The sequence below is a fragment of the Fusarium oxysporum genome, chromosome VII (assembly GCF_013085055.1).
Source record: "Fusarium oxysporum Fo47 chromosome VII, complete sequence".
Lineage (NCBI taxonomy): Eukaryota > Fungi > Ascomycota > Sordariomycetes > Hypocreales > Nectriaceae > Fusarium > Fusarium oxysporum.
In genome coordinates this window covers 1203359-1338673 of record NC_072846.1, presented here as the reverse complement: position 1 = coordinate 1338673, position 135315 = coordinate 1203359, and the positions used below count along the sequence as shown (strand labels likewise).

General features: G+C 47.8%; 21 protein-coding genes across 21 annotated transcripts; 13 read left to right on the top strand and 8 right to left on the bottom strand.

The window, feature by feature from the left end:
• Positions 1-5093: 5093 nt before the first annotated feature.
• FOBCDRAFT_295844 (fungal-specific transcription factor domain-containing protein) lies at positions 5094-8451 on the top strand. The gene is made up of 4 exons (XM_054705609.2): positions 5094-5220; positions 5259-6209; positions 6259-7417; positions 7490-8451. Exons 1-4 carry the CDS (start codon positions 5147-5149, stop codon positions 8408-8410), a joined length of 3105 nt encoding a protein of 1034 aa, XP_054561584.2. The 5' UTR covers positions 5094-5146; the 3' UTR covers positions 8411-8451.
• A 709-nt stretch (positions 8452-9160) lies between these two features.
• Positions 9161-10596, bottom strand: FOBCDRAFT_295839 (uncharacterized protein; the record flags this gene model as incomplete). The annotated part of the gene is made up of 3 exons (XM_059611870.1): positions 9161-9753; positions 9882-10176; positions 10579-10596. The coding sequence occupies 3 exons, from the start codon at positions 10594-10596 to the stop codon at positions 9161-9163; spliced, it is 906 nt and encodes a 301-aa protein (XP_059467507.1).
• Positions 10597-13528: 2932 nt separating this feature from the next.
• FOBCDRAFT_276678 (uncharacterized protein) lies at positions 13529-15022 on the top strand (the record flags this gene model as incomplete). The annotated part of the gene is made up of 5 exons (XM_059611521.1): positions 13529-13794; positions 13851-13873; positions 13925-13944; positions 13996-14381; positions 14434-15022. 5 exons carry the CDS (start codon positions 13529-13531, stop codon positions 15020-15022), a joined length of 1284 nt encoding a protein of 427 aa, XP_059465346.1.
• A 752-nt stretch (positions 15023-15774) lies between these two features.
• On the top strand, positions 15775-16490 carry FOBCDRAFT_139843 (uncharacterized protein; the record flags this gene model as incomplete). Its single annotated transcript, XM_054705603.1, has 2 exons — positions 15775-15892; positions 16012-16490. The coding sequence occupies 2 exons, from the start codon at positions 15775-15777 to the stop codon at positions 16488-16490; spliced, it is 597 nt and encodes a 198-aa protein (XP_054561578.1).
• Positions 16491-20473: 3983 nt separating this feature from the next.
• FOBCDRAFT_139946 (uncharacterized protein) lies at positions 20474-21887 on the bottom strand (the record flags this gene model as incomplete). Its single annotated transcript, XM_054705601.1, has 3 exons — positions 20474-21233; positions 21289-21555; positions 21625-21887. The coding sequence occupies 3 exons, from the start codon at positions 21885-21887 to the stop codon at positions 20474-20476; spliced, it is 1290 nt and encodes a 429-aa protein (XP_054561576.1).
• A 12877-nt stretch (positions 21888-34764) lies between these two features.
• Positions 34765-35526, bottom strand: FOBCDRAFT_276673 (Homeodomain-like protein; the record flags this gene model as incomplete). Its single annotated transcript, XM_054705598.1, has 1 exon — positions 34765-35526. The coding sequence occupies one exon, from the start codon at positions 35524-35526 to the stop codon at positions 34765-34767; it is 762 nt and encodes a 253-aa protein (XP_054561573.1).
• A 5966-nt stretch (positions 35527-41492) lies between these two features.
• On the top strand, positions 41493-42418 carry FOBCDRAFT_204078 (uncharacterized protein; the record flags this gene model as incomplete). Its single annotated transcript, XM_059609105.1, has 4 exons — positions 41493-41815; positions 41908-41976; positions 42008-42095; positions 42149-42418. The coding sequence occupies 4 exons, from the start codon at positions 41493-41495 to the stop codon at positions 42416-42418; spliced, it is 750 nt and encodes a 249-aa protein (XP_059465345.1).
• Positions 42419-44980: 2562 nt separating this feature from the next.
• Positions 44981-47041, top strand: FOBCDRAFT_241711 (Up-regulated during septation-domain-containing protein; the record flags this gene model as incomplete). Its single annotated transcript, XM_059610386.1, has 5 exons — positions 44981-45061; positions 45176-45434; positions 45490-46247; positions 46350-46921; positions 46954-47041. 5 exons carry the CDS (start codon positions 44981-44983, stop codon positions 47039-47041), a joined length of 1758 nt encoding a protein of 585 aa, XP_059465344.1.
• A 3659-nt stretch (positions 47042-50700) lies between these two features.
• On the top strand, positions 50701-53606 carry FOBCDRAFT_241710 (uncharacterized protein; the record flags this gene model as incomplete). Its single annotated transcript, XM_054705594.1, has 5 exons — positions 50701-50861; positions 50929-50983; positions 51048-51554; positions 51616-51801; positions 51852-53606. The coding sequence occupies 5 exons, from the start codon at positions 50701-50703 to the stop codon at positions 53604-53606; spliced, it is 2664 nt and encodes an 887-aa protein (XP_054561569.1).
• A 12528-nt stretch (positions 53607-66134) lies between these two features.
• Positions 66135-67283, bottom strand: FOBCDRAFT_164735 (Isochorismatase-like protein). Its single transcript, XM_054705591.2, has 3 exons — positions 67154-67283; positions 67044-67078; positions 66135-66982 (listed from the first exon to the last, which is right to left on the bottom strand). Exons 1-3 carry the CDS (start codon positions 67215-67217, stop codon positions 66359-66361), a joined length of 723 nt encoding a protein of 240 aa, XP_054561566.1. The 5' UTR covers positions 67218-67283; the 3' UTR covers positions 66135-66358.
• Positions 67284-71072: 3789 nt separating this feature from the next.
• On the top strand, positions 71073-72008 carry FOBCDRAFT_139106 (uncharacterized protein; the record flags this gene model as incomplete). The annotated part of the gene is made up of 1 exon (XM_059608028.1): positions 71073-72008. The coding sequence occupies one exon, from the start codon at positions 71073-71075 to the stop codon at positions 72006-72008; it is 936 nt and encodes a 311-aa protein (XP_059465343.1).
• A 2127-nt stretch (positions 72009-74135) lies between these two features.
• Positions 74136-76178, bottom strand: FOBCDRAFT_204073 (heterokaryon incompatibility protein-domain-containing protein; the record flags this gene model as incomplete). Its single annotated transcript, XM_059609104.1, has 2 exons — positions 74136-75515; positions 75546-76178. The coding sequence occupies 2 exons, from the start codon at positions 76176-76178 to the stop codon at positions 74136-74138; spliced, it is 2013 nt and encodes a 670-aa protein (XP_059465342.1).
• Positions 76179-79703: 3525 nt separating this feature from the next.
• On the top strand, positions 79704-80802 carry FOBCDRAFT_101552 (acyl transferase/acyl hydrolase/lysophospholipase; the record flags this gene model as incomplete). Its single annotated transcript, XM_059607696.1, has 4 exons — positions 79704-79870; positions 79902-80138; positions 80212-80506; positions 80539-80802. Coding segments are annotated over 4 exons (963 nt in total), but the record flags the coding sequence as incomplete, so codon positions are not given.
• A 655-nt stretch (positions 80803-81457) lies between these two features.
• Positions 81458-81664, top strand: FOBCDRAFT_101738 (ankyrin repeat-containing domain protein; the record flags this gene model as incomplete). Its single annotated transcript, XM_059607698.1, has 1 exon — positions 81458-81664. A coding segment is annotated over one exon (207 nt), but the record flags the coding sequence as incomplete, so codon positions are not given.
• Positions 81665-87531: 5867 nt separating this feature from the next.
• FOBCDRAFT_204071 (lipoxygenase) lies at positions 87532-89427 on the bottom strand (the record flags this gene model as incomplete). The annotated part of the gene is made up of 2 exons (XM_059609103.1): positions 87532-88992; positions 89056-89427. The coding sequence occupies 2 exons, from the start codon at positions 89425-89427 to the stop codon at positions 87532-87534; spliced, it is 1833 nt and encodes a 610-aa protein (XP_059465341.1).
• Positions 89428-90831: 1404 nt separating this feature from the next.
• On the top strand, positions 90832-91898 carry FOBCDRAFT_140756 (Chloroperoxidase; the record flags this gene model as incomplete). The annotated part of the gene is made up of 2 exons (XM_054705584.1): positions 90832-91200; positions 91254-91898. 2 exons carry the CDS (start codon positions 90832-90834, stop codon positions 91896-91898), a joined length of 1014 nt encoding a protein of 337 aa, XP_054561559.1.
• A 15752-nt stretch (positions 91899-107650) lies between these two features.
• FOBCDRAFT_251770 (fatty acid desaturase-domain-containing protein) lies at positions 107651-109206 on the bottom strand. Its single transcript, XM_054705581.2, has 2 exons — positions 108176-109206; positions 107651-108125 (listed from the first exon to the last, which is right to left on the bottom strand). Exons 1-2 carry the CDS (start codon positions 109143-109145, stop codon positions 107713-107715), a joined length of 1383 nt encoding a protein of 460 aa, XP_054561556.1. The 5' UTR covers positions 109146-109206; the 3' UTR covers positions 107651-107712.
• A 7436-nt stretch (positions 109207-116642) lies between these two features.
• On the top strand, positions 116643-118575 carry FOBCDRAFT_241703 (uncharacterized protein; the record flags this gene model as incomplete). Its single annotated transcript, XM_054705577.2, has 5 exons — positions 116643-116766; positions 116829-117318; positions 117374-117954; positions 118007-118304; positions 118521-118575. 5 exons carry the CDS (start codon positions 116643-116645, stop codon positions 118573-118575), a joined length of 1548 nt encoding a protein of 515 aa, XP_054561552.2.
• Positions 118576-124400: 5825 nt separating this feature from the next.
• FOBCDRAFT_204067 (uncharacterized protein) lies at positions 124401-125453 on the bottom strand (the record flags this gene model as incomplete). Its single annotated transcript, XM_059609102.1, has 3 exons — positions 124401-124748; positions 124802-125210; positions 125266-125453. 3 exons carry the CDS (start codon positions 125451-125453, stop codon positions 124401-124403), a joined length of 945 nt encoding a protein of 314 aa, XP_059465340.1.
• Positions 125454-129707: 4254 nt separating this feature from the next.
• Positions 129708-130665, top strand: FOBCDRAFT_241702 (uncharacterized protein; the record flags this gene model as incomplete). Its single annotated transcript, XM_054705574.2, has 3 exons — positions 129708-129744; positions 129938-130073; positions 130119-130665. 3 exons carry the CDS (start codon positions 129708-129710, stop codon positions 130663-130665), a joined length of 720 nt encoding a protein of 239 aa, XP_054561549.2.
• Positions 130666-132660: 1995 nt separating this feature from the next.
• On the top strand, positions 132661-134483 carry FOBCDRAFT_276644 (uncharacterized protein; the record flags this gene model as incomplete). Its single annotated transcript, XM_054705573.1, has 5 exons — positions 132661-132766; positions 132813-132993; positions 133044-133428; positions 133489-134364; positions 134415-134483. The coding sequence occupies 5 exons, from the start codon at positions 132661-132663 to the stop codon at positions 134481-134483; spliced, it is 1617 nt and encodes a 538-aa protein (XP_054561548.1).
• Between the last annotated feature and the right edge of the window lie 832 nt (positions 134484-135315).

The window sequence follows — 135315 nt, the reverse complement described above, 5'->3', positions numbered from 1 at the left end:
CCGTGTCATCGGATGAGGCCAACACCAGCACCGGATGCAGCAGTTAACCTCGCAATAGGAAAAAACTTCACTATATCCATCAAGCTATCCAAAACAGGCGCCTTCTTTGATAAGATTTGCCCTCGTTACTAGACGAGACCGACTCGAGACGCACTCGCGTCTCTTCTCTCATTTACCTTCTTTTCTTTTCTTTTCCTTTGTGACCTCTTCTTACTATCAAGGCTCGGCCAGATGGAGAACGCTGCAGCACCCTCCCTCTGACCGTAACCACTCGAGGCAGCCTTGAGCTGCCACGCCCAGGGCCTCACTACGGTTGTCCTAGTAACAGGTTTATCTCGCGGTTACTGTTTATCAACCGCGCCTGGTCATCCCGCTGACCGGTAACAGGCTCGATACGATGCGCCGTTTGTGCCGATGATATGCTGGATGGTCTGGTCTGTTATCGTGTCTTGCAGAAAATGCGCTTGACGGGGAAGTCTAATTTCGCATTGCGAACGACTAAGCCTCTCCCCATCCAATAGCATTGTGTAACTAGATCATAGATAGAGACCCCTAGCTCAGCACGTCCTGTTCCCTAGTAGAGGCCTTTTCGGGGCCGATGGCCTCCCGGACGAAAAATACACATACGTACATACATACATAACAGCTAGATTACATGTCACTGTTTTACCAGGCACACAAAACACATTTCTCCCCAAGATGCAGTGCAGCGCAAACACACAGATACAACAATAGCACATGTTACTTGGCAGCGGATCGCTTTGCTGTTACGCCCGTCGAGACGAGTAAAAGAGAGAAAATGATTCAGGGAACAACTAACTAGCCCCTAGTTACTCAGGTAAAGCTAACTAACTAAAATTAACTACTAGTTAGGCCTAGTTAGTTAGCTTTTAAAATTAACTAACTACTTGTAACGGTCGCACCTAACCACTCCGCCACAGGGCAAAAATTGGGCTATCTCTTTGAGCGGCACAAGCCATCAACAAGGTCACGACAAGGGTCGGGAGCCAATTAAAATGAGCACTACTGAAGGTACTTTCCTGTGTACCTATTTTTGGTGATGATAGAAGTACCAGCAGTCAGCCGAGTTACAAATAGGTACATCACATACTTTACAGCCGTATCGGGTCATGACCTTCCGCTGATTTCCTGATATCGGCTGCAAAAGACCTTCTTTTTCCTTCCTTTTTTTAAAGGGTCGAGGTTGACCCTGCCGGCAGCCTTTGCAAGCAAGGCAGTCGGAATATTTGCCTGTATAGACATGATTGATATCTCTTTGTAGGTGATTTTTCCGTGCTTCTGTATCTTCAGTGTCTCCTTCCTTCCCGGTTCGACCTCTCTTCCTTGCGTTACTCTCAGTTGCATATCTGTTAAAAATAGCATTATAAACGCATTCCTTCCAAGCTCGAAGTGTGGTATAAGGCTCCCAATGGGGCTGTGTCGTCTTTTTCTGCAAAATGAAGCTATTCGCAAGGCGACTTCGAGAAGGAAGGACCACAGCAGAGCCTGCCAAGGGCCACGGCGAAAACGATGCTCATATGTTGTATATGACCTTATCTGATCACCGCGGTCAACGTGATTCATTTCATCGTTATACTGAGCAGCAACAGTAGGAATAGGGATCATCTTGAAGGTCTCACCGTTGAAGACCTGCTGTAGGCGTTGTGACTCTGCCTTTGTGCCTCTTTTGGCGGGCAATTTCCTCTTTTTTAGTGTGCGCTCGTGAGGCCTGCTGCCTAGCACAGTTGAAAGGAAGAGCACGATACTGATATCTTTCCAAGCGATCTGGATGACCTAGAAAAGACAAAGAGAGACAGATTAGTAAGGGAAATAGATAGAAAAATGTCTATACCTGTTGATCAGGCGTCGGGATGAGGATCATCTCATTGTATTTAAGCAAGCTGCCGTTTGGAGCCTTTCCTGTATCTTTAATGTGCTTCATCTCAATGGAGATGCCGCAGTTAGGGCGTGCGGTGCCTGTGGCACCAAAGCCATGCTGCCGAAGTAGGCGAAATAGCTGTGGTTGAGGAGAAAAGGTTATCTGTAAAGACGTGATATGTCTGTGGTCGCAACCTTTCTAATAGGTAAAATACGACACTTTGTGTATTGCTAAGAGGAATCTCGGCCTGTAGCTTTCCCTTCTTGCCGGAGGATTTTGGCGTAGGTAGCTCGACTGTGATAGCTTGATACGGCGATGCCTTCACATGCCAAAGCCACTGCAGAAAGTAGCCCTGTTGTGCAATAACCCAGACTTTGAACCTACAGGCGTAGGTTTATTCTTGACGACTGTTGTCTCTTTTGATCTGCCTGTAAAAGGGACCATACACTCATCTACAGTGAGGTTAGTCCCGGGAATATAGAGCTCGATAGACACCTTTTGCATATGGTTAGACCACTCTTCAGCCGCTTGGAAGGTCTTTGGAAGATCGCTCTCATCCCCCACATCGAGCCCGGTGTAGTCAAAAGTGCGGAAATAGCGTGTGATCAGCTCAAACTTGCGTAAGGGCATGAACTTCGTAAGTGAGTGAAAAGGGCGCTGATCTCCGAGGCTAGGGACTTTCTAATAGTCCTTGACTGAGATTTCCCTATGAATTACTAGGCAAATCATGACTTCAAGCCATATATATGCTGTTGCGGTGGAGATTCCCTCCCACTGGAGGATGCGTAAGTGGTCGGAAAGAGGGTTATTCCTGTTATTAATAACGGCATTTTCGATGAGATAAGCGACCCAGTCGTTGGTATATTCGATCCAGGACTGTACGAGAGAAATAGGTACGAAAAGTTGGAAGAGTTTAAGTGGTTTCTGGGGCAGAGATTTGATCTGAAAATCACGATATTCTATGCTGAAAGGAGTAAAATACAGGCCCTCGGCTTCTTCGGCCGAAAAATCAGGCACCCCGGTGGGGTCGTTAGATCCCCGCTGTGAGTGTGTGAGGAAGCTGTTGTCGTCAAAGTCATAGCTATCTTGTGTTTGAGATGGAATTGATTAGGAAGTCATTGTTTTAATTGAGACTAATTTGGGCTGATTTATATGGTGTTGGGAAAATGCGTCTCTAAGCTAACTTTTCGTACCCCGTACCAGCGTGATTACTTAAGGCATGTGGGGCGAGTGACCTGCTGCAGTCTTGTGCCGCATAATGAGATAAAAGCCTTACAGCGCCGTTGCGAGCACGAATCGTAACTAACTAAAAAAATAAAATTAACTAATTAACTACTGACTAATAATCCCTAGTTAATTAATAACTAAAACTAGGCTAGTTAGTAGTTAGTAAGTAGTTAGTTAGAAAACTAGTAGTTTTTTTGCAACCCTGCCTGCCATGCTGTGTTGCCTTGGCTTGGGCTTTGAGCTTGAGGGTCCTTGGCAGAATGTCAATTCCAGGGTCCCCCCTGGCCCGCGTTAGCTTTCCTCTACCCTGCCCTTCCGCGCCTTGACTCAGTAAACCTTGGCAAGAGTGACACCAGGCCAAAGGCGGGAGTACCTTTACAATATGAGGAAGATCACGATGCTCGGCAGAGCTCATACAAGAGACCAGACCACGAGCTAAGCCGAACGAGCCGCAACAGTTACGTGTTAATAACAGACTAAATTAATAACAATGCCTCTTTTCTAACAAGGAGATGCTGAGTTTTCTCCCCCCCAAGTAGGGAAGTGTTCAAGGCAGCAGGATATTCATTCGTCCATCATAAATATTGCAACCAGACTTGTAAATCATATGGTAGAGTCTCTAGCCCTGTAGGGTTGGTACGTAGAGTACAGTCCCGTTGTGGGTGATGTGCGATGTCGGGGGCAGAGTGACCCTGGCCCGAGGTTCCTGCTTTGGCGATATGTGCTTCACCTTCCTAGCAGCAGCCCGCCGTTGGTGATGTGATGCGATGAAAGCCAAGAAGGAAGGAAGGGGATGGACATTCGTTTATCTTACCTTAATTCAACGTCTTTCAGATAAGCGGCCAAACCTCCTCTATACAACAACTTCAACATAGCATCCAACTTCAATGACGGTCACAACAATGCAAGTCCGGATACCTAGGCACGGTACAGTATCTTTGGGCAGCAGCTCTATACTAGCACGGACGTTTTGCACATGACATGGACTCAAACACAATACAGACCATCACATCATGTCACCCCCTACTACTACTACTACTACTACTACTACTACTACTACTACTACTACTACTACTACTACTACTACTACTACTACTACTACTACTACTACTACTACTACTACTACTACTACTACTACTACTACTACTACTACTACTACTACTACTATTACTACAACTGTACTAACGTTTAGGGGACTTTCACACCCACCACCCGCCTCCACCACGTTGTCGACGGCTCCACCACCACCTGGTCAGCCATGGCTTTGGCATGGAAGGGAAGACAAGAGGAGATGAGACCAAACCTGAACTGAACTGAACTGAAGCCTTCGAATCTAAAAAGATGCTGCTGTTTCTCTACCCCACAGTAGCACGCCAGGACCGTGCACTACAACCTATCTAACCTATCGTGATCGCTGCTTTTTGATTTCCTACCACAAAAGGTCCCCACCCTCCTGGGCCTTAAACCCCCAGCTTCCACGACTCAATCTCTTCCACCCAAAGAGCCTAGTTAACCCTCCTTCGATTCTCCTTCTTGCATCTTTCTCAGACAACAACGACGGTTCAATTCGCAACTATCCAACAGACGGTCAGTTGTCCTTGCGAAACCTCGACTCGCGGCCTGAACCAATATCCATTGCATCACTCCAGCCTCCGCAACGGTTCCAAACTCTTTTCCGCCAACTCCTTCGCCCCAGCCGGGGCGCAGACTGTCCCCAGCCCCAGTGTGGGAAGCCACTGGCTACATACGTACCCGTTACTTGCTTCTCCATAAAACCCTCCGGACGACTTCGGGTCACCTCGACCTCAACCTCAACGCTCTTGCACTGTAACTTTTTAAACTGCACAACAGCTGTACCAGCCAACCTCTTATAAAGGCTTTGTTTTGCCCAGTCGGATTGCATTCGGAGACACTAAACACCTGCCTAACTCAGTTGCTTCACTCCACCATCGTCACCACGCCGGTCCATTACATTTGTCTTCCATCGCCGGATTCTCGGCCTAGGGTGGCCCGCGTCGCAACTCTGTCTCTGGCAGAACCATGTCCGGCCGTGCCGTTTCGAACCCTCAACATTCCCAACAGTCCTTCGATTCCGGTCCCCAACTCTATCGCGAGTTCCTGAATTGCACGCTGTGCCTTCTCCCTCTCACAGCGCCGTAATGGATTCCATACACTTCGGCGATTTTGCGTTTGCTTACCATGGTCTTCCTGACCAGTCTTCTCTCGTTTCCCTAGCAGATCACACCCACACGTCACAATCTCCCACTGTGTTTCCCCAGCACCAGGCCATTTCTGGCCTTGCACATAGCGGTCTGCCGTTCGGCACCTTGCCTACGGGCAACCGCAGCCAGAGCATGGAAGGCTCCGAAGCCCCCCCAGATCGGACATCTCCCGCATCCAACGCCCTCGAAGACCCAACTACCGATGAGTTTGGTTTGGCTTCCCGTAACCGTGCGGATGGCACAGATCTAGGCGGCAAACCTAAGGAGGATAAAGTCGATGCCACACCTGCGTGGAGTGAACTTAAGACAAAGGCTGGCAAGGAAAGAAAACGCCTCCCGCTCGCTTGCATGGCATGCCGCCGAAAGAAGATCCGTTGTTCAGGCGAGAAACCCGCCTGCAAGCACTGTCTACACTCACGTATCCCATGTGTCTACAAGGTTACAACTCGGAAGGCTGCGCCTCAGACAGGTTACATGGCTATGCTCGATAAGCCACTGAAGCGCATGGAAGAACGCATCATCAAGGTCATACCCAAGTCGAATCAGGAAGTCGCATCATCTGTAACTCGCACCGTGGTCAAACCGGCGATACCAGGAACTGTACCTTCCAGTAAGCCAACCAAGAAGCGCGGCGCCGAGGAAGTATTCGGGCCTGATCTGGAAGCTTGGGCGAAGGCGCCTTCGAAGCCAAAGATTGAGGGCGATGATAGGCCCAGCTGCTTGCAAGTCCAGGAAGCGGAGGAGAATATGCTGCAACATGAAGGCGCCGAAGCACTCCCCTCCAAGGAGATACAGGAGCATCTTGCAGAGGTGTTTTTCGATAACATCTATGGTCAATCTTACCATCTTCTACACAAACCAAGCTATATGCGAAAGCTAAAGTGAGTTCTTTTTTGGTTGAATCTCACGTATCCTGCTAACTGTCAACAGAAATGGCACACTACCTCCGGTGCTTGTTCTCACAGTGTGCGCTGTAGCTGCTCGTTTTACCTCAAACCCCTTAGTGAGTTCTTCAGGGCCTGAACTTTTACGCGGTGAAGAATGGGCATCACACGCTCAAGATATTTGCACCAGACGATACGAATGGCCAAACCTCACCATCTTGACATGTCTTCTCATTTTGGGCCTTCATGAATTTGGAACGTGCCAGAGCGGCCGTAGCTGGGCCCTGGGTGGACAAGCTATCCGAATGGCTTTCGCTCTCCAGTTACATAAAGACTTGGAATACGATCCCTCGGGCCGTCATGGCACCAAAACGCAGCTCAGCTTCATTGATCGAGAGATTCGGCGACGCCTAATGTGGGCCTGCTTTCTCATGGATCGCTTCAACTTTTCTGGGACAGATCGACCCATGTTCATCAGGGAGGATACAATTCAGATTCCTCTGCCGGTAAAGGAAAAGTACTTCCAATTCGGCATGCCTGCGCCCACCGAGATGTTGGACGGTCAAGTACCTCATCCGGCGTCGCCCAACGGCGGACAAATCGCTGATGCACGAGAGAACATGGGGGTTGCGGCCTTCCTGATTCGAGCCTTGGCCTTATGGGGACGGATCATCACCTACCTGAGCCAAGGGGGTAAGGATCTAGACCCCAATCCAATGTGGGAAGACGAGTCTCACTATGTGAAGCATCTCAATGATGTTGTAAACCTTGAAGCTAGTCTGCCCTTGTCACTCAAGTACTCTGCAGAGAACCTCGAGGTCCACAAAACAGACAACACGGCAAGTCAGTTTCTTTTCATGCATATCTGCCTGCAGCATAACATTCTCTTTGTGAGTCGAGCTGCTATGTCAGCACGAAAGCAACATGGTGTACATGACGATTTCTTCTCTGAAGCAAGCAAGAGGACCTTCAACGCTGCGAACCGAATATCCGAGCTTCTTCGTGAGGTTGAACAGTCGCGATGCTTTGTTTCGGCCCCGTTTGCTGGATACTGCGCCTTTTCCTCGACAACAGTTCACATCTTGGCTATTATCTCTCGCAATCCCTCCATGAAGCCAACAGCCGAGGCCAATTTTGCCACCAATGTCAAGTATCTTCACAAAATGAAGAAGTATTGGGGTATGTTTCACTGGATGGTGGAGAACGTTCGTACTCAGCATCGAAATGCCTTGGACTCTATGAGGGCTGGCGCGAATGTCTAAGAACACGCCACACAGTCATCTTTTCTTCAATATGGAGACTGGTTTAACCGTTACCCTCACGGTCTTTCTGACGTTGAGTTCATGGACCCTGCCACTCACAAACGAAAGGATTCAGGAGCAGACGGCGTCCTCGAAGCGAAGCCCGAACTGCAATCAGTGGGGGAATACTTCTCCACGCTCCTAACACCACAAAGTGTCGAGAATAAGGATACTATCCGCACAGCAGCGCCGAAACGAAAGCAAAGCGCCAAGGAACAGACCGGCATGCCAGCACAACCTGGCCGTCATCTCGATTCGTTGCAGAGTACAGACGCAGACGCAGTCTCCCAGGAACGCAAGTTCTCGGGTGGTTTGGGATTGCAAACTACCGGTGCAGCAGGCTTCAACCCTCTCGCAGCATCAAACCCGCAGAACCCGGCTTTCAGCACCAACATGTCACCTATGAGTCCAGCCAACATATCTGCATTTGCTCACCACGCACACACGGCCACCTTTTTCCCACCCGAGCTGCTCGCAATGAACTTTGGGCAGGGTTCGAATGGAAACATCGAACCGCTTGACCGTCAGCTTGTCTATGGCGGATACTCAATGGATGCTAGTACAGGCTTGGGTGGTGACCAGGATATGATGAGCGGCCTTGATTGGGATACCGTCGCTTCAGGCGCTCAGCCAGATGGAGGCTTGCAAGGTCGGCCGTCAAATGTCAAGGCAGGCATGCATGGGCAAAGTGCAGGTATGGCTGATGGGGCAGGATTAAGCGGACCGGAAGCATCATCCGCATGGTTCATGCCATTCAACATGGAGCCGCCAGATATGGATCAAGATCCCGGCTTCAACATGGGCGGAATTGATCCGTTCACGGGAGTGTTTGGCGGAGGAGGCAGTGGTTTGGCAACGCCGAATGCGCTAGGTGGGCTACAGCAACAGGGTCCTTAGGAGGGACTGTCGGAGTGGTTAGCTTGGGTAACACCATGTTCTCGGGGGTCTTCACGGCTTCACAAGTTCGCCGGCCAGAGACACTGATATTTGTGTGGTTCAGTGCAGTGGTCTTCAGGCTATAGCCAGAAGACATGGCTGAGCCAGGAATTATATCTCACGAGGGCCACGGGCCGTAGAGCGAGGTCCCTTTATTCTTTTTTTGTTGTTTCTACTTTTGACTTGGGAGAACCGTACCAGCGTTCAGGTTGGGTATTGGCGAAGAAGCATATGGAAGTTTGTCAGGCGAACATTGTTGGGAATGCCATCTTACCACTGGGAAGGAAAATTGTGTTGTCAGCACTTGAGATACCATCATACCCGTCACGCTCGTGTAGAGATGAGCTGACATTCGTTTGCCTAGAGATGATATAATTCACATCAAGAAGTCAAGCTTCTCTTGAACCAAGATTAAAATAAATGCACCTTTGCTTTTGTGACGTACCTGATCCTTCTATAAAGAAACCCTACCTATTGTTGGAAAATCCGGGGATCCCCCTTCCCTTCAGGATTCAGAATAACAGTCTGAAAGTCCTAGATTTAAAGTTTAAAGTCCTAGATGAAATCATTTAGAGATATAAACCTGAGAAGAACTCTCATCTCACTAATGAACAATCAAGTTTCATAAAATATATATTTTCACCTAGCACTACTGCGCAATATAAACAACACCTATATATGCAACATGGAAGGCCTGGTTTTTTCACTATGCTAGCGCAGCGGTATCTCGCTCAAATGTCCCCAAAGATATCCTTCTATTCCTCCGCTGCTGCGGCGGCAGAAGCATCCTTCTTGCCCTTGGACCTCTTTCGCTTCTCCTCCTGATCGCCGAAAGTGGCGAGCTTCTTGAGACCGGCATAGTCGTTGAGGGCGGCGTCGGAGGGGGGCGAGGAGGATATCGCGGGCCGTCATGCCAAAGGATTGTGGTGAGGTCTCGCGGTAGCGGAAGGGAGTGTGGGAGGGCTGCTTGAGAAGGGCGTGGTCTGAGAGCTCGAGTGTGGAGTCGACGAGGGCCTCGAGCTTGGCGCGCTCCTGGCGAGCTTGCTTCTGAGACTCCTTGCGGGCCTTCTTATGATCTGTCTTGCGCTTCTTGGAGGGTCGGCCGTCTTCATCTTCTTCGTCATCCTCCTCCTCAGCGGCACCATCTTCGACGTCGCTTAGGCTGTTCTCTGGCTTCTCTTCATGGTCCTCAAAATCTGGGATGAGATCCTTGATGTCGATATCGTCATCCCACTTTGGCTTCTTGGGGCGCTTTGACTTCTTTTCTCCGCCTTCTCCCTCTTCATCCGATGTGAAAGCATCATCTTGTTGAGCACAGTAATCGTCACCAAATCGCTTCTTCATCCCCCCCCGCCCCCCCCCAACTTATCATCTTCCCATGCGTCATCGAGGAACTTGATCCAGTCCTCGTCAGTGAGACCCTTGCCCGCACCGCCGGCTGTGCACTTAATCTTGAGCAGCTCCTCCTGGGCTTCATCAAGCTTGAGCTTCTTTAGGCGAGTCTTCTCCTCACGTCGCTCCTTTTTCTCGGCTTCCTTGCGCTCACGTTCGAGCTCATGCTGACGCTTACGACCGCTCTTCTCCTCGCGCTTGACAGACTTGGCCGCGGCAACTTCACGAGCATAAGATCGAAGGAATTCGTTGCTTCGCTCTGGGTCCTCAAATCGCAATTTGTATGCCTGCTCGAATTCATCCGCGTGATCATCGTTATCCTCTCCGTCGTCTGACTGTTATTTATATTGCGCAGTAGTGCTGGGTGAAAATGTATTTTTTATGAAACTTGATTGTTAGTTATGGAGATGAGAGTTCTTCTTGGGTTTATATCTCTAGATGATTTCATCTAGGACTTTGAACTCTAAATCTAGGACTTTCAGACTAACAGTCTGAATCCTGAAGGGAAGGGGGGTCCCCGGATTTTCTAACAGTGTTAAGAAAGTAGTCTTATCTACACCTAATTCCTTAACAAGTGCACACCAAACACTCCAACCTGCGCTCTGTGCAATCGCAAGCGGCGACGATGGCTTCGTCTACGACGAGCCCGTCCGCTACTCCGGACCCCTTCGATCTGGGGATCCACACTCCCGCTAATCTGAACAGAGGAGCCCGTGCAGCCAAAACCCATCATCTACGGTGGACGCCGTCGCCATGATGGCTACCAGCGACTCTGAGGACTCAGAACACTCTCATATTACCGTGGTAGTTACTCCTGAGGACCTCTACGCTGCATGCACGTCTGAATGTACCCCGGGGAGATGTGACAATGCCACGGTGCGTCCTCTCGAGCCTCCCTTGGTTGAACGCGGCCAGCCTGGTCAGTTCATCCCATTCGAAGTGACCAAGCGTGATCCCATAATCCTAGACTTGCCCGCAACACCTATCGACCCCTTATTTCGTTACATACCGCAAGAGATGGCCGAGTCCTGGGCACAATGGACCAACGAAGCGCCGCGCAGCCGAGAGGGACCTCGACAAAGACACTCCTGGGAGAATTGATGGAGACCAACTTCTGCTGAAGAGATCTATCTTTGTCTTGGTATTCTCATTTACATGGGAATACATCACGAGACGAAAATGAAACGAACCTGGTCAAACTCGTTTGATCAAGAGGATCCCATTTATTTATTTACCCGCCACATGCCTCGCGACCGCTTTTTGCTTCTCTTCCGCCGTCTACGCATCTTCAGTCCTGCTGGCTTAGATAGACCGGCTGCACTTTCAGGAAGCTATGGCCGTCGTCACCGCCGGACTCAGCCCCGGGAAGACCTGATGCCCAGCGTCTACAGGTAGGTCGACCGATGGTCGAAGCATATACAAGAGACTGGAGACTCTATGCACGTGCCCGGCAGTGATTTGACGGTGGACGAGGCTATGGTACGTTTCACAGGCCGCTCATTAGAGACAACAACGATTCCTCAGAAGCCTACACCGACCGGTTATAAGATATGGATTCTGGGACAGTCTGGGTACTTCGCTCGTTGGTTGTGGCACGTTCACGGCAGAGGGCCTTGCGGACTTGTCCCACAGCAGTGCTCGAGACAGGGTGACGAAGAGGTGGCTGAAGAGCATCTCACGTCTACTCAACGGGTCGTCACCACGTTGCTGACTTTATTGCCGCTTGCGGTTTACCACGTATTCCTTGACAATCTTTTTGCGTCAGTAAAGCTCTTCAAAGCACTTCGTTCAAGCCAGGTAGGAGCGACCGGAACCTGCCGCAAGGATAGCGGCGTTGACGAGCTACTCGTTGCTGAGAAGGATAGGGAAGGAAAGGGAATCCCTTGGCGCTAAATGCACTGCATTCCGACAAAGGATGGAAAGGTACGTGGTAGCAGTGGGCTTTATTGGCATACGATCGCTGCTAATATTTTATTACCACAACGTAGGTAAATCAGTTTAGCTGGAAGGATAACGCTCTTGTTCTTTTTCTCACCACTGTCTTTCGTGAAGGAAACCAAGTCATACGGAGTCGCCGACGGCCTGCCGGTTCCTCTGCCGCCAACCGAGCTGCGCGGGAGGTATTTGGGTCTGAGGTGCGAAAGGATCTCCGTGTGCCGTTGGGGATTGACGAATATAACCACCATACGAATGGCGTTGACACTGGAGACCAGCTGAGATCTTATAACCAATACTCACGGCCCATAAGGAGAGGAGGATGGCAGTCAATAGCCTGGAACTTCCTGCTCAGAGTGATACTCGTCAATAGTTTTCTACTTCAAATCTGGGGCGAGGCCAAGTGGAAGGTCTCCGAGAGTCAATACGGGGACACCTATCTGCTCAATTAATCCAGCGTTTCGGGTCGTCAGTACAAGCAGAGCGGTTTGCCCGGCCACGAAGAGGCTCAGATAAAAGGAATGATAGGATTCCAATGGGAATAGCATAGGCGAAGGAAGTGCGGTTCCAATTCCCCTTCCGTAGCTTGTAGCAGCCTTCCGCGGGTGGGAGAAGCATTAGGACGGGTGTCCGGAAATAGAGGCAAAAGGAGGTACTCGAGATCAGGTTGCTATGAGTGCAATGTCTCTCTATGTAACTCGGAAACTTGCTGGTACTAATTTCACATGCAAATTGTCTAGTAAATAGAAATACCGATAGGGTGCGGTTTTTGATTGGGTCAAAACTTTCTTAGCAGCTTGCTATTTAGCTGCAGCCATGCATCTCCATGTACCTGGTGTCAGTTAGCACTTGATGGGATAGACCTAGCTTTGTGCTACCTGCTCCGCCACTAAAAATGCTCTACTTGTATGGGTCTTAAATATGCTGTACACCCGTTCGCTTAACAAGTACAAAATCTGTACTTGGAGTGCGGGCGCCAATTTTGCTGGCCGGTTCGCCATGACAGGTTCACACCTATCCGTACAACAAGACCAGTTAGAACTACGGGCGCAACGGTGCCACATTGGTGAGACGATGTACTGCGCCACTAATCACCGGATTAGGTTTTTTGTGTCTGTGTGTAAAGCTTATGAATATGGGATAGACTAGCACCGACCAAGAGCCCTGCAATTAATCAATAGGAAATTTAACCCATGTCTACCGATGTAACGGCTGAACTTACTCCTGAATGTTGATCTAGGGTCCTGAAAGCATGCTATTCTGAACCGATTTGCCCATCCTCCACCATTGCGAGAACACGTGCCTCTACGATGTAACATTCTCCGCGATTCCCCTCACTAGTGGCGGCGACTTCATCTCCTGCGAACCCTGTCATCTGCGCGACTAGGGGAGCTGACGGAATATGCCGAAGAAACATGATAGGGCATCTCTAAACTGAATGAGAGAGGACTGCTATGACTCAGGCAGCAGACCAGTGAGAATGATGTAGGCCAATAAGCTTTGGCCATCTCCAGGCCTTATGCATAACTTGCAGAGAGGTGTCGTAACGACGGCTGGGGCGCTCTTTGTACAGTAAGTTGCGAGCCTACCAATTCCTAGGAACACCACGCTGTGCAGTAGCCTGAAGTTGCGCATATGAATACGGAGGTGGGTTCCATTGCTATAATATGCAGGCCGCTGGTGCCTTGCAATCAAACGTTTGCCAGAGTTGGGATTCATTCCTGTTACTGCTGCCTTCCTACCCGATCCATCATGATTACACTCCTCTCTCCGCACTATGTGCTTCAAGAAGTCACCGAAGACGATATAGTTATCGCCTCACTTGCCTGGGGCTTCACAATTGGCTTCGGCTGGCTCACAACCTGGACTGCTATGAAGCAAACTAAGCATATTTACGAGAGGCATCGCCTTAGCATATTCCGTAACGCTTATGTCTGGATGATATGGCTGGAGATTCTTGTCTGCCTCATCTTCAGCATTATCTGTTGGTTACACTTGAAAGGCTATATACCCCCTAGGTTGGGCTCAACTCCCGTTTACGGATTTCTAAGTGCTAACCCTCCAATGTCTCTAGTTTTGCATTCTATTTTGCTATTCGTACGTCCGCCTTTTTGGAGCCCTTTTTGTAACAGATGCTAATCTTAGCAGTTACCACATGGGCCCTTCAAGTATGCTTCGGTTATCCTCGTGAAATTGATTATCAATACTTATCTGGTCAGGTCCAATTCCTCCTCCAAATTATTATTAACCGTTGTTCCATCCTTCTTACGGATAAAAAACACGCCTACCGTCTCAAAGTCGGTGTTGCAGTTTTAATTACCGCCGTAAATATTTCGGTCTACAACATTTGGATTCCCGCTCGTCTACAAATTTCAGAGAGATATATCTGGATCAACGAGTGGTGGGACCGTGTTGAGAAGGCGATCTATCTGATTGTCGACGGAGCACTGAACTTCTATTTCATCAGAATCGTTCAACGCAACTTAGTAATGCGCGGCCTGACAAAGTACAGAAGTCTCGTAAAATTCAATATGTGTATCGTTGGATTCTCTCTTAGCATGGACGTTCTCATCATTTCCATGATGAGTTTACACAACACATTCGTGTAAGTCAAATCTATAATAGAGTGTGAACAACACCGCTAACAGCAGTTTTAGTTACATGCAGTTCCATCCTTTTGCCTATATTGTCAAGCTCAAGATCGAGATGTCCATGGCTGATCTAATAAGCAAGGTTGCTAGGAAACGCGACTGTGGCGTCGTCTCCGAGGGTAATTTCAGCAATGCCGAGGAAGGACGTGCTAGACTCCCAAACAAAAGCTTCGCTTCTGTCAGCAGGAATCAAAGGACGTTGGTAGAGGAGATTGACGACGTATCAGATGCAGTTTCTATTGAGCTTCAGGAAGTGGCAAATGGGACAACTGGCGTCAACTGTCAGCAAGAGACGATGAGCGACGCCGATAAGTTTGCCAGCCGATATTCGTGTTCAGATTTGCAAGTGGGGACAGCTGTTTATACTACACGAGAAATTCACATAGACGCCGAGCGGACGCCAAGCAGCCATGGGGCAGGTAGTGTCGCCAGCTTCCGTGAGAACGGATTTGCAAGCAAGGAGGACGATGATACCAGACCGCTGAGGGACAATCAGCATGGCGGCCAGGAGGCAATAGGTCTTTCTATAAATATCCCGGCCAGCAAGAGGTGTAGCATTCGCTCGCCCCCTCCTTCTTGGAAGAGGGCCCAATAGACAGCAATAAGCTCGGGAAGAGACATTTGGGGGGAGACAGGTCGCTCGAGAATAAGAATAACGTAGTCAATAATCCAGTCATGAATTTTCCACTGGAAGTATCTTCTAATTATAGGATGAAAGTGATATTTTCTTGTTTGCTATTCAGCTAATCACTAGTATCGGTGGCCAACCCGGTCACAACCCAAATTTTCCACTACGCCGCTCAACACAACATCGAGCTTTTCCCTTCCCTCCACATCTCACACACCTGCGTCAGCCCTGTGATGTGGGCATATTTAGCCTCTACAAGCACTGGCATCAGCAAATCCTATATAGAGAGATCTCTGGCGGCACATCCAACTTTGGGAAGTCTAACTTCCTTGCCCATCTTGAGGAAGCCCGGAATCGTACCTTTAAGAAGTCAGTTATCATTAAAGCTTGGCAGAAGTGCGATATCTTTCCTTTTGACCCCTCTATTGTGCTAGGTCAATTGAAAGACCCCTTATCGTTATGGGCAGAAGAAGTATTGCAAAAGGAGCTTCCGTGTTACGTCAGAGAAGGGACAGCCGCTTCAAAATGCACCCTGCCCCCTGTACAGCTTCCAGGCGCCTCCCCCGAGGTGCAATTTGACCTAGAATGATGTCGATCCCCCCGTTTTTTTACGTTTGCGCACAATTGAACGCTATTCCGAGTATGTGAGGCTGCGATTAGAGGCATCTGGTTCCTCTGGTGTCCCCCTGGCTCCGTCAGTTACACATACCTACGATAAAATGCGAAAGGGGCACATGACACTTGCACTCAACGGCATCGCCGCTCCTCAGGAGATGCATCGTCTTAAAAAGAAGGCATTGAGACAAGCTAAGCTCGAGGAAGGGACGTCAGTTTTATGTAAGTACGGCCCAATTTCGCGTCTCTGATGCAAGGCTGTATGTGGCCCGCGATGAGTACAGTTGACAGGCTTCTCAGGAAGAGGAAGAGCGCCGCCTTTTAAAGAAGAGATTTAACAGACGAGATTATCTACACCAGAAGGTGGTTTAAAGAGGTCAGGGCACGCGTACCGCGTAACGTCAGAGATGTGAAGATCAAAGAGATCCTCAGTCATAAGAAGAAGCATTGCCAGTCTCTTTTACAATTTAAGAATCAGGCGGACTGGTGGTGTAAGGCTGATCATCGTGTCTACCTTGACTCGGCTGTATCGCTCAGTCAACGATATGCGTTGCATCGTGAGCTTCAGGAACAGAATAAGCTTCTTCCTGAGTGGCAGCTAGCCGTGAAAATGCCCTCTTTTTATGACACTACAGTCATTGCAGAGGCTCTTAGGTTCATCGTATTAGATGAGCAAGAAAGGCGTGCAAATAAAGCTCTGATGTTGAGCTATGAGGCTGACGGGCTAGAGATAATAGAGGAAATTGAGGGCGAGAATGGCTCGGAGGAATTTATCATAATCAAGGGCGAAGACAGCGAGAGAGATCTGAAATTATCATAGATTTCAATTTATCAGTTGAAAAGCTATGTAGTCCCTTAATCGAGGGCGAAAAAAGCGACTCCCTAGCCGTCAATTTGGCGGTCGCGATGCTCCTTTAGATGTGTGTGCAAAGGTTGACTTGGAAATGCAGATTAGTATGCTTGAAATGAAGTGACATCTAATCGCTAAGAAAATGGCTGTCTACAGAGGTACCTTGTTTTTTGCAAATCAATCCGACGTTTCAGATTGGTGTAAGACGTCACTAATACTGTGTGTTGGTGTCAATGACGTCGTACTACTTCTGCCTTTAAAGTAGTTCCCCACGGGGTAGCCGCCAGGGGGCCAATTAGGCATGCAGATCGGTGTGGAGGTGGCGCCTTTCTCGGAACCAGTGGCGATCCGCGAGTCGTACCGTTTCGGCTTCACCCGGCCGAGACCGGGCCTCACACACGGCGACAAGCATCAAGCCCTCCACGACGACCCTCGTTGCGGGCGCAAACAACTCATACATTGGCGGTCCTTTCAAACCAATGAAACTGCATCCTCCACACCACCATCTTCACAGCCCCCACCACCAACAGTGCGACAAGGACCCTTGCTGCATCTCCTAATGACCCCTGTGCCCCTCGTAGAAATGTCATCGCTCCGAATTCTCTGAGGGGATGTGCCAATATCATGAATCCTCCTGCCATTCGTGCCAGCCTTAGCGTATTCAGCATCTTCGAGTCCCATCCTTGCCCTAGCGTCATCTGTTTTCCCCCATGTTTCTCGCAAAACTTAGCGCATGACAGAAGCACATGCCAGGCATTTGAATTCGCAGAGCGATGTCATCTCTATAAGCCCACTAGATACTACTCAAAAGGGCTGTAGGTCAAAGCAGCAGACCATCTCGGGTATCACATTCAACAGGGGATTTTGACTACATTGAAGCTCTTGATTTTTCTCTAAATGATTAACTAAAGTTATCTAGTTTTTATCCTTAGATAGGTTCGTATTCACCTACTATGACGAGGTTCTCCTAACGACCCTTCATTTATCCTGTGGGTCACATAGCCCGAGGGTCATACGACATGATATACCCCACTATTTTCAACTGGCTGCAAAACGAATCTATGTACAGAGCTACATTAGGTCTGACTCGGGACCCTAAGGGCGGTCTTCTTGATCCTAGTTATCCTCAAAGTCTGATGTGTCTTGTAGTTCAATGAGGCTTCTGATATCAACAAGGCCTAGCTGTCTAACGAAGGTCTCGAATTTCTGAGCAGGTAGGGCTTTAGTCAGACCGACGGCTAGCATCTGGGCTGTTGGTGTGTAATTAACCTCAAAGCTCCCTTCCTGATAAGCCTGTCGGGCCCAGCAGTTGTGAACATCGATGTGCTTGAGGGCCGTCTTGATCATAGGGATATCAAGGGTTATGAGTCGGATAGTCTGTTGGTTGTCACACTCAATGATTGGTAGCTGGCCTAGCTGCAGGTCAAGCTGATAAAAGAGCCGTTGTGTTGCTATAGCTTCCTTAGCTGTATGCGTGAAAGCTAGTAGTTCAGTCTCTGTTGATGAGATCGTGACTGTGCCTTGTTTGCCGGCTTCCCAGCTAACGGGTCCGCCGAATAAGCATAGAATCAATCTTTGGGATGACTTACTAGTCAAAAGATCTTTGGCGAAGGCTGCGTCTGAGGCTATTCGAAGATCGGGGCGAGGGTTGCTGCTGACATGAGCAGCTAGGGGTCCTTTGATCCCTTCAGCCTCTGTGAAGGTAGAAGCTTTTCCGCCGCATTGGATAGGTAGATATTTCGTTGCGTAGAGATACTTGATCAATCAGTCTGCGGCTTGCTGATGGTGGTCTGATGGGTTGATAAGGAACTCTGCTAGCTTGGCTACTGGATGAGATACATCAGGTCGGGTCATGACTGCGGCGTAGTTGATAGAGCCGATCTTCTGCTGATAGAGGCGAACTTGTTCCCGTGTAGCTGTCTGAGGGTTTGGTTGGAACCTTCCGGTTGGAAAGGGGCTTCCCTTGAAGTGATCCTTTTGATCTAGCTTGAACCTTGTTGTGATAGCTTCGGTGTATGAGTCCTAGCAGAGCCATAGCTTCCTATTGGGCCTATTCCGTAGGACCCGGATCCCTAAGAACCACTGTAGGTCTCCGAAATCCTTCATTTGATACCGGCTTTTCAAGCTGTCGATAACCTGGTCTGCACGTAGTTGATCCTTCTTCCGATACAGCAAGACGATATCATCCACAAAGAAGATGATTGTGATCCAGCTGTTATTGCAGATACAGGGGTCTTCCCATACATGGGCACTTTCGTTCGTTCGTTCGTTCGTTCCGTTTAAAGCGTTTATGCATGTTAAATCGTTTAATCGTTTAAGGGCATCCTAAAACCGGATGAACGGTTAAACGATTTTCCAGCCCTGGCACTCGAAAAATCTTTCAAACTGTCAAGCTCCGGAGACCTTCGCTTAGGTCAAGGGCAAGGATCACGACCAGTGTGAACAGCTTCACGGTCAGCGTGAACGCTACACCATACCTAACATCAGGTAACAGCCTGCTGCCTATGAGATGGGCAAACTGAACACAGGTATAAGAGACTGACTCTCGTCGCTCTTTAGATAGAAGAGATGGTCCTCAATCTACACTGATCTTTTGTTCAATGTCTGCATTCGTGTACCGGTGCTAGGTCGGCACAAAACCCATTGATATCGGGTCTCAATCCATGATACCAAGTTCAAAATCTCGCCTTTTACCTACCAATATGTCATCTGACACATCGTCTATTATTGGTGCTACAGAAAACCCCCAGCTGCCAATGGATTGCCATCAAACTTCCTCTTAATTATGGACATTACGAAGGACCGTTCAAATATACGCGGACGCAAGACTGGAGGTAAAACCATCTATACTTGCACTGTGTGTGAAGATAAACGATACGATCATAAGGCAAATGCTGCCAATCACGTCAGAAACAACCACCCCGTCGCATCCAGATCCACCAGGTCTGTATTGGGCACCCAGGGCTCAATCTCCGCACATTCTCGCCCTGTAGCAAACGAGGACGCACTTCGAATGCCTTCAACCCGCAAGCATATCAGGAAGCATTGATCAGCATACTCACGCGTCGGAGAGTGCCCTTTTCGGCTATTGAATGGGACGAATTTCAACAACTCGCTCTCGCGTGTAACCCATACATCAAAGACTCCCTCATTACCTCACGGCGTACGATGGTCCGATATATTGCAGCAAACTATGATTTTTACAGCATCGAGATCAAGGATAGTCTCACCACCGCGTCAAGTCCGATTCATATCTCAACAGACCTCTGGACATCACCGCATAGACATTCTCTACTTGCTGTGTGTGCACAATGGGTAGATAAAGACTACAAGCTTCGTAAGGCACTACTATCTCTACCAGAATGTGCAGAGAGCCATTCTGGAGAAGCTCAAGCGCAGGATGTTATCGATACTTTAGAGAAGTACGGGATACAGTCAAAATTTGGTTGGCACACGGGTGACAACGCGACTTCAAACGACAAATGTCTTGAGTCTATACAACTCAAGCTAATGAGTAGACATAAGGTTAGTTAACTACGCAGTTTAGGCTACAGGCTGAAATTGAGTAGATTAAATTCAACGCTAAAGGACGACGTATACGCTGTATCGCGCATATCATTAATCTTTCCCTTCAAGCCTTCCTTCTCGCATCTTCTACAGAGGCTCTAGCCGTAGCACTTGAGTCAGCATCCGGTGTCACTGGGGAGGAGCTTCTCTCCCAGTTTTCCGAGGTCCTAGCCTCTCATCGAAAGAAGGCTGCCGCCGAACGTAATACAGCAAAGAGAAAGAACGGAGAGCCGGCCATAACATATATATCCATTCTGCGATCACTGTTCTGAACGATATTTGAAAGCTGGCTGGATATTTCTATTTCACTTAAGAGGTATCTTGAAGTATTAATTAACACGTATAAGATCGAAATTGTGACTCTTAAAACTATAGTATCATGACTTTCACACACTGCGCCCGTCGTCTGACTTCGTCGGGTATGCCAACTCTCTTAAACTCTCTGAGTCCTCAGTCCTCGATTTCAACATTGTCTTAAGTTTACTGCGCCGATTTGACCGGGACTCTTCTGCCTCCCAATTGGCCGGTTCATTTATTCGCGTTCGTGAACCCCAAAACCCTCTCTCCTCAAGCAACGCCTTGCACGACGCCCAAGACGTCACGGCATAAATGACGGCGTTCCAAAATCCCTGCAGCGGAAGCACTATCACGCTCATGAATTGCAATGGTTTACTCACTTCCTTGGGGTGAATGTGTGAGTACATGCGATTTGCGCTAGATGGAATCCACGTGATGAGAATGACAGCGAAGAATAGCATGGCAACCTTTGTGTACGCCCATGCCGCTCTATAAACATCATTGCTGACACGTCCGGGTGGACGAGGTACAGTTGGCTGCGATGTCGTGCTGCTCGTATGGGTAGTGACTTGGGCTGTTCGCGATTCACCTGATCTGGTATCATCTCTGATAACGTGGACTGATGCTTGATGACCCATGGATTGAAGCTCGACCGCATTCGTCTCGCCCGCTGCCTCGCGGGTAATAGTGACCTCAGTCGTCTTCATGTTATTAATCGTGCTCTGGTTCGCGTATGAGAGTCCCCCAGAACCAGAGCCAGATGCCTGGGCTTTGAGTAATTGTTGGCGTTTTCGGTAGATTGTTCCACCAGATCGGATGTAAATTGCGAGAGTGATTGCGATGACGCCCCTATCCCCATGTTAGTCTGGCCCCAGTCCTATATCAATGAAGTCGTCTTTCTTACCAGATCGGCCCGTAGAAAGTTGCAATGCGCAAAGCGTCCCAAGACGGTGCGATCCAACACCATTGAACAGCGCTGCCGTAAACCCGGTCCCCATCGCCATTTCTAATAAAGATGAAGATGAAAGCAGGCAAGAATGGAATACCGTAACATAGGATCAGGTATGGTAACTCCATTTTGCGTAATCTCTGGGCGTCAAAACGGTAGTAAAAGGCAAGATAAACGTTAATAGCCATTGCCAAGGTCCATAAGGCATCAGCCCCAACGAAGCTACAGCAAATGGTCAGCCGAGGGTCAATAACTCTGGATGAAAAAGACTGTCAGGTACTTGTTACGTACGTGTGGAGTAGAAATGCTTGGGTCTGACAACCTGCTCCGTCCGGCTCGCGGATAAACGAGTCTGCCATGATGAAGCAGATGCCTGCCATAATATTACCAAACGAGGCATAGAAAACCAGACGGTTGATAGGCTTGTGGAACGCATCGCAAAGACAAAACGTGGCGATGATGAACAGGCATCCCACCAGAGACAGCACTGAGCATACCTGCTGGATGATGGTAATCAGCTTCACATCACTTGTCGTCAGCCCCGTTGGTAACATTCTATTGAGCCTCTACTGGGAAGAGACTGCTTAGCGAATCGTTAGAGGAAAAGCAAAGACCTCTGCACACGTCCCTCAAAGGATAATCGAGACTGGATCTTGGGACCCGAAAGACATGGTTCCAGTGTTTTATGTAAAGCACATGATTGCCTCCTTTCATATGAATTTGCCGGAGCATTTGATCTACAATAGGGGAACTCCATTCAAATGGGTCCTGATCTTCAAGGGGAAGCCGGCACGTCGACGATCCTAAACGTGCCAACTAGTGAGACACACGGGACATGACTGGTAACGGAGCTCATTTGGCGCAACTTCCAAGACTGGGGTAGAGACATCCCGGGAATCAAGACGCTAGTGGATCCTTTTAACTAAAAAAGGTACAGCAAGGTACATAAAAGGTACCAAATTCGGCCTAGCCCAATGCAACTTTCAGCATTAAAGATTTATTTCTTCCAATACTTATGAGATTGGTCCTTGGTTCAACACCGTCCATTATAAACCATACAGATCGTTATCTCGACTTGCTCTACTATGCCTCCTTGAGGTTGGTCTGTGGCACATTGATTAATAGTAGCTAATTGAGAATGGGGCAAAAGGCTCATAATAAGTCTTATATACCGTAGCGTCCTGGTAAGGATGTACTCTACGGTAATTAGCCCGTAAAGCTGTAGTCTGCGGGATCGGCATTTGTCCTTTCTTGGCTCAGATTCCAAACCCATTTCTTCAATATTGCCGCTAGAGATCCCAGTTGTTAAAGCGTCTCGTGACTAATAAGAGACGCCGCTGAAGATCCACAAGGATTGCCCTAACCTGACACGTCATATTCCCAAGTCAGACCAGAGCCGATGATCGGTGGAGTATGGCTGCGCGCTTGTATCAAGGTGGACAAGCAGTACGTACGTACTGTATGCCTTGCATTTGGGCTCCTGAAGTATTCAGCACTTGGATACTGTAGTAGTGATAACCATGGAAATCCAGTACATCAACGTTAAGTGCAGATATCAGTGGGAAAATTCACTCTTTTTTTTCTTCTTTTTCTTTTTATTGAGTTTGTTCTTCGATATTTGTCTATTGCAAGTATTTTTTTATTTGGCTGACTCGTGCTAGGTCACACACTTACTTAGTGCTGCGACTCTGTCAGCCTGAAGTACTTTTGACTATTACTAGTGCAAAACCGTGCTTTAACTCGTTTGGGAAGGTCAACTAGTAATTGTCCTGACTACCTTGGTAACGGCTGACACTGCCGTTTAATAAATCACATATTAATCGGTATGGCGTTCTCCGCGGGATAATAACGAGGCAGCGGGCTCGGCAAAGCGAGGCACTCGACCTGTCAAATTATTAGTTATCCGTTGTAAAAGCTGGGAGAAAAACCTGCCTTCGAAATACTTAGTTAGCTTTTTGAACGGTAGTAGTACCGCAAGAGTAATTGCCAAGACGTGCCAGTCGTCTTGTGAGAGGAGACATTCTTCCGGAATCCGCTTCGTTTTATCTGCGTGGCGAGACATAACCGATGTGTAGATCTCGATCGGGTCTTTTAATCGGAAAGCTCTTTCTACGGCAGTGAAAAGGGAATTCCATCGAGTATCGTTGTCTTGGAGGAGCATTAGTTGGCTAACCTCCCACAGGACTTCGCCGAATTCGTCGACTTCCTCCTCGCTAAGCTTCCCTTGCGCGTATTGAAGGAAGCCCTCCCGGCGTTGCGAAGACCTTCGGACCCAGCCTTGAAGATTGTGAATCCTGACGAATGCGCCTGTTGGCCGCCATGCTTCGAGGAAGTCGAGGATCTTTTGAAGGGCTGCTTGTTCCGCTGATTGCGATTCGAGGCTCTTAAGCACGTCTTTGAGCTTCCCCTCTAGGTAACTCGTTGCGCCGACGTTGTAGATGTGATTGGTACAGCGAATCCTACGCTCCTGCGGCTGAACGTCAGGTAAAAGAGCGGCGATAATATCGTTGACTGCGCTGTCATTGCGTCGGCGTTGTCGCATGTGAAATAACCTAAGTCGTCTGCAGAGATCTCGTACTCCGAGAGTACTTCACGCAACGCTGGACCGATATTTTCACCAGAGTGCGAGCCACGGAGCCGCCTCAACGCCAAAAGCGACGTCTGCGGTCTTTTTAACGCGTCTGTGAAGTGAACAGTAACGCCGAGAAGCCCGTATTCTTGAGGAGAAGTCCAAAGATCGGAGGTGAGATGCTTCTTGTATAGAGAGGCGGCAAGCTTACTTCTCAATAGCTCTTTTTGCGACCGGTACTCTGCTTCTAACCACGATCGAATAGTAACGCCGCTGTGAGGCAAAAGCTCGTCAACGAGTTCTTCGTTCAAAGAGCCGAGAAGCTTTCGAAAGTCTGTGTGTTCGACGGCCGAGAAGTGTACAGGGCTGCCGTCAGATCAGATTAAAAATCAGATATATCAATCAATTCAATCAAATTCAGATTAAATACGGCATTCTAACAAATCAATCAATTCAGACACAAGCATCTATGCATCTGATATATCTGATATCTGTAGAAAAGATGGTGACTACCCTAGAACCGTCGGATCATCTTTATGTTCCGGCCCCGCACCTTCCTTTGTCATCTTACTTTCTTGGCATGCAGATGTTAAGAAAGTAGCCCTAATTACACCAATCTTCTTAACAAGTGCACCACAACAACCACAATCCTGCGCTTCGCGCAGCCCACGGCGGCGGCGATGGCATCCGCCACCTCCTGCCCGCCTATTGTCCCGGACCCTTTTGACCTGGGAATCCATACTCCTGCCAATCTCAATCGAGGAGCCCGCACTGCCCTCTTACAAAACAGCCCCGCTGTCGTGAATGGACCTGTTGGGGTCCCGCTCGCCTTCAGGAGGACGGCTCAAGCGCCGTCTTCGCCTCTCAATGCGATCTCTACTGCTGCGGCCACGGAAGGGGCCCAGCTCGCCCATCCCGCCCCCTCCTCTGACCCTGCCCCGACTACTGAACAGCAACCAGTCTCCCTTATTGAAGCAGCCACTAAGCTCGCACGCGACCGTGCGGAGGAGTACAATGCCAAGTTGAAGGTGTTTCAGGCCTTATGCGCTAAATTCGAAGAAGCAGCGAAACAGTTCACCACTGGGCCTGAACGGGAATTCGCTCAAAAGTTTGCCGACAGCTTCCTAGACTCCTGGAATCAGGCGCTCACTGATGCCAAATCTGCTCCCGCGCCTACTACCTACAGCGCCATCGCGGCCTCGCCCCCGGCTGCAAACAACGCCCTTGCCCACCAACCCCGACACCATCAACAACAACAGCCCCCTCATCGCCAGGGACAACCGACCATAAGCGCCCCACTCCGAGTGGACCTCCGTGTCTTCATCCGGCTGGATGTCGAAGCTCCGGCCAGGGCCCATATATCCCGGAAACTTGGAGTGGATCCACGCAAGATCCCGCGCGTACTCCAAGTCAGGTCCGGATGGGCCGTCCTTACCGCCGACATAACCACTCGCGACCTCCTCGTGCAGAGACAGACTGAATGGGCACCCGACTTAGGGGCCGCCGCCGTAGAGACCAGGCAGGAGTGGTTTACCTGCCTAGTCTCAGATTACCCTCGCAAGCTGACCGACCTCCATGGCAATGAAGCGGATAGCGACGCAGCCGTGGACGAAGAAATAGAAATCCAGACAGGGCAGAAACCCGTCAACATACGGCCCGCGCGGCATCAACCTGACAACCCCTTAACGAAGACCTTACTTGTGTCCTTCCTGGAGCCAGTCAAGAAATACTGGCGCCTCTTCAGCAGCCGACCAGCAAGGCTGATCAAGAAAACCGACCGGCCAAGGCAGTGCAACGTATGCTTGAACTACCACCGGTCACGTACCTGCCATCGACTCCCCCTGTGCAAACGCTGCGGCAAGGCCGCCGGCCACGACTCCGGGGACTGTACCGCCCCCGAGCAATGCGCCAACTGCCTCGGCCCGCAGAGCGCCAACTTCGCCGATTGCCCAGCACGCCCGAAGAAGGTACATGGCGTTTTCCGCCGACTGACCAAAGAGCAACGAGGACATGTCCGGACCGTTGGCGCGGAGGCATACCGACAACGACACCTAGAACCACAACCAGGGTCCCAGCTGGAAGCCCAACAAAGCGACGACATCGCATCACACGAACAGCCAAGCATTCGTGGTCCAAGTCCAGCAGCATCAGGAGCACCCTCGTGCATCATGGTGGCCACAAGCCCTCAGGCGGCCTACGAAGCGGAGGAGGAGCCCGAACATCCTAGACTAGGCTCACCGAGAAAGCGCCGTATAGTTCTCATCACCCGTCCTCATGACCAGGAATAGATACTCGCAAACAAGAAAGGACGATAGGAAGCCGCTGAGGATCTTCCAAGCCAATGTCGGAAAGATCCCCCCGGCCCACGACTGCGCCCTAGCGCTGGCCGACTCCGAACGATATGACATTGTCCTTTTGCAGGAGCCATGGACGGCTCATACAGATAGCCGTTCATTGACCAAAACCCATCCGGCATACGATACTTTCACGCCTGTCGAGATGTGGGATAATAACGACACTCGGCCTAGAGTCATGACATATGTCCGACGAGACCCAAGGCTCCTGGCTGATCAGATCCGGCCCTTTCAGACTCGGGATATTCTATGGCTGATGATCAATGGCATGACGATAGTCAACTTCTATAGTCAGAATGACGAGCATGACGCCCTGGAGATACTGCTACAATGGCCCGTCCTAGGACGCTGCCTCGTTGCCGGTGACTTCAATGCCAGACATCGTAGTTGGCAGACAGGCCATGCGACCAACCGCGGCCAAGAAATCGCAGCCTGGTCATCAGAAAACGACTTGAACCTAATTAACACTCTAGACATCCCAACAAACCCATACGGCAACACGATCGACCTCGCCTTTACTAATATGCCACTGGCCGAAGCTACTGTTGAAGACCATCTCGCTACCAGCTCTGGCCACTTCACACTTAGCTTAACCCTCCCGGATATCAGGCTAGCTCTGATTCAACCGGGTAAGGTACGGGTGACAACAGAGGACGAGCTCAAGCGATTTATCGAGATCGTAGAGCTCGGGGCCACAAGAATCCCTCTCGTGGACTCGACACCAGCGGAACTAGATGAGCTTGCCTCTGCACTCGTGAATCTCCTAACATCGGCAGCAAAGGCAGCTGGCCGGCCTACACGGAAGGGCGCACGTACTGCTCCCTGGTGGACTGAGGAGTGCGCCGGTGCCGCGGCGTCATTCCGTGCCATTAGAAGACTCTACCCTCTGGGCTTTAACCAGGATGTCCAGATCGCCAAAAGAGACTTCCACCGCGTCATCCGTCGAGCCAAGAGACTATACTGGCGAAACCTCATTGATAGCTTCACCGATAGCAGCGCTGTTTTCAAAGCCGTTCGGTGGCTGAAGTCCCCAGGACCCTTCCAGCCACCACCGCTGCAGGTCGGCGATGTCGTCTATGAAACACAACTAGATAAGGCCAATGCACTTCGTCGAGCTACACTGGAACGAGGAACGGCAGGCGATGTCATCGAAAACCCTTGGATACCAGTCTCCTTTCCTAGATCGATCCCATTTCCACTCGAAATCTCCCTAGACCAGTCACAGTGTGCAACCCTCCATACAGGCAATACATCTCCTGGATCAGACAACATCACCGTTAATCTCCTTAAAGCCGTATGGCATATCATCGGGACGCACGTCCGCCGCTTGTTCGAGAGATGCCTCTCTGCAGGCCACCACCCGAAACCATTTAGGGAGGCCGAAGTGGTCATGATCGCCAAACCCGGACGCCGAGACCTCACATCGCCACGGGCTTGGCGACCTATCTCTCTGCTCTCCTGCCTCGGCAAGGGTCTAGAACGGCTGATCGCACGCCGTCTAGCATGGGCAGCTATTCACTACAGTGTTCTTCACCCACAACAAGCTGGTGCTCTCCCCAAAAGGTCGGCAACAGACCTAGTGACCGCCCTGATCCATGATATCGAAGAGGCGTTTGCTCGCAAAAAGGTGGTCACCCTGGTCACAATGGACATCCAAGGCGCGTTCGACACCGTCTTGCGCAACAGATTGGTGCTGCGATTGCGCGAACAAGGATGGCCTGACCATCTCGCTAGATGGGCTGGATCCTTCATGAGTGGCCGATCGGCCCGTGTCAGATATCAAGACACCCTCAAACCCTCCTCTCCTCTCCAATGCGGCCTCCCTCAGGGGTCGCCAGTATCGCCAATTCTTTTCCTACTCTACACAGAGCCCATCTACCGACTCGGCAACCCCCAAGGCCGCTTCGGCTATGCAGATGACACAGCTATCCTGTCCATAGGCGACACAGTAGACGAAACTACGGCTATGACTTCTAGTGCCATAGATGAGATGGTGCACTGGGGAGCGACAAACGGCGTTTCCTTCGACCCAAAGAAGACCGAAGTCATGCACTTCTCTCCCAGAAAACTCATGACCGCTCCGGCGGTACGTCACGGTGATATCGAGAAACATCCCAAGTCAGCCCTACGCGGGCTGGGTATATGGCTTGATAGTAGATTATCGTTCCGAATCCGTGTCGAAAAGTGGGCGGCGAAAGCGCAGGCAGTAGCCTACTACTTGGAAGGACTGACTAAGATAAAACACGGTCTGCTGCCGAGTGCGGTCAGAAACGCCGTCAGAGCATGTGTCGAGCTGGTCCTACCTTACGGCGCCGAGGCCTGGTACCCAGGTACAACCCGGCCGCGGTGGAGTCAGCCATCTAAACATATAGTATCCAGTAACCAACGTCTCATACAGAGGACGACCAAGGCCATGAACCAATCCATGCGGGCCATTCTCCTTGTATGGAAGACAACACTTATCGCCGCTCTCCACCGGGAAAGTGAGATACCACAAGTCGACTAACTCCTAGAAGCACAGCGACTCAAGTTCTCGGCATGGCTTAAGTCGCTCGACGGAACGCATCCTCTGACGACCCGAACACTTCCACCCAATCTACTTATCTACCACGATCTCATTAAACGCAGATATCAAGCACCGACCGAGAGCGGCTTCGAGGCACGTCTTGGACGCACCGACAAGCGCCCCATGCCTTGTGTACGACCAACACTCCTTTAGCATTGCTTTAATCAGGAGCATATGGCACCGCTGTAGATAGTATCGAAAGACGAAACGGCTGAGGCCTTCCTCCATTGGTTTCAATACCTCGACCCACTTACCCTGGTTGTATACTCAGACGGCTCCCTGTCCTCAGAGGGAGCCGCCAGCTACGGCTTTACTATCCACCAGAACAACCTCTCGGTCTTCGACTGATCGGGTCACCTAGGGCCGGCGGACGTCTTTGACGCTGAGGTCACAGGAGCATTGGAAGGGCTCAAGGCCGCCCTAAATCTTCAAGAAGTAGCAAGACAAGTATCATTATCTGCCTAGACAACCTTGCAGCCGCCACATGCCTGCGAGACACACCACCTGACTCCTCACAAAGAGTCTTCCTCGAGTTCTAAGCCCTGGCAGCATCACATAGGGCCACACAAGTACGCTGGGTACCAGGACACACCAACATTCCTGGCAATGAGCGAGCCGATAAATTAGCAAAAGCAGCATCATCACTGCCTGAACGCGAAGGGACTCAGCCAACGCTGGCTTACCTGCGAAGCACCGCAAGGCAGAAACCGAAAGAAGCATTCAAGACTTGGTGGTCCACCGCCCCCCCTGAGTAGTATAAGAGATCCAGTCTCAAGGCGACCACAGGCTGCCCACCGGAGCTATCGCTCCCGTGTGGAATCTTGCACTATCTACTAGCAACGAGATCCCTCTATAATGACTTCACCGCATATCACGAGAGATTCGACCATAGCAATGCACACCTGGTCTGCTTATGTAACCGACGCAAAGCAGCAGATTATATTTTCTATTACAGAAAGGTACCACCGCGTCATCGGATGAGGCATCCCTTCACTGAATACAGCAGTCAACCTTGCAATAGGAAAAGACTTCACTAAATTTGTCAATCTATCCAAAACAAGCGCCATCTTTGACAAGATCTCTCCTAATCATTAAGACGAGGCCGGCTCAAGACGCACTCGCATCTCTTCTCTCATTTATCTTCTTTTCTTTTCCTTTGTGACCTCTTCTTGCTACCTGGGCTCTGCCAGATCGAGGACGCTGCAACGCACTTCATCTGACCGTGACCACTCGGGGCAGCCTCGAACTGCCGCAGCCAATGCTTTACCATAGCCTGCCTGGTCACAGGCCTGTCTTGCGACTACTGTTTATCAGCCGCGCCTGGCCATCCCGCTGTCGTGTAACAGACTCGATACGATGCGCCCTTTGTGCCGCTGATATGCTGGATACAGTCGTCTGTTGATGCGTTTGCAAATAATTGCCGCTTGATAAGGACGTCTAATTTCGTGCCGCGATTGACTAATCCTCTCACAGCCAATAACGTGCATGATAAGCGAGTGCTCCAGACAAGCGAGTGCTCCACCAATCTACACCTTAAGACCTAAAAAGAGTAATAAAAACACCACAATCTATCTGATCAATTAAAATTAATTGCTATACTATTCCCTATTGACCTCGATTGCCTCTTGACAGGTCCTTGCATTATGCCCGGTCTTTCCGCAAATACTACACTGCCGAACCTTTGGTCCTTGTGACCTCTCGCGACAACCACTTCTTGACGATTCAGCTATAACCTGCGTATCAACATCCGTCTGATCAATTGCTTGTGATGCTTCCCCTATAGTTAAAGCCCCTTCTTTCTGTACCCTAGCCCTTTTTCCCCTCCGGCGTCGCCCTACTGTCTTATTCTGTTGTTCAAGTTGTCGAACCCTATCATGTAGTAGATACTTGGAATGCGATTGGGCCTCTAGTGGTGTCTTTGGGGTCCTTGCAGTCCAAAGGGTCGATGGTATTGTGACCTCTACAGGAGGCGTCGGAGTCCGAAGCTGCACATCAAGCTTCGAGATGACATTTTCTGGGTCAAAGGGAGCAAGCCCAGCTCCTCTAAAACCTCCCTTGATATTGCTTTCTGTAATAGCAGCTTGGTGGGCGGCATAAAAGGCAGGAAAGAACTCGGTCTTGGAGATGTGGGTTATAGAGCATCTGATCAGATGCTCTATTTGTCGGCCATATGCCTTTTTCAGCGGCCCAAAGCACCCTACGTCAAGAGGCTGAAGTAGATGAGAGGCATGAGCAGGCATACAGAGTGTGATAATCTTGTTCTCCTTGCAATATTCCTCGAATTCGATGGAGTGATCCTTGCCTGCACCAATGATGAACGGCGGGATCGATTGACCTTCTGCACTGATCCCCTCGATCACAGTAATCCATTCGCGGTTTCCAGGCTGTACTTGCTTTGGTCTTCCTTGCCTATGGGAGCTTGTGACGACGATTCCGGGCTCAATCACGCCCATCATAAAGCCGGTCTCATCAAAGTTCCAGATATCATCTGATCGGATGCCGTATTTTGCAATTGTATTCTCTACAAGCCGAAACCAGCCACGAATAATAGTCGGGTCTTCGCATTTAGCTCTCTGATAGTCATACCTCCGAGATAGACGTGTCTCTAGCTCTGGTTGTCGCTTGACGAAGTATTGAGCCCAGCGCTTGCCGACGCGTTGCGCGTTGCGGTTGGCAAGTAGAGAATTCGCGATATCTTCTACATATAATAGGCTTGAGGGAAATCCTTGCGAATCTAGGTCTAAATGAATTAGATTATTATCTGCTCTTCCTGATCAGATAGTTTCTGTGACTTTGTGGGAGTATCACGCGTTGAAAGAATGCCTCGCTGGCGGCGACGTAAGGCAAAGCGGTCAACATGATATATAGCTGCGGCCTTTCGAAGACTTAATTTTGGGTTATTCTGGAGGGCCTGAAGGGCAAGAATAATCTTAGCTTCATTTGAAGACTGTGGCATATTGGGTTATTGAGAAATATCTAATTGAATAGTGATAGTGTAGGTTGAGGGATTTTTGGAGCACTCGCTTGTCTGGAGCACTCGCTTATCATGCACGTTAGTATTTTGTAATTAGCACATAGATAAACCTCCGTTCCTCAGCACGTCCTTTGCCCCACTAGGGGGACTTTTCGGGGCTAAGGGGGGCCCCCAGATGAAAAATATCTACATACATACATGGATTGTGTTGTCGCCGGACCAAACCAGGCATTGCGATTGGCTCGTAGCTCCCAGAAGATTCGATATCCAAGTGACCCTGGCTCGTCCATGGGATCGGTCCAAAACGGCGGCAACGGGTGAAGTAGGTCAAAGCAAGATCAAGGCCCGTTGACCCCCGTGCCAGTGAGCGTCCCTAATCGTCGAGTGCCGAAAAAAGGAGATCAACTACCAAATGTCACCTGCCCCAGAGTAAAAGAAATTGTCTTATGAAACCTCATTTGCCAGAACCAACTCGCTATCTCTAAACAAGCGCGATGCGCATCTGCGTCCCGTATCGGTGACTGTTGATGGTTTCTGTGCTGCATTGCAGCTAAAGACCCTTGACCCTGGATCAGACAGGGTGTTTTGCACGTTCCATGAAGAAGCAAAACGACCTTGTTCGATTCGAGACAACCATCGCCGGGCTGATCTGATTAAATTAAACGAGCTTGGAAGGGAAAGGGTAGGAAAAGGAAGTGCAGTAATAAGATGCGGAATAACAGAGGAGAAGACGGACGAGCGCGATAAACAAAGACCAGGGTCCAAAAAGCAACAACTACCGTACCATGGATCGATTGAAGCCTTTGCGGTTGGAACAATGTTGGATCTGCCAACTCTGCCCCCAAAGGGAGAGATCGTTGGATACAGAGCACCGGGGCTGTTGACGGCTCTCCGATATCTCCACCCAATGCGGTCAATGCTCCCCCATCTGTCTCCATATCCGCACGCCCTTGGGCATCGAAAAGCGTCATGTCGACGGAATGTGATCATAGCCCTAGCCCACGATGTTACCTTGTCTTTCTCACACTTCCCCGGTTGGGCCTTTTCGTCTGCCAACCCCGGACTAGCACTAGCGCCTAAAGTAGTAGGGCCCCCTTGCTCGGGGCGCTGTCGAGCTGGTAGTTCCAATGATTCCATCAATCATTAATCCGTTATCATTTAATTAGCGATTTAATTCAAATAATTTACTTGCTCAATCGTTAGCCGGCGACCAGCGACCTGGGCTGACCAACCCAGCTCAATATGGGATGCAGAAGATGGCAGGCTAGTAATCTAAAGGCCTACGTTGGAGGGTCCATCGCAAGAGACAAGACATCGTCCAATACCAAGAGCTGAAGGAGGAGGAGTAAGCAACAAATCAAAGCGCCATTCCCGAAGGAAGGGGTCCCTATCAAGCCCGAGCCGCTCCGGGCGCCAGCCTAATGATCGTATTTGATGCCGCTAAGGGGCGCTGCCTCTGGAAATAAAGAACTACAGAGTACAGGAGACCAAAGATAAATACAGTAGGGTTGAACAAACAACCTAACCAGCAAACAGATGCATGAAAAGCCTTGCGCCCAGACGCTTGAGGGCCGCTCGAGCTCTACTGTGGAATGTCTGGGCCATTCAGCATTGGGCGCTTGCGCTATGGTGCTGCGCTAGGCTCGGTTTGGAGATGCACCGACGGATTGGTTTTAGGATCCAGCCATCTTTAACGTTGGACCAGGAGGTGCGAAATCGAGATTTTGCATCTGGATCTAGCTGATGACAATGCGGTCTTTGTCCCTCCATAAATCGACGCTGATCCTGTGTGCGCTGTGTGTCTCGGTTTGTGTCTCTCCGTCTGTGTCTCTCCATCCGTGGCCGTTAATTCACTGCCAATTGGCTTTCAAAAGCCGCCGGCCATATTTACGGATGCCCTACTTAGCCTTACTGTCTTCTTCCCATATCCCAACCACCTCATCGATCTGGCCAAGAGATCCCAACTTGTGGGTTCTCTGCTGCTTACAGGTCAACGCGCAAACAAGCCTACGAATATGCACAATTTTTCCTTATTCGATTGCCGCCATCTCCTGCTCCTCCTCTCCCCCTTTTGAGGCAGAGTGTTGTTTGACACTCGCTGTGTGGCCTAAACTTTCGGCTTTCTTAGGCCGGGTATAATCCCAGACGTCCGGGCCTTATCCTTAGTCTCTCGGTAGCCCTCACCTTTTCCCCCAGCAGCGCTTAGTTCCGCCAGGGGATTCCATGCTTACTGGTACTACTTATTGGCTGCTACATTCCAGTTTCACTTCTCTCATCTGGTTACTTGGGCGATTGATCGGATTCTCCGAGAGGCAAGTTATGACAAGCAACCATTAATCAAAAATTCTTACCTATACGGTTGGCCCGAACGGGTACTAAATTCGACTTGAAATGCCAAGGCACATCTTGTCGCTGACTCTAAAGCCGCAATCGATCTCCAACGGTTAAGTCAGGATCTCAAATAGTCGTAATATGTATGCCTTCACCAATTGCAGGAAGCTTGATGTTTAGATGTTAGGCTCATCCCAAGGAGGTCTTAAATTCAAATCGCTCAACTGATTCTTTGACCTCTTGTCGCTGTAGTATTTGTTCAAGTCTCAATTATGCTTTTCATCCGCCGTTAATGCGTGTCCCAGCCGTCCAAAATTCCTCAGCTCCTCTCGCCTAAACGCCTGGTATCTTCCTTGACCCCTTCCCAATGTCTCAGGGACTGCTACAGGTCTTCTATGAACCTCGCGCCACGGTAACAATATTCAACCAAGTCAAACTGTTACCAATTACACAATAGACTGGCTATATGTGCATATACGGCACATTAGCTTACTATTAGTGCTCTGTACGCCGCTCCGCACCCTCTACATCCATCGCGAAGCGACCCTGGCACGGCGGGTATGCCTCTGGTAGTCGGTATTGTAGATTTGCAACCATTGGAATCATGTTATTCAAATATTCCACACTCCGAATGCCTTCATCCCAGAAGAGAGGACAGGTTCATCCGAGAATCTTGTTTCTTTCGAGGCTGAGACTCCTGGTGCACCGGTGAATTAGGCGCAGTAGGCAACTGCCCTTGAGGAGCAAACGAAGGTAGCCTAGGTTGACACTCATGGTGCTCTCTGGAAGATGGCGAAGCTAGTGTGCTCAGGCTGTGTGCGTTGTGAAAGGGTGGTAGTTCGACTGGCATATGGAGCGAGATGGGCTGGCGAGCGGGTGACGTGATGTAATTAGAACTGATGTCAGACTCAGCAGATTCGGAGGAGCATGGTGAAGGAAGCGGAGACTCAACCCAGAACACGGGGTGACGAAGGCTTGGACTCGTGAGAGGCAAGGCCGATGTCGAGATGGAGAGTCCAGGTGGGTTGTGGGGGTAGAAGTCATCGTGGGTCTGCACGGCACATCGACGGTCCATCCTCCTGCGGCGGTTCTGGCTACCATTCCACCAGTTCTTGACAGTATTATCACTTCGGCCATGAAGACGTCGCGCAATCTCGGCCCAACGCTTTCCCATTTCATGCACTAGTCGCTCAATCTGGAGTCCCTCCTCAGGTGTAATAGGATCGTGGTTGAGAGTTGGCTTCAAGTTTTGATGATAACGCTCGCGGCACTGCTTCGGTGTTCTTGAGCCCAGAGTCTGGGCGATTCGTACCCAGTTGAGAGGGCCATGGGTTTGAACTAGGTTCATCAGATACGCATCTTCGGCGTTGGACCAAGGGCCTCTCCGGTGAGCAGTCATGGTTACTGATAGTGGCCGGTTGGCAAGTGTGACGATGGGCTATTAAAGTAATGGGCAGTTAGATGGTAGTGTTGTAGATATTATTCGAGCTTTGAATGCAGGAACGGGGTGGTTGCTCATTGATGTTATAGATGAAGATGTAGATGGTGAAGGATATTGAGCCTCTGGAAAAGAGATCTTGGCTCAGAAGGAAGGGGGAGAGGTGATCAAATATCCGTGGGAAAGCTGGATGGGGCGAGGATGGCATGAAGCGTAATGTATGGGGAAAAGCAAAGTCGTGACACCTGGGCGGGTGTGATGGAGTGACCGCCCTCTGGCAACCCCAACTATCTCGACAGCGGCAATCCTGGTGGCAGATCGAGAAATTTTGTTGGCGGGGGTGAATCTGGCATATCTGGAACCGACGGGGGTGTGTCAAACCGCTGTTTGCAGGGTGTCGGGCTCATCAGCTATTGTCCGTTATCCTCAGAGGGCAATACTAAGAACCAACGACAAATCATTAGTGGGTGCTACAGCGAAGCAATGATTGACGATGTTTCTTTAATTACTGATTAGACTAAATCCGTTTCAACGCCAATGACACAGGGTTGGTTGCAGGCTTGCTCATCACCTTCACCGTTACCATCGCTGTCAGCGTCAGCACCGTGGACCCCCTCAGCCTGTGCAGGGACAGCTAGCAGGAGGTTCTGGCTGGGACCAGGGTCTGAGGTAGGACGATCGTCGTTAATGGGTGGCTGCTGGCCTGAGCCATCTGGTTGGGATCGTCGGAATGAACGACGGATACGTAGTCAGCAAGGATTAGAGGTACAGTGGGATGCAATAAGTCTGAATACGGGGCGTGTATCCTTTCAAGCTGCTAGCTACTTAAGTTGAGTCTGTGCGTATATTATCTCTCGTGCGCCAATTTCAGCTATACTGATTGGCTATTGGAAGCTTCTTACTAGGATTAGAAGTTTGCTAAGATAAACAGGGTTAGACTGAGTGTGCCAGTACATAAACAGGTGTTCAAACTTATTGCATCCCATTGCACCGGCTGATCGTTGGGGGTGCTTCTGCTTCCCACGTCGGGCCTTTTGACAGTGCATACTTGCAAGTGGCTGTACGCTCCTCAGTTACATCGGTATGCTTTGGACAATAGCAGCTATGAACGAACACGTTTGGAATGTCTGCAAGATCGTATTCAGGAGCAAGGCCGCTGGGTCATGGCGTCGCCTGTAGTTAGTTACGTAGTACTAAGTTAAGGACAACATCGCCTGCCCGCGTGCCGTTGCACTGCGATGCCATGGTAAGATTGCCGAGTCCAAAACCAGGCAATCTTGGACATTCTCTGTACATCCGAATACTGAGGCGGATCTGGGACCCTGGTCCTGCGCAGGACATGCTGTGATATGCTGTGCTGTTACTGCTGCTACTGCGCCATTATCGCATTCTCCTGTCGACACCACAGGCTGTTCGTCCACGGTTGATCAGATGTGGAGAAAGCCGACCCGGGTCCGAGGATCGTGTCGAAACTGGGGTTGTGAGAGATGACGATGGACGATGGGAAACGAAACGAAACAAAAACGCCATCGCCTGAAGGCAAAGATTGACCAGTGCGCCTGTCGAGCACGGACATCAGTCCACGCTTTTGTGGGTACAGCGCAGAGCGCACAGGCTTAGGGGAATTAACAAGTTACATTAACCAGCTAACATAATGATAAGCGAGTGGGACACTTTTGACTTTGCTAGTATTTACACCTTGCAAGATAATTACGTTAATAAGTTCTCAAAAATTCAAATTAAGCCTAAAATAACTCAAACCTTTATATGCTATTAGCTAGCTTTTAAATAGCTTATATAAATTTTTACGGAATCATTAAAAAAAATTATATAACGTGCATGATAAGCATGCGCGACAAAAAGGCGGCATACAAAGCGTAATAATATCATTCTCTTCACAGTAGATCTCAAAGTCGGCCGAGTGGTGATTTTCGTGACCATCGAGGATCAGAAGACGATAAGAACCAATTGATCGGTTTTTGTTCAATTCGCTTATCTGTTCAACTCGCTTATCATACACGTTAGTCTTTTCACTTATGTCAGTGAGGTTTCTCAGGTTAAGCATAACTCTAGTGAGGAGGGAAGGCCGTCAGAAATGATAGGGCCACTCTCTATTATACGTTGCGTGTAGTATTCCATCATCAAACCGATGCGATTAAGGTTCTCCGGTATGGAATTTGAGTTCAACAGAGTTCCCCAGTTTCTAGTAAGTTACGCAAGGAGGTTCCGGTGCTTAAGTCGTATCTTTCCATTGGCAATGTCTAGATTTTGAAATAAGTGGGAATCTGCCCCGCTATCACGGCACGTCACCCATATTTATAATTGTTGATCAAGATTTTCTGGTGTGGTATTTAAAGAGCTTCAATTTTCGCACAAGCCCAGGATGATAAGAGATATTATAGGAAATGAATTCTTGACCTTTACTAATTTCTGTCGATGATTTCCATAAGGTTGGGAAGCTCTAGGTAAATACTTTGCGGGTCAGCCGAGTACGACTCTATAATTGAACTGACAATCCAAGCCTCTTGCACAAACACTTCAATATCGCATGCAAGACATCGGACCATGTATCCGCAGGCACCAGCACCATTCAAGAAGGTCATTACAAGAGCTTTAAGTAATTCAATTATTTTGGGACGCCACATGAAACCAACTTGCCGAACATGTTTCGTTTTTAGCGTTCTCCACCGACTAAAATATCTGTGCCGATCCCCTCCTTTTATTGGGAACTAAAGTTGCGCTTGAAAATTTCTTCCAACACTAGCCAAAGGTTCAATGTAACGTCGACGATGCATCTCCTGATGATCTTGCTTCATGATCGGCATATCGAACCCACAGTTATGCCGAATTGTCTGAGGAACTGCCAGGAAAGCCCGAGGCTAAGACATAATGAACCAGTTGCCCCAAGACATGTCATGTAGGACCTCTAATTGCTGAAAAGGTTTGATGAGAGAACTGGGCGCCTCTCCCGCCTTTAGAGGCCGTCGTTCCCACCCTCACCACCTCGTGGCTTCTTTCCTGAAACCTCTTGTTGCTCTCTTCGTATGACATATAGGTGGTCTATTAGGATCTAGCCTTCTCGACCATGAGCTTTCCCGGTGCAGCGCCTCCATCCTCGGGCGTGGAGCTGAACCTAAAGCATCCATAAGATGTGCTAAGGTCGTGCAATTATGCCAGACAAGCTCTTACCATTGCGTCTGTGTCAGCTTTCGTTGTGACTCGTTTTTATGTCAAGACAAGGGTTATGGGAGGAGGGACAACGAGAGATGACTGTGAGTATTGTTGAGGAAGGCCATCTCATATTGAACGCTGACCCTGAAGAGTGGCCACTTATACTTCCTACGTACCATACACAACCCCCCTTTCGACAGCCCCACCCTTTCGTCAAGCAAAAAAAAAAAGAGGACCACCAAAAATGGACAACTTCACTTGTAAACAACTCGACCAAAATGAGGGACATGTGCAAAATATCTCATCTCGCAATAGCGAACAACTATCTCTATTGGAATTTAGGTCTTTTGATAAGCCGTCCTGACCGCGTGGTCCGTTTGTGGGGTACGGCTTCCTCTCTCACTTCAATGACCGAGCTAGCCTCTGATTCTGACTCTCGCTCGTCTGAACAGACAGATTCCACCACGACAGACTCATTTTGAGTCTCCCCTTCAGGTATGGCTTCTCCAACAGCTAAAGTCTCCCCGAGAGTCATAAAACGCCTGTTAGGATTCGGTACCGCCTTCCTCTTCTTCCCTCTCTTCAGCCGAGCCAATTCTTCCTCTAGGCTGGCAATCCTCTGCGTATGCGCCGCTACTGTCTGTTGTTGAGCCTCAAAGCCCTTGGCTATCACGTTGTACCGTCTCCGCGTCTTTGGTGTTTTGTTCAGCCCAAGATCTCGAATTTGACGGCTCGTCTGTGGAGTATCGTCCGAGCCAAGATACGGCCTGGGTTCAGGAGTCGCTCTTGGGCCGCTGTTTGGCCTGTCTTGTTGGATTTCAGGGTGTCGCAGCGCTTTGGAACGCGAAATTGGCCAGTTACCAGTGACCCTCCAGCCTGACAGTATGTTCTTCTTAGTCATTCCAACTCGGCGAGCCTTGACGTAGGCCCTGATGAAATTGACCTTGTCCATCGGAGTGGAATCAGTCAACGAGGCGAACCTTTCCAGCTCTCGTCGATATGCAGCCTTCAACGCGTTAAAGACTCCATTGTCCAGTGGCTGGAGCCCATGAGAGCAGTGTGCTGGTAGATAGCAGCAATAAACGTTGTTCAAAAAGCACGTGGCCATCCATTCATCCTTCCATCACTCAGCACTGATCGTGAGATGGGGGAAATGGAGGACATACTGTTGCATGGCTTCCGTGACCATCTAAGATGATCAGTCTCGCGTCTGACTCGTCGGCAGGTGTAGTCTGGGGCAGATAGACTCTTTCAAGCCATTCAATGCCTATGTGGTCATCAGTCCACCCGTTGGGCGAAGTTATGTAATACCAGTCTGCTATCTGCTTGAACTCGTCAAGGAACCATTGTTTCTGCAGTTCCTTCCCCTTGAAGATTATGCCAGGAACTAAAGCGCGGCCGTCAGCAGTGACAGCTTCGATGAATGAAGTCCAATTCCGAGTCTGTGGTCCCTTGAGGAAGGCCTTGCGCTTCGGGTCCGCGCTTCCAACAACTAAGCTATCTAGGCCTGAATGAAGAGAATTAGTCGGTCAAAATGCAAGCACCGACAAGTAATAGAGGTGAATACTTGCCGAAACCAGTCATAATACCGCCTTCATCAACGTTGACGACGTTTTCAGGCTTGATCCAGCCATACTGGCCATCCCGGATATCAAAGTACCAATGAACCGCTCTAGGTGTGAAAGAGTCGAACCTTTTAGCTTCTTGACGTCTACCCATCTTGGTCTTTAGGTCTGTGCGGCGATTGATAAACTTGATCACCCAGTTACGTCCTAAGTCGGGATGTTCGCCCTGCTGTCTCAGCAGGCCCATGACGCAAGCGCGGATCTGACTGTGGGACGGAGCATAGCCCAAAGACTCCTGACGGAGTATCCAGAAAGCGAGCCTATCTTCTTGGCTCTTGGACAAACGTCGGCGAGGCTGGATCTGGTCTTCAGCGGCCCCACGGCCGTTAAGTCTATCGATGAGGGTCGTTCGGGGCACTCCTCTTCTCTGGGCCGCTTGAGGGGGTGAAAAACCATGATCGGTAATGTCCAATATGGCCTCAGCCATATCGTCCTCTGTATATTCCCATTGAAGTCGTGATTTAGGCATTTTTCTGCTGTTGTCGAGGGTAAAGATCAAAAATCACGAGAAAGAGCGGTGAGGAGGTTAGTGACCATATTGAAAATATTTCAATAGCATGACTTGCATATATCGCGTGCCCAGCACATCCTCAACAGGTCAAAATAATTATCTCCACTCATTTATATAATCAATAAAAGAAGCTTCTTTTAGGTAGCTATTTATTCTGGCCAAATTTCGTATAAGTGAAGTTGACGAATTTTGGTGGTGCTATTTTTTTTTGCTTGACGAAAGGGTGGGGCTGTCGAAAGGGGGGTTGTATATGGTATGGCGCTGCAGCTTCCTATGTCTTGTATCTGTGAAGGTAATCTCGTTCTAGGCGTTGATGATCGGGTATTGTATCACAGCCTGCGTTGGTATGTCCATCTGTTCTCAAGCCGTTGCTGTTCTTGTTAACGCCTTAACAGCTGGGACTTACGGCGGCGGGCTCAATCAATTGGAAGTACGAAAGGAATATGCGCCGATTTCTTTCGAGTAAGTTAAATACATATAATAACATAACTAATCTCTAATATTATGGTGTTACAGTCCGGATATGCTGCCACTATCTTCTACGCTCCCATGGCCCTGATCGTCAAACTTGCTCTCCTCTTCATCTCATACGAGTCTTCGGAGATGTCCATAAGGAAACCATGATAGGCATCTACATTTTTATCGGCATGCTTGTGGCATACTATGTGTCGGGCCTTTTCATCAAGATCTTTATATGCTGGCCGATCAGCGCGTACTGGAAAGGAGAGACAGACAAATGCTTAAACCAAAGCGCCATCATTTTCGCCGATACTATCATCAGTGCCATCAGTGACTTGGTCATTTTGCTACTCCCGACCCCGCTCACGTGGTCACTACAGCTATCTAGACGGAAAAGACTCCGAGTCATTGGAATTCTTTGTGCTGGAGGCGTTGCGACAGCTTTCAGTATCTACCGATTGGCAATGATCCTGCACGAGGGCAAGTCTGTAAACTAGACCATCGTCTTCACAAAGGCGATATTATCTGGGTAAGAACATCCCCCGATTTACTTAACAGTGGGACTAATGGTCATAGCAATGCGGAGGCCGGGATCGGCTTTAATATGCGCCTGTCTTCCATCTATAAGCGCTCTCCTAGTTCGACGTAAGAGATAACCCTACTATGGAAACCAAAGTCACTCAACCCACGAAGACGTTAGTAGACGTGGAGAAATCGTGATGACCCGATCCTTCCACGTCGATGCTGGAAGAACAGGCAAGGAGGTACACCACGACGCTTACGACTTGGGGCACGACGAGGCTGAATTATTTGCTAGCGTTCAGGCCAACCCAAAGAGCAACTATTCGAGTCGAAGAAGGTCCGAATCTACTGGCTGAGCCATTCTACCGCATTATTTAGGCTTATCAGTACAGCCGTTATGCACATGACGAAATCAGACATCAGAATCGAGGACGGCTACAGTGTCGATTATGAGATTGGTCCACATGGAGTTATTACCTCTGGTGTTAATACAGAAACCGAAACAAACAAAGGACAAAGACTGTCAAGGAGACGGGCGCATAAAAGACCTTATTATAGTATTTAATAACACCAAGAAAGTACTAGCAGAGGGCCCAAGCTTTGCACAAGAATCCAATTCTGGAAATAAACCAATACGACGGCGTCTTGGATGATGTTAAGTAAAACACTTGAGAGACTCGGCTTTAGCCAGTTAATAAGTACTAAGTAGAATTGAAACCCAGATCATACCCAGAGGGGTTGCCCATACCTCAAGGAAGCGGCGGTGCCTTGGTTTGCAAGAGTGCTAGAAAGACGGAAGGCCTCCCCCATGAACACTTCCGACCGACTGCTGAGAATAATGATCTCTGTTCATAATGAGGGGCTAGAGCTCGCTAGTAACCAATGACAAAATTAACTCTTAGTACAGTAAAAATTTGCATCGTCTTATTTTTACCTAGTAATCTAGGGGATTAATAGATAAGTTAAAGCTAATGCATCCCGCCGTGTATTATACTTAATGGGGCCTGCTACCTTATGAATTTATACTTCAAGTGCAACCTCCTAATAGATTAGGTGATTAAGCCTATTAAGGGTATATAAGTAAAAAGAAAAAGGCCTAAAACACATTTAGCATTTTAATAAGTATATAGCATATCTTAAGAATGGCATCTATCGCATATTAGTGATTAATAGTTACTTACGCTACCTCTCCACTCGTTTCGACCGATTCTGTAAAGAGAATAAGATTATCATAAGCTCTATGCCTTCTTATTTATCTCATATTCTTTAACCTCTAGATAATAGATACTTCGGCCCTCTGAAGCGAGCATATAGTCAATAATCGAACAGCTAGTCAAGTCACATATTAACAATATGACCAAGGTTAACTTCTTAATTACTTTTAAGGCCGCCTTCTTTGCTATTATAGGAGAAATAAATATCAAGTCAGGATTAGGGTATTGAGATTAGTACCTCTGGACCCGGCAGTTATCCTATCAAAGCTAGATATCAAGTTACAAACGCTAACGTCCCGAGTAAGCCTAATAACAGCGGCGGGACCTTGGACTTCCCAGATACCTCATAACCCCACGGAAGCCATTTTATAATCAACACCAACCAAATATCGAATTGCTCGACACCAGAGTAACTCACAGATACCGATATATAAGGCCGTAGACGAGCTTGCGAAAGGCACACAAGTTTTAGCACATTGAGTAACCCTTCTCAACGACCAGGTCTATTCACTATAAAGGACTAATAAGGCGCTTAGTAGGCATCGGAAGGCAAAAAGAACAAGACTATAGCTTAGTGAGATGACGGCTATTCAGCTAGGGCAGGACATAATATCTCAAAAAGGTATCAAGAAGAGGATCGAGAAGGAAATAGACGGGAGTGGTAGCCAACCTGGAATAGGCGCAGCAAGTAAAGGGAACCGCGGAAGGTACGGCAAGTCCAGAAACAATATGCTGGCAATGAGGAAGAGGGAGATTTTATTTACATATATAATTCCGAGTAGCAGCTTGGAATTAGATATGTTGTGGTGGTGTAATTAACGTTGACATAGATGGAGTGGTGGAAAATCCGTCGTTCGCTTATATCCGCTGCTCGCTTATACAAAACGTTACATGTTTCCAACGTTAAAAGAGTACAAATTTGCACCGCTATTGCGTTGCATCGTTTTGGACTAAATGAGGGGAGATGGGGATTTCGTCGAGACCACTATGAAGACGGCAACCCATAAACCAAGAGTTTTCCCCGTAAAGCCGAGGCACAGCACCACTGGAAGCAAGGCCCGAATAGTTGGCATATAGCTCCGCCGAAATATTCGTGCTAGTGGATCCAGGTCGATCTGGATCATCGGTCATGTCGGAGCTTTGAGCTTTGAGCATTGACAAAGGCTGAATCGAGCTCTGATCTAGCAAGTTAAAGTAACGATAATTGGCCAATTCTAGACCCTTAAAACTTGAACTTGGCTCTATTCGAGATAACGCGACCAAGAAAGAGGCAAGATGTTGAGCGATGTAACCCAATGGACTAGTTCGGCGCCAGGTGTATCTCCCTCTTTGGCTCTCCTTCCAGATTTGACTTGCCATAAAACGCACCTTCCCCGAGCGCCACTGCCTCGGAACAGGCCCTGCCAATCTATCCCTCTTTTCGCTACGAGCCCCACCCTTGGCAGTTTGCGCCCTCCTATGTGGGGCTTTGTTTCGGGCCTGTCAGCCTCCTCTTGGTTCTTGTCCCGCGTCGTCCCCTGGCCATGGCTGTGGTCAAGGGCTCCAATCATTCAGTCATGGTCATCAACAGGGGCCGATGAATGAAACAACTTGCCTTCTGGTGACTGCGCGCCTAGCTATCAGCGAAGAGACCGAACTCGATGGCGCGCGATCATGGCGTTAAACCAGTCTTCGGGTTGCCGTCCACACTTTCGGTTTGTTATATACCCTCAATTCCACAATCGACGTTGCACTCACGTCCTACCCGTTTTGTCAAAGCCGGAATACTCCACCCTACAGTATCTCCATTGACTAGTGCTAAGCTCGCCGCCCTAATATCGACAACATTAATATATTAAGCCGGCGCCATCGATCTCTAGCACTGATCTACCCCCCTTTCTAGCCCCTCGACTAAATCGGATCATTTTGACACAATGGCTCATATCGCTGAATACATCGTCAGTATTGATGTTGACCATATAACAAGGCCACCCTCTCAGTCCTCAAATGACTTAGTATGAACGCAACTCCCTCGACACTTTAAGTCTTTCGTTTAGCCCAGGCTTACCAATCCTGTCTCTTCAGAATCAGCTTCATCCAGAGAAGCCATTTACTTGGGGAGTGCACAGCCCGACCCACCGCGGAAATACCAGTTCTTCCCCCAGGAGACGAGGTTGCCGGTCCTTAACAGCAGGACTAAAGGCGTGGACGTCGAGAAGGCTATTTCTACACCTTCGCTGCCAACGAGTGATAGGATAGACAAGCTCGCGCTAGCTCCCAGTGGCCTCACAAAGAGGCTCAACCAGTATATTTTGGTCCGACAGCGCAAAATCAGTGTACCAGAGCTTGGGCCTATGACAGCAGTTCAAGAACTTGCCATTGATTCCCGTATGTGATCCAAGCCTAGCATTTGACTTGATCTTGTGAACTGACTGAACACCAGCGGCTATTCCTGGACGCCCGACGCCCTCACACGCGCGCTCCACTAGTGTCCCTAATAATTCGTTCGGAGAGTACCAGCTTACGGACACTTTCCTTTACATCTCCAGCGATGATAAAGGTTCCCAGTCTCAGTCTCTCGGCAAGGAGGCTCCTCAGGCATGCTCTCAAGGCATAGCCACCGTCTCGCCGAAGTGCCTTGACCCCCCGGTCAATCCCAAGTCTGATGTACCATTACCCTTACTCCAGCGCCTGCAATCCCTCAACTACTTCACTACTAGGAATGAATCCCCTAGACATGGCCGCATCAATGGATCCCCTCAAAGCCGCACGGCCTCCATACCCAAGTCTTCTATGCCCGATCTCACGGCACCTAAGTCAGCATCGACCAATGCCACGTCCTGCGGCACGCCGGCTACTCCTGTTTTAGCACCACTAATGGAGCCTAATGCCGCATATCTTAACCTACGGAATGGAAGTTACACTCCTCCCACCATCACGACGGAAGTAGGTAATGCCTCCCGAGGCCACCGAAGGGGTGACTTGGAATCATCGGGGACTATGGGCAGAGGCCTACCGAGGGAGGGATCTGGCTTAGGTACCAACAACGATCCATTCGTCCAGAGACCAGAGTCGAGGAGAGGCAAGAGCTTGGAGCAAAAGGCCTTTGAACCGTTGCCTATTGGTCTGAAGCAAGCCGATGCCTTTGAGCAACTCGAGCAGTCTGAACTTACTTTACTTCAAAAGAAAGCGTTCGACCAGGTAAGACGATTTGATATTCTTAAGTCAGCGGATGTCGAGACGCTTTCTAAGGTCAGTCATATAGTCAGTATTGCCAGCGGAACCCGACTAATAATTATACAGGAACTCCGTCACTTGGATGAGAGGATTGAATACTTGCGTCATACCTACAATGCTCTCCGCATAGGCCGCCGGAACCTCCACTCACGCATTTGCCAGTACCTGCGCTCTTCTAGTATCGCCAAGTTCAGCCATGAGTTGTTGCTGAAACAGGAGGAAGTACTTGCGAGTCTGGATGCCTCTATTGATGACTGGGTGATGAAGCTGGAACAGGCAGAGAACCGACAAACCCGCGTTCATCAGAAGCTTCTCGAGCATATTGCTGCAGCTGCGTGCCTACCTGTTGGCGGATTGACCACTACACCGGAGCCACAACAGACCAACACTCCTGCTTCTAGCACCGGTGACATATCGACTCCTTTGCGAAGCCCCTCCAAGGAAATATTCGCATCCGCTCGTCCCTTGAGCACCTCACCCTCGCCTCAACGCGCCGTAGCTCGGGTTCTCAGCACCGTCGCGGAGCAGTCTATTATCGGAAAGATAGCAAGACGAGAACCTGAGCAGCATGTGACAAGGACTGCATCTCCGAATCGAGCCGATGTGGAGATCATCTGCATCTATGCTGGTGATAATTTGTATGTTTGACGAAAGGATATCCTGATGCCAGGGCCGTCTCTCCTCTAGCGTTACCACCAACAACCCAGAAAAATGAGCCTATTGAGGGCGCCATCTCCCTTCTCTCAAATTTCGTCTAATATGATCTGTAGAAACTGGACAGCGTCCATCTTTGTCCTTAATCATATGCAATAGATGAGTTGGAAGTTATCGGGAGCGAAGTTGGTGCATGTGTTGCTGCCCACTGCAAGACGATGTATCCTGAATCAAGTCTTCTTTCCTCAACAACAGGCCCGTGCATCAGGCATTTTTATTTCGGCTCGATTGGTGGCGGGGCTAAGCAACTCAGTCTCTCGACGCCACACCGGAGGGCAAAAAGAACAAGTCTCTAACTAGGTGGAATACTTTCTATTTAAGCAGGGCAATATATGATATCTCAGAACTGTATAAAGAAGAAGATCGAGAAGGAAATAGGCAGCAATGGTAGTTAGCCTAGGGTGGACTAAGCAAGTAAATAAAATTACAGGAGGTGCGGCAAGCCTAAATATAGTTTGCGGATATCTAAGAGGGAGTTATAATTTATATAAATAATTACATGATAAGCGAGCGTCGCAAGCCATTTTTCACCTTAAAAGGACTTTTTTAAACTACTCTCAAAAAGTCTACTTAGCTTTAAATTAGTTCAAATTATAATATAATATACCTAACTATTATATATTTAAGTATAATCTTTATAAAAATTATACCTATTATCTTAATAGAGTTATATTAAAAAGTCTATTTATACTGTGCTATACACTGTGTTTTAAGGTTTTATATAGAAAATAAAATAGATAAAAATATTTAAAAAATATATTTTTACCTAGTTAACTATACTAACTTTAAAACTACTTTTTTTTAGATTTTTAACTATTTTATGTAAACTTTTGGGCTCTATAGGGTAAGCTGCTTTTAGGTGCACAGTATACTGCGACGCTCGCTTATCATGTACGTTAGTATTTTAGAATTAGAGATATTATAGTTATGTAATTAATATTGACTGAGATGGGGTGTTAGAAACTCCGCCGTTCGTTTATCTCCTCAGTTGTCATCTCCTCAGTGCCCACAAGCCTCAATCTGTTGAACAGGTGTTTGCCACGCGCAAGCAGGGGTCATCTAAGATTGCGCACGTAAACCGTAAAGCCTCCAAGGGGCAGAATTTGAACACAACATAACATGAATACACGAATCTGCGTTAATGGATCGAATACACGTAATGTCTGACAAGAATGTTCAATGAGGTCTACTAGACATTGTTGTCAGATAAATATGCGAAAAATTTCCACTCTTATCTTTACGCCAACGGGTATAGCTATATCTTTAGTTAGAAGAAAACACTAGGGCAAGGTAGCTTAGATAGTTAATACTAACCCTATCCTAACCCTAAGCGGGGTTTGTTTCTCGGCCACCCTATTCTCCTCTTACCCAGAAAATAACAAAGGGGCAAGCTTCTCATTGAAGGTGTCAAAGTTTTCACGAGCCCTAAAACGGTCCGGGCTGGGGCGAAGCATGGGGAAGACATGGAACCAGCTAAAGGTTGCCTACCCGCCTAAATTAGTACGGTGCATTCTCTTCACAACTAAGCCCTACTAGTAAAGACAGGGTTGAAGTTTACATGTGACCAATGTCATGAGAGAGTGACCAAACTAGCGAGGGTTAAGTGCACAAGGATTTCCCATTTAGGAAATGCTCCCAGCAGGCATATTTCCAAACCATGACACGCTAGTGGCGATATTGTGATCGACGGTTTGGCAGCTATATACCTAGCGTGCAACGCTTGGCACGCCCCGCAGTTCTTATCGAGGCTCGCGCCTTGTTTCCCCTCTCCAGGGACGGATACCTAAGATGACAACACATAGCAAAGCCTATACTGTGGAGGCTGAGAAGGGAGAGAAACAACTTGGTTGCGAGTCGCAACGGGGGAGGAAAGAAAAAAAAAGTAGCGGCGTGAAAAAATGACGAGCTGAAGATAAGGATAACCTTAACTTGAGTGAGCTACGGTACCGTTATCACGATCTCGCAAGCGGGAGCCGCTCCCGCTAACAACGGGAAGCGTTGGCATGACGCCAGAACAGACGCCATGCAATTATCACAACATGCGGCTTCTTGTTCGTTTGTGTACCAACATTGCCCCAATCTCCATAATAATCATTACAGCTTCATCGTCATGAGCCCCCCGGGGGGGGGGGTTCAAGCATTTCAGCAAGCCACGGCGCGCAGATCATAGACTCTTGGGTGCACCATCGTTTCCGCTTCGGCCCAGGGTGGAGTTGCATTGCCCCAGAAGCCAGGATCAGGATCGCTGATCGTCTACCTTACCTTAGAGAGTTGCTAATCTGAGGAACACCCTCCAGGCTCTGGGCAATCTCCCGACGGCATGGTAAACTGCGGCGGCTGTCTCCAGCGAGTTCCACAAATAACTTCATCCCATCAATTGTCGGAAGGCTCCGCGAAGTAACTTGCCCCATGTTATAAAACTACATGCTGCAGGGTTTTTTAAGCAGCGATAGCATGTCTATCAGTTATGATCTTATCGTTAGACGACGTGCAGGTCGAGCGAAAATCGGTGCTAAAAGAGGCATAACTAGCCTAATGGTGTGACTTTAATTGGATTAAATCCCTCTGGGAGTGACCGCGTCGGAGCCTTTCGACGATTGACGGGATACTGGCATCTTTTTCCTTGTTAGAGATCGTGCAGAGATATCATGCTCCTCATGGACTCTCTTCTGTCTGTCCTTGCTCTTGCTCGCTTGGTTGTGTGTCTCGCAAGCCGAGGCTCACTCTGGGGGCTTTGGCCGTGGGTCAAGTCCTGACATCTTGAGGACCAACGCTCCTCAGACAGTGGCCTCTCCCGTCTTTCCCTAGTCTAAGTCAGTACTGGTCTCCCCGCTCTCAGCTCCCAGCTTCCTTGTCCACTTTTCCACATCGGGAAGGCAGAGAAAAGAAAAGGCGTGAAAACGCCCTCCGTCCAAAGTTACGAGTCCTGATCCCAGGTTCGCGGTCCACGTCACGCAAGACTGCATGTTCTAAGCTTGTAGGGGATCTTCTTTCATCACACATGTGCCTGCTTTGTCGCCTTCTAGTCAATAGTAGGTCAAATTCCGCTTCGGTAGATGCACAAAATCCTAGCTCTCTGATCGGAGTTTTTCTAATGTCCCGACTGGAGGCACTCGACAGAGTTAGCGAGATGACAAAGCATGTTAGCAGCTTGCCGACACGAGTCGAAGCATCCCATCCATTGTACGAATTCATGGCTTGGTTCAGCGCCCGCATTTTGATCCACGAAGCCTGCCCAGCCCCCTCTCCCCCGGTCGCCGTGCCTCCATTGGCTAAAGCCCCGGACCAAAAACACAGATCGCACCTGTAATCAATTCCGACGAGCCCCCGATTGAGCGCCGAGTATCGCTAACATCCCCCTGTCCGCATCTGTTAGTGCTTACTGCCTGTCTCAGAACAAGCACTAGAGGCCATCTCGACTACATTGGGGTAAACGTAGAGGCCCCGACTGCAACTGTCCAATGGACACATCCAGCTCAGGTCAGCTCGGACTCAGGGGAGTGTGGTGGGGCCGATGAGGTAAACTCTAACCAGGAGCAATGCGCAGCTGCCGATGGGACCCGGTTTCTGGTAGAGCATGTCGGTGTCAGTTAAGAACCTGCAGTGCCGTGCCAATTCCACTCACGTCAAGCAAAGATCCTCGCTTCACCCAGCGCGGCGGTAGCAACTGACAGTTGCTCCTCCACGGGTTCCCTTGCCTACAATGACCGCTCAAAACTTGCTTCGCGAGTATCAGGGCCATATTGTGCCTCAGAGCTACAATGCCGGCTTCGTCGCCCTCAGCTTCGTTGTTAGCTTGGTTGGTGCTGGCTCGACGCTCGAACTCATCAACAGACGAACCGGCCTCCGGGGTCTCTACAATCAGTATGCTTCTCCGTCGGCCGTCTCAAACCTGACTCTTATTATTAGACTTGATTGTTGACTGAAACAGTGTACTACTCATGAGCTCCGCCGTTACGATGGGTGGAGTATCCATCTGGTGCATGGTATGTACTTGCTCGCCTTACACCGGATTCCTTACATACACTTACCAGGTCCTTCAACATGCAGCACTTCATCGGTAACCGAGCCATCGATCTCGCCGACGGAGAACCAGATATGCAGGTGGCATACTCGAGCGGATTCACTGCCGTATCCTTCTTTGTCCCCATCCTGGTGCTTCTAGCTGCCTTCGTCGCCGTCGGTACTAACAACTCCGTGTCCTGGTGGAGGCTGATCACCGGAGGAGTTCTCTGCGGCACTGCCGTCTGCGGAATGCATTATCTTGGTAATGCTTCCATTGATAACTATACATGCGTCTATCGACCAGCATATGTCGTCAGTTCCGCAATTATCGCCATTGTTGCCAGCAATGTGGCCCTGGCGATGTTCTTCGTCTTTAGAGCTATGTGGGCTAATTCATGGTGGAAGCGAGTCATTTCGGCCGTAGTGCTCGCCGGCGCTGTATCTGGGATGCACTGGTGTGCTGCTGTAGGAACTCATTATCGACTTGTCAAGATTAAGCCTGAGGGCAATGAGCCGTCGAGAAGTGCCACTGTAGTTGTGGTCATCTGCTTGGTGAGATCATGGACTCCTGTCAGCATGTATGTAAACCCCGCGCGTCGCTAACCTGCAACAGTCACTCAGTGCTTGTTTCATCATTGCCATCTCAGCCATCCTCAGAGCGAGAAACATGAGGCGATCTGCCCTCCGCGCCCAGCAGATCACTCTTGGAGCCGCCATCTTCGACAAGGCAGGGAGGATCCTCGTTGACCCGGATGGACTCATTCCTAGCACAGTAGTGACTGACTCCTTCTTGGAAAAGGTGAGTGACCACTACCTGAAGCTCCGATGACTGCAGACTGACCGAGGCAGAATACCAAGGAAGGTTTCAATATTGGCCACCCGCTATTCCACTGGATGCTTCTAGCATCCAGGAACTGGGGCATGATCTCGAGTCTAGTCGGAGGCATGAGACAGCATGTATCGCAGCTGCCGCACTCACGCACGCATAAAGACGGACGACGTGGCATTCAGCTCGTAAGCGACCACGGCGAGATGATTGAAAGTTACGACATGATCTTCCGGGAACTCTTTTGTCTCGCTGCAGCGGCGCTTGCTGACCGGCTCAGAAATGACCTCACGTCAATCGGAGTGTTGTGGGACGAGATTTTGCCAACAGGTGCGAACGTCAGACGGCCGCGGGCTCAACAGCAAAAACCTGACCGGGGGGGATTTGTGCCGGAGGCTATCGAGACCGGTGACGATAAACATGACAGCCTCAACATGGCAGAGAAGGGAATCAACATCCGACAGCAGGACTACGGGCGTGGATCGCTGATGTTCTTGATCAGCCATACCGATTCGGAACGTGACGCCGAACGATTTGTGTCAGCCGGCTATCGATTTGCCGAGCTGCATCAGGTCAGCGAAATCATCAGGTCGAGCATGCATATCAAGAGCCACGAGTTCGAGACAAAACTACGGGATATGTCAACCTACACAAGCGAGCAGAACCATCTGCTCCCTGGCGTTCATCTAGGCTTCTTTGCAATACGAGCCCGAGTCAGTTCGGGGTTCGAGGTCCTCGCACGAAAGGGTACCCGAAATCTGCTCCCATCCATGGCTCTTCCATTCAATGCGCTCGAGGATTGGCAGGTCCATTTCCTTATGCAGTTTACCAATATGTCGGTCTCCAGGATCCTCCAGAGCTTCAAAGACGGCAATGCATCCCAGCGAACCACTCGGGAGGCTGAGTTTGCGGGCCAGCTCTCAGATACTATCAAGGCTCTGCGAGAGTGGACGCAAGAACCCCTTTTCGAAGACGCCGTTCTCACATCGAGTATAGTCCACGTGCCTTGCCGAGGCGATGGAGGGCGGTCGGAAGCAACCATGATCGCGATGCGGCTGGTGGTCCCCATCCATTCGGTGCTGACCAGCCCCAACTGCGAGTTTGTTCCTCTTAGCTTCTTCAAGATGCGACAGGTGTTGCCACAGTTCAACCAAGATTTCACGCAAGGCGTTCATGTGGAATTCGGACATATTCCTAAGACGATAGATCGTCGCGAAGGATTCCAGGACAGCACCATTGGGCTTTCATCCAAAATGTGGCCATTCGGACGATCCGATACCTTAGTAGGGGCGCGACGAAAAGCAAAATCCGTGTCCGCCGCACTCAGTGGCAGGCGGCTTCCATCACCTGACTCAGCACGATCAATGTCAAACTCAACCATCAATCTCTGCCCGCCTGGAAGCGTCAACCGGACGAGGTCGCTTGATTCGACAGATGATTCAGGGGCGTACCCGGCACAGGACGAGCTACCACAAGCAACGCCGTCATATGGTGGCATCATGGTGTTCCAGGAAATCACCATTGATGTAGAGGAAGGGAAGGAGACAGTAAGGGCGCAGAACAACGGTACCGAAACTTCGAATACGGTCGTCCTGGAGAAGACAAACTCGAAGTCGTGGCCGGGAGCTGGCATCGAGTTGCAGACCATGGGCCATTTTGGAACCAACGTGCAGGCTGGAGCCCGAGTGTCTAAGGACATTGAGGCTCACAGAGGCACGTCAAGTCATGTTGCTTCGTTCATTGATGTCTTGTTTTCCGAGACAGTGGAGAGTCGCTGAGGCGGACCACGTGGTTAGACTGGGCTTATAGGCCACTCTTCTTCCGCCGTCCCCCCTCCTACCTTTGGCGCAGATGGCACCTTCATGCTGCCACGTTTCCCTCGCGTCAGGTCGCGCGACGAACAATTAAACAAACTTTGAGGCAGCTCCCACTCCGGTATTCAGGAGTATGATGTGCTCATTATTGGAAGAAGTGATACTGGTGCCTACATCGCTCTCCATGCTGCCACTCGCGGCCTCAAGGTTGCTGTTGCCGGGCGCAACGGCTTCAGCAGCAGCACCAGACAGCACCCCATCTGAGCTCCTGGCTGCCCATAACGCTACCTTTGACAAGTGATATTCCAAGCCGGTATTTTGAATGATGATGCTTATCTTTTGGTGGTCAAGGATACGTATAAGAAAAGGAAGGTAAGGAATTTGGACAATGATCGGCAGAGGGAGATGGCCACCAGGTGCCATGTTGTGGCACGCACATCGGAGGGTCACATAAGAGAGGGTTAAAAGAGCCTTGATTCTATGCTAAAAGGGGGTTGGCAGTGCTCCTTATATACCAATAGAGCGTTGATCCATAGGTGGCCAAGCGAACCAATCGGGCCAAACCCACCTTTTGACACATGTGGGTAAGCCTGTGATCCAGATGGAGGGAGAGAATGGGGGCTTACGGCGCGTATATTTGGTTCTTCGCCTGTCGCGGTGTGGATGTTGAGAGGGAGACTCGAGTGACGAGCTGAGTCGACGGCTTGGCTGGTGACGCCTTGTTACACATGTTGAGACCGTGTGACTAACGTGGTCCGATCTGCTAGTGGCTGGGATGTGGATACTATGTAAGGAGCTGTGCTCCTCGGATATATGAACTTAGAACTAACAACACCACAATCAACCCCGTTTTTGTTTCGTCAAAGCCATCTTCTGCTTGGCATTGTCGACATCCATGTCGAAACTAGGAGGAGTGATGAGGTTGGCCACATCAGCATCCGTGAGAGGCTAGGGCTGGTGGGAAGAATACGGCGGCATACAAAGCGTGATAATATTGTTCCCGTCGCAATATCTCTCAAATTCGATAGATTGGTGGCTTCCATGTCAGGATTAGACGACGTTAGGGACTAATTGTTTGGTTGGTTGTATATTGGTCAAAGTACTTTAGCCACTCGAGACCCGTCTCGTTATCAGTCCAGCCATTTATAGCCCAATCGACCGGGAGGTTGCTTTCTTGGTACCAATTGGCAAGGTGATATTGACCTGCAACCACAATAAACGGCTAGACCGCCTAGCCTTCTGCATTGATCGCCCAGATGACTATAACCTACTACTAATTTCCAGGCTAAACTAATTTTGGCTTTCCACGCCTCTCGGCCTGTGTGATAACTATACCGCTTGAGACCTTACCGTTATAAAGCCGGTCTCATCAAAGTTATAGATATCATCTGATCGGATACCATACTTCGCGATTATGTTCTGTACGAGCCTAATCCAGTGGCGAATAATAGTGGGATCTTCACATTTGGCCCTCTGATAGTCATACCTCCGCTGGAAATACGTCCTAAGGTCTGGTTGCCGCTTGATGAAATTGATAGCCCAGGGCTTGCCGACAGGCGATGCATCGCGATCAGCAAGCAGTCGCTTCGTCATTTCTTCAACATCACGCAATCGCGGAGAAAATCCTTGTGAGTCTAGCTTAAGAATATACTGAACTATGATCTGTTCTTCTAACGTATTTCACCGCCACCCCGTACACCCCCCCACCCCGCACACCACAACACCATCAACGCGTCATTAATACAAGCCACTTTATTTACTTCTGTAAAATTCAAATTAAATCCTCTTTTTTTTCTATTAACGGAAATGAATTCGCAAGTATCAGATTATGAATATAGGATGTCATTGGCAGTAAAGGACCAAAAGTTGATTGGATTGCGAGCTTCGGCGCGAAAACATTCGATCAAGCTGTCGACTTTGAGAGATCGATGCGCCGGAGCCCAAGACATCACAACGGCACGTCAGAAAGACTTATCGCTAACGGTCGTACAAGAGGAAGACCTTGTTAACTATATTATCGAGAGAGAGCGGGCTTTTCAGCCTCTGACGAAGCAGGAAATACACGACTTTGCACAAGCCTTGTCAGCGGTCAACGGGGATATCTCGTATCTCGGCAAGAACTGGGTCGACAGATTCATATCCCGCCATCAGACTATAGAAATGAAGCCATCGAGAGTCATAGATGCTGCGAGGAAGCGTTGCGTCACGAAGGAGATGCTTAGGGAGTACTATCACGGTCTCAACTGGGTCATCGAGTCTAAAAACATCTTACGGCAATATTCGTATAACGTCGACGAGACTGGGGTCCAAATAGGGGAAACCAACGGCGGGACTGTGGCCGGGACCGTCATGACATCTAGTTCAGAGCGTATAAAGTCAGACAATTCGACTTGGAGCTCGATATTGGAGTCTATATCAGCAGACGGACGGCGTCTCACCCCAACGGTCGTTTTTACCGGCGAAAACCTCCAAGGACAGTGGTTTCCGAGCGTTTTCCCTGACTGGAAGTACACTACGAGTCCTACGGGCTGGTCTAACGCCGACATCTTCCTCAAATGGTTTATGGAGGTATTTATACCAGAGACTACGCCGTCAGACCCGTCCCAATGGAGACTTTTAGTCCTAGACCAGCACAAGTCACACATAACAGCAGAATTGATGAAAAAGGCTTGGTTGAACAAGATTTGGCTCTCTTGGTTACCCTCACATTCTTCACATATTACACAGCCGCTCGATGTTGCCGTATTTGGACCATTAAAACGGTACTATCGCCAATTGACCCGATTTTGGGCCTCATACGAAGCGACCTCGCCACATCAGCAACAACTATTTCTACAAGCTTATAAAGAGGCTTCCCAGAAAGCCCTGACTCGTAGGAACATAATAAGTGGCTTCTCGGCCACTGGTCTATTCCCAATCGATGTACAGAAGGCATTGCAATCTTTGAAGCCCAAAGAGAAGAAACGCAAGTCATTTGAAGGGCCTACAACACCAAGGAAGCGGCAGGTAGTTGCCGAGACCGTGTGGGTAACGCCTCAAGGAAGTAAAGATATCCAAAAACAGCTCCAAGAGGCTCAAAAAGACGGAAATCTATCAATTCGCGACTTCAATTGTATCCTGAAGAAGGCGATGAAGTCAATTGACCAGAAGAACAGTCAAATACAGCACCTAGAAGAGGAAAAAGCTGTACTTAAAGCGTCAGCAGCAGCAAAAGCTCCTACAGGTCGAGTCCCCGTTCAATTTAACCCTAACCAAGCTTTTCCTGAGATTGAACAGATTATCACAGCACGAGATCAAGCCGAAAAGAATGTCTTACGTCAGGTTGAGGAAAACAGGCGAAAACCACGTAGAAAAAAGCCGCCAAAAACACCAACGGTCGAGAGTATGTTCTTTAATCAGTATCCAAAATCTTAAATTAATTGAATAAATACTTGTTGCTGTATGATTGATTGAAGTCATCTACAGATTCTGTTGTGAGGTTATCATGGGTGTGTGGGGTGGGGGGGTGTACGGGGTGGCGGTGAAATACGTTAGATAGGAGGATAAACTCTGACTTATCTCTCATCGAATTATTAACCATACTAAAGTATATGCCTTCTTTAAAATCACTCTCCTTATTACTCTTATTACTGCTTGTATAACTTACCATGCAGTACCCACCTGCCGTACGTACCCACCTGCCGTACGTACCCACCTACCGTACACCAAAAAAGATTTTCCCCATACAAAATGCCTAATTTCACTTATAGAGTACGTTGTCAAAATGAAAGATATTTTAATGAGAAAATGTCTGTTATATTAAGAATTGCATGGAATTTAATATTTCTACTTTGCTTCCACAGTGACGCTTGCGGTGTGGTCGCACAGAACTAATATAGAATGTCTCAAAATGCCTCCCTTATCAACCAGCCTCCTCGAAGCTTCATCCAAAACTTTCTCTTCCCCATCTTTCCTTGGCCACCTCAAACATGCCTCAGTCATCTTATACGGAGGACGATGTTATCCAGGCCATACTAGATGTCACAGAAAATGGCCTCTCCCAGAACCAGGCCGCCCAGAAGAACGGCGTGCCTCCGACCACTCTCTCTGACCGATTAAGAGGCCTACCATCAAAATCCGAGGTCACCCAGCCTGCTCAGCTGCTATCCAAGTCGGAAGAATCTAGATTGGTAATCTGGGTACTTCAACAAGAGGCCTTGGGCTATGCTCCTTCTCACAGTCAAGTCCGCGCCACCGTCGCTGCCCTCTTGAGACAGCAGGGCCGGGAAAGGCCTATCGGTGTACGCTGGCTAGCCAGGTTCATTAAACGCCATGACGATATCAAGGCCATGGTGGGGAAACGCCAGGAAGCTTCAAGGTTCAGTTCCTTTACCCCAATGGCCGTCAATTGGTACTTTGATATCCGGGAGAGCGAATATGGCTGGATCAAACCGGAGAGCACGGTTAATGTTGACGAGGGCGGTATAATGGCTGGATTTGGTGAGTATTGATCATTTTTGCTACGAAACTCTCTAATCCACTGAAAAAGTAGGCTTGGATTCCTTGGCCATTGGCAGTAGCGATCCTAGGAGGAAAGCCTTCCTCAAGGGCTCGCAGTCCCGCACTTGGACTACCTTTATCGAAGCCGTCACCGCAGATGGCCGTCTTCTGAAGCCGGGGATTATCTTCAAAGGTAAAGAGCTTCAGCAACAGTGGTTTATCGACGAGCTCCGGGGGATCGCCGACTGGTATTATATCACGTCCGACAATGGCTGGACGGACAACCATATCGCAGTCGAGTGGCTCAAGGAGGTCTATCTGCCTCAAACGCAACCGGCGGATGAGTCTGATGCAAGGCTCATCATATTAGATGGCCATGGAAGCCATGTATCTGTGAGTATCTACCTGTTCTAGATCGGAAATGCCACTGACGGCGCTGACTGAAAATCCAGGATGAGTGGATGGCTACGTGCTTTTTGAACAACGTATATTGCTGTTACCTGCCTGCACACTGCTCTCATGGGCTGCAGCCGCTGGATAATGGCGTCTTCAATGTATCTAAGGCTGCCTACCGAAAAGAACTGCAGAAACTCGCCAGCCTGACCGATTCTGCGCCGGTAGACAAGGTCAACTTCATCAAGGCCTATGCCAAGGCCAGGGAAGTGGGTATGACGAAGAAAAATATACTCTCAGGCTGGAGAGTGACTGGAAACTGGCCGATTTCACGGCGGAAAGCGCTCATACATCCTGAGATTCAGCCAGACAAGAAGGAAGCGACGCCCGGGTCGGACGGCCACCGAGACGGGCAAGTCGACTCTGATCATACGCCAAAGACCAGCCGCCACGTCCGAGATATGGGGAAGAACAAGAGCCCGTCAACAAGAAGGCGCTATTCTGTGATATCGAAAGGCTTTGAAGCTCAAGAGTCAAAGATCGCCTCTCTGAGCACCAGAATAGCCAGTCTGGAGGAGGAAGTTGGCCGGTTGAGCAGAGGCAAGAAGAGGAAGGCCATACCGAATCCCAACAAAAGATTTATGACATTAGCAGAAGCTCTGGTAACTGGTGAGACTATTTCCGAGGCAAACGAAGCAATTGAAGAGGCGGATGCTGTTGAGGATGTGATCGAGGTGGGAGGGATAGAAGAAGTTGAGAGTTCAAATTCAGAGGAGGAAGAATTAGGTATGGTATGCACACGCGCAGGGCGTGAAGTCAAAATACCGCGAAAATATTAAAATCCATTTTATTCTAAAACGAAATTCGAAAATCATTTTACGGGTTTTATTTTTGGTGAACTTTTAACATATGGTTAAAAAATAGCATTTTATATGGGGGAATTTTTTTTTTTTGCTGTACGGTAGGTGGGTACGTACGGCAGGTGGGTACTGCATGGTACCCATTGCTGTTGTTACTGCTCTATTATCGTTTTTATGGTTGCGATACGAACTCAAGGAAGTTAAGACAAGGCTTGAATGAGATGTCGTGTAGAATTAGTCGTGCGACGTAGAGGGCTGTTGTATGGTAGCGTGATCTGGTGCCTGGGTGGTAATGGACTAAGCCAATGGAGATGAAGCTTGGCGATATCGAAACTCGTCAAGACGACAAGCAAATGATATAAATAAGGAAACAGCAGAGCAACAAGGGACAACACGGGACAACACGGGATCCCGAAACGACCCTTGGATTAATACAAGCGAGAGAACAAGCTGTTACAAAGCAAAGTGACGATGACGGTACTCCGCTTGCTAGATAAATAAATGGAAACCTGAATTTGGGGGAGGGGAGCCGGGAATCAGGCCACATGGAAAAGCTGCGCTCAAACCACGGAATGAGCTTGAGCCTAGCTGCAAGCAGATGGACCAGGATGGGGGTTGAATGGGCTCAAGCCTCAATGAAGCGAATCAATAACCATTAGAAGCGTGAAAAAGATGGAAAGTGGCTAAAGGCGGAGACGGAGAAGCTAACTTTGAGAGGGTCGACCTTGCATGAGGGGGACTGTCACAAAGACAAGAGCTGCAATTGGCCATGCATTGACGGAGTTCGGTCCGGGGCTTACTATTCGTGGGACGCCCCTCGATAAACCTGATGAAAGCTTCAGCAGACGTTGGGCCTGCGCCTACAAACCCCCGGTTAGCGCATGTTGGCGGAGGGTAGGCCTGTCAAGCTCGGGGGGGAGCCCTTGTTCTGTCATGATGACAGAGTGGCGTCTTTGATTCTAAAAGAGCAAACTCCCACTGCGTTGTGTTACAATGATGGGCCAAAAGTCTGGAATCACCTTTCACAGTGCAAAGGCAAATTTCTACATCAGAGATATACTTATTTAAAACGCTATATAAAAATAAGAAGAAAATCTTTAAAGTATTATATTTATTAAACTTTAAACTATATAATTATAATTTTAGAATATTTATATTTATTTTACTTACTATTTTATATAACTTTAAAAGTAAACGCGGACACGCCGCTTCAATTTCCGTATTAGTCCGCGTACCAAATCACTTAGCGCAGATCTTTGCTCAAAGCGGCGCATCTTGCGAGGCGGGGTATCACGAATGCGACGTGGCAAGGGCTTCTCGTCACCTGCTATTATCCTGGCCATAGTATGCAGCGATACTAATCCGATCACTTTTCAACAAACATAAAGTCGTTTTCATCCAAACGGCCAAGGCAGCGGCAGTGGGGGGCTGGCAATAAAGTTATGCATCGTCACGTCATGGAGCTAGTGTAGCTCTTTTCGGCTGCTAGGCGATCTACACCGGGGCGGGCCGATTTAGACTAAAAGAATTCTAATATTAAAGCGTGGAGCAGGAGCTTAGCTTGACTTTTCAGCTCCCCTACTCTTGATTCTTGGCGTCTGGTCAGGTTATGATTAACACCTCGTCTTCGAGATTGTTCCCTGCCTCAGTCCTACGTATCTTACTAGCCTGCCTTACTCCGCGCTCAATGAAAGATAGATTTAATACCTTTTAAAGGTCATATAGTATGATTCAGGGATGACTGTAGTGGACTGGGTAGCCGCGGCCTGTTTTGTTATCTATGGGGATTGAAAATATGCAGCTGATTCCTTTTTCACCCAGACCCTATGCGGCCGCGCAACGAACAATCATAATTCGACGAATCATAAAGTGACTACCCTTTTCTCAAGTTGCACACGTAATGGCCTTATGCGTCAGTTACGTGGTCAGTTGACCACAATTAGCTCCCTGTGTCCGGTCTGACATGTATCGAAGTCTGCCTTGTTCACCCCAACGAAAGGTCTGTTGTGGCTGCAGCCGGCCAAGCTGGCCGCTTCCAAGCCTTCGACAAGGTTTGTAACGCGCCCCGAAAATGGCAATATAGCACAGTTACTGTCTCTTTTCCCAAAGTGCTCCGGATATTGTCCAAACCGGCTGGTGATGCAAAAGGTTCTCCTTACGGCTTGGTTTGCCGCAGGCTTGTATAAGTAACTTCAAACACCACCATAATTGCTATAATAGCGATTGTACCCTAATCATTTGCCCCGGGGCGTAGTGGCTATGCGCGAACGTCATAAAGTGCAGTCTTCAATCACCTGAGGTATCATCCACGAGGTCTTAGGTGAGACATGCTGCATGGATGCCTGGGCGCCTAAGTCTTGAATCAGGCTCTTCAGACTAACATCATTTATACAACAATCAAGTCCTCTGATTTTTTGACTTGAAGCTTAAGTAATAGCTCATCAGATAGATGAGCTTTGTTAGTTCGCTGGTCTTCGATTGCAATCTGAAAAGAGGCAGTGCTAAGAGTTTACTCAAATCATGGGTACTTGACGCGCACGGGCCATGATTTCGTATATCAGGACCCAATACCAAAGGGCACGGACCATCAAATCGTGTATCAGGACCTGATACGGGTGGTAATTGGTACAGTAAGGGCAGAGGCGACAGGGGTGTTCGAAGACCAACCAGCGTGCACGGATAAAAAGGATGTAATTTCATGAAAGTAATGGTGACAGGGGGTTAGCGCACGGATAAAAAGTGTGTAATTTAGTAAATTACGAGCAGTCCTTTGTACAGTAGTAGGGTGGTGATCCTATGTGGATGCGTAAGTTCGAGTCATAGGTGGAATCACTGTGGGATTCAGAGCTGGATGTGTTCGTTGGCGCTGACCCTGAGTCATGGTTGGATTCGGTGTCAGAATCATGCTGTTCTGCTTGATTCGACATAGCGGCAACTGGAGGAGGTTTTCTCACAATACGCAATGATATGACCGCCTGCTAAGCGTTGAAAAAATCTGATGACCGAAAGAAAGAAGCCCAAAAGTTAGCGAATGGCGATCTTTACAGCTCCAGACATCACGGGATGGAGCTTGGTCGCCTATACGGAGATCACGTCTAGTTCCGCGGGAAGCAGCGGGAAGCAGTAGATGCGATCATGATGAACAAGAGTCCTAGTTCTACAGTCCAAAATCAATTGTAGTACAATTGATTTATTTTACCCTGCGCTACAGGGGGCAGACTTGATTTTTGACCGGGGCTAGACTTGAATTTCCCAAAGTCACTGACCAGGGGGTACAGTTGAATTGTACGAGGGGTAGGCTTGAATTTCCAAGTTTCTTGTCGCAGGGTAGGCATGACCTTCACGGCCTCAGGAAATAACTGTATTAGTAATCTAGCTATATGGTTTAAGTAACTCTGCGGGATGGAATACCCCGCACAAGAAATAACTGAACAGTCAACACATTTTTGCTGCTGCTCATCACATTCACTTTAACCCTTTAAGCGCGCTAAGAGCGACAGAATTCTATGTAGAATTGATTTTGGTATGGAGCACTAGGCTAACCCTTACCCAAATTGTTATTCCCGTGCTATTCTCTACCTTAAATCGCGACTGATCTCTCGTTAGCTTGATGTACTGAAATGCACGGACCATTAATCTGGCCAATTATATAATATAATTTTAACCTCGACAACCACATCAAACAAATTTCAACAAACTTCAAACTTATCGCAACGGCCCAATCTGGTATAAAGTCAGTTCATACTTCGGGGAAATACTTACTTAATTATTGCCTTTTAATACATGCGCTTTCGGCCCATTTTTGCTGGCGGGTTCTATTACATGTCGCCCCCCATAGTTCAATAGCGCCATTTCTCATTATAACGTGTTTGATAAGTAAATGCTCCACTGTACTGTGTAACTAAGAATAGCCTACCCTATAGCACTTTTAAGCTATAAATAAAATAGCTAAAAATCTAATAAAATTATTTCTTATAGTAGTATAGCTAACTTTATTTAATAGTATTTTTTAAAGACTTTTAGCTATTTTATGTTGAACAGGTGCTGGGGCCTCACGTGCAAGCAGGGATACTTTAAGATTACAGCCGAAATGGTAAAACTTCTAAGGGGTAGATTTCAACAGAACACAACATGAATACACCAATTCACATCAATGAACCGAATACACGTAATGTTTGACATTTTATTCTATATAGAAAAGCCTAAATACATACTGTAGAGATAATTTTTATATAACTACTAGCTATATATAAATGTTTTTCAAAATTGTAAAAAATTAATATAACGTGTATGATAAGCAAGTGGGCCATCCAAGTAAGTGGGCCAAAAATCCCTCACCTTGTAACATTTTTATCTGATCAGATAATTCTCAACCACCAAGCATGTCGAACTCTTCTACTGAGGCTAGAATGCTTCTTGCACTTCAGGCCCTTCAAAATAACCCCAAACTAAGTGTCCGACGCGCTGCAGATACATATGAAGTTCCTCGCAATACCTTACGTCGCCGCCAGAATGGCATTCAATCACGACGCGATACTACCCAGGAATCACGCAGACTATCTAATCTAGAAGAAGAAATAGTAGTTCACTTTATTCTCGACCTAGATTCGCGAGGGTTTCCTCCGCGACATTCTTTTATTGAAGAAATGGCCAATTCTCTCCTCGCTGACCGCAAGGCGCCACCCGTCGGCAAGCGCTGGGCTCATAACTTCGTTAAACGACAACCAGAGCTCAAGACGCATTTCTTTCGTAAATATGACTACCAGAGGGCCAAATGCGAAGATCCAACTGTTATTCGCAACTGGTTTAAGCTCGTACAGAACACAATCGCGAAGTATGGTATCCAATCAGAGGATATCTGGAACTTTGATGAGACTGGCTTTATGATGGGTGTTATCTCAAGCGGCATGGTCGTCACAGGTTCAGAAAGGCTTGGAAGACCAAAATCAGTGCAGCCTGGGAATCGTGAATGGATTACAGTCATTCAAGCGATTAATGCGGAAGGCTGGGCGATCGAGCCGTTTATCATTGGAGCGGGCCAATATCACCTTGCCAACTGGCATGAAGAACCTACCCTCCCAAACGGCTGGGTTATTGCAACGAGCCAAAATGGCTGGACAAACAATGAACTAGGTCTTGAGTGGCTAAAGCACTTCAACCGATGCACAACTGACCGATCAGTTGGTTCTTATCGTCTTCTGATCCTTGATGGCCACGAAAGTCACCACTCCGTCGCTTTTGAGAAATATTGCCAGGAGAATAATATCATCACGCTCTGTATTCCGGCTCATACGTCTCATCTACTTCAGCCTCTTGATATCGGGTGCTTTGGGCCACTAAAGAAGGCATATGGTCGAGAAATAGAGCATCTGATCAGATGCTCTATAACCTATATTTCGAAGACCGAGTTCTTTCCCGCCTTCCACGCCGCCTTCCAAGCCACTATAACCGAAAAAAATATCAAAGGGGGTTTTAGAGGAGCTGGGCTTGCTCCTTTTAACCCGGAAAGCGTGATCTCAAAGCTTGATATGAAGCTGCGGACTCCAACGCCTTCCGAGGAGGTTGCTGAACCCTTAACCCCATGGGTTTCAAAGACCCCAAAGACAGTTCTTGAGGTCCAATCTCAATCTGCCTACTTACAGAAACGAATCAGAAGACATCATAGCAGCTCTCCAGAGTCACTTATTCAAGCTGTGAAGTGTTTTGAGAAGGGAACAAGCACAGTCATGCATAAGCTAGCCTTAGTAGAGGCTAGGATGAATTACCTTGAACAAGCAAATGAGATACTTAGTCGACGCCGAAGGGCAAAAAGAACTCGATTACAGAAAGGAGGGGTGATGACTGCAGGGGAATCAAGGCAAGTGGTTGATCAGATGGATGTAGATGCGCAGGTAGTGGCCGAATCGTCGAGAAGTAGTGGTCAAGAAAGGTCGGCGCGACCGGGCGTTCGGCGCTGTGGTGTATGCGGAAAGACTGGGCATAATGCAAGGACCTGTCAGGTAGTGATTGAGACGTCTAGAGGAGAGTATAGCGAGTAGTTTTAATTAATTAGATAGCTTGTGGTGTTTTTATTTTAATTTTTACCTTAAGGGTATACAAGAAGTGGTCCACTTACTTGGATGGCCCACTTGCTTATCATACACGTTAGCTTATTTCAAGACTTATATATAACGTGGTTGATAAGCGAGCGACGCAGACAAGTAAGCGACGCACTACCTTATATACCTTAAAATCCAGTTTTTAAAAGCTTATAAAAAACTTAAATTAAGTCTATAATAGCTATAATTTTAATAGCTTATATGTAAGTCTTAAATTAAGTTATATTATTTTTCTTAAACTTTTTAAAAAATTATTTATAACTATAAACTTAAAAATCTATTTACACTGTAAAATACACTGTATTTTAAGTTTTTCTATATAAAATAAAATAGAAAAGAATATTAAAAAAAATATATTTTAATACAGCTAACTATACTATTTTATAAAATATTTTTATTAGATTTTTAGCTATTTTATTTAAGGTAAAAATCCCTATAGGGTAAACTATTTTTAGCCATACAGTGCTGTGCGTCGCTTACTTGTCTGCGTCGCATGCTTATCAACCACGTTAAGCCATTAAAATTATGGCTATTTTAAGCTTAGTTTAAGCTTTTTATAAGCTTTTAAAAACTGAATTTTAAGGTGTAGAGGACAGTGGAGCACTTGCTTGTCTGGGGCATTTACTTATCAAACACGTTATGTGTTTTTAAATCATTTTGCTCGGCTACATTGCTGCTGAATTGTTGTCAGGTCGAATAGGAAATGAGGGAGGAATACAGATTCTATACCGCAGGAATTTTGGCTCTTTACTATGATGAACGCTTCCGGCGATTCGCTCTAGTAGCATTGGGTGTAATAAGTATTTTTGGACCTCCTACGCCTCTCTAGGCCCATCAGCTTTCCCCAAGGTATCTGGTGTTGATCATCGCTCAAATTATTTCGTTCTTAGTTGAGCCTCTCCTCACCAGGCTGGATGGTGCCGTTGTTGACAGCTGCCTCGTGGGACCTAGCAACGTATCCCCAGACAGGGAAATATTTATCTAGCCAGGGAATCATCTCTTTGGCGCCGGGAGTGTTTCGCCAGTCTCTCATCAGGTCACAAGCAATGGAGAAGAGGCTGACTGTATGGACACCGGCCTTGGCCATTCGATCGTTGGAGATGTCGCGGACAAGAGGGGAGGTGGTGCCAGAAGCCTCGACGTTGGCCCAGACGGAGTAACCCTCCTCTCGAAGAGAAAGTGCCAGAAAGGTCGTGCAGACATCAGTCGTAATACCGGCCATGATGATTTGGGACTTGTTGGCAGCCTTGACAGCATCTCGAAACTCCTGGTTGTCCCAGGCGTTGACCTCTCCTTGACGTTGCACAAGTGGCGCATTAGGGTGCATCTCAAGGATCTCTTTAGGCAAAGGGCCGTTGGGACCATTCTCGGCGGATGTTGTCAAAATTACTGGCAGATCAAAGACCTTGCCCAGGGCGGCGTGAGCGAGCATCTGATCGCGGTAGAGCGTCGGGTCAAAGTCCCGAGCCAGGCTGTAGAGGCCAACCTGGAGATCGACAACCAGGAGCAGCTGAAGAGCGTGAGTTTGAGGCTTAGGTTTTGAATTCACGTCTCAAGAGGAGCCAACTTACTGCGTCATTCTTGTCCAGCCTTTCAAATACGTACTCTATCTCACACTATTAGTCAAGTCCAGCGCCTATCGGCTAACCAGCAAAGCCCATGACTATCTGGGTAAACTCACTGTCTTCGCTGGCAGCAACTGCCATAAAGCCAAGGGTCATTGCAAGGAAGGAGAGGAATTTCATGATGGCGAAAATCTGTAATATTCTTTAGCGCAGGTGGTCGTGGTGAGGGCTGGAATTGAGACTCGGTGTGAGGTGTGATGCGGCCTCAACTTTACCGAACCCGTAGTCACCTTTTATATCTTTAAGGCGTGTATAAACTTCTGAATGCTGCAAGGGGCCAGAGAGGAAGAAACGCGGTGAGCTCGGCGGACAAGTCCAGACCAACTTGATGATGAGACGGGTCTCCGATGCAGCTGCGGTGCAACTCCTCAAAAAGAAAATGCATGCGACGTCGTGCCGCCCAAGAACTTACAATATGACTTAAAGAGTCATAGTTAGTTAAGGCCCTCATCAGTGTGAATATACCACCAGCAGCTATCCGTATAACTCTACCTCTTGTAGCCCTAGGCGGAGTATATTTCAAGTAAGAGCCAGTAAGAATAATAAGTCTCAGGAGAGCGAAACCAATGAAGGCCGGGAGTGTGGTGGGGCAAAACAGCCACTTTTTAATGAACGCAATTGAATCGTCATGAGAAGCCTAGCACGAAAGATGTTCCTCCCTCTGACGAACGGTCTCAGTCCCCAATCTCGCCCTGCTTGACCTCCTACATCCGCTCCACCACTCGCGACACCATTGCCTCCGTCAGAAGCTGCGGAATCGCTGCCCGTCTCTGGTCCAGCGCCCCTGGCACCCTTCCGATATCCTTAAGCTTCACAATCTACAGCCCCTGCATGACGTCCAAGATATCGTCTTTCTGGTCCTTATTTAGATTTAGTCCTATTTCCTCTAGCGTCCCCTCATTACGAAAGTGCATAGGACACTCCACTAGGCTCGTCAATATCGCCTAGTATCGTCGAAGTTTCCCCAGATTCTAGATCGTGGCCGATGTTTTAACGCTTCTCGCTCCAGTCCTTTGTCCATAATGTTGAGTGTAGCGACGACGGACGGCCGGTTGGGGATGTTTTAGCAAATATATCGATCGATCGGCGGCCCTGCTCGGCGCCGGACCAGCCCGAAACGGCGCGGTAAAATTAAGAATTGGATCTTTTCAATGCCTTGTACCTAGCAATGCTTGACGGTGTGACTGGGTCCGACCACATGAAACTGGTGGCTTGGGCCAGCAATTTAAAGCCACTCCAGTCAGGATGACGTCTAAGAGCGCCGTCTTTTACATGGTTGGCACGGGCCCTCGTGCAAGAAACGCAGCGCGTTTCGTGTTCTCGGTTTCCGGGCCTAGATGGAAATGCGGCGCATTTCTGGTCTACATTCTTGAGTAGGGTAAATGAAGATCCGGGGAACTTTCAGAGAGCTGGTTGAACACATCTGGGAAGATTGAAATATCGATTGTCATTAGAACCATATTTGAAAATAAAGGATATAAGGGAATAACATTAAAGTTAGCAATTTAATTGACAATTACCATATACAACCCCCCTTTCGACAGCCCCACCCTTTCGTCAAGCAAAAAAAAAATAGCACCACCAAAATTCGTCAACTTCACTTATACGAAATTTGGCCAGAATAAATAGCTACCTAAAAGAAGCTTCTTTTATTGATTATATAAATGAGTGGAGATAATTATTTTGACCTGTTGAGGATGTGCTGGGCACGCGATATATGCAAGTCATGCTATTGAAATATTTTCAATATGGTCACTAACCTCCTCACCGCTCTTGCTCGTGATTTTTGATCTTTACCCTCGACAACAGCAGAAAAATGCCTAAATCACGACTTAAATGGGAATATACAGAGGACGATATGGCTGACGCCATATTGGACATTACCGATCATGGTTTTTCACCCCCTCAAGCGGCCCAGAGAAGAGGAGTGCCCCGAACGACCCTCATCGATAGACTTAACGGCCGTGGGGCCGCTGAAGACCAGATCCAGCCTCGCCGACGTTTGTCCAAGAGCCAAGAAGATAGGCTCGCTTTCTGGATACTCCGTCAGGAGTCTTTGGGCTATGCTTCGTCCCACAGTCAGATCCGCGCTTGCGTCATGGGCCTGCTGAGACAGCAGGGCGAACATCCCGACTTAGGACGTAACTGGGTGATCAAGTTTATCAATCGCCGCGCAGACCTAAAGACCAAGATGGGTAGACGTCAAGAAGCTAGAAGGTTCGACTCTTTCACACCTAGAGCGGTTCATTGGTACTTTGATATCCGGGATGGCCAGTATGGCTGGATCAAGCCTGAAAACACCGTCAACGTTGATGAAGGCGGTATTATGACTGGTTTCGGCAAGTATTCACCTCTATTACTTGTCGGTGCTTGCATTTTGACCGACTAATTCTCTTCATTCAGGCTTAGATAGCTTAGTTGTTGGAAGCGCGGACCCGAAGCGCAAGGCCTTCCTCAAGGGACCACAGACTCGGAATTGGACTTCATTCATCGAAGCTGTCACTGCTGACGGCCGCGCTTTAGTTCCTGGCATAATCTTCAAGGGGAAGGAACTGCAGAAACAATGGTTCCTTGACGAGTTCAAGCAGATAGCAGACTGGTATTACATAACTTCGCCCAACGGGTGGACTGATGACCACATAGGCATTGAATGGCTTGAAAGAGTTTATCTGCCCCAGACTACACCTGCCGACGAGTCAGACGCGAGACTGATCATCTTAGATGGTCACGGAAGCCATGCAACAGTATGTCCTCCATTTCCCCCATCTCACGATCAGTGCTGAGTGGTGGAAGGATGAATGGATGGCCACGTGTTTTTTAAACAATGTTTATTGCTGCTATCTACCAGCACACTGCTCTCATGGACTCCAACCACTAGACAATGGAGTCTTCAACGCGTTAAAGGCTGCATATCGAAGAGAGCTGGAAAGGTTCGCCTCGTTGACTGATTCCGCTCCGATGGACAAGGTCAATTTCATCAGGGCCTACGCCAAGGCTCGCCGAGTTGGAATGACTAAGAAGAACATACTGTCAGGCTGGAGGGTCACTGGCAACTGGCCGATTTCGCGTTCCAAAGCGCTGCGACACCCTGAAATCCAACAAGACAGGCCAAACAGCGGCCCAAGAGTGACTCCTGAACCTAGGCCGTATCTTGGCTCGGACGATACTCCACAGACGAGCCGTCAAATTCGAGATCTTGGGTTGAACAAAACACCAAAGACGCGGAGACGGTACAACGTGATAGCCAAGGGCTTTGAGGCTCAACAACAGACAGTAGCGGCGCATACGCAGAGGATTGCCAGCCTAGAGGAAGAATTGGCTCGGCTGAAGAGAGGGAAGAAGAGGAAGGCGGTACCGAATCCTAACAGGCGTTTTATGACTCTCGGGGAGACTTTAGCTGTTGGAGAAGCCATACCTGAAGGGGAGACTCAAAACGAGTCTGTCGTGGTGGAATCTGTCTGTTCAGACGAGCGAGAGTCAGAATCAGAGGCTAGCTCGGTCATTGAAGTGAGAGAGGAAGCCGTACCTCAGCAACGAACCACGCGGTCAGGACGGCTTATTAAAAGACCTAAATTCTAATAGAGATAGTTGTTCGCTATTGTGAGATGAGATATTTTGCACATGTCCCTCATTTTGGCCGAGTTGTTTATAAGTGAAGTTGTCCATTTTTGGTGGTGCTATTTTTTTTTTGCTTGACGAAAGGGTGGGGCTGTCGAAAGGGGGGTTGTATATGGTAGTTCAATTTCATTCCAAGCCAAATCAACAAACGAAAAGAAAAGAATTTCTTAAGTAAAGGTGTGATTCTCAGATCAAAATAGACACAGCAGTATTGGCAGGGTCCATGACCATGTAAGGAATTGCTCCCTCATCCATACTCTTACTGGTGACGAGAAACTCAACTTCTAGCTTCTTGAGCTCGATATAGAACCGCTGGCTGATCGCTCTAATTTCTTGGTCTTCCCTGTCATCCCCACGATGTGTGCAACAGGAACCATCTGTTCATCCATCTTCACACGCCAAGCTGTGCCGCCTACTTCCTCGAACCCTTCAGTACTGATGCAACAAAGCCCCGATGCTGGAGGTCCTTTGAGACAGAGCACCTTTCCTGCCGTTAGTGATGAGGTGCCTCCTGAAGATCCTGCTCCTCTGGTAAGGCGACGCCTCTTTAGCCATCATCGTACAAGAATTCTGCTGACTCTATCGCAGCAATGCCTCCCTGCCATGTGCCACCCCTCTTGCAATGATATCAACTCGCCCAGGCGAGAATGGATTGAATGGGACTCGCAGATCCTCAACGCTCTCTTCTGCGTCACAGGTTTTGGGCTTGCTCCCTGGCGATTCCGCGACCTTTGGTTCTTATTTCAATACCAAGTGCAAGGGAAGGAGATATCCCTCCGGCGGCTGGGTGGAATTCACCGAGGCTGGTTCCGACTCCCCGGCTCCGCAGAGCTCGACCCTAAGATAGGGCCGGAAAATGTGTCAAGCTCACCTCACCTCGTCTCGTCTATCGCCTGTCCATATCCCAGGGATAAGATTCCCGACGCCCCCCTGACCGGTCAACGCGCACCGGCCACGCCAATTTGGAAGTCGGGCGCCGTAATCTGGCTGATGGTCTGGAATACCTTCTTTCAGTGTTGTCTCGCCGGCTTCATGTGGGGAATGAACAGATATAACCGGCCCAGCTGGGCGACCGGGCTCTTTGTCGGCCTCGGGTGTATGGTTGCCGCTGTCGGGGGAATCATTATATTCATTGAAGGAAAGAAGGTCAAGGGCATCAAGGGCGTTCTCATCGGCGACAAGGATATCCAGCAGCTTCAAGAGGACCGAGAGAAGGGCATTTGGCATTATAATAACATCAAGGACAAGGATTTAACAGAAGATGCAAAAAAGAACAAGGTAGCCAAAAAATGAGGGTTGTTTTAGGAAACGGAATTTTGGAACTACCGGTATATCATTGACCTGTTTCTAACCAAGTAGAGGTTCACACTGACAATCCTACAGATCTGGGGCTTTCGGTAGCAGCGGCATCAATAACTTCGTCACCCTGGATGGGAGCCTGGGTTTATCGAACCAGTTTACCGGCGACTTTGTGCGCTTGGTCCTACTTGCCAACATCCCACAGCTCATTCTTTCGATATCATACTTGCAGTTCAACTCTTTGATCACCAAGATATTCTTAGCCAAGGAATGGGCCCAGGTGAGCACAGAGTACCGTCCACTTCGAGTGATGGATCCGCAAGGGGACCAGGCCTCGACCTACCGAATTCAACTGCCCTATAGATGGGGGTACCGTGCATTCTCGCAAGTGTTTTGCTTCACTGGCTGGCGTCTAGTTCTTGCTACGTGTTTATGGCTGATGGAGGTAAGGTGTCCTCTGTTTCCTAGTGATCGGACCATGAACTGACACTTTCAGGCTTCTATGGCCCGACGACGAGTGCCAACTCGATGGGCCTCTCGGGGTCTGACTTTATCGCTGTGGGATACTCCACGATGGCAATCATGGTAGCGATTGTGGTCTTCGCAGTCGTCATCTATGTCCCCTTGCTGCTTTCAATGCGAAGACTGCCAGGTGACATGGTCATTGTGGGAAGCAACTCTCTCGCGATTGCTGCAGCCTGTCATGCCTCCAAAGCCTCCAAGGTCAATATTTCTGACTGTAGTTTAAAGACAGATTCTTCCGGGTGTGAGTCTGGCATGGAGCTGACAGTCTATCTTCATCATAGAGAAGAAGGGGGTGACGATAGGCGGACATTGTCGGTCTATGCGAGAATTGCTGAGAGCAAGATTAAATGGGGAGTTGTGAGAATGGAAGACTCGTTTTATAACGAGCTTAAGAATGAGGTTGATGTCAATGAGATTGGGCATCTTAGTTTCGGCGTTCAGGACGACGCCGTAGGGAAGCCTGAGTTTCAAAAATGGTATATTTATCTTCAGACCAGCCGCAGGTGTGTTCGAAAACCTTTGAGTAACCCTTTACGACCCCTGAGGAACCAAGGCCACCAGTGATGAAAACGCTCGGCGAAATACAGTGGCAACCAATCACAACTTTGGAAACTTTCGAATTTGAGAATGAATCAACTTGTCAAGATCTGCCATCCCAGTTGACCATCGAAACAGAGCGGGTGGACCGACACATAACGACTCCAGAACCTCGACACCCATCACCTACGCCATCGACGTGTAGACCGCAGGTGTCACCACAGTTAAATTCGAGAGATCTAGCTTCAAACCCAACTACACATCTGAGGCATGACGATCCACGAGCCATCCATCAGAGATACGTCAAGTCTAGAGAGGATTGGTACAAGGCTCAACCCCCAGGAGCCTGGCTTGGTAATCGCCAGTATCGAAAAGCAATGGGCTTACCTTTGGGATACCCAAAAGCAAGCTACAGCTGGTGTCTTGATTATAAGCAGATGGGGAGGTGCTGCAAAACCTCGACGGGTCCGAGAGAATGGACTAAAGAAGAGATGATGGCTTACTTAGACTGGGATAAAGCAGAAGCTGATCGAATTGAAGCACAAGTAGCTGAGGAGACCGAGAACGGACGACTGTTTACAAGCAGAAGAGTTATGGGCGAGCTGTGGAAGATAGCTCAGCGGGATATCGATGAGCAAGAAGCCTTGTATGCTGCCACGGAACAGGAGGAGAGTTGTATTGTAGTTCAGTCCTAACTTTAGTAGAGTTTATAATGAGCTTATAGCTCAGATAAATCAAGACTATACAAGTTAAAGTCAGCGATTTGCTTTGAGTAAAAATTAGCGGTTGATGGACTTCAAGTAAAACCACTCGAAATATTTCCAATCCCATAGCGGAGTGAGCTATACCAGATATGGTAACTCGGACGGGTACCCGTCCGCCTATTAGCCGCCCGCTGAAATGGGGTAGGTGCACGGACCACAAAAACTGGTATTGGGCCTAATACCCGTGGTAATTGGTACAGTAGCGTCGAAACTCGTGAGTAAATTCAAACGCCTAGGTATGCTAAATAATAGTAATCGATCAAATTGATTAAAAGAATGCTTCTAAACTATGGTCTTAGATAAGTTCTATCTCATGACAACTTGCCTCGTTCCAAGACTCACCAAACATAACTCCATGAACATAACAGTCCCCAAGAATCTTCCACTGCTCCCCGACCTTGCGCAGTACATAAGGGGTTTTACCGCCTTTGAGGAGTACAATATGGTCCTCTACTTTGCTAGACTCGGGAATTATCGCGAGGTATCCACTCTTTGTCCTCGCCATCCGCTGGTCGACTGCCCACCGTAAATGGAAAAGAGCTGTGAGCCATGACATATGGTTGTCCATATCCATCCTGTGATCATATGCCTTTCCAATCGCCCAGTAATACCAACGTGGACTTATGTTTTGAAGGCCAAGCTTCTTCAGCGTCGCATCTGTCTTTGAATCATCGAGCAAGAATTTCATGCACGTGCGAGTTTGGCTAAGGAAACCTTTCCGATCAATGTTAATAGAGATCTGGTCTTTGCAGATCGTCGTCAGAAAAGCGTCCTCTCGCGTTTCCTCAGACCCTTTTTGGAAGTCTTCACAGCCAAAAGCAAGCTCCTTCCAGCCCTTCAACGTGCTCCAGAGCTCTCCGAGTCCAATGACTATCTCCAAGTCATTTCTCATCAGTCTCAGTTTTTCTTTGCAAAATCCTTCAATCGGTTCGCCAGGCCCCGGGTGCGGATATCGCATGTTACCTCCCACAACGCTCAATTTGTCTAGGATAAAGCCTTTGAGGACCAACGTCCTACCCTGGTTCCGAAGTCGCGGTGAACTCGTAGTTCGCCCTGATGCTTGGAACCGAGGATACGAAATGTCCGGGCCCGCCGCCAGCGAAAGAAATTCAACCATTATTTCACATGCCATCGGCCTAAATGTCGGAAACGTTTTATTGTCCTTTTCCGGAATGTTAGAAAAGTCATCGCTCCAGTCAGGAACCCACGAAGGAAGGCCAGTCATCGCGTTGCCAAGGCAAGTTGGTCTTCGCAAGGCTCGGAAAAGGTCCAAGGTACGACTCCCGCGTAGAATGGCGAAAGCCGCACGTATATAACAAATTGTCGTCGAGACTTCGTAGTTTGGTTCGATACCATATGTTGACTCAGCCAAAGGCAAGAGTCCGCATATCTTGTCCCTTTTGTCTGTGGCTGCCAACCATCTGTAACTGATGAGTAGGTCACCGAGCTCTCTGGGCCCTCCAAAGTCTTCTTCCCTCGGTCGGCCGGTAAGCAGACGTGAACAGGCAATAGCAGTGGCTGCTTCTAGGCGGAAGTCCGAGTCTTCGTTCACAAGGTTATGATTCTCCTGTCGGAAGTATGCCATGAAGGCCATTCTCAATGCGGCGTTGAATGCACTCCACGGAGCTGACAGATTGCCGCACATGAAAACGGCTTCCCGGGACAGGTTCAGCTCCTGGATAGTCCACACTCTTGTCCATCATACTCGTCGCATTACGGAAGTGATGCCTTTCATGACCTGGAGAGAAAGAACAGGTGGCTGCGCGACTTCATGTTCGCAAGGGCTTCCAATTTCCTTCGATCCGTCGGTTGCAAAATCCCAGGCGTTTGACCTAGGAAAGTTCATATCCATAAAAAGCTTCATCTGGCGACTTGCCTTCACCCTTTGGAATTTTGGATACTTCTCCACGAGTTCGAACACATGGTTAACGCCATCAGAGCCTGGATTTGACCCTAACCAAACAACCACTTTAGTGGCTTCACTGTAAATCTTTCCCATTAGGAGAACCTGAGACTTGCGTTCCTCGAGATTAGCTTGGTTGATGCAAATGGCATCAATCCAGAGTAACCGGTCGGCATTGTCATTTCGAAGGTGCGCCATCGCAAGGAAGAGATTCTCGGTGGTTTTAAAACATTCGCCATTGCAGCTGATTTCACGACGCTGATCGTTACCACCCCAACAATAGGATAAAGCCTCATACGGCGGCAGGTGCTCGCCCAGTTCGAAAACGTCTAGGCGGCATTTGATCGGATCGTTTATATTTTTCGCCTGGAAAAGCTTGAGTAGCCTGATGCATGGCTGTTTGGGATGGCCTCCGATTTCGGTGTAGAAAGACATGGCGGTTCTGCGAATGTCAGACTTAATACGATGGGTATTAAACTTATAGCACTTGGCCCAGGCTCACTTACGATTGCAGGCGGATGTTACGCCGGGTATCTGTGATCGAACGAGTCTATCACCCGTTATGACAGACTTTGATATGCGATGCTGTCTTTTGCTGCTACCCTCCTTTGATCTATACAAAGGCATCAAAAAAAGACATAAAAGAAAACTTAGAGAATCAGACCGGGGCTGCGGCACTATACATGTACTTGGCTTGAGGCTACATTTTTCCGATGGTGCTACAAGGATATCGATATGGGTGACATCGTCAGGAAGCTAAGATGCGTGGCGTTGGTGATATAAACCTGAATGCACGTTGTCCTGTGAGTCCACGTAGGACTCTCCTCGATCCCACCCGTCGTCTAATGGGAAGTCTCACCGTCCCAGCCTGGTTTAAGCAGCACGGCTCAGGGACATCAATGGGTGTTTGTAGATAAGCTCCTCCCATCATATTGTGGCCAGTGGCGCAGGCACCGCCGTTCACACCCGGAGAGCTTGACTCGGGCAAGTAGTTGGGTAGGTGACGAGCCACCAGTAATTGCAATTGGTCATTCGCGTTGATTCGGATTTAGACATGGCGGACGTGAAGGTGGAATCGACCATGTTTCAGGGGCCGATACCGCCCGGTGGCGTGGTAGAGGCAAGACTAGGACGATCTTCGCAGCCATCTCGAGACTGAAAAAGGAGGCGGTAGAGCTTACGTGAGGTCCATCGCTTCTGCAGCAATTTCTGCCCAAGTTCGACTTCTGGAGTGCCAGTATAGTTTGTAATAGTAATGCTCTTGCCTAGTCTGTCTCTGAGACAACGCGGTGCAATGCGTATTGTGGCTTGCAGACGATATACCTAGTAAGCATGAGCTCCCTCTGGTGGGGACTCATCTGCTGATGACGTGGTCCTGGTAAGGTATTGTAGATTATTTTTCAGGGCCCGAGGCTGTGATATGGATTTTCTTTCTATCTTGCCCTAGGCTACGAGCGCCAGTCGGCCTACACGGGCTGCAGTGATGTGTGAATGGAAATCTTGTGGACATTATGGCGTTTCGTGGGTGATTATCCCTTGAGCTGTGGGAATCCTCCCGTGTCGCAGGGTAGGCATGATCTTCACGGCCTCAGGAAATAACTGTATTAGTAATCTAGCTAAATGCTTTAAGTAAATCTGCGGGATGGAATACCCCGCACAAGAAACAACTGAACAATCAATCAACACCTTTTTGCTGCTGCTCATCACATTCACTTTAACCCTTTCAGCACGCTCAGTGCGACATCCCGCCAAGTCGCGGCAGGGGGTACAGCCAATTAAAATGCATTAGATCAACGGTACCTAATCCCCCCTATTTTAGCCAATGACAGAAGTACCAGCAATCTCTCGAGTTACAAATTGCTATACCATACTGCTCACATCCCCATATCGATTGACGCCGTCTTTTATTATAGTTGACTGGCGCCACGGGCCTCCTCTCGACTGCCCTAAAGCTGGTATCAACATACGAATTGAGAGCCCTCGCCGGTGTATCCATAGGTACCGATTGGGAAGCTATTGATTAACCCGAAAGAATTTCTATAGGGATGTAGGCGGAATGAATTAGTGAACTCAATGAATGAAATTTTATCCACCCGAGAGGACTAACCTCATAGGGCTAGTAGGTACGCTAAGCTATCTACGATTCCTCCGCATTGATCCGGTCAACACAAAAGAAAGCCCCACTTCTCTTCTTAAGTCTTTTCCGTTCTAGCCCTCGCTTCAACTGGCGATTGGAAGTGGAAGGCAGTCCACGGTTTTTTTATTTTCTTTAGCAGGTCTTATTGTGTAATCGCGGACACCTGTTGCAATCAAAACCCTACTTGAGAGAATCGTCCACCATAGCCATCCTCAATGCCAAGAACCATCAGGCTGCAGTGACGGAATGACGTCCCCTTCCAGGCTTGAACGTCACCGGGGGGGGGGGGGGTCAATAGATCAATAATCAACGCTCAGACCTCCTTCGAACGGACGGCAGTTGACGAGCTGCCCCTGCAAACTTGCAGCTAGCCACCTCAGCTCGGCAAAGGCAATGTGCAATACGGCTGGCAAAGTGCATGACTGCTTTGGCGTTGTCGCCGGTTTATATTTCAGGCAGCAAAGGTTTAATGGCATTTGGGCTTTGTGAGTTGAGAAAATGCCGCATCTTGCCGGTTTCATCCACCTTGTCAGCTGCCGTACATGAAGTAACTCGTCGGTATTTATCGTATAAGGCGAGAGAGGAAGCTCGGTTATGGCTAACACCTGTAATGAAGGAGGAGGGTGTCTTCTTTGAGGGCGAATCGGTAATACAGATCATCTTGGTCAGGACTCAAGGATCTCCGCGGAGCGGGCCAGTCTGCCCAACGACGACTTGATGCTGACATGGCATGCGGGTACAGGCGTGGCACCTCACAACTGAGGAACATACGCAGCCAATGATTGCCTATTCAGTCCCCTCATTTCGAGATTGGTGGCCTGCATCTATTTAGCCCCTCTGTACGGACTATAATGTGTCGAAGTCTGCCTTGCTTAGCCCGTCAAAAGGGCTGTTGTGGCTGCAGCCGGTCAAGCAAGCCGTTTTTAAGCCTTCGACAGGGTTTATATTAAAACCGAAAACGGCAATATTGTTTTCTCTTTCCCCCAGGGGCTTCAGAAACTGTTTAAACCGGCCTGTAATTCAAAGAGTTTTGGGCCGGCTAGCTCCATCGCGCTATAGTAGTCTCCGATATCCCTCAGCAGTTTACCTTCCAGCAGATGTTGATACCGAAGTGCGATTCAATCCCGACACCGGGTCGAATAGCTGCCTTACGAAGTCGCCAAAAGCAGCATCTGGTATCGCTCGTTCAATTGGATATAACCCTACATATTATTACCGATTGATTTTGCCTCATCTGGTTATTCTCTATGACTATATAGAACGAAGTAATAGATTTTGCTCTGTTTATATTCCCGCTCCTGAGCTACCGGTAGTAAATGCTATTATGATCCTGTTCTGTACTGTACTAGGTATTAGTGAACCCCTTTTGCCAAAATATCGCTAATCCTGAAAATGATGCTAACCTCAAATACCCCCAACTAACCCCAAGTGGAAATTCTGACCAATCAGCGACTCGGCCCAGCAGCAAGTCGATATTGCAGTAATGCACCGCCCGAAAAATAGCATTTGTATGGACGATTCTGACAGAATCGCCTGCGAATAGTTCCTAGGTCTCAGGCCGGAGGGCGGTCACATGATAAATCGCGAGTATCCGGAAAAACGGCACATGGCCTCCGAAAAGGAATACGTTGTGGAGCTTCAGCTGTGGCTGAGAACCTGAACGTCACCTCGTTTCCACTCTCAGTGTATGATCTCCGCTATTGTAAGACGCTGTATTGTTCGATGGACGAGCCAAATGCGCCGATGGCGTCTTCGGTGCCTCTAAAGATCCTGTCTCTCGGTAAGGCTCCCTCGCCCAATGTTGGCCCCGCTGTGTTGACACAACCGTAGATGGAGGCGGTATCCGCGGCATATCGAGCCTCTTAATCCTGGAACATATCATGGAAAAAATCCGTGAAACTCGAGGCTTGGGCCACGTTCGCAGACCATGCGAACACTTTGACCTGATTGGCGGCACGAGCACGGGCGGGCAGGTTTCTCGTCTCTCTCCGTCCCATATCCTTGCTAATCTGTCTGCATAGCATCATTGCCATAATGCTCGGGAGGCTGGGCATGACCGTTGACGAGTGTATACGAGCGTATAAGAAGGTTGCCCAGCAAGCCTTCACCCCGAAGCGAACCTCGATATTCCCTGCCGCGCCGACGGGCGCTTTCTCTGCCAAGGCTCTGGAGGCTGCCATCAAACAGATTGTGAGGGAGCGCTGCGTGGAATCAGAATGTGTCTCCCGGCAGAGCCAAGGCCTCGGTACGGTTAAAACGTGTCCGCATGGTGAGCGGGAGTTCCGCAATGAGACGTGCACTAAGACGTTTGTCTTCGGATAAGATGGGGAGAGACGAGCAGCTGACGTTATACAGGGCTGTGTTGGCTATCACAAAGCAAAACTTAGATGCGCCGCCAACTCTATTCACAACGTACGACTCGTCAGCCAGTTTCCATGGCTGCACAATTTGGCAGGTGGCGCGGGCGACCTCAGCCGCAACGACCTTCTTCAAGTCCATCAAGGTTGGCCGAGATGAAATCGAGTTTGTCAACGCAGGTTTCGGATACAATAATCCATGCGAAGTTCTTCTCCAAGAGGCCCAGCGGCAGTTCCCTGGACGCCGACAAATGCGACTTTCAGCATCGGTACCGGACTTGGAGACATAGTCGCCATCTAGGATACGCGACTATCGATTCTCAACGCACTGAAGAAGATGGCTACGAGCTCGAAACAGGATGCAGCACGCCTAGATGGCCAATACGGTGACACCGGACAGTACTTCAGGTTCAATGTTGACCAGGGCTTACAGGACGTCACGTTATCGGACGGGGAGGAGGCAAGTACAATCTCTGCGCATACAAGCAACTATCTGAGCGCGAATCAGCGGGCTATCAGGAAGTTCATCGACAACTTTGTCGCTACGGTACGAGCCAAGGAAGGACACGGCGAGATGTCATGGACTGAGAGCACGGTGATGCCTGACGGACATAGAATCACGCCGCAAGAACTGCCGCCCACTTCGTTTCGGGTTGAACAGCAGGGCGGGGACGCGGAAGCGAGCGCTCTACGAGGTAGTATATAGTTTGACGTGTCTTAGAGCAAAAAGCTAATCTTTTCTTAGGAAAGGTTGAGGTAAAAACATTACCTCAATGGTTCTTGCAAGAACGGCCAAGCTTTCAGGGATATTGGCATGAAGGCCGTATCATAACAGAGCGGTCAGGTCGATCACTTTATGATGACCAAAGTTGGGAGAGGACGTGTCGACTTCAAGAAGAACTTAGAGCTTCTATTCCCACTCAACTTTCGAAGTATGTGCTGAATTCCAATTGGAAAGTAAAACCATTATTCTGTTTCTTCTGAAAAGTCAAAATCACAAGAAAAACGGGATATTCTAATTCATTCATAGCCCCAGTTCATTTCTCCGCGAACCTGCAAGACCTCAAATGGAGGTCGCTTTGGCGGCATTCATGCACGATTATCAAGAAGAGCTGGTCCTTCAGCTAGACTTCTTTCCAGAACCACGACAACAGCAAGCACTTTTCCAATCCATGTTGAGGATGACCAAGGGTCAGGTTGACAAAGATAGCGAAACCGGCCGAACATTGCTCCATTGGTTGGCAATGAATGGTGTTGCATTTCTTATTCCTAAACTGATCGAAACTGGGTTTGACGTCAACGCAGTAGAGTCGGATTTCAGGACGCCTCTGCATCTTGCTGTCATTGGCAACCATTTCCCCGCTGTAAAGTGTCTTGTGGAAAATGGCGCCAATGTACATGCAGAGGACCTTGAACATATGCTGCCTTGGAGTCAAGCTCTTCTTATTGACTGGAACAAAAGCGTTGATAACGAGGAGCGGGTTGCATCTAAGAGGAACATTATTCGACTCTTAGCGCGGCACACTGAGATTGGCAAAGTTCGGTCAATAATTGCCCGCAAAACTTTGCAGAGACTGAAGGACAATCCGGAGGAGGATATCGTAATTATTGTTAAATGACCAATCGGGCTCAGTTTTGGCGAGAAAGTTGATAAGGGAGACTGACGAGAACGAGTTCAAGAGCCCACGGGGCGAAGGCAGGCGCACCGGGCAATTGACAGCAGATCCTGACAGCTTCATTCTGCGAAAGAATCCCCTGCTTCGCCGGCCGGGTCTGCGGCTCTGTAAATACGGGAATGGGAGAAGAATCGAATCGAGCTGCCGGATCCCGCGGTTGGGGGATTCTGCGCATGTGATCATGATCAAAAGGAATGTTCGAAACTAGGATGAAGCTAGTAGGGATCGATTCCCGCGATGATTCCAGCGGACGTGAGGGCATCAAAATCATGTGCCAAAGCATGCCTCGGCAGCCGCTATGACATGAGAAATAAGGGATTTGGGGATTGGTAGTATGATGTCCAGGCTTGCTAATCAATCAACGGATTTCAATATTAATGCAATATTATTGATTCAATTCAACTCAATTCAAGGGAATTGATATACGGGCATGACATTTTGGCTACACGGGCATGACTCTTACACGGGCATGACTTTTGTAATATCTAATTCGCTAGATTTCCGTCGACCCATAGATACATCCCCGCAAAGGCGGTGAAGCCAGCTTCGCTAACAAGATCTCCCTTTCAGTGTAGAAGCAATTAGGTTCCGCCAGCCCCCTTGAACAGGTCTTGCACAGGCGTCAAAGTAAGGTCTAGTTTTCCATACAGAACAAGGCCAACTCCATTGTGCCCTCGAAGGCAGTTATCTATGTTGAGATCCATTGTTTAACGGATCAATGGCTATTCCGATCCATTGGTGGCGAGGATGTGGATGTCTTCTTGTCAATAGTTTCCGGTGGTTAGCACCAGTCTTTCCTCTTCTTTAATCAACATAATATGCTCATTTCAACAATTTACACCTCTATTTTCTAACTGTTATACAAGAAAGAACCTTCTCGTCGCTCTCCACCATCTCCCACTGACTCCTTCGCCTCCGGATGCTTGGTTGCGTCCTCCGCCCGCTGGCACGTATCCCTGTAGTTCTTCCACTTCCCAGAGTAGCTGACTGATTGCGTGTCTGGGGCCGGGATGAAGGACTGGCCTGGCTACTGGCCTGTTGGCTCTCTTCCAGGGCAAGTCTAGCAAGCGTCGACTTGTTCCGACTCCCTGGTAGTCGGCCTCGCCTGCGCCCTGACGCCTGGCTAGCTGGTTGGCTTGCTGGCTTACTGGCTGGTTGGAGACTGGACTGGCTGCTTGTACCAATAGCTAGCCATGTCGGAACAGCCTGTGCAGTGTTCTTCGGCCTACCACGGAGAGCAGTGGCGATCTTGGGATCAAGGATCCGTCGATAGGGATCTCGAGAGGCTGACTCTCAGCCGCCACCGTGGATGGACGTCCCACTTAGTAAAAGGCGTACCAGACCCTATCTTCGAGTAGATTTTATGGCAACAGGGGATACCAAGCTCTGCTGAAACTGAGCAGTCCTCACTGCAATCCCCGAGAGAATCAGGGAACGGATTCTTCCCTGTCGGCATCGCTTTCCTTGCTAGCCGATATTGCTTTGTGATCAGTCCGAGGCTTTTGGGCGAAATCGATGTTCGCAGTTCACCTAGGTACTCAGAGCTCAAGCTGAGATACTCGCGGGCAGTTAGTACCTCGTCCTCTGCGCTAGCATGGGTAAAGTCCCGCTCTTGGTCCCTTATCATATCCTGCATCGCCTCAACCAGCCGATAGAGGTGGCTCATGCCATTGAGAAGGTAGCTCTTGACGTTGTTATTGCTTGCTTCTGTACCAGAGGTGACGCGGATGCCGAAGTTGCGATACTTGCGGATGAAGCAGCGTGCCCACTGAGCCCTAACAGGCATGAAGGTTCCATAGAGATATCGCAGGATAGCCCGCTGATCATCAAACTCTCGACAAAGGTTTACCCATGCCTTCTCATGAGCCTCTTCAGTCTCGGCGAAGACGACAAGCTTCCACATCATAAGAACCCCTTGGTAGCTGTGAGGGATAACCTCGGCTGCTGGCGCGTGGATGAACTGTCGGTCTTTGCGACTTAGCTCTGCCTGTGTCTGCGGGGCAGGTGCCTCCTCGTCGCTGCTATCAAGACTGCTGCTGCTGCTATCGTAGCTGCAGTCCTTGACCCACTTCTGTTTCGACCTGAGCAGGACGTTGGAATTGATGTGATGGATGCAGAGCTGCTGCTGTACCTCAGGGAACTGATCGTTTAGGGGGGTTTCATCGAATAGTCGAAGTCGGTGATAATAATATCTGGTTGTCGGATCGAGTGCTGTTCTGCTAATTGCCGAATGCTTTCGGAAAGGAACTGGAACCCTTCCCGTCTCTCGTTGTTGATTAAACCGAAGGCGGCATTAAAGACCGACCCTAGGCAAGTCTGTCCTGTTGCCTGGAATAATGGGAGCTTGAAGCGGTTGGTGTTATACGTGTTGTCAAAGCTGATGACCTCGGGGAACCGCTTCCACATCTGAAGACAGTAGGGGAAGGTCCATACAAGGCCAAGAAGGCGATTTGGGTTATCGTCCGCCCACTTGACGAGATACGGAATCTCCCTCTCGTCGAAGAGTTTAATGAGTGCTGCTGTAGGTGTATATCCATCCAATTTATCGCGGTTGATAAGAGACCTGGCGTTGTAGATATCCTTTCGTGTAAAGACAGACTCGGGATGTTGCTCCTGGACGACAGCCCGCACATCGCGAGCTCGGATTCCAACCCTGCGGCTTGTTGATTCAACTGTAGCCCTAATATCCGTAGTGAGCCTCCTATGGGAGGGATGGGCAGATGGTCCGATGCTACGCCCGTGGTTATGTTGGCTGTGTTCAGGGTTTGGGTGCCGTCGTAAAAGCCACTTATCCTCCTCTAATGCCTCTGCAACAACCATCCACTTGCAACCACACTTCCGGGATTTCCGTTGTCGGATACCTACGCCTTCAGTAGGTCTGGGTTCTCCGAATCGATCGCATTGGAATGAATATCTGATCTTCCGGCCTTTATATGAGTAGGCATTTCGTCGAACAATACCAAATCCATGAGCCTTTGCGAAGGTATTCACCCAGTTGAAGAGAACCTCGGCTGATGGTGCTGCGTCGCCTGGGATTGGTGGATTTGGGATAGGGTCTGGCGTGGGCGACGAGGACTGTTGGAAAGGGGAAGATCCGACTGCTTGTGGGGGTGATGATGCTTGGGGAGATTGGATAGATAGCCCTCGAGGCGGAGAGTATGACGGAGGGGATTCGTAGGCATCTGAGTTGAGTGGTGACCAACCCCATCTCTCTCGCCATTGGTGTACTCGTTCGTACGACCGGGCGAGCTCAATAGTCAATCTCTTCTTCTCCCCAATAACCTCGCGTACCAGCTTCAAGGCGGATTCAAACTCGGCCCTTGTTGCAGTTGGGGGCCGTTGGGTAGATCGTGGTGAAGAGGCGGATAGTAGTAGATCGGTTTCAGGGCCTGGTACGGGTATTCTAACTCGCTGCGATCGTGGTCGAAACGGAGCTCCCATGGCGGCTCATGGAGCCCCTGCGATCCATGAGGCCGTGGAAAGCTTGAAAAGGTCTGTGGATAAGATGCAAAGAGATTTCCAAGCGCATCTTCGTCGCCGATACCGTAGTACTGGTCGATACTTGTCGCGGTGCTGGTAGCTGACTCTGGTCTATCCGTAAGTAGTGGTGGGCTGAACCTGGCTGGTCGGGTCTGTTGCTGTCGTTTTCGAGGACGTGATTGATCGCTCGGGCTAGGCCTTCGGGTTCGGCGTCTTGAATTGCTCTCTGAGCTATGAGGAGGCTCGGATTGGGACATAATGAAGGTTTTTATCGTCAATGGCTGGGAGACTAGCAATGGATAGCTAATTATCTAATAGAGAGCGTTGCGTCAGTCACTAAGGGATAAAAACTCTTGGTACAATTTAGAGCTATCGGCAGAACCGAGATTGCTAACAAAAGAGGGTCCTATCCAATCAGATATTACAAAAGTCATGCCCGTGTAAGAGTCATGCCCGTGTAGCCAAAATGTCATGCCCGTATATCAATTCCCTATATAATTATAGACCCTAATACCTCTTAAGGAGGTTACCTAAATTAATATTATAAGCTTCAAAGGCTTTAAAAATAGTTCTTAAGACTTAATCTTAATTTATATATCTTAATAATTAAATTAAGTATTATTATAATAGCTTTTTAGAATTAATTTTAAAAGTCTTAAAATCTCTAGTAAAAGGAATAATAACTATAATATATAAAAATATATTATTAAAGGCTAAGGTTTATAATCTTTAGGATATAAATAAGATATTAAATTAGTATTATAAGATAAAAAAGATTAAATTATAAAAAGAAAGGATTATAATTATATAAGAAATATTATTGTTACGACCCAACACATTCTGACGCACGTGAGATGGGTGCCCCACTATTTTCCTCCAATAAACATCCACTTACCCTGTAACAAATCGAACGCACGCCATTCGACTCGCATAACGAAGGAAGACGGACAGAGTCGAACCGACCTCGTTCGACTCGCATACACCTCAGTATATATACACATTCATTTAGTAGTAGATAGAACTTAGCTCACCAGCTATCAATAAAGCATCTTTACATCAATAAGCCTAACCCGCATTACTTGATCATTAAGAGACGTGACACTTCGCATCGCTCAGCATCACGCCCTACGTTACCTGCAAACATAAACCTAGTACGGACTAGTTTACCTGTTTGGAAACCCAACCGTCACAATTATAAATAATTAATTAGATAAATATTAATATATAGGTAGTAGCTAAATTATTAAAAAATAGTAATTAAATAAAGTTAAAGTAACTAGGTAATTAGTATTATAATATATATAGTAAGGCTAGGTATAATATAAAGACTTATTAAATAATAATTAAGATATTTAAAGATAATAAGCTAGGAAAAGTATAATACTTACTTATTTATAATACTTACTTATTAACTATATTATACTTATTTATAATATATACCAATTAAAAATATTATATAAAGAAAATACTTATAATATATTAATATATATAAAGTAATATAATTAACGAAATTATATTATACTTTAACTTTTTGAATAATACCTCCTTTAGCCTTTTATAAAAACCTAACCTTACTTTAAATAATATAATTAGGCCTAAAGAGAACTTTATTTAAATATTAATATAGCTACATATTAAAATTAAATTATTAAGTAAAAGCAGTAATAAAAGCTAAAAAATATATTAAATTACTAGTATTTCAAAGTCCTAGATAAAATTATCTAGATATATTAAGCTAAGAAGAACTCTTATCTTAATAACTAATAATCAAGTCTAAGCAATATTTTCACTCAGCACTACTATGCAATATAAATAACATCTTCAGGCCAATACCACTCCTTTCTGAAAAAAGCCGAGAAGATGGAAGAATCGAAGTTGTGGATGAGAATGAAGTTTAGTTTGGTCTTTAGTCGGCATCCGTGAGGCAGTAATATAATACCCACAGTAGTTAACCATCTCGGCCGTCTTCTCTTCTGGCTGGTCGGATGACACACGCCACTGGGCTGCGGCGGACTCAAACTTGGACCAGTTTCAGCTCGGGGATTCTAGGTAGATTGTGATAGAGAGTAAAGTTATGATTGACCAGTTTTAAGGTCTGGTATATGTACTTATAGCTTGCGTGGTTGGTGAATTTACGACTAAACGCTCAGGTAAAACGGAATCACTCCCGGGTCCATTCCGGTCCAGATAAATGGCATCCCTTGGCTTAGCCCATCGTCATCAAACTTCCTATTGCTGATCTCTTGGCTGATGTGCCCCATCTCTTCCATGAACCTCTCGTTAGCGGCCGCGACAGCCCTTACTGTACCAGCAAGCAAGCTCTCTGAATTGAACATGTACCGCAGCGTTCGATTGTTCTCGACGATCTGCGGCCGATTGAATAGAGCAAGGAAAGAAATCTGATCCACAGACTTCTGCTCGTTGGGAAGCCAGGGAAGCAAGCTATCGACAACACCCTTCTCGCCAGGAACGGGAGCGTATAGCGAACCCGGATGAAGTGGTAACACACCCGACGTTGTCACTGGCTCGCCTTGGTTCAGCACATGATGCGAGACGCCGGTAAGCCATGCCATGTGCGTAAGGATGTCTACCAGATGCTTCCGCTTTTTCAGCGGAGTAGGAGGGAAGTCAATAACCTCTGCAGCACCGTTAGCCTCGGCGATCCAAGCTTGCAACTCCCAGTCCTTAGCGAGAACTTTGTCGGACTTGTAGATCGACTTGACGAAGCTCTGAATAAATGTGCGGATGACCTTAATAATCCTGGCGCCGTCTTCATAGAACGGGAAATGTGGCAGGTCAGGCCCATGGGTTGCGTTGAGCAGGCCGCGCGAGCGGAGATTAGCCTCGAAGTAATTCGAACGGACTGGGCCGGCGACAGTAGGATAAAAGTCGGTCGCAAATTTTCGAACGGCAACGTTGGAAAAGACAGAGTTCTGGTCAATTAAACCACCAGGGTTGAAGAGAATATTATTGCCAATCGGGCGGATTGCGTAGGCCTGATACATCAACCGTTGGAGAAGGGCAAGGACGGGATGACGGCTGCTCATAGTCCGAAGGGCAGCCAGGTGGACAATCTCGGCGACGGCATGCGTGCTGGCGAGGTGGTACATTTGGCCATGAAATAAGTCGTTGACATTGAACATTACCTTGGCCAGCAGCCAGTCATTCGGTTCGTCCAGAGGGGTGTAAGTCAAGTTTGACCCGACGTTGGTCTTGATAGCGAGGGGTAAGAACTGATGGCACCGATCGTCGAGGTAGAAGAGAGCTTGGCAAGCGGCAGCATAACGACCCTCTTGGGCAACATAATCCTTCTGGTAGCTGTGGTCGGCGAGGAAGAGACGTCCTGCTTTATGGAGCGATGGCAGCGTCGATCCTGTGAGTTTCTGGACGATTTTTGAATCGACAGCAAACGGTAACTCATCTGCATGGGGGTGCAAACGCCGGAGAATGTATGGATTGGTAGACAGTCGTTCCATGGAAAACAGCAAGTCCGAAGTGAAGTTGCTGAACTGCCCTTTTGCAATGCCCCCAGGGACCGAGCTCGACCAGTGGCCTTGATACAGGATCTTATAGTCATCGAGATTTTGGAGACCACCATGCTTTAGGTCACATCGTTAGCAGTTAGAATACGAGAAATCTAAGAAATATGGGGGATCAAGTACAATTTGGATATCATGAAGGGCAGCCGCGGCATCATGAGATACTGCCTGTACCACCGGCGCTGCATCTCGTGACCACAGGGTCTGGTCCCGCTGAGAGATCTGGTCACCCAGGGGACCAGATATGAAGAAAGAAGTTTTCCCAATGAGAGAAGGCCCGTAGAGGATCTCCTTTCGTGTTTTCTGAATATTCAGCTTTCGTATCAGGATTTCATCATCCTCATTCGGCAGGGTGAACTCGGTAGGTGGAGGCAACCCTATGTCAGCGGTTTGGCTTGAGGGAACTTCTTCGGGAATATATGATGAAGGACTGTCGCTGAGAGGAAGGGTTTCCACGCAGGTAAAAATCCCGAGGAAAATGAGAAGAGCAACCATCTTGACTCACACGATAAGCTTTAAGCTGTGGTTAAATGTTTCATCTGGGTTGAGAAATGGCGAGGGTAAGCATGGCGATCCCGGCCGCGTTTTTGTATCCCAGCCCCTACTTCTCGACTTTTTGTTTTCTGGTTGACTTTTTATTCCTAACTTTCCTCTCAGCACGCCTTCCTTACGAGGAAACCACGCCTATCTACTAATGTGCTATCGTCCAGAGACATGGCGGAGGTCAACACATCACCTTCGCCGAACACGGGCATGCTGCGCCGTGGACCCTAGCCTCTGAACAAGCGACATCCGGGGATAGACGAGTAACCCCCAATGCGACAACGGAAAAGCCTGTGACGCATTATGATCTAACACGCCCTCTGTTTGCATATGTAGAGTTCTTTTCAGGGATGTGTACCATTCAACGTTATTCAACCGTCATTCAAACTCAATAAATACCGGGGAACCAATAGAATTAGTTATTTCCCTCCGGACGGAATATAATCGATCTAACCTATTGGTTCCCCGACATTGAGAGTTTCGTTTCCTTTGAGTTTGCCTACATTAGGGTTCCAGCTCGTTGGCCTGGTCCTGTGATACCAAATGTTACCGACTGACACTTACATTTACGAGCTGCAAGGTTTTGCGTAATACAGCCTATTTCACTTGCTGGACTATTTAGGGCTGAAACGTTAAATGGACGACCACTTGAGCAGCGTCATTGAGCCTATTCTTCAACCTACCAATAGAAATTTACTCTCTCAGCCCGCTCTCACATGTCCTGCATATTTATATTTAGGTTACAAGGAGACACTTCCTATCAACTGAACAGGCTTTATGTCGTAAGATTTACTTAAATTCCTTGTAAAAGTGCATGCCAAAGGCTTGCTCTCTTTGTCCGTGATGCTCACTTCCCACTTGAAATCGTCATAGCATCGCAAGGGATGCTAGGTTGCTGCTCCGAGCCTCGTATTCAGAAATCAAAGTTCTCGCAAAAGAAAGCCGTCGAGTCAAGATTTTAGGGGCGTCGACGACGAACGGACGGACTGTAATCCATACATGGCTCCGCGAGCTTTTGGCACAAGAGAGATCATAGTCCCGTAATGGTCAGTACTCTGGTCTGGTTTGTGTTCCTATGTTACAAAGGCTTAACAGCGGGTGCCATTCCACAAATCACCCGTGCGTTTCTTATCCTTTTCATGTGATTAAGCCAGCAACCACAAACATGTGATATTGGCGAGCCAAGCGACAGGAGATCCTCAGCCGCAAATCGATATATTGGAATTTCGGAGGATTATTTCCACTAGCTGTATCTCCTTCAAATAGCCAAGACGTGCGTGGACATTTTAATCCGCTTATGTTCCATCAGGTTTACAAGTTGGGCATCATCAAACCATGCCACACAGCATATTCACAATGAGTCCTACTATCAATCTTCTGCTGCTTTTTGTGGCCTCTAGTTCCTTCGCCTTCACCTTCGCCTCCCCCCTCTCCAATCACCCGACTTTCGGGGCACAGGAACAAAAGGCCATTGGACACAACGATCTCTTTATTCCTAGCCCCCACAATCCCGTTCCGTACAAGGAGCCGTTTGAATGGGATGAGAAGATCCACTACTACGAGAAGCATACCAATGGTTCCGGTCATGGTTATTATCGGCGATCTTCGTGCCCTGGAGTCAATACACTGGCAAATAGAGGATTCATCAACCGTTCCGGCCGCAACATTAGCTACGATGAGATAGCCCAAGCTGCACGTGTGGTATGGAACTTTGGGGATGACAACGTAAGACACCTCTCAAAACTCCTCTGAAGCCAGTGCTCTAACATGTCTATTAGATTGAAATTGTGCTCGGCCCTACCCGCAAAGAGCATCCTGGACCGCGCATCGACCTCGATATGTTCGCTGATGATGCCGTCCAGTTCAAGATCAACTGTCTCGCAGCTCCGACTCGCGATGACCGAAGGGTAGGAGATAATGTCAACCTAAATAAGACATTGCTCAAACAACTGCTCTCGGCTTCGAAGGACGGTGAGACATTGACTATCGAGGACACCGCGGAGCACCATCACCGGCGCCATAATGACTCCAAAGCCACGAATCCCAATTTCAGGTTCGGTAACAGCGGAGCCATCTGCTCTCTTGCCCAGTACGCCAATATGTTTGGCATGCTGGGCCGACAAGGCAAGAATGGACCGGGCACCTTGCACGTCGAGGATGTTAAAAAGTTTTATCTCGACGAGGACTGGCCGAAGGATTACTGGAGGAGACAGCTTCCATACTACTCCCCCGAGGCCAACAGCTACATTGACAGAATGGCGCGCCACATCGGGTACCAGATTGAAAGGCCTTACCCGCCGGACGATCATAACTTGTATGATGTTGAAGGAGATGTGGCAGTCTTTGACGTTTTACCTCCATGGAAACTTCCAGATAGATATAAGCAACAGGAGCAAGAGCAGAAGGAGACAACGTACCTGTAACCCCGTGCTATCTAGACAGCTAGAATACCTACAAACGAAAACGACCCAACTCTAGTTTGTGCTGCCCCTTAAAAGGGATAGCCCTCCTCTAGAAAGCTTTAATTTCTTTGACCTTTTATCTATTAATAGTTAGCGCATTGTGAAGATTATAATTAGGATTAATATAAGTTATATTAATTCAATATATAGTATTTAAATACTAGTATTATTAACTCTATTACTTATTATATCTCTGCCCCCTTAGGCTGACTTTTATATATATATATATATATATACTAAAGTACTTATTATATTAAATCCTTTTTACATAAATACGTAATCCCATTATTGGCTAACTAGAGTAATTATTATACTATTAGATACATTTTCACTTTATTAATATAATCTACTTTATATAGTTAGTTATAATATAGAGTGATATAGATTATATACTATTTAGGCCTTGCCGGCGGCTTGGCGCTTGAGACTTATAGATATTATAAGTTAGTTATAAAAATGTTTTTATTAAGCATAAAAGCATATAATAAAAACGGGTTTTATTAAGCTAATATATAAAAAGATATAAAATGTTTTAACGTACATGATAAGCGAGTGCAACAGACAAGCGAGTGCAACACAACATCCCAACATCTCAGATAGAAATAGCCATAAAAATACAACAGACTATTAATTAAGTAAAATTAATCGCTATATTCTTCCAGAGACATAGCGACAACTATCTGACAGGTCCTTGCATTATGTCCTGTCTTGCCGCACGCTCCACACCGCCTTTCCTTCAATCGCGCAGGCCCTCCTTGACCACCACTTCTCGATAGTCCAGCCACCGCCTGCGCATTAGCATCCGTTTGATCAATTACTTGCCTTCCTTCCTCTACTGTCATCACTCCTCCTTTCTGTAGCCGGGTTCTTTTTGCCCTCCGCCGCCGGCTTAGTATCTCATTTGCCTGTTCAAGATCTTGGACCCTGGCCTCTAATAAGGCAACCTTATGCATAACTATCTTTGTTCCCTTAGAAGAAGACCTCAATGCTTCTAGAATCGACTCTGGAGAGCTACTTTTATGCCTTTTGATTCTCCTTTCAAGATATTCAAGCTGAGAGTCGGCTTCAAGGATAGTCTTTGGGGTCTTTGAGACCCAAGGGGTCGAGGGGCTAACTACCTCCTCCGCAGGCGTCGGAGTCCGCAGCTGCACATCAAGCTTCGAGATTACACTTTCTGGGTCGAGAGGAGCAAGTCCGGCTCCTCTAAAGGCTGCTTTAATATTTTTCTCTGTCATTGTGGCCTGGTAGGCGGTGTAAAAAGCCGGGAAGAACTCGGTTTTGGAAATGTGGGTTACAGAGCATCTGATCAAATGCTCGATTTCTCGCCCGTAAGCCTTCTTAAGCAGGCCAAAGCATCCGACATCAAGAGGCTGCAGCAGATGAGACGAATGAGGCGGCATACAAAGCGTGATAATTTTATTTGCCTTGCAATATCTCTCAAAGTCGACCGAGTGGTGACTTTCGTGTCCGTCGAGGATCAGGAGACGATAGCGATTCTTTGATTGCTTGGTAGTACACCTGTCGAAGTGCTTTAGCCATTCAAGGCCTATCTCATTATCTGTCCAGCCATTTGGACTCGTCGCAATAGCCCAATCGCCCGGGAGGCTGCTTTCTCGGTACCAGTTGGCGAGGTGATATTGGCCCGCACCTATGATGAACGGGGGGATCGCTTGGCCCTCGGCATTGATCGCCTGAATGACTGTAATCCATTCCCGGTTTCCAGGCTGCACTGATTTTGGTCTTCCACGTCTTTCAGCACCTGTGACGACCATTCCGCTCGCAATGACGCCCATCATAAAGCCAGTCTCGTCAAAGTTATAGATTTCATCAGGTCGGATGCCATACTTGGCGATTACATTCGCTACGAGCCTAAACCAGTTGCCAATAATGTTCGGATCTTCACATTTGGCTCTCTGGTAGTCATATTTACGGAAAAAATGCGTCTTGAGGTATTTATGTCGCTTGACGAAGTTAGAGGCCCAGCGCTTGCCGACAGGCGGCGTCTCGCGGTCGGCGAGCAATCGGTTAGCCATCTCCTCAACACAACGCAGTCGCGGGGGGAACCCTCGCGAATCCAGATCGAGAATGAACTGAACTATGATCTGTTCCTCTAGATCAGATAGTTTGCGTGATTTTGGGATAGAATCACGCGTAGAAAGGGTACCCTTCTGTCGGCGATGTAAAGTCCAATAACGGACCTGGTAGATGCCTGCGGCGCGTCGAAGACTTAATTTTGAGTCATTTTGAAGGGCACGACGTGCAAGAAGAATCCTAGCCTCAATATTTGGGTCTGACATATTTGGTGGTTGAAAATTAATTGATTAAATTAAGAAGATGTAAATTGCGGGATTTTTTGTTGCACTCGCTTATCATGTACGTTATATTAAATATAATACCTATTTATTAATTAATGAGTATAGTAAAACCTATATTCAGTTAACGTGAGCAGCTAACAATTGCAAAGCAAAGTAGGTAGTAGTAGAACATTATATAGCACTTTCAATGCTGGATCATTCTCGAATCTTTAAAGAATTAGGCATCATGCTCTCGCCAAGATCGGACGTTACCCTCAAAGAGTATAGGTTTCGGCTTTTTGTGAATTTTGAGCCTGCAAGCGGCGATGCATAACGTTATGGTCCATGCGCTACCTAAGGACGCATTAGCTCAGTTCAAATGTTCTAGAAACAAATCAGTCACATCAATTACTTGATTACATCCAAATTCACTTGTTATTTACCAATACTCACATATCAATATGGCTGTCCCACAACAGCAGCCTTCTCAGGCTATTCCTGTCCTCACCTCCCAGAACGGCACCAAGGTTGAAGATGCAAACTAAGAGGTTCTTTAGAAATCCCCTGCCAAGGGAGTCTACTACTTCAACCCCAAGCAGATGCCTACTCCCGGTCTCAGCTTAAGCAGTCCTAACGATAATACTCTGCCAAAGATCTTTTTACACACATCAAAATCCGTGACATGACAATATCCAACCGCATCTGGGTCAGCTCCATATCCCAATACAGTGCCCCTGACGGCTTCTGTGCAAGACTGCAGCTAAGGACTATGACACTTGTATCTATATTATGGTTATTAATAAAGTTTTTCAAGTTCTAGAATTTGTTAAGTAATTTATATATTTAGTTTAGGTTAATTACTATAGCCTATTATAGTTTTTTTATTATTAAAGGCTATAACGTGGTTGATAAGCGAGTGAGTCAGACAAGCGAGTGAGTCAGCGCACTGTACAGCTAAAAATAGCCTACCCTATAGTGCCTAGATACCTTAAATAAAATAGCTAAGAATCTAAAAAAACTGTTTTTACATAATATGTAGCTATTTATTTATAGAAATATTTTTTTTAAACTTTTAGCTATTTTATTTTATATAGAAAAGCTTATTTACACAGTGTAAGTAGTGTAAATAAGCTTTTTTTTATTTTACTTATATAATAAATTAAATACAATTCTTTAATTTAGTAAGAAGCTCTTTTAAATAGTTAAATATATAATATCTTAATTCTAGCTATTTTAGGCTTAGCTTGAATTTTATATAGGCTTTTTAAAAGTAGCTTTTAAGGTATAGGTTAAGCTGACTCACTTGCTTGTCTGACTCACTCGCTTATCAACCACGTTATATAATAAGTATATATAATAATATATTATATAGCTAAAAACTACGTATTTTATAGTATTTTAATACTTAAACAAATTAAATAAAAATTTAAAAACTAATTTAGTAAATAAATATAGTTTATTTTGTAAGAAAGTATTTTTTAAAGATTTTTAATTATTTTATTTTATATAAAAAAACTTAAAATATAATATAGTTTATAATATAAAGAGAGTTTAAAGTTTATAGCTATATAGGAGCTTTAAAAGAATTTAAGAAAATTACTATAACTTATTTTAAGATTTAAATATAAGTTATTAAAATTTTAAATATTTTAAGTTTAATTTAAATTTTTAAAGATTACTTAAAAACTGCCTTTAAGGTATTAATTTAATATAAATATTATTAGATATTTTAATAATATAATATTACTGAAGTATTAATATATTATATTTTAAGTAAAAGCTATTAATATATAATAATTTAGGTTTTAAATAAAAAAGCTAATTTATATTAAATTTTTATTTATAAATAATATAAAATATTATTACTTAAATAATTTAATTATTATATTTTTTAGTAATTAAATAATATATATTAGCCTTATTAAGGTAAAAAAGTCTTATTAATAACTAATAGGTTAAGTTTTATTTTTTATTAAAAAAGTATATATATGTATTAAAACTAGCTTATAATAAGTAAATTAGGCTTATAATAAGTATTAAATAATATAATATAAATTATATACTAATTAAAGAGTTTTTATAGGATTTTATATAATATAAACACCTTCTTTAATTAAGTTATAATAATTATAAATAAGTAACGTGGTTGATAAGCAGAACTTATCGTGGGGTCGTTTTGCGGAGTAATTTCGGGAAATCGTATGTGATTACACAACTCCCATCTGATAAGTGCCCGGCGCCGCGCACGCGAATATCTCGACGGTTAGGAGCCAAATCGATGCAATTCCAGGGCTGGAGGACTGCTACGCTCTGGCGGTCCGTTTGGTTCAAGAGCGACGCTGTATAGATAAGCGGGCGCTGAGATATTTGCATGTGCAGCGACTGGGGGCCAAAGCTTCGCTGCAAGGACTACGACATAGCAATGTGCTAATCCTGCTGCTCCTTAATATTTTTTTTTTAAAAAAAAAAAAAAAAAGAGAATTAATAAAAGAATACGCCTTCTAGATAGATAGATAGATATGGACTAGTTACTGCTATAAATATATAAAGATCCTACCTGACGGCCAGCTTACCGTCGACGAGGGGCGGTCCGCCTCCTCCCTAGCCGAGCCCAGCGCCCCCAATGGCCCTGGCCCCGAGTCGGCCTTGGTCCCGGGCCTGGGTCATCGGGCACGGGGGTCCCTACCTGTACCCTTATCCGGCCCTGGCCCTGGCCCCGCCGGCGGCGCTGTTTGAGCTCGTCGACGAGCCGGTTCAAGCTCCGGCCGGCGCGTAAGAGCTCTAGCTCTGCAACTGCCTCCTCCTCGCTCTTGCCGGACGCCGTGCGGGCCAAGAGCTCGTCCCAGATCACCTTCCGGCGACAGAACTGCACCCTGATCCCGTTCCCCGGGCGCCAGCGGCTTCCCCACGTCTCTTCTAGCACCCGTACGGCCGGCTGACCTGCAATCCCTTCCTCCCATTCCTTCCAGACATCCCGCACTGTAAAGACCTTGGCCAGGGCTGCAACGACGGGCATACCTGGTACTGGAGGCTCTGGAGCCGGCGCTGGAGCCGTATTGAAGTTCAAGGTAGGGGCTGTCGACGGCGCCGGCGCCGGCGCCAGCGACACTGCTGGCCCGGCTTCAAAGTGGCCGGTAAAGGTGACAGGGACCTTGCCTTGGAGGAGGGCATCGAGGCCGTCCTGAATTCCTTCTAGCCGGGCCTCTAGCCGGATGGCCAGCCGCTGGCTATTCTGTAAGACGGCCTCGCGTGTGCTCTCTAACACACCGCTAAGCTCTGGCAGCGCGCGTTGTACGAGCAGGCTTAACGGCTCCGTAGCCCCTACCGCGTCAGAGCGAACGGCGACGGCGAACTCATCCCATTCGGGCCCGTTAAAAGGGGCGTAGGCGAAGAAGGGTAGCGACGGATAGCGAGGCTGCAATACAGCCAGGTCCTGTAACAGTACTATGCGCAGGCGCCGCATAAGCTTAAGGAAGCCGTCGGCGGCTAGGTCGTCGTCGTCGAGGCCACCTTCTGCCCAGCATTGCCGGCGCGCGCGAGCCTCAAAGCGAGGCTCCCACTCCTCGATCCACGGCCAGAGCTGCTTTTGTAAGACGTACGGGGGCTCGTGGGCCGCACGCGCGAGGAAGTAGTCCCCGGGTGACGCCAAGAAGCCGGCGACAATACGCATGAACTGGCGCGGTAGATGCGTAAGATAGGCCTGGCAGAGCACGCTCTGGTTCCAGCGGCCGGCCTGCGAGATCTGGGCGATCGACGTGCCGTGGGTCTCCGCGTCCTGGGCGCCTACCCTGCGCGGGAGGTGCGTCTTCTTTGACGCCATAAGGCCAGCAGCGCCGAAGATACGCCAGGTCTCTTGTAGCTGCGTCGGGTACGAGAGCTCCTGCTCGCGGTCCCGTCCGACAAGAACCTTGATCCGATACCAGTCCTGGCGGCGCCGGAAGGACGGGGACGGCTCGCCGGCGACGTGCCAGCGCCAGAAGAAGAGCTGTGCTAAGGCCCCTTGCGTACAGAACAAGGGGTCCTTGTGCCGGAGGGCACCCATGAACTCTTTCTTTGCCGTCTTGTTTAGCTTACCGCAGGGCTGCCGTCAGATCAATCAAATCAGATTAGGACCCAAATCTGATCTGAGCTGATAAATCACCATTCGAATCTGATCTGATTTGATTGATTGATTGATATCTGATATGTCGTAGCTCACGTGAAGCTTCCCTCGGCCTCACGACCCCACCGTCGGATTCTAATCGGCCTTGTTACTCGAGCATAGGCCTCCGAGAGTAATACATCCTCCCCTGACCCAGTTCTTCAGTAGCTGGATCGATTCAATGCTCGATCCAAGTAGAGAATGTCGCTGTGAGCTGACTGTAAGCTTCGCAAGACTGGATGCCCTCTCGCAGTCGGTTGACATGGCCGGAATAGCAGGAATATCCAGTGCAAACCTACTCAAACGTGGGAAAGCATTGCTATGGTCGATCCACCAACGAATGGGATCATCTACCTGTTCTGGTTCGAGCCTGTAGTACCGTTCGAGTTCACTGCCTGTTGCCGAGAGCTTAGGTTGCCGGCTTTTTATCCACTGCTCAAACCTACTTTGCTCAGGTCGGGGCGTCAACGAAGGCGTGATAAAGACACTCTCAGAGACATTATCGCCATTCTTCGAATACCAACGCTCAAAATAGACTTTGATGCCGTCCTTTGCATCTCGAAGCCATTGTAGCTGTTCTGGGGAAGTCCAATTGGTCTCCAGCCACCGGAGTCCAAGGTCCGGATTCCGAACAACAGGGGCTGCAAACAGAGGCGACCGTCCGAGGAGAGTATAGTACTCGTTTAACTTAATCCAAGCATTGTTTATACTTGCCTTAATGCTAGCGCGCTCCTGACCCTCCATACTGGCAATATTGCTCACCGAACGAGCATCGTCTTGCAGGTAGTCTTCTCGGGAATGTACAGGAAGCGCATCTTCATGAAACTGTGAGCTCTAAAAGTCGTTAGTGATAACCTGGAAATGGCAAGTACCACGAACTTGAAAAGATGAGCTGATGCCGATGATGTCGACTGGGCATTGAAAAATCGAGGCGCACCCTTATCATCGCACAGCCGGCAACACCAGATATCTCCACTGGATGTATTGTCTTTCCTCAACTCTGCAAGGAACCAGCCATGGTTTCCGATCCACCTTCGCCTGCCCCTACCTTTCCTCTTATCTAAGAGGCTTGCAATAACAAAACGTCGTTGGCCCCAAATGATCTTGTAAAGGTCATCAACGGACGAATCGGCAGTCGAGGCCAAAGTTAAAGCGGCATCATACTGCTTAGCGATGGCCTTAGACCAGGATCCGAGACGAGGAAATGCGGGCGGTGGCGGCGATGACGACGGGCTACTAGCAAGGCTGCCTTTTATAGCGGTCTCCGACATTGTATCATACATGGGCAACTTGTTCTGTTATTCTGTTGCTTGTTCTGTATAACATGTTAATATTTTTTTATTCTGTTATTCTGTTATCATGTTAAAGCTCTCACACTAATCTGTTATAACGGGATAACAGAATAAACAGGATAACTGAAGTAAGCTTTTTTCATTGCTTTTGTCTCATCAAACGGACCAAAAGGTCATACATTGATCAAACCGGAAGTAAGGTCTCTCAGCCGTTCAGAAAGGCTGCTGACTGGCGCGTCGGAAGTCCGAACTTCCGGTTAGCAGTTGGTGTCATCGATGTTTCCCGAAAAGCAAGTTCTTCAGCACAACGGCTCCGGAGGCCCTTCACCCTAGGTATGAGAAACCGACCTATTTTTCACTCATTAGATAGCGAACCAAGAGGTTCTATGGAAATCAATTCATCGCTGAATGTAACAGCTTTTTATCGCCCCAGACATCGCAAATACTGGAAACTTTTCGTATTATAGTTTTCATCTCATACCCATCATTATGGCTTCAGAAAGCGATATTTTATCGTCGATCGGCGACTCTAATTCTCAGAGATCTGATCAATTGCCTTCAAACTTCTTTTCTATTATGGATCGGCAGTATCCAGATAAGAATAAACCGCTTGCCGCCGGCCGCAAACGAAAGACCAAAGGCACTGTGCTTTATATGTGCCGATTATGCCCTAAATGGAGTCATGGGCATCGAGCAACAGCTGTACAGCATATCAAAAACCGCCATGCTGCACAGCTTCGACCGCCGCCGCCGCCTTCGCCAATATCATCGAATCAACGCTTATTACCCGCCATGTTTGCATCTATTCCTACACCGGATAGTCTTCGGCAGGTTTTCAATCGGCAGGCATACAATGAGGCCATTATAGGACTGCCCACACGGCGGAGAGCTCCTTTTTCAGCTGTTGAATGGAACGAGTTGAAGTATCTCGCTTTGGCATGCAATCCGACCATCGGTGATCAATTAATCACGTCCATACGTCAGGCCATGCGTCACATTGGGGAAAATCACGTATTCTACAGAGATCAGATCAAAGGCAAACTAGCAATCGCATCTTCGCCTATTCACATCTCCACCGATCTCTGGACATCGCCACATCGTCATGCGCTACTGGCTGTTTGTGCTCAATGGGTTGATCAGGATTATCAGCTGCAGAAGGCACTTCTAGGGCTACCGGAATGTCGCGGCAACAACTCTGGAGAGCGGCAAGCTGATCTCATTATTAGTATTCTCGAGACCTTCGGAATCATGCCAAAACTCGGCTATCACACCGGGGATAACGCTACGTCAAACGACACATGTCTGGAGTCCATATCACGTCGATTGAAAGAGAATCTTAATGTAAGTTAGCGGCCGTTTTTGAAGGACTAATCTAATGATGAGCGGTAGATCGACTATGACCCCAAAAAACGCCGCATCCACTGCATCGGCCACATCATCAACCTCTCCCTTCAAGCCTTCCTTCTCGGGTCATCGAATGAAGCCCTCATCGCCGCACTTGAAGCCGCATCTGAAGTCACTAGTGAAGACCTGTTAATTCGCTTCTCTCAGACCCTCACCACCAGAAGACATAGAGGACGCAGACGTCTCTCGAGATCGGATATTGATGAGGACTATCTAGGTATTAATGGCATACCTGCGCTATGTAAACTGCATGGTCTGGCTGTTTGGGCACGCTGCTCATCGCTTAATAGCCAGCTCTGGGACGATGAAATCGGTTTGCGACTAGGGATCGATAATGAGACGCGGTGGTCTTCATGGTATCATGTCCTCGATAAGCCTTTCAAAAAGAAGTCGCAGATCGTCCAATTCATGCATGAACACGAGCAGATCCACGGAGACAATCGATTGACAGCGGCTGATTGGGATTTGCTTCAGAAAGCGTACCTATTTCTCCAACCCTTTGATGGGGCCACATTGTGCGCTGAGGGCAATAAAGCATCTCTTTCACAGTCATTATTTCTAATGGACTGCCTTCTTTCTCATTATGAAAACGAGAAGGTGAGCCATCTCATTGCGACGTAGCGAGGACATCTCATCGCCGGTCTCAACAGCTAAGATAGATGCTAATGCGAATATAGCAGCACTACAGCGCACCCGAGACACGCGATGAACGCATGCTACATGCCATCGATATGGGCTGGTTCATTATGAATATATACTACACCATGACCGACGACGTTCCCGTTTATTCCGCCGCTCTCCTTCTCGACCCTTCGAAACGAGACGCATACATTAAGCAGAACTGGCCGGATGAGTGGTACGACAACGCAATTGGCGGAGCACAAGCGATTTGGGAGGAAGAATACAATATTGAGCTCCCTACTAAGCCTCTAGCCGCTCCGAGCGCTGTGGCGGACATTGTGGAACAATAGAGTAATAAACTAGCTCAGTTGGCGAGGAATATGAAGGTAAAGACCGCCGTGTTGCGTTTTGAGGATGATTTCGTGACCTTCATTACCGATCAGCCGATAGAGATCGATTCTACGCCCCTTCAATGGTGGTGCGCATCTGAGCAGCGGAGAAGATATCCACGACTTAGCCGCATGGCCATCGCGATACTCTCCATCTCACCAGAGTCGTCCAAGCCAGAGAAAGCCTTCTCTGGGGCGCGCAGGACATGCTCATGAGATAGGCTGCGGATTAAATGTGCAAACATTGAGAGGGTAGAGTGTATAGGCAGCTGGTTGCGCGAAGGTCATATCATACCTATATCCCGCGGTGGATTTGGGTTACCGATGATGTTTTCCGCATTAAAAGATGATCTTACTGATTCAGATGATGATTTAGAAGACAGGGAGGATATTGACTGATATAGAATAGAGTCGTTAAATTAATTGTTTGATTTCATCGCCTCATGGGCCCACTATCGTGTTCCTTATCCTGTTATCCTGTTATCTTATTCTGTTATCATAATCTGTATTTTTTCTTATCTTGTTCTGTTTAACATGTTAAGGGATTTCTTAACATGTTATACAGGTTGCCCATGCATGCATTGTATGTTGCAATCAGCAGGGGCTTCAACAGATTGAAACCCATCAGCCAAGATATGCTTCCAAACATTGAAGGATGTGTTGGCTTCTCTCTGGCTAGGGTTGTGTTGTACTGGGGCAACTTAACTGAGCGGGCTGGGGTTCAAAACCAGCCAATCGGCTTGACTCCGCCCTGTAGCATCACTGCTTGTTAGGGAAGTGCCCCATTCTGACGACCGGAAAATATGGATGATCCGACAGTTCTAGGGTAGTCATCTTCCTTTCCAAGGATATCAGACATATCAGATGCACAGATGCTTGTGTCTGAATTGATTGATCTGTTAGGATACCGTATTTGATCTGAATTGATTGAATTGATTGATATGTCTGATTGTTAATCTGATCTGACGGCAGCCCTGGCTTACCGTCTCGCAAAAGGGTAACGAGGCAGCCACAGGGGGTCGGGCCTTCTGAAGACGGATAGTCGAGTAGAGACAGGTCTGCAAGCTCCATCTTACGGCGGTTTTCCCCCCGTAAGAGGTAGTAGTGGCCGAATAGGAGGTCAACTCGCGTACGGAGGTTTTGCGGCATGTACGCGGCCCCGCTGAGAAGGAGATCCTGGACCCGGAGCCATTCGTCGGGTGAATAGCCGGCCTGGATCCCGTCAGTCCCGCGGTCTTTAAAGGAGGCGCGGTCGTGCTTCCCCCGCTGCCGGCCGCGTTGCTCAAGGAAGCCTCGTACGGCGGCGCCCCGGGGGTTTTCCGTGTTTGCGTTGCCGTGGGCTACCTGGAGCCGCCAGAGCTCGATAACGGCCGCGATATAGGCGTCGATAGTGCCCCTCGTAAGCAGAGATCCTTCGGCAAGGTCTGCTGCAGCCGGCGCAAGGGCCGTGGGTGGCACGTAGCCCTCGCGGTCGTCCGCAAGCAGCTCGGCGGCCTCGGCCAGGGGGACCTCTAGAGCTTCGGCTAGGCTTTCGGCCTCTGCCAGGGCCGCGGCCTCGAGCTGCTCCTGTTCGAGCTGCCGCCGTAACTGTACAGCCTTTCCTTTGCCCTTGCCCTTACCCCGTGTCCGTGGTTTCTTTTGCGGCGGGGCAACGCGTCGTAAGAGGATATCCTCTTTGAGCCACGCTGCTAGCTTGTCTGGAGTTACGAGCTCGCCGTCGGGCCAGCTATAAAGTGAGCCGTCTGCCGCAGCCCGAGGCGTACGGCACCAGGCCTATAAGTTCTCGTCTGTTAGCCGCCCATGGGACTCTACGTAAAAAAAAAAAGAGACAAGGGCAAAGGGGAAAAGAGAGGGCGGCGGCCGGGGGAACGCGCCTTCCACTCCCGCTGCTTCGCAGCATAACTCCGTGCCGTGTTCGCCGGCTGTTCGTCCTTCTTCGCCTGAAGGCCCGCCCTCCGGGCGGCACGGGCACGCTCGTCTGCGGTCGTGTACGAGTCGTCTGCGGCCATCTCGGTTGATCAAGGCCTTTCTACGTGGTGTTTGTTTCCTGTCTGGGGCCTGATAAGTTGCGGGGAACTTATCAAAAGCACTTATCAGACGCCGCGCACACGATTTCACGGGCCGCTTTTTGCGGGGGATAAGTCGTCACGTGGTCTGAACGAATTACGACGTAATTGCGGGCACCATCGATAAGCATGCCGACCGGACAAGTATGCCGACCAAAAATCTAAGCCTTAAACTTTTAAATCCATTTAAAAACACCACAAACCATCTAATCAATTAAAACTACTCACTATACTCTTCCCCGGATGTCTCAATTACTACCTGACAGGTCCTTGCATTATGCCCGGCTTTGCCGCATACACCACAATGCCGACTGCCCGGTCGCTCCGACCTTCCTCGACCACCACTTCTAGATGATTTGGCCGCTACCTGCGCATTAACATCCATCTGATCAATTACTTGCGATGCTTCCTGTATAGTCATAGCCCCTCCTTTCTGTAGTCTAGTCCTTTTTGTCCTTCGGCGCCGGCTTAGTATCTTATTTGCCTCGCGAAGATTTCGGAGCTCACTCCTCAATAAGACAACCTCGTGCATAACTGCCCTTGTTGCTTTAGTATTTGACTTTAAAGCCTCTATAATTGACTCTGGGGAGCTGCTTTTATGTCTTCTGATTCGCTTTTCAAGGTATTCAGACTGAGATTGAGCCTCTGTTGCCGTCTTTGGGGTCTTTGAAACCCATGGGGTTGATGGTTGGCTGACCTCTCCGGGAGGCGTTGGGGTCCGTAGCTGCACATCAAGCTTTGAGATCACGGTTTCTGGGTCAAGAGGAGCAAGTCCAGCTCCTCTAAAACCCCCCCGGATATTACTTTCAGTAAAAGTAGCTTTAAAGGCGGCATGAAAGGCCGGGAAGAACTCGGTCTTGGAAATATGGGTTATAGAGCATCTGATTAGATGCTCTATTTCTCGACCATAAGCCTTTTTCAGCACTGCAAAGCACCCAACATCGAGAGGCTGAAGTAGATGGGATGCATGAGCTGGCATACAGAGCGTGATAATCTTATTATCCTGGCAGTATCTCTCAAAGTCAGCAGAGTGGTGGCTTTCGTGACCATCAAGGATCAGAAGACGATACCGAGCATTTGATCGTTTAGTTGTAGATCGATCAAAGTGCTTTAGCCACTCAAGACCCAGCTCATTATTTGTCAATCCATTTTGGCTCGTTGCGATAACCCAGTCGGCCGGGAGGTTGCTTTCTCGGTACCAGTTGGCAAGGTGATATTGGCCCGCACCAATGATGAATGGCGCGATCGATTGACCTTCTGCATTAATCGCCTGGATTACTGTAATCCATTCACGATTTCCAGGCTGCACTGATTTTGGTCTTCCTTGCCTTTCCGAGCCTGTAACTGCCATTCCGGCCATTATAAGACCCATCACAAAGCCAGTCTCATCAAAGTTCCAGATATCATCTGATCAATTACCATACTTTGCAATTGTATTCTGTACAAGCCTAAACCAGCCACGAATAATAGTCGGATCTTCGCATTTGGCTCTCTGGTAGTCATATCTCCGAAATAAACGCGTCTTTAGCTCTGGTTGCCGCTTGACGAAGTTATGAGCCCAGCCAGCGCTTGCCAACAGGTAATGCATCGCGGTCAGCGAGCAGAGAATTGGCTATTTCTTCCACGAAACGCAGTCGCGCAGGAAATCCTCGGGAATCTAGGTCAAGGAGGAATTGAACTATTATCTGTTCTTCTAGATCAGATAGTTTCCGTGACTTTGGGACCCAATCGCTTCGCGATTGAATGCCATTCCTTCGGTCACGGAGGGTACTATATCCAACCTTATATATAGTAGCAGCGCGTCGGAGACGTAATTTTGGGTTATTTTGAAGGGCCTGAAGGGCAAGAAGAATTCTAGCTTCATTTGAAGGTTGTGATATAATGGGTGGTTGAGAAGTATCTGATCAGATGGAAATGATGTAGGATGAGGGATTTTTGGTCGGCATACTTGTCCGGTCGGCATGCTTATCAACCACGTTATCTAATTAAATACTCTATTTCTTAATTATATATATTTTTTAGTAGCCTAAAGTACCTGATATTAAGGGGCTAAAGCAGGTAAAAAGAATAAGGCAGTATATAGAGTATAATAATATTGTAGCCGAGCTGACTTTGAATGGCGTTGCATGCTCGATCCTGACGGCTCCTCCAGGCCTTAATCTGAGTTGCGGGATCGTTCCCTTCTGTTAGTTATTGGGCGTTTCTGGTTAAAAGGACTCCATATCTACACATGTCCAGAAGGTCGAGCATTTCTCTCTTCCAGGTCAGCCACTGACTGGTTTGCTCTAGCTTTGGAATGGTGCCGGTTCGAGATTGATGATTCATATTCGGTATCTTAGAAGGAGGATCACAGGGTCGTTCTGGAAAGGTTTCTCGACATATCCAGTTAGCTGATTTGGAAGCTCCACGAAAGATCCAATAAAGGAAAATAGCTCTAGGTAAGCTGAATGGGCATGCGCAGTTTAAGAAAACCTTTCGACTTCTTATGCTGTCTAGGAAAATTATAAAAGAAGCCAGGAACCACCCTGCTTTGCGGTTGGAGAAAAAGAGTGCCGTCCGGGCTCATAACCTGATAAAACAAAAAAGAGTTAATTGTGTTGTTGTTTGTTCTAAGTTATATGTGTCTGAGAGGAGCAAAGCTCCTTACATAGTATCCACGTCCTAGCCACCAACAGATCGGACCATCTTAGTCATTCCGTCTCAACACCCAGGACCGTGAGTGTCCCAGGACCGAAGCTTGTTTGTTTGTTTGTTATGTTTTATTCATAAACTTACCTAGTCGCCCTAGTGGCAGCTATGCAGCGTGCAACTATAAGTACAGATGTCCCCGCTCTCGCGTCCAGATTTAGCTGCCCCTCTATAGATTTGAGTTGGTGCCCCATTTCTGTCCAAAACTGCTCCCTTCCGCTCAAACGAGGGTGTTCCTCTACTAATAGCCATTCTAGTTGTTCTGCCTCTATGCTCCTGTCAGACCTCTCCTGGCCCTCTTTTCCTTCTGTTTACCAATTTCGCTTGTCGACTTTATGTGTCGGGGACAGTGGGCGGGACCGCTCGGAACTGCCCGAGCAGGCCTGTCCTGAGTACCATCTTTGCTACTTGTACTGCCAGTGGAAAGACTAGGATGTCTGGGCTTACAAAATCATGAGGGTGCCTCCTTCACGGAATCATTCTCAAGGCGCACCTTGTTCCTGCATAAGGCCGAGGGCCGCAAGAGGTTGCTATAGCCTAAACGATGAAGAGAGGCTCAATGCGCCAGGCATGAAAATGTACACTATTGTACCTGGATGTCAGGGGATAACATGAACATATAAGGCCGTGACGACTCCTGCAGTAATCACACAACACCATAATCAACTGAGTACTCAGTATTTCTACAAAACAACACTAGTTACAGTGCTGGAGGCTTAGCGCACCCCTTTTCCACATCCTTTCACTATCGAGGGAGTACCTTTTGCAATGACGAGATGACGAGACGTACATCACTAAACATAACCGGTTCGATGACTAAATACAACAATCAACGCTACAACACTACAGAACATCATCATCATTACAGAGAATCCGGACACTACTCGGGTTTCTTTAGAACGACAGGCTTGGTACCCAGACCGTTGTGGTTGCGGAAGAAGAGGATACCTTTGCTAGCTCCCTCGGCCTCAGCACTAGGCTCAACCCACTGACACATCCGGGCGCTGATCCACAAGGCACGAATGAAGCCCCAGGCGCCATCCTTAGTGTCGGCGCGATAGTGGTCGCCCATGACGGGTCGGATAGCTTTTGAGGCCTCGTCGGCGTTGTAGAAGGGAATGGTGCTAACATAATGGTGTAGGACGTGGGTCTCGATGATACCGTGGAGCAAGTGTCGGCCGATGAAGCCCATGTCACGATCGATCGTAGCAGCAGCACCACGAACAAAGTTCCACTCGTCCGCAGTATAGTGAGGAAGCGTCGGATCAGTATGCTGGAGGAAAGTGATGGCAACTATTTTCATGAGTTACGACTAGGACACACTATGTAATTGTAAAACTTACCAAGCCAGTGGTTGACCCAGAGATAGGGAATGCCATACCAGACAAGCATGTTGGTCCAACCGAAAGTGTTGCCAAAGTATACAAGAGCCGCAATAGCGATCCCGATACCTATATCACTCAGTATGATAAGCTTGGCTTGCTTGGCCTCATATATGGGGCTTCGGGGGTCGAAGTGGTTTACACCTCCCCCCAAGCCGTTCTTCTTCCCCTTGCCGCGACCCTCACCCTGGCATTCATGGTAGTTATGACCAGTGACGTTAGTGAGGATATAGCTGGGCCAACCGACGAGCTGCTTCATGACCAGCCTAAGCAGGGTGTAAGCGGGGGTCTCCTCAGTCAGTTCAGAGAGCTCGTAGGCCATGCGGCCAATGCGGGTGGCGTGCTGCTCGCGAGTGCGAGGAACAAAGACCATGTCACGCTCCATATTTCCAGTGGCCTTATGGTGTTTGCCATGGGAGATCTGCCAACTGAAGTATGGGACAAGAAGAGCTGAGTGAAGGACCCAGCCGGTCGCGTCATTGATAAGGCGAGACTCAGAGAACGCTTGATGGCCACATTCGTGGGCAATGACCCAGAGACCAGTTCCAAAGAGACCCTGGAGCGTAGTGTATAGGCCCCAGAGCAGGGCTCGTACAGGCGTGGAGAGAATGTATTCAGGAGTCACGAAGTTGTAGAAGATGGTGAAGGTGGTGACAAGGCAGATCATGTCGCGGAGGATGTAAATGTAGCCCTTGAAGGTGGATCGCTCGAAGCAGTGCTTTGGGATGGCATCGCGGATATCCTTAATGGTGAAGTCGGGGGGCGTGAACTCGTTGCCATATGTATCAAGGAGACGGCCATGTGTAGGCTTGGCCTGGTTGGCATCCACCGAAGAGAGCGAAGAAGGGAAGGTCGAGGACTCGAAGTCAGTGACGGTGTGCCGAAATGCTGGGTGCTGCCCGGGGACCGTCGAGGTCGAGAGGGAAGTCATGATCGGGAAGATAGATTACTCTAGTCGGGATAAAGTCAATTGACTTGACGAATGGTCGACGAGGAGATTGGGTTGAGAGATGGAAAGTGCCTGTTGGTGCTGGCGTGGCAGCGGGAGTTCTTATGCGATTTTCCTCGACTGGGGGCTTTGTTGGGGAACTGGACAAGTTTGAATAGCTGCTCAACGCTTCCACGCCTTCACGCGGTCATGATGAATAAGAATCTGATAAACATTTTATATATTATTGTCAACTAACATAAACGTCATAAGTCATCCCTCAATCAGGAGTTCTTGTTCCCCAACAGACGTTGATTTAGGGTCTCGGGTGATTAGCTTCCTTAGCTCTTTTGATATCATGATTAAGATTAATGGAAAGTTGTTTCCAAATACTATACATATTATTCACATTGGGAGAGTTAACGCATTACGAAGGTTGGTAGGACTAGATTTGTCTCAGTATAGAAATTATCTATGTCATATCAACAAGTGGTGAAGCTCGAGGCATACTTGGGCATTGTAGAGTAGAGGGAGCTCTACCCATGTCCCATCACATGTTAATTTTTACGGTGAGAGGGGAGTGACATAACATGAGTCCTCAACAAAATTGATTTAGCCGTAGGGTCTGACTAAGTGGGCAAGCCACTTAGTAGGGTGCAAAAAGTTGGGACAGCCTGGCCTCCCCCCCAATCACAGCTAAGAATGGCCATCGATGCTGCGATTGATTTTGACGGTTGTCCACGCGTTTTCTGTACATAAAAAAATGATATCCTAGGAGCTGAGACCTAGTAACCAATGCTCTCATCGACCGTAGTAGAGTCCGTTTATCTGTCCCACTTTGTAGGGGGTAAAGTCGATGAAGAAGGTCAGAGTAGAGCCTATTTATATACTAACCAATAAAAATAGTAAAACGCATTTTATGTAATAATTAATATGCTTAATAAGCTTATATACCAGATAGGTATATATACTAAAAATCCTAGGCTTAAGTTATTAAACCTTTTTAAAGTAATTATAATCTATTTAATTAATTAAAATTACTTACTGTACCCGTTGGCTCATGCCGCTAGGCGGGGCGAGCCAACTAAGCAAGCTTAGTTGGGCCCAAAAGTGTGAGACAACCCCTCACCGCCGGCTGTCGCGAATTTCATTGATTTTCTATGTGATTTTTATGTAAATCTAGACGCCAATTAGTGAAAAAAGTGCCATTTCTGTCTACTTATATTATGCCATCAATACCTAACATTAAAGCTGCTCAGGCAGTGGTTATTTCACGCCAACGACTCCAAAAGGGCTTATCTCGTGATGCTTCTAACGGGCCAAAGAAGGCTCTCTCTCTCCGCGATGCTGAACGACGATATCCCGGCTCTAAGAGGCCGTCTATTGCTCGGATCATCAAGCAGCTTGAAGCTGCTAATACCCTTGATTATGAGCTAGTTATTCAGCCAAATATGGGCCGGCCGCGACTTCTTTCAGATGATGAAGATGAGGCTATCGTGAGCTTCGTTATGTGGATGCAGAAGTCCGGTCTTCCAGCTTCTAAAAGCGAGATTGTGGATGCAGTCAATACCATAAGAAGCCGCCGTGATGCTGATGCCAAGCCGGTTGGGAAAATGTGGTACAGGCGCTTCCGTGACGATCATCCTGAGCTTGATACCTCGATATTGAAGGCGAAGGAAGCGGCGCGCTATAAGTATGAGGAAGCCGGCGTAGAGGAGACGAAGCAGTGGTTCAAGCGGCTCGATAAGGTTATCACGAGATACAGAATCGGCGCCTCGGAAATCTGGAATGCTAATCAAGCAGGTATTAGAGTCGGAATACTGCGAGAGCGAGTATAATACCTCGTTGTACGTACTAATAAGAAGGCAGCAACAGAGGTATATTCCCCTAATGATTAAGAGACTTATACCGTGATCGGTATAGGCAACGCCGCCGGAGAGACTACTCTGCCGTGGCTTATCTTTAAAGCCTTTCTAATGCTTGAGTAGGCGAATATAGAAGGCGATCTCGAGATGCGGTTTGCACAGTCAGATACAGCGTTCTCGAATGGCGATATAATGCTCGAGTGGGCGAGAGACTTTAACCGGAAGTCTTAGGATAAGTCTGCAGCAGTTTAACATCGTCAGCTAGATTTTGAAGAGTGGTTTAGGTGTAATAAGCACCTAAAAAGCCCTTCTAATGCTGCTGCTTTATATAATAAGCCTCTGGGCACAGAAGGAAAGGCTAAAGAGGATCTCGTGTAGTGGTTACTTGTTATTGATGGCTTCTCTGGTTACGGCTCTTTCGCCTTTCGAGAATACTATATAAAATTTAATATCCTCGTTGCCTTCCTTCTTCCTTATTTAACTCACATGCTTTAACTAATAGATCTTAGTGTTTTTCAGTAGTTAAAGAATGCACACCAAAAAAGGCTGCGAGATGCTTTGCGGAAGGAAAATTTAAGCTTTAACCGCCGTGACTTTGCCGGCTCCTTCAAGGTATGTATAATCAGCTTTAACCTTCTCTTAAATACCCCGCTTTTCACATACTAATCCTCGTTATCTCAGGAGATCTTTAATAAAGACTTCATGCCGGCCCACATCATTACAGGCTTCGAAAAGTCAAGAATCTTCCCGCCCACCGAGGTGCCTGCAGTCAGCTATCTTCTAAAAAAGAAGCTAAAGACGCATAAGGCTATTAATCCAGCTTTATCTTCGCTTTTACCGGCGGAAAATCAGTTCCCTTTGGCCTCTGATACAGCAAGAGATATCAATAACCGCTATCACGATATTCTAAGCTCCCCAGCGCTCAGGGGACTGGAGTCGGTCCGGAAGATCGTCAGTGAAGCTATTATGCTTGAAGATATCGTGAGGAATCACGTTGAAGATCGCCAAGGGCGTATCGAGAAGAGATATCACCAGAGAAAGCGCGGCAAGCAAGCAAAACCGGTAGGAGAATATATTCACAATGTGAGCTTAGAAGAGCTTCGAGAGCAGCATACTGAGGATATAAATGCAGGAAATAAGGCACAACAGCGACTTCAGCTTCGGAATCTTCGATCTTTTGTAATCCGGCAGATGAAGGAGATAAGAGATGAGTGGCAGAAGAAGAAGGAGGTTATCGTCAACGGCGTTAAAAAGAGGTTACAGTTTAAACAGTGGCTCGAACACACCGGAAAGGATGTTAAATATGCCTCATATGACGCCTCACGAGCTGAGATACGTTCTCAACTGAATAAGAAGGAGGATTTCTTTATGATCGATACCCAGCTTGCCCCGGAAGCCCGCGAGGCTATTCGCAAAGCACGCTTTGCAGATAAGCCCCTCTCGTCAGCCGATTTATCACGACTTCTCTGCAGCGATGATACCGTCGATTTCACGCTCACACAAGCGCCGGCCGATCGGGATGAGGATGAAGATAATGATTTATCTGATGAAGATGATCTCAAGATGCCCTCATCGCCGCCCTGCCTACTAGACCGCGAGTCCTCCCTTCCGACGATACCCTTAACACCATGCCTGCCTCAACACCACTCCCGGTATGACGATGCCTTCATCAATCGGATGATAGAGGAAGCCGAAGCCTTAGAGGCCACTCAGGCACTTTACGATAAACAATAACACCCCCAAATTGCGTGAGAAATACATAAGAAGTCGTTCTTAATTAGGAAGCCATTTGGGCGCCGCAGCAGTCATTTCGCCCAGTCACATATAGTCAATAGCAAATATATTATCACAAGAAGCTTCATTTCTATAATTCCAGCAATTTTCATATTTTTTGACCTGATGAGAGTGTTGAAGAACAGGAAATGCCGCAAATAGCACCAAAAACCGGTCCATTCGGTTGTCTCACACTTTTGTGCCGTCTCACACTTTTGGGCCCAACTAAGCTTGCTTAGTTGGCTCGCCCCGCCTCGCGGCATGAGCCAACGGGTAATATTGTAGTCTTTATAATTAATAAATATAATATTCTTTATATTATAATTTTATTTAATATTAATAAATAGTTATATTATAGCTTTTATAATTTATTTATATTTAAAATAAGGCAATTGATAGGGACGCATCAAGAATTGATAGGGGCGCATCGTCCTTACGGACGCTCCAGCGTTTATAACATCCGATTGGCCCAACTTTTCAAGACCCATAAATACTTCACCATGAAGGCGGTGAAGCCAGCTCCCTTAACAACCGTAGATCTTGTTGTTGAATTACGCAGAGATGCTGGGTGTGCTTAGTAAAATTAAGGCGATTATTCTTATTAACACGGTGAGATCTCTCTAGGGGTTTATATCCTATGGATACCATCTAGGACTTTGAAGTGTGATCCTGAAGTCAGGGGGAAGCTCCCAATTATTCCAATAGTACTTCCTAGTCCAGAAGCAACTATATCGTTAATATTCTCTAAGAATGGATTGCGCAAATATGCTAATATGCTAGGAATGATTTACTCCACAGAATTAGAATCATTCCGTTTAGAGCAACTATCTACTTTTTCTCTTACAGCAATAAAGAATCTCTTCGTCGCTGTTCCGCAGCTCCCATTGACTTCTATATCTCCGAATACTCGGTTACGTCTTCCGCCCATTAGCACGTACTCCTGTTATTCTCCCCTCTCTGAGAACAGCCGACCGGCGGCGTGCCTGATGCCGGTGTCGTTTTCGAGAACGTGATTCGCAGTTAGGACTGGGGCTTCGAGCGTGACGTCTTGAATCGCTCTCTGAGCTAGGAGGTGACTCCGATTGGAGCATGACGAGAGACCTAATGATTGATGGTTGAGAGACTGATGTTCGATCATCTGCTCATTTAGATTAAAGAGAGCTAAGGTCGGGTACTTCGGGAGCGTCGGCAGAATCCTGCCTGCACTAACAAAAAAGTGACTGACGAATCAGAGGCTGCAAAGCTGGAGCGTCCATAAGGACGATGCGCCCCTATCAATTCTTGATGCGTCCCTATCAATTGAGTAAAATAAAATATAAAATAACATTTATTTACTTAAGTATTTATAGTAAACGCAGACACGCTACTCTTACTTTCACCACTCAGTCTATCTATTTACATCACTAATTCCTAATTATGCCTAGTTTAAATCAGCCCCTACAAACCTAAAATTCAAAACCTATCACTTCATTACTAAATGATTTTTATTAGGGCAGGCCACTTTAGTTATAAAGAATTAAACATTAAGCTAAGAAATAATATAGGCTAACTGCTTATTTAGTCTCTTAGCGCTCTGTCTTATTACAATTAATAGATATTAAGTAGTATATCTCTTTAATTAAACTTATTACCTCTTTTAATCCTATATATCTCACTATCTTACCTTACTCAGCACTTAATTAAATACAGATTTAATATCTTTTAAGAGTTATACAGCATAATTCAGAGATCACTACAGTAATTTTAGCAGCCATAACCTGTTTATTATCTATAGAGGTTAAAAATATATAGCTGATTCTATTTTCATTCATGCTTAATGCAGTAAAGTAACTAAAAATTGTATTTTAATGAATTATAATGTGACTACCCTTATCTTAAGCTGCACACATAATGGCCATGTGCATCAGCTATGTGGCCAGTTGCCCACCATTGACCCCCTGTGCCCGGACTAACATGTGTTGAAGTCTGCCTTGTTCACCCCAGCGAAAGGTCTGTTATGGCTGCAGCCGGTCAGGCTGGCCTCTTTCAAGCCTCCGACAGGGCCCACAACGGACCCAAAAACGGCTGCAAAGAGTCCTTCTTACAGCTTGGTCCGCTGCAGGCTTGTATAAGTAACTTTAAACACCACTATAATTACTATAATAGCGATTATACCCTAACATTCTCTCCCGTGGCGTACTGGTTATGCACGACTGTTACAAAATGCAGTTTTTAATTATATAAGGTATCATCCAGGAGGCCTTAGGTAAGCCATGCTGCATAGATGCCTGGGCGCCTGAGTCTTAAATCAGGCTCTTAGACTAACATCATCTGCACAACAATAAAGTCTTTTAATTTATTAACTTAAGGCTTAAGTGATAGCTTATCAGATAAATGAACTTCATTCATTCACTGATTCTTAATTGCAATCTGAAAAGAGGCAGTGCTGAGAGTTTACTTAGACTATCAATCTTATAGCTTTCATCTCAAATTATAGCGTTATAGGCGACTTTATGGTCTTAATAGCATAATGCTGTGCCTTGATATACCCGTTCCCTGCTGTGTCCAGAAACTCATCTTTGAGCCACCGGTTTGCTTGCCAACTTTGCAGGACATCAAAGCCATGAATCTCATTAGGAAGTTCAGCGACGAATTTGGACGACGGAGAGACGAAATCGACCAGGCATGCATTTTGCAAGAAATCACAGCTCTTGCTAAGTAATCAGCTCTGTGTTTTCATGTTGCAGACTGTATTAGGTTAGCAAGCGAAACGTTGTTAGAGAATGACCGTAAGTCATCATATGATATGTAGCGTTTATTTAATAAATGACTGAATAAAATCAACAAGTGGATTTATTCCACCCGAGAGAATACACCTCATAGAACTTACAACGTTTTATCTCGTCGTTGAGACATCTGGTATGCGGTTCTATCTTTTCGAGGGCTGATACACTAAACAAAACCCACCCAGCCTCGCCGGCTTTCCCCTGCTAAGAAGTATAAATAACAAAGCATTGTATGCCAAGTTTAACAACTACGTTATTTCTTTCCTATCTAGAGTTCCATGTAGACCCACCTTCAGAATCTAGGAACTTCTCGCGAATAAATAAAAACTGCCAGCATTTAATCTATTGCAATAATCTGACCTAACTAGCTTGGCCCCCTTCATATTACCCAATTAAATACTTTTTGACATATATGATATTTTTGTCTATGTAACAAACCTTCAATCAAGACTTTAGACAAGGTGGATAATGTATAACAAATAAAGTACGCGATCACACGCGTTTGTGACGCGCGCGCAGATCGAAATGGGACAAACAAGTTGCTGTGGTATGGGTTACATGGGAATAAACCGGGGATAGACAGTCAATTGAGAAGTGGACAGGGGTGGGCGACAATTAAGGGTACACGACAATTAGGAATAGAAGAGTAGGCATCCCTGCAGACAACAGGTATTGTTTTCCGCAAAATTGATCCCTAGAACGATTCGTCAAAAATCAGGCTCCAGGCAAACACATCTCCCCGCTGCGGGTCAGATTCAGCCGCACTCTTGGCATCCATAGCCGCCAGTGAGATGGCTCTTTGTCTTGTATTGTCTCACCTTGTGCATCCTAGAAGAAATCAGTCTACCAATCGCGAGGAGAAAATAAGCGCCAGGAAAGTTGCAATTGGAGGCGTTGCTGGTTGGGCCTGGCGTCTTCAATGAGGCACCAGTCCCCCATTCTCACCGGCACAAGTATTTTCAACCCCTTCTGCTGAAGCCTTTAAACTTTCTCTTTCTCGGTCTCATTCTTGAAAACAGTACGTAGTACAACCTTTGACAACCTATCCATTTCACCTCTTCACAACAGCTCAAGTATAACAGCAGCTTGTTTTCTCAATGGCAGATTATGCTCAGATACGAAATGGCGGTCCCGACTCCGGTCCTCATCAAGTGACTGCCCCATACATCAACAAGAAGAATTCTTCAGCCACTAGATCAATCTGTATCTTCTATTCTGTCGGTAGGTACTACCTCTCCATTGAATTCTTGATCACCCGCTGAAAGTCTCTGTCCTTATCACAGCTATGTGCTTCATAGGCATCCATGCTGGCTTTTTCGCAGTTCTAAACAACAAACCCGTTGATGAAACAATTGGTCAGGGTCTCTCAACTGCCTTGGCCAACATACTAGCAATCTTCGTGGAAGTCTCTCTCCTTGGTGGCCTTGGGTTGGCGTATAACCGGATCCTGGGCAACTTTCTTGGACAGAAACCGGTGGATGGTCAGGAGACTAAGCTAGATACCCTTGCTTCCAGCCCATGGAACCTGTTTCGTCGCAGCATTTTCCTGCGATTGTTTCGTATCAAGAGGCTCTGGCTGGTCGGATTTCTCTGCGCTGGGATCCCATTTGCCGCTGTGTTTCCTCCCGGTGCTCTCATCGTCAAATTTGAAAATTCTGTGAATACGACCATGAGCGGCGTTGCAACAATGAATATCAGCGATTACGGAAACGGGACCCTCCAGGACTTTGTGAAAAAGTCGCTTTTTGAGATGAATGGGGACCTCAGTTACATGTGAGTTATCTACGCCTAGTTAAAAAATATTTGGCCTCTACTAAGTGTACCATAGGAACCAGCTTCGACCGAGTCTTAATGCTTTGGCAGCCCAGGTTCTGTCATCTGGAGGTCCTGTCAAACTTGACTCACCCTGCGGTGCCTCATGTGTCTACGACATATCTATCGAAGGCCCTCGGTTTAACTGCAAAGAGCGTGGTCGCCGCAATGCTTTCATGGATGACTGCTCTATCATCTACAGAGCCGATGATGAGATAGGCCGCAGCTCCGACGAACTCTACAGTCGCACGAACAATTCCTTCAAGATGAGCTGGTACACAAGCCTTAGGCCAGGAATTTGCAAACCGGAGGGCCTCAAAACCCTCGACTGTTCTATGACGTTAGCGACGTACAATCTTCACATCAAGAACTCACTGGACTCTTCTCAATCTATCAATGTGGACATTGAAAATGAAAGGGAAATATGGTCTGATAAAGCTTGGATCCAAACACAATTCTATTATTATTTCTTCTATGGCGGCTCAATAAATGAGCCGCGTATTGCCAATGACACGATAAAAACTAACTTTACGAATGCGCAGGCATTTGCCATTAGTCGCGCTGCTGTGCATGCCTTGCAAGGCGAGGTTAAAATGAGTGAGTATATTGCTTTGCTGCTGAGCTACTCTCCAAAGCTGACATCATCTAGGTGCAGACGGCCCGGGGGTGATCTTCTTCCAAGGCAATGCATCACAGGTACTGGGCAGTCCTTACATTGGACTGGCTGATAGATACAACGCTCGCTTCAATATATCGACAGCAAATATCGAGAAATACCTACAAGATGTGGTGGTTTCGACAATTTCGCTCAAGATGTCAACTCACAACGGAGATATCGGTGCCCTCGTCGGTGCAGAGGTTTACCAGTTCAGCGAGAAGGCTCAGTTCTTTGCTGGTTATGGGGCTTGCCTTTTAGTTGCAGGGGGTATTTTTGTCTTCAGCTACTTGTGTGCGAACTAACATAGGAACGCCACCACTGCTCTCTACTTTTACTCTTCACTTGAAAGAAGCAATCATCTGATAGCGGCATATGTCTTCCATTATCTTGCTTTGGCAGAGGGAGGGCAATTACGCAATGAGTGATATATATCAGCATAAGAAATTCTAGGTGTACATTCTTTTTACTTATGCTACACAATATTGCTAATAATAATCTCTTGTAGTCTCTTGTTGGAGGCTATCTCGGTTCAATGGAAATTTTATTATGCTGCAGAGTAAGAAGGCCGAACCATCATTATTTAATGATGATTTGGCAATTAATGACCGGAACTTGTGTAAAATTAATGATTTTACCTATGAATAACGTTATAAGTCTTGGCGTTGTTGTTTCAATGCAACCTTCTTTGCGGGGTGTTTCTCCGCCTGAGATGCCCTATTAGGCCGAGGATACAAAAATGAGGTCATATTTATCAGCAAGACAGGCACGCCCTGTTAAGTGCACGTTGAACATCTTCTTAAACTCCGCCACGTACACTGTTCTTTGACAATAAGCCAGCCATAATCTTTTAATCTGAAAATAAATTAAGTCTCTAAAATGTCAAACAACTACAACAAAATCCCCCCTAATAATATCCCCCACGTCATTTAGCAACTGATGAACTAATCTTAATAGAAAATAAAAAGGACACTAATATAATATAAGGCAGCTAATAAAATCAATTTAAGGTAACTAATAAACTCCAGTTTACTTATAATAAGTAATATAATCTCTATAAAAAACTAATAAGCCTATAAAATTCTAACTTAAAATTGTAATTAAATACTTTTTACCTTAAGAAACTATTATAAATATAACTAATTATTCTACACCCCGTGATATGCCTTGTGCACAAAGCCATCGGGTCAGTTAAAATTGCCGTTTTGAGTTTCGCGGTCGTGACGCTAGCCTATCTCGATCTTAGTGCTTGATAATCTGACCAACCACAATTTAGCGGTCACACACTAACTCCATCTGATTTTCGCGGTCAAGCACTAGCCTAATCAGGATTTCGCGGTCAACTCAGGGGCAGGCTCATCTCATCAAACTGTAGGAACCTCAAGACAGGCTAAGTCAATCACCGTAATACCGCGTTTTGATCGCTATGTCCGAGGCACCCAGGAAGCGCGGGCGACCTCGAAAGTACGATACACCAGAGGCGAAAGCAAGGCAAGATGTCATTGCTAAACGCGCCAGACGACAGCTCCGGAACCCCTAATCAAGCATGTAGACCAGAAATGCGCCGCATTTCCACTTCTGCACCAATCAGAATCTCCATTTCCTTACCCCGAATTTCCCCTCTGGAAATGCGCCGCATTTCCATTTGGGCCTGTAAACCGAGAACGCGAAATGCGCCGCGTTTCTTCCACGAAGGCCCGTGCCAACCATGTAGACGACGGCGCTCTTAAACTTTACAGCATGTAGTAATTTCGGTTGCGTCGATTAGGAGGAAGGAAGCAGCAATCTGTCAGACATTACGTGTATTCGGTTCATTGATGTGAATTGGTGTGTATTCATGTTGTGTTCTGTTGAAATCTACCCCTTAGAGGTTTTACCATTTCGGCTGTAATCTTAAAGTATCCCTGCTTGCACGTGAGGCCCCAGCACCTGTTCAACACAATCAAGCTCTACTGTACGCAGTCGTGGCGGTAACATGACAGGATACAACAAAACCGGCCCGTGCACAACAGCAGTCCTGTCCGTGCACATGCTCTTATCCTTGTAACATGACGAGATACAATGAAATTGGCCCGTGCACGTTGCTTGGTTATCCATGGCGGTCAATAGGCGGACGGATACCCGTCCTTCTAAAATGGGACGGATCCCGTCCCAATTACCATATCTGGTATAGCTCACTCCGCTATCGGTCTCCCTCTCGCGCCATCTCGAATGTCGCGTTCTACTGCACTCGCTGCTAATCGTGTCGAGATTACGGGCTAACGACGACTGCTTCGCTATGAACGTTAACCAATCTCAAAGTCCGACACCGTTTCCTGGTGACTGTCTCCCTCCTGAAGGCGAGTATGAGTCACGGGAGGCGCTATTCGAGGCAATCAACGCCTGGGCAGCGACCAGGGGCTATGCGTTCATAACTGGAAGGTCAACCAAGGAGAAAACCGGCAGGAGGACGATCACGTACATGTGTGATCGTCGCCGTAACCATCCAATCGTTTCCAGAGAACGCCAACGTAAGACGACAACTCGAACAACAGGCTGCGAGTTCTCTGTACTGGCGAAGGAATATAATGATAGAAGTACCTGGACTCTGCGGCACCGTTCTGACAGCCGATTCTCACTACATAACCATGAACCTAGCCAAGACACCACCGCCCACCCAGTACTTCGAACAATGTCTAAGGAGCACCTGTCTCAACTGACTGGCCTTGCCAATGCTGGGATAGCCCCTAAAGAAATTAGAACGTACATGCGGCAGAACACCGACACGATAGCAACACAACAGGACATCTACAATCGTATTGCAGATGCTAGACGAGAAGTGTGTCAAGGACAAAGCAGCATTAACGCCCTTGCTGATCAGCTGTTTAGAGAAGGATTTTGGAGTCAATTTCAAACCGGTCCAGACAGTCAAGTCAAAGCTGTTCTATTTGCGCATCCCGAGTCAGTGGCATACCTACAGGCATATCCGGATGTCTTAATCTTAGACTGTACCTATAAAACCAACAAATACGGCATGCCACTTTTGGACTTGATCGGTGTCGACTCTTGTCAACGTTCGTTCTGTGTCGCGTTCGCTTTCCTGAGTGGGGAATGTGAAGAAGACTATTTTTGGGCGTTAGATCGATTCCGATCGTTGTGCGAAAACCACAGGATTAGGCATCCCTCTGTCATCTTGACTGATCGCTGCTTAGCATGTATGAATGCTGTCGATACTTGCTTCCCATCGTCAAGGCCGCTGCTATGTCTCTGGCATGCTAACAAGGCAGTTCTCCGCTACTGTCAGCCAAGATTTACGCGCCAGACTCAAGGGGACAACCCGGGAATACAGGCTTGGAATGAGTTTTACGGCCATTGGCATTCGATCATCAAGTCACCGAATGAACAAACTTTCCACGAACGAGTGTCGGAGTTTGAGAAGAAATATCTCCCGGACTATATCGAAGAAGTCAGATATATCAAGACAAACTGGCTTGACCAATACAAAGAGAAGCTGGTGAAGACGTGGGTCAATCAACACCCCCACTTTGACAACGTCGTTACTTCAAGGGTTGAAGGCATACACTGGCTGCTTAAGAGCCACCTCAAAGTATCTACATTGGATCTGTTCGAAGCTTGGCGATCGATCAAACATGCACTACTGAATCAACTGGCGGAGCTGAAGTCGAACCAAGCCAAGCAGAAGATCAGGACCCCTATTGAACTCTCCAGTACCCTCTATGGTGCAGTACGTAGTTAGGTGTCTCATGAAGCTTTGCGAAAAGTTGAGCAGCAACGAAAGCTTTTATTGCATGAAGACTCTGCTCCCATGTCAGCTTGTACTGGTTCTTTCTCACGATCACAAGGGCTACCCTGTGCTCACAAGCTGAAGGGTTTATTAGTTCGAGACCAGGCACTACAACTCGAAGATTTCCATCCGCACTGGCACTTGACTCGGAAAGATAATCGGCGACCCCTCTTAGAACCCCGCCAGCGAGTCGATCCAGTGGCTGCGAGTTCGTCTTTGCCGTTATCTAGTGTGAGAAGAGAACTTAGTGGTTTTGAAGTCATCGAAAACGCAAGGCCGATACGAAACCCTCCTTTGTGCAGCAAATGTCATATACTAGGTCACACAAGGAACTCGAAGGAGTGTCCAATACGATACTCAGAACTAAGAGCATTGCCAGTCGTATCTTCAGACCAGCCGCAGACGTGTTCAGAAAACTTTCAGTGGATACCCTTTGCGGTCCCGGAGGAGCCAAGGCCACCAGCGATGGAAACGCTCGACGAAATACAGTGGCAACCAATCACGACTTTGGAAAATTTCGAGTTTGAGCCTGAATTAACTTGTCAAGATCTGCCATGCCAGTTGACCATCGAAACAGAGCAGGTGGACCGACACATAACGACTCCAGAACCTCGGCATCTATCACCTGCACCATCTATGTATACACCGCCGGTGTCTTCACAGTTAACTTCGGGAGACCCAGCTTCAGACCCAACTACACATCTAAGGTATGACGATCCACGAGCCATCCACCAGAGATACGTCAAGTCAAGAGAGGACTGGTATAAGGCTCAACCCCCGGGAACCTGGCTTGGTAATCGCCAGTATCGAAAAGCAATGGGCTTGCCTTTAGGATACCCAAAAGCAAGCTACAGCTGGTGCCTTGATTATAAGCAGGTGGGGAGGTACTGCAAAACCTCGACGGGTCTGAGAGAGTAGACTAAAGAAGGGATGATGGCTTACTTAGACTGGGACAAAGCAGAGACTGATCGCATGGAAGCACGAGTAGCTGAGGAGACCGAGAACGGACGACTGTTTACAAGCAGAAGAGGCATGGGCGAGCTTTGGGAGATGGCTCAGCGGGATATCGATGAACAACAAGCCTTGTATTCTGCCGCGGAACAGGAAGAAAGTTGTATTGTAGTTCAGCCGTAGTTCTAGTAGAGTTTATTAGAGTGGATGTATCACTTGAATACATCAAGGCTGATCAAATTAAAGTCATCGACTTGCTTTGAAAAAAACATAGCAGGTTAATGGGACTTCAAGTAAAACCACTCGAGATAGTGGAATTGCACAGCGGGAGGCAATCCGATAGCGGAGAGGGCTAGACTGAATATGGCAATTGGGACGGGTACCCGTCCGCCTATTAGCTGCCCGGATAACCCAGCGACGTGCACAGACCAATTTCGGCACTTTTTGTTGTCATTCATCGAATTACCGCCACGACTGCGTACAGTAGGTCCTTTCTTTTGGATATGTAATTGCTGCTGGGAATACCCAATTTTTCGGTTGGGCGTCCTTAGGATGCAGTGCTGGGGCTGTGTTGATCGCGTTGGGAGTTTTCTTTACACGATAAAGAATGACGTTTTGTGTGGTTAGAAGGCGCACTATGATTGAAACGGTGTTGTCAAGCAGTGCCCCTCGTTTAATTTAGTGGACGTGTGGTTTTATCCTAGCTGTCATTGCGTTCAAATCTATGCAAAGAATAACTTGCACACTGGCTCATTTGACACAATAAGGATTCAATTCAAAGAACCAGGTGAATCACAGAGTCTCACTAATTCCCCTCCAGTCCATCATCTCTAACTGGGAGTTATAGGGCACCTTCCCAACTCCGTGCGATAAGCCCCCAGTCTCCAGTCGCCTTTGCTATGTTGGCTGCCAGTCTGGCAAGCATGCGAGCACATGCCTTTTTCTCGTCCTCCTGCTGCGCTAAATTGTCGAATCCAAGCAGTTCGTGATAAGATTTGCGAAAGAATACCATTGCCCTTGGAGTTACCTGGCAAACTCGATCGGATAAGTTAACTGCCGCCATCCCATTCTCAATGATAGTACGCAGAGACTGCTTCCTCGCAACATATGAAGCGCTCCGTGGCTAAGCTCTAGCAACTTGATTAAGTCCAGAGGAGGAGGGCGCTGGATGATTTTACCTTAGTATTGGATCTTCTCCTTACGGCGAAGAAGACGGGTTAAACAACCAGTAGGACAGATTTGTTCCTCGAGCTGCACATGTTTGACACCCCAAACTAACACCGCTATATCGAAGGCCCTATGCTCAACATGTGGCTCAAACTGTCCGAGCAGTATGCTCGAAAATCACCTTCTTATCTGTTGATATCTTAGTATTAAACGAGTCGCTTAGTGTTTATTTAACATAATTTTATACTCACTAGTTGGGAAAGGTCCCCACTGGCTGCCGTCTTCAGACAAGAATACTTTGAATGCCCCGTTCACCGTCTTGCTCTTCATCTCACCAGCATGTCCAGGTACCCGTCTAAAGTTGTTCAGTCGGGCACATGTGCGGAGCATGCTAGCCCCCGCAACAGTGACGATGGCTCGCCCGAGACAGGCATGGGGACCCCAGCCATGGTGGATGTAGAGATTATCGGGCCGGTCTAGTTTGATTTAGTACGGATCAGGGAACTTGGAAGGATCAAGACCGGCAGTGATAAAATTGGTGAATACTGTGTCTCCGCTTTTGACAGACACGACATCGGGGCCGTCTTGCACGTCTATTTTGTCAGCACCTGTGACGCGAATCAAGCCGAAAGCTGGTGTGGATAAACGGAATCTGTTCCTCTTGATCAGGATGGGACCTCTTAGACGGTGTGAGTGGTGAGAACCATACCCTTCTAGAGCGTACTTCTTGAGCTTCTCGAAGGCCTCCGGCTCGTCAGACAGTGCGAGCTCCTTGATCTCAGGCCAGTGCGAGTAGTACTTGTCCGACAAGTACAGGTCAATCATCTGAGCCCACTATAACATTCAGTAAATAATATCCTTTTTACAGAAGGCTCAAGTAAACATACCCCCTGGGTCTGAGTAGCAGATGCGGCAGCAGCAGTGGGGATAATTGTCCAGACAGTGTCATCGACACCTCGTCCGCCATCAAGTAGTCTCTCGACTAGTTGGTCGCCATAGCTGCTCAGGGTTGTGTCGGCGGATTGCATGCTAAAAATCTGTTTCAGTGAGGGAAAATGTCTTGATTTAATGTCAGCAACTGTCTGCTGCATCACCTCCCCTAGTCGCTTCGTTTCCTTGGCCGCCACGGTGCGGTTCTTGAATGACTTTGCTGTGTCCAAGTCGAGGAAGACGTAACCGAAGAGATGGCCGAGCGCATCGGCCAGCGATTCCTCTGTATAACTGTTGGACCCTCCGCCATTGCTCTTCAGCGGGATAGCAAAGAAGCGACCGACGAATGCCGAATGCGCAAGGTTTCTGATGCTTTTCGAGGTTAGTGGATTGTGGAGGTCATACGCCATAGTTCACCTACTCTTTCACCACGTCCACTTGGTACGAGTTGCCAATCTTTGCGACTGTTCTGACGAATGAGTTTGGTAGTCGTCTCTTCATAGAATCGCCGCACTTCTTCGAGGCCATTTTCGGGGCTGTACAAGCAGTCCTGGACCACGACTCTCTGCCGGGCATTGGCGGGACTGTCTCCGCTGAGCATGTAGTCATGGTGAGTGAGTTGAAAGGTATGTGGGCCCCCTTGTTATGATATCAGCCTTTATTACGTGAAACCGAAGGGAGCGGTTGAGATGGAGGTGGGCAACTAACATGGGACGCGGAACTGCGACTGGTTCTCCAGCGTATTGACAACCCCGTGCCACGTATTAATCGTTTTTGGTGGGCCAACGAACACTGGTTTGTTGAAATCCAGGTCCTGCGAGGTGCCGAGCTTGCCAAAAATCTCCTTATTTCCTTCTGGAGTGGTGAAGGGATACAGAGCGGACACGCTGTTTGCCCGATACCACCCCGGGAACGCCCTCATCAGGAGCTTATACATCACTCCGCCTCCGGCAACATCATAGTCAGAACTAGCCTCATTGAAACTATTCTCAGGTTAGCATAAGTGCAAGGCAAATTGTGAAACTCTACAAAAGTCGGATAGCTCACCCGAAGCTTGTCAGGTTCGAGGGGTTGTAATCCACTGAGTAGAATCTGTCTCCGCGAACCAGTGCGACAGCATCAGAGAGGATAGAAAAGGAGGTTGTGAATCCTGGACACAGTCCAGAACCTGGAGCGATCGGTGGGTCCGGGATTGGGTCTGGGGCAGGAGACGTGGAAGTCCGAAAAGGAGAAGATCTGATCTCTTGAGGGGATGGTATTTGGGCGGACGACTCCCGAGGCGGTGAGTAGGGAGGAGGCGATTCGAGCGCATCTGAACCCAGTGGCGAGTAACCCCATGTCTCTCGCCATTGGCGTACTCATTCATATGACCGGGCGAGCTCGAGTTTAAGCCTCCGATCCGTCACAATCACTTCTCGTACTAGCTTCAAGGCGGATTGAAACTCGATCCTTGGATGACGATTGGTTTTGTGTTGGTTCCGTTGGAAAGGAGGTAGGTAGTGGGTGGGTTTCTGGGCCTGGTATGGGGATTCTGACGTGCCGCCGCCGTCTTCTTTGACGAAGGAAGCCATTCGAAAGGTGTATCTCGTGATCAAAACGAAGCTCCCGCCGTGGCTCATGAAGCCCTCGAGACCCATGGGGCCGTGGGATGGTCGAAAAAGTCTGTGGGTAAGATGCGAAGAGGTTTCCGATCGCATCCCCATCGCCAACTCCATAGTAATGGCCGACACTCGTTCCAACGCTATTGGCTGAGGGGGATCTATTCGTGAGCAAGGGCGGGCTGAGCCTGGCGTGTCGGCTCTGCCGCTGTCGTTTTCAGGGGCATGATTGATCACTAGGACTGGGACTGGGACTACGGATTCGGCGTTCTAGATTATCCTCTGAGCTGGAAGGAGACTCGGGTTGAGACGTGGCGAATGTTCTAATCATTGAGGGTTGAGAGATAGTAGCGGATATATAGCTTGGAGAAAGCTTGGTCGCGTCGCGTCAGTTACCATCCACAACCCCTCTTTCGCCAGGCAAAATAAAAATAGCTCCACCAAAACTCATCAACTTCACTTACACGAAAATCAGTCTAAATGCATAGCTACTCAAAAGAAATTACCTCTATTGATCATAAAAATGATTGGATGTGATGATTCTGACCTTGTAAGGCTGTGCGGGGTACGCCATTTATGCGTGCTGTGCTATGGAAATGTCGTTAGTTTGATCACCAAATTCCTCACCGCTCTTTGCCTTGTTTTTTGGTCTTTGTCTTTGACAACGACATGAAAATGCCTAGGTCAAGACTTCGATGGGAATACACAGAGGACGACATGGCAGAGGCCATATTGGATGTTACTGACAATGGCTTTTCACCTCCTCAAGCCGCTCATAGACGGGGAGTGCCCCGAAGGACTCTAATCGACAGATCCACCCTCATCGACGGTTGTCCAAGAGACAAGAGGATAGGCTGGCTTTCTGGATTCTCCGTCAGGAGTCCTTGGGCTATGCTCCGTCCCATAGTCAAATTCGCGCTTGCGTCATGGGCCTGCTGAGACAACAGGGCGAACATCTCGACTTAGGACGCAACTGGGTGACCAAGTTTATCAATCGCCGTGCAGACCTAAAGACCAAGATGGGTAGACGTCAAGAAGCCAAGAGGTTCGACTCTTTCACACCTAGAGCGGTTCATTGGTACTTTGATATCCGGGATGGCCAGTATGGCTGGATCAAGCCTGAAAACACCGTCAACGTTGATGAAGGCGGTATTATGACTGGTTTCGGCAAGCTTTCACCTCTATTCCTTGTTAATTTTTGAATTCTGGCCGACTAACCCTCTGGGTTCAGGTCTAGATAGCCTGGTCGTTGGAAGCGCGGACCCCAAGCGCAAGGCCTTTCTCAAAGGACCACAAACTCGAAATTGGACTTCATTCATCGAAGCTATCACTGCTGACGGCCGCGCTTTAGTTCCTGGCATAATCTTCAAGGGAAAAGAACTGCAGAAACAATGGTTTCTTGAGGAGTTCAAGCAGATAGCAGACTGGTATTACATAACATCGCCAAACGGGTGGACTGACGACCACATTGGCATTGAATGGCTTGAGAGAGTTTATCTGCCCCAGACTACACCTGCCGACGAGTCAGACGCTAGACTGATCATTTTAGATGGTCATGGAAGCCATGCAACAGTATGTTCTCTATTTTCCCCACCTGAAGATCAGTGCTGAGTGATGGAAGGATGAATGGATGGCCACGTGCTTTTTGAACAACGTTTATTGCTGCTATCTACCAGCACACTGCTCTCATGGACTCCAGCCACTGGACAATGGAGTATTCAACGCGTTGAAGGCTGCATATCGACGAGAGTTGGAAAAGTTCGCTTCGTTGACTGATTCCGCTCCAATGGACAAGGTCAACTTCATCAGGGCCTACGCCAAGGCTCGCCGAGTTGGAATGACTAAGAAGAACATACTGTCAGGCTGGAGGGTCACTGGAAACTGGCCAATTTCACGTGCTAAAGCGTTACGGCACCCTGAAATCCAACAAGATGGGCCAAACGGCAGCCCAAGAGTGACTCCTGAACCAAGGCCGTATCTTGGCTCGGACGATACGCCACAGACGAGCCGTCAAATTCGTGACCTTGGGTTGAACAAAACACCAAAGACGCGGAGACGGTATAACGTGATAGCCAAGGGCTTTGAAGCTCACCAGCAGACAGTAGCGGCGCATACTGCGAGGATTGCCAGCCTAGAGGAAGAATTGGCTCGGCTGAAAAGAGGGAAGAAGAGGAAGACGGTGCCGAATCCTAACAAACGTTTCATGACTCTTGGAGAGACTCTAGCTGGTAAAGAGTCCATACCAGAAGGGGCGACTCGTCATATGCCTGTCGGGGTGGAATTTGTCTCTTCAAGCGAGCAAGAGTCAGAATCGGAGGCTGGCTCTGTCATTGAAGTTAGAGAGGAAAACATACCCCACCAACCGACCAGGCGGTCGCGGCGGATGGTAAAAAAAACCAGAGTACAATAGATAAACCTACTTATGACTCATTAAATGAATGGTTTTACGCATTTCTGTCAATTTGGTCAAATTCTGTGTAAGTGAAGTTGGTGAGTTTTGGTGGAGCTTTTTTTATTTTGCCTGGCGAAAGAGGGGTGGTGGCGAAAGAGGGGTGGTGGCGAAAGAGGGGTTGTGGATGGTAGCGCTTGTTCCAGGACTCAGTACAACTGGCAGCTGCCGAGCTGAGTTCATCACGCCATCAGTGAATGATATGATCTCAGTATGATATTCCTGGAGCCTTCGAAGGTTATTTGGCATAGTATATGCCAATACGTGTCGGTTATTCTCAACGTGCGCCGGGCGGCAGCGGGACACTGCACTAGACCATGCGGTAACAGGAATAATCATTGGTAGCTACGAATATACCTTCGCAGTAGTTGCAAGAAGGTAATAACGAGGATGGTGGATGGTGTGGAATTTCTATGGCGCCTCCGGATTACTGTTGGAAAATCCGGGGATCCCCCTTCCCTTCAGGATTCAGACTAACAGTCTGAAAGTCCTAGATGAAATCATTTAAAGATATAAACCTGAGAAGAACTCTCATCTCAATAAGAAACAACTAAGTTTCATAAACTATATTTTCACCCAGCACTACTGCGCAATATAAATAACAATTACAGCGCTGCAACTGACCACCAAGTGGAGAATGCCAGTAAACAACCCAACGTCAACCTCCTACCACTATGGCGTCTTCGAATTATTCGTATTATGTCACGATCAACTTTTTTACCTCTCTGTATAACCTAAATATAGATAAACTTTGTACTAAATCATCCTGATTTCATTATTACTGTCACGTCTCAAAGCTTAAAAGTAAGAATCGCAATGGTGACAGACCGGCGCTTTCTCCTAGTCATATTCAGTAAGAGAATTTCTAGCATTTGGTTCAAGAACCACCACCATCGCATGTATTTGGTCCGATCTTGTAATCTACCACAGCTCAGCGCCCTTATTACTTTATTCAAACCCTGCCCATTAACGCACAAATACCATACAGCTCTCCCCGCGCCCCCTGTTCGCTATGACTGCCAATGCCGAACCCTGAACGCAAGTAGCGCCAAATATGATGCCTGAGTACGAGGTTAAGCTCCTGCTCAAACCCACCGCAGTCCTCCGCCTAGATAAGGAGCTCCAGGACACCGTCCTATCGACCTTCGCTATGCCAGCAAGCGCCACTAAGCAGAGTATTCAGTTTCTCGACACAGACAGCAAGGACATCTATGCCGCCGGCTAGAGCGCACGCATCCGCATGACTGAGAACGACGATGGTTTGGAGCTGACGTATAAGAAGCGGTATGCCATCATGGGCGGTGACATCGACGCCGGTGACGTGAAGTACGAGGCACAAGTCGAATGGGGCTATCAGAAGCAGACGCTCTCTATCAGCCGCAAGAAGGTGGCGGAGTCTACGAACAGCGAGGTGGATCTGCCGGGGGAGTCAAACTCTCGTGCGATGTTAATTGACGAAGCGCCCGATAAGTTCGATAACTTGCAGGGCACTAACTGCGGCACTAGCATGTTGGCAAAGTCGCGCATATTTGTGCCAGTCCGCGCCAAGCGCTCCGTTGGCAAGCGGGAGGGGATGCGGCTCTATATCCAGGTTTGGCCTATTGGCAAACGCGGGAGCACTGAAATCGACTACCTCGTCGAGGCATCTTTCAAGACTGAGAGCCGCATGATAGCTTCGACAAAGCACGACAGATTCATCTCCTACCTGCAGGATAAGGGTTGGTTTCTCTGCAAGGACTCACTAAAGACGCAGCTCATCATGGAGGGTTATTAATTGGAAATTTACTAGGCGTAGAGATAGTTCTTAATTTGACCTCCGCGATAATGGACTCTGGAATAATAAAAAAAGGGTTCCGAACTCTGGACGATATATTATCCTACCAGCTGCAATTTACTATCGAGATGACCCTCTCACACCACATGACATAATTGGCTTATAATTTATCTGCCTTATGACATGGTTTTAACTTTAGGTATTTCCGTTCTAATATGACACCTGCCATGTTAGACCTCACCCGGAGCACCTGCTCCACGGAGGGGTTTAGTAGAACTGTCTAATATCCTTTCTATAGTACCTAGGCTCCCGGCAAAAGCTATAAGTAGGAGATGCATCATTGGTCTCCTAGTTAGCCTTATGAGTGACTAAACCCGTTGTTTAACGGTTTTATCAAGTAATTGCCCTAGAGCGGCATACCCTTGACAAGTAAATCAATCTCGAGCCTGACAAGTGATCAATAGCATAGATATGCATGCTCTGGTAGACTGACCAACAATTTATTCATCGTTGTCTGTTTCTTTTTCGTTTTCCGCGGCACCGGCTTACGCTCCGGCAGAAATCTTATTATTTCTGTGCAAAACTTATTTATTATCTTTTCACATATCCTGCGCACCGGCAGCCACTTATTCATTATCACGTCAGCACAGACTATTAAGCACACCATGCATCTAGTCGTCGTCCTCGAACCATTCCTTTCCTTCGACTGGACTCTCTGGTCGATAACCTGCGCATAATGCACCTTTACTCGTATGCTGAGGTTCACTCCCCTGTGGCAATACGACAGAGACACCTACGTCTTTAGGAACATATCCGAGAAGCCTTGATCAAATCACCTCAGGTGTTAACTCATAACTTCGTTATTGTCGTTCTGCTGTAGGTTAAGCTTTGAGGAACAGGAGCTGTAATAATGGTATTGGAATCTGTAGGTTTAATCGTATTACCTTTGAACTACGAGATTGAGCTGCTGGCCAGCGTTTTAAGGTTTAGGCCTAGAGTGGGAAGTTTCACTCAGCCCACACATGCCGGTAACCCAAGGCATATTCAGCCATGATACTATTGTCGTATCGCCTGACTAAAGAAAATGTGGGATTATTCATTCATATTGGCTGACATGCATTCGAGGACAAGTATAAGCCACAGAACCTTAAATAAGTTGCAAACTCTCTGCTTTATAATATGTTTATCAGAGAGCTTAATAAGGTGTAGAAGAGTATGATTTGCTATTGGTCTATAACAAGTAGTACGTTCTATTTTATATTAATATGTTTAAGTAGATATATGTTGTAAGAAATCGCTTGTCCCTCTATTTTGGCGTTATTCCCGGTTGGTAGATGTCGTTGAGACAAAGTTGAGGCTTTTAGGCAGGAGCTGGCATAAATTCAACGGCTCGGAGCGTATCGCCCTACACAAGGTCCCGACTTAGTTTCAATAATATTCCGAGCCAGAGAGCGGCTAAAATAGCTGTTTACGATGAGGAAGAAGCGCCCAAAACTAGCTTTTGCATATGACGCTGCATTTACATAAGCTTTATATCACCAACCCTACTTGCCATTTTTATCCCCTATCCTGTAAATAGCAGTAAGTGCGTTTTCTGGAGGGGTAGCTACGGGGTAGAGATATATAGGTTGGGATTGGATGGAAAGGGGAAACACAGTGCGTTTCTAATGTGACATCGTGTTATAAGATATTTTTCACATGCTAAACGCAATCCTGGTTTATGCATGCCGTCAGGCCTATTGGTGTCCACAGTCGAATGAGATCTAGCCCTCCTGGAATGGCATGTGAATTTTCAGCTTTTAGGATATTTCGTCTTATTTGATTTATGGGATTCAACATGCACTCGACATACTGTTACACGTTCAACTTATTCTCTGTCATGATATTATAAATAAACGTAAAGAGTGTCCTACCAAACTCACTTCCACAATTCTCTCACTCCAGCATTCATCCCTCATCCACGCCCCCAGGTGACCTATTTGGCAGATTTTTCTCATGGCTCCAAATCTCGATGACCCCGATGGGCTTATTAATTTGCGGAACCTCACTCAAGAGGTAGAAAGAATTGCACCCGACGATAAGTCAGTTCCGATTGTCTTAGGTAGGTACTCCAAGTATTTCCAAACGTAATTAACAATTCAACCAAGTGCCTGGATTCCTTGGTTGGGGCGCACCGCTTTTCGGTACCGTTAACTATTTCGGCGGTGTAATTGATATCCCCAAAATCCTGGTCGATATGGGATATACAGTCATTGTTGCCTCAGTTTCTCCAATCTCCTCCAACTGGGAACGCGCTTGTGAGCTATACAGGCAGCTCACCTTTGGACAGTATGTATTTATCACTGCCCATGTTGACATCCATGGCTCATTGTTATCAGATTCAGCACTGTCAATTCGGCCACAGGTTCTATTGATGAGGTCCATGATGTGGACATTGACTACGGCACTTACTTTAACGCAGATCCTGCTCGCGCCCCAGAGCAAACCAGTACCACGGGCAGAAGGCGGGCAATCCTGTTTTCAAACTCCCCAGCCTTTGACAACTGGAGGTGGGACCAGGATCACAAAGTTCATTTTATATGCCACTCTCAAGGCGGAAACACGGTACGCTACCTCATCAGCCTGATGGCTCAAGGCGCCGGAAACCTACATCCCACCTACTTTGGTGAAACAGAGAGAGGTAACTGGACTATCTCTATCACAACCCTTGGGACTCCTCACAGAGGGACGACTATCATAAATGCTCTCGAAAGTTTTCTTTCCGTATGTACTCAAGCCCTCGATTCCCGGACGATTAAGCCTTCTTAGACTAACAAAAGGTAGCGATCGATGCAGCAGGCAGTGGGCCTGGTCGCAAGACTCTTCGCTACAATATCATTCAATTCTCCAAAAAAGAGGGCCTATGACCTTCAGCTTGACCACTGGGGAATCCGCCGGAATTCGGGTGAAACCTTCCAGGACATGCTCATCCGCATAGAATCAGACAATGGCCCGGTGTGGAAATGGCTGAATTCCGACAACAATGGTCTTCATGACAACAGCATCGAAGGCGTTCATAATCCCCCTCTGAACATAATCAAGACCTCAGAACATATCTACTACTTCAGCCTATCCTTCCATGCAACAGATCCTTTCCCCGAGGTTTGGCCTGCATGGGGCAGGGACGCTGCTGGCTCATTTCCTACTAAGATAGAGGATTTCGTGCGGCTTGCTATAGGTCGTATTCCAATCCTCGAGGAGCTAGTTGACTTAATAATCAAGGCATTCGAGAGCCTTGGATGGACGTTTATTATTGCTTCAACTAGTTTTCGCTCTTTCGTGGAGTGGGTTACCCAAGCAGTGATAACTCGGGTTATCAAGGAACTAGGCTACAATCTCGTGCTTCCAAATCCAGGAAGCTACATTCCGCGAAAAGACGTTATACCTATATTGCTACCGAGTGTCTACGCAATGGGAAGCCAGGATCTCACGGACACGCAAAGAAACATCCTGGGGCCCAATCTAGGCGATTGGTACCAAAATGACGGCGTTGTCAACACAGAGTCTATGATGGGCCCGGAGGGCTACGTCAAAAAGATCAGCGAATTAACAGATTTCGATTTCAGCGCAGCCGAGACGCGGGGATTTTACTGGCACTTAGGCGTTAACGATCAAATGGACCATTTGGATCAAATTGGCGTTTACATCGAGCAAGGCACGGTAAGGCCCCGGATTCCATACTGTCGCGAGTTTGACTAACGTCGAAAAAGGGCGATCTCATGCAAGAGATGTATCTTAATATCGCGAATCTGATAACGCGACTGCCGGTTGGAGGCTGACTCGCCCCTTCTACTGCTTGTTTGTGTCAGACATTACGTGTATTCGGTTCATTGATGTGAATTGGTGTATTCATGTTGTGTTCTGTTGAAATCTGCTCCTCAGAGGTTTTACCATTTCGGTTGTAATCTTAAAATATCCCTGCTTGCACGTGAGACCCCAGCACCTGTTCAACCGTTTGGTGGTTTTTTTTCTCCTTCTACTGTCATCTGGGGCTTTTTGGAATAAGTCCGGTAAAGATTAAGGCTGTGCTGGAATGCCTGAGCAACGTCAAGCAGAACAGACTGAATAGTAATTGTGATTAAACCACTTGAGCACTTCGTAGAGGCCCTAACATCTCTGCCTGACATCAATGCTGTTGAGACGGCAGGACTAAGATAGTCCGATCTGCTGGTGGCTAGGATGTTGTCTGGGTTGTGTGATTGGCCCGCAAAGAGCTAACACCTAATGTCTAACAGATAACCCCATCATCACAACCCACTGCACTGCTAGCCATGTGATAATACGCCACTTAGGCCTAAGGCCGGGAATGGCGAGGTAAGACTGGCGTCAGGAGACATTGCTCTAGGTTAACCGAGTTAGCTTAGATTAGATTATAAATGTTACGACCCTAGCGGTTACGTCACGTGTACCCCACAATAACTCATGCAAGGCGTAGACCCACCAACGATTACGGACCAATCAAGGATAGATCACCATACAGACACGATCACTACGCTCCAGGAGCTACCGTGATCCAACTACCTCAACGATCCCATCGGATCACCTCTAGTATATAGAACACATTCATTAGCACTTTCATAGATTCTAGCTCACCAGCTATCAATAAAACTT

What these genes read in the sequence shown, in the direction of transcription:
- FOBCDRAFT_295844 (XM_054705609.2), top strand. Translation starts at nt 5,147, where the DNA reads ATGTCCGGCCGTGCCGTTTCGAACCCTCAACATTCCCAACAGTCCTTC. An exon ending in GGTCCCCAACTCTATCGCGA is followed by an intron (nt 5,221 to 5,258) that starts GTTCCTGAATTG and finishes TCCCTCTCACAG; the next exon opens with CGCCGTAATGGATTCCATAC. An exon ending in AGCTATATGCGAAAGCTAAA is followed by an intron (nt 6,210 to 6,258) that starts GTGAGTTCTTTT and finishes AACTGTCAACAG; the next exon opens with AAATGGCACACTACCTCCGG.
- FOBCDRAFT_164735 (XM_054705591.2), bottom strand. Translation starts at nt 67,217, where the DNA reads ATGAAATTCCTCTCCTTCCTTGCAATGACCCTTGGCTTTATGGCAGTT. An exon ending in AGTTGCTGCCAGCGAAGACA is followed by an intron (nt 67,079 to 67,153) that starts GTGAGTTTACCC and finishes AGTGTGAGATAG; the next exon opens with AGTACGTATTTGAAAGGCTG. An exon ending in GGCTGGACAAGAATGACGCA is followed by an intron (nt 66,983 to 67,043) that starts GTAAGTTGGCTC and finishes CACGCTCTTCAG; the next exon opens with CTGCTCCTGGTTGTCGATCT.
- FOBCDRAFT_251770 (XM_054705581.2), bottom strand. Translation starts at nt 109,145, where the DNA reads ATGACTTCCCTCTCGACCTCGACGGTCCCCGGGCAGCACCCAGCATTT. An exon ending in CTGGGTCAACCACTGGCTTG is followed by an intron (nt 108,126 to 108,175) that starts GTAAGTTTTACA and finishes TCATGAAAATAG; the next exon opens with TTGCCATCACTTTCCTCCAG.